The following is a 121896-nucleotide window of genomic DNA, read 5'->3' as shown; positions in this document are numbered from 1 at the left end:
CTATTTTAACCACATTGCTTTAGTAACTATAAATGTGTAATGTTGAATATGTGATTAATATCTATGCCGCAACATTATAATAATATAATAGTCATTTCATTAGAAAGCTTAAAACGTATCACTGTTGTGTTTTTAACAATGATTTTTCTTCTTCAATATAAAATTATAATGACTTTTAACCACAGCGTACATGCTGAATTTTGCTTTGAACATGTTATAAGTTCGACGCCTAAATTATTTTTCTTTTGACGAGGCCATTATAAAATTGACAATGATGAAAAGCGATTGAATAACTTTTAATCTTGACTTTGACTGGTAACATTGACTGCGAGTTTATAATTTTATTTGTACAAAAAATTTCACTATTTTTTTTGGTTTGACAGTGTCGCTGTCATTGTGTAAGTTTGATCAAGTTGAGGTAAAAAGTCAGTAAAACGAAAAAAAAACTTGTATAAATGCTAATTCACTCACGATAGGTCACAAATGGCTTGAATATTCCTTACCCGTAGTTGTTATTTGTATAATAATTGCGGGAATAGCGATGGCTTGGCGGAGTCATGGAGTAAACAACGCTGATATGATCCGAAATTTACGGGGTAAGATTTTGCATCTTTTTTTAGCTACTATTTTTATGAGCAGACGATCAGAAGTTTTCAATATGTATATCATGTCAACTCGAGTTTACATTGGTTATTACCATGATATAATTATTTAGAACAAGTTACAGATCATTTTATAATTTCTTGAAGTACCAAAATTAATGTTTGTTTACTTTCATTTTAGCAAATGGCATCATAAAAACAGATGTTGTAGCGAATGCAATGATGGCTGTTGATCGAAAAAACTACTGTCCGTATGCGCCATATCATGATTCTCCTCAATCTATTGGTTATTCTGCTACCATCAGTGCTCCACACATGGTAAAGAATTTTGATAATATTTATTTTCTTGGCTTCAACTCAAAGAAATTTTGATGAGAAATGGTAAAAAAGCTGAACAAATTATTTATATTTTCAGCATGCACATGCCTTAGAGAAGCTAAAGACTCAACTTGTACCAGGAGAAAAAGCATTGGATGTTGGCTCTGGTTCAGGGTACCTTACATCTTGCATGGCTATGATGGTTGGGGAGACAGGACGAGTTGTAGGAATAGATCACATACCGGAACTTGTGGCTCTTGCAACCAAAAATATTCAGAAAGATAACCCAACCCTGCTCTCATCAGAGAGGATTAAATTGATAGGTAAGTATTTTCTGTAATAAGTAAAAAACGTATTAATTTATTAATTAAACAAGTCATTATATGTGAAATATTAATAAATATTTAAATACCTTTTCCACTGTAAGTATGTGCATTGATTGGTGTAAAAATTTACCATAGCTTTGTTCTGCTTGTAGCCAAAAACTATATTTAATAATGTTATTTGATACAATGGTTTTAGCTGGAGACGGTCGTCAAGGATACCCAGCTGAAGCTCCCTATAATGCTATTCATGTAGGAGCTGCTGCACCTTCACTCCCTCAAGCTGTAAGTGAAAACTTTTGGTACCTACATCAGACATTGCCTGTCCATTTTTACTTTAGTCTGGTATAAGTCTCTTTAAAAATACTAGAACAAAGTATATTAAGTAAATAATATAATTTGCATGCCTTTAAATTTACATTATGACATAAGAAAGTTAATGGTTTCTGTCATAAATTTAACACAATCTATATTATTTGCAAAATTATATTTTATAGAAATATTTCTATAAATGCTGTAGCTGATGTTCTGTAAAGTCCACATATTTATGTTACATTAAATCTGTTAATTTATTTACAGCTGGTTGACCAGCTGAAACCCGGTGGTAGACTGATTGTGCCCATAGGACCTGAAGGTGGAGAACAACATTTAACCCAGGTATATTTTCATTATTTTTTGTAGTTGTATTTTGAAACCTATCGCAGTAAGTCCATAAAATTGTTGTGATTTCCATTTTGATTTCAGCCTGTTTATGTGGAACTGTGGTTTTACCATAAACATGCGGAAATATCATTATTCGAACTGAAATGCGTGACTATTATCGATAACAAAAGGCGATTTACACAACTGAATATTATACATATTCACGTTATTTTTCCACAACCAGTTAAATTTTAAGAGCAAATGAAAACTGCATTCAAACATGCTGAAAATATGAAATAGTTATGACCTCATAAACACACTATCAGACGATGACCCCAGCCCCATTCCGTATTCACTCCAGGCTTTGTACTAACAGAAAAAAAACAAATACCCACATACATACATACTTACTTTTCAAGTTGCCGTACACTATTAACCCATTCACTGCCGATCTAAAGAGTAAAAATATTACCCAGATGCCGCCATACTGTACTATGCAGCCCGCCCATCGGCGGTCCCGGCATCTTAATTATGTATTTTTGCCCGCCCATTGGCGTTTTCGGCATGAAGCTGCAGATTCCGACATGAATCGTTTGATATATTCAGTTTATTTGTACTATTGTTGTTGAGTCCAGGCACGCAAGCGAATATCATCGGAAGAGCAAGGAGTTGAAACGGAACATACCTCTGATTACTAAGAACAGCAAAGCAGAAGTGTTTTAAAGAAAAAAAACGTAAAGAACGAGATGCGCCGACGCATCCAAAAAAATCCTAGAAAGTGCTATTAATTTGACTTAAGATAACGCGAACGCATAATATAAGCCTTCATTGCTTTTATCAGCCTGCCCTTTGTTTTGGCCCGACCGACCGGCCGGCAGAAGTGCCGGCCGTCTGTCTGGGACGTTTCAGGCCAAAATAAACCCTGCCGAAGGGGATTTTTTTAAGCAAGAGACGTTCCAAATGTTTTTTCTTAGTATTTTTTCACAACTTAATCAGGACTTTCTGTTGATCAATGTTTCAAAGATTTTACACCTTTATGTGAAGTAGATAATAACACTTTATTTTTATACACGAAATTCCTGCTTAAGAAGTAGCGAGCAGAGAAGTTTTTACATAACTTAATAATAGCCGTTAGTCGTACTAAAATTTACAAAAGTTTGGGACCTATGATATAAAATCTGTCGGCCCGCCCAAAGGCGGGCTCGGCATGACAGATTAGAATTGCCTTTTTTCAAAACTTCAAATATCAGCAGGCCATTTGAGTTACAAATCAATATTAATAATACAAATCATTACACATTATCTCATTACTTTCTGACGTTATTTCGTAAAGTTATTGCAGTTTAAAATCAAACCGCCCATGGGCGGTCTCGGCGTGAAAGTTAAAAAATTTTGCCCGCCGATGGGCGGGCTCGGCACTGAATGGGTTAACGCACTTTAGTCCGTCCTCCAAAAAGCGAATGAACTGACTTGTGTTTTTGAGTATCCATAAGCTTTGTATTTAACCCAGAATAAACAAAAAAAGTAGCAAAAAATTGTCTGGTTGTTGTAAAATTAACCCTTGTACAAAGATTTGTAGGTAGATTTGTTGGTTTCTTGAGTAGATTTTGGCTTTTATTTTAATAACGATTTTTGTTTTTCCTCCTTTGATTGCTTTCTTGCCGATATTGTTGGCATGATGATTATCAACTATGTATTTACCTTCTTTTAGGTCGACAAAGCAGCTGACGGCACTACTACAGTGAAAAAACTAATGAGCGTCATTTATGTACCACTCACGGACAAGGATCATCAATATCGTAAGTGACTGAGATTATCACTAGTAGCAGTCACTGTCGGAACATTAATTTTGTCTATATATTATATGTACTCAGCTCGACAAGCCTTGGATTCCTAATTACAGGAACAAATGTTATGTTACGACTGTCACTGTAACATTCTAAAATCGGCAAGAAGTAGACAGCAATAATATTGGTATAGGTAGTTTATATATATTACGCTGATTCTGTTATCAATAAATTATCTTCTTTAGACAATAGTTATACTTTCGCAATAGTCACTGGCCTCGGATCTGTTTATTCAGTAGATAAAAGAATCAGGGTTAATTTATCGTAATGATAAAAGATTTGTTATTGTAATCGGTGTAAATGGTAATTTAAGTATTTATATTTTCTTGATTTATGTCGTCTTGTTTCGACGGTTTAATACCATAACAAAATAGTTTGTGTATTCTAAGCCTTAACGAAGTCTAGAAGTAATTCAGTAATTTAGAAATAGTATCAATGTAATACTGTATTTTAACTTTCCTTTTCCTTATTCACTAAGTAAACATTAACTGCCGAATAGAAAAACCTTCACTTAACCATCAAAATATGTAACCCTATTAATCGAGATAATTTATCAGAAAAGTAATTTTGTGTCGAATAGTTTTAATTATACTAATATGACTTTCTGCAGAAGTGTTCACAGGAAAGATTTGACCATCGATAGAATTATATTATGACGTAAGACTAACAAATTCTCAAAGAGATTTATGAGTGTCAATAATTTTATGATTAACATTCGCCATGACTATAAAGTAGACGAAATTAAATGTCACGTTCTTTTCAGGTAACATTGCAAATACATTTCTGGGATTTTTTAAGAAAAAGTAGTAATCAAATGAATACTTTTCTGCTTTATTACCTCGACCTACCGTAATCGTAATTGTATTTATTTATTTAAACTATTCTGATTTGTTTCTTTATAAAACGACGTACCTAATAAGTTATCTTTTGCAGAGTTTTCAAATTGTCGTATTGTTTGAATCGATGGAAAGTTATACTCATGCCTTGTAATTAGTTAAGCCAAAGTGTGGGAATTTGTGAAATAAACTTTTTGTGGGACAGAATGATTTTCGGTTACGATATTTTGGACTCATTGCTGTAGCAATTATAAGCACCCTTACATTCTATTCGAAACATATGATTTATATAAATTATACATATCTTTATAAGGTTTAATGGAACAAATATTATCAAGATCAAATTCTTCTTGAATTATGTTTAGTTATCTTACGCTATGGCCCAGCGATATAAAACTGAAAGTAAGTTTGAAAGATGATATTATTACGTTACTTTGTTTTAGGTATTTGGCGTTGATATTAAATACCCGTATGGCCATTTTAATTGATCATAAGTGTAACTCCCTGTTTCGAATATGAAATTTGTTGAAATGATAATTATACACTATTGATAATATAATTTATTATCCACATGATTGTTAAATAAATTATTGTATAGCTTGACAAATAAATTAAGCTTAAAAATCTATGTTGTTGTTATTTTTTTTTGGTAATGAATAGTTTGCCTGTGATCTTCCTTTTCCCAAATGGTTTTTTATCCTTATTACTAGTGTCTACTGGGCGAGGCTTGACGTGTAGTATTGCATGTAATGTTTCTGCTTCCACCTTATTCTCAATTATTTCTTGCAATTCCTTCTGTAAGTGTAAAAACAATATAAATTAACTGAACAATTATACTAGTTTATTTGGACAGACACCAACATACTTGATTGAGAGTAATCAAATGATCCAAAGATTTTCCTCTGTTCATGATCCTTGCAATATTTTTCGACGTTACTCCTGGCAACTTCTGGACAAAGTCGTGAACTTGAATATTGTAGCGCTCGTAATGCATATCTTCAGCAGTATTGTCGCCATTAAGCGCTATGGCCTCTTCTACATTCGGGTTCTTTCTGCCTTGCTGTAATGATAGAAGTTTTTGTGTAAGTGCTTTTCTTTTCCGAGTTGATGGTAGATCATAATGATCAACAAGTATTCGTTAATCGATATGTTGTTACGTCATACCAAAGAAAAACAAAGTTCGAAACAAGTAGATATATTAGAACGTCGTTCTTGCATAAATGTAGACAAAGTGAGCCCAATCTTTAGCTAGATTTACGGCGCATATACTGATACATATACTTCCTAACGTTAAGTAAATCTCAAAACACTAACCTTTAATTCATAGAACAATTCGGCAGTGGCATAAGGACTAGGTGACCATACCAGCTTCAATCGGGGAAAATGTATGGTAAGAAGTTGTAACTTCTGTTGTATGTCTGTTCCAGATAGATCCGTTGACACCACTAAGTGTCCCTGCAAATAAAGAATAGGTATCATTATTATATGTATGACAATGCTATAAGATCATTAACAACAGTATGCATTTTTAGAATCTTGGCAAGTATGAGGAACAGATTTTTTGTTCACTGAACATGACATGACGAGTTTATTAGTGTAATAATAAACTTGTTTACGCGGTTATTGGCTCCGTAACGACGACTTACCTGCAGATTGAAAGGCTTGTTTTGGTCAAATTCTATAAGAAGGATGGGTCGAGTGTAATTCCTGGACATTTGGGTGCATTGTGTATACAGTCTGCCAGAATTCAATGATCCAATCAAATCAGATATAGACTTCCGCTCAACACATATTTCAGGAGTTAAAATATAATCACCAATCTGAAAAACGAGTATGCTTGAATGTTCTTTTTTTTGGTGGAGAGAATAGTTTCTCACTTAGACTTCGGTGTGTTTAAGTGGATTTACGTAAATAGGTATGAAATGAAAGTATTTAGGTAAGAAACTTTCTTACTGCTATAGTAACAGGTTCGATATTGATTCCCTTTTTGTGAAGTAATGCTGGTAGATCTGAGCGGAATTCCCTCATGTCAACTATAACAATGGGTTTCTCCTTCTGTTGATTTTGTCCACCTATAAAAAATAATAATCCAAGGATGATATAATTACTAGGATTTATGACCACGTCTTAAATATTATTATGGTTATAGAAGCAGGACAACGCAATACACGACGCAGAGCGGTATCTCACTCCCTCACCCGCGAAAATATTATTTTAAGGTGGCCCCTGTTCATGTTTGTTGAAGATTTTTTATATAAGAAATTAAACTTAACAACCAGAAGCCCGTGCAGCATGGAGCTTTTCATTTTAAAGCAAAAATCCTAAGAAGATACAGCAAAGATTTTTGGGTCAAAAGCCAATGAAATAGAAGTCACGAGCCGCGGCTCAGTGGGTTTCGTACAGAACTCTCTAGGTATTACGGTTACAACCTTGTGACTGATGGACGGACACACGGACATTGGAGCCTCCTTATTAGGGTTCCTTTTTTACTGTCTGGGTACAGAATCTTAACATTTGTTAGAATAAATAGTTACCAGCTTTTCGAGTGTCTAGGGCACTGTCTTCATGTTCAACATTCAAATTAAAATATTCCTCTGTTTTACCATCTTGGTATGTCGGCACTACCATTACCTGAAATATTTAATAAAATATGAATGCTGTGTGTCAAAATTATTTAATGAGTGGTACTGAAAGTAAGGGAATGTACATATGTATGTAATTAAATCTTGATTTCTTTTACTACTTACAGTCTTTGTGTGAATTAGTAATTCAAATGCTTGTTTCTCCCTTTTCAGTGATGTAAGATAAGCTTGTTCTTCAACAGTCTTATCATGTATTAAGAAGTAAACTTTAGATGCCGGCTCTTCGGGTTGTTTCCGGGATTCGAACAGTTCAATCTGTCTGACTGCTGCTATATCACTGTGGTATAGGATAACATATTCGGGACGTAATGCCTCTAAAGTTCGCTCCAAAGAGAAGTTACAACCATTATCTTTAAAAGTTTGTATACAAACCACTGGCTTATCCATTTCTAGCTGAGTTAGGTCTAAGTTGTCAATCTGTAAAATAGAAAATAAGATGGTTTTTTATTGTTGAACTACCTTTGCTTTTTTCTTTCTTTTTTTCATTCGTGTTGCGAAGTGACTTTGAGCAGTGTTTTTTGGATATATATTTTAAACAAATTTTCTACATGCTTCTCTAAATTGGCATAACTTCTATTATTTACAAGCTGTACTAAGTACTGCCTAACAGTTTGCATATTTTCCATATTTTATCACCGTTTAACCCTTCCTTGGACTTCCACGAATATCTCAAGACTAAAATAAGCCAAATCAGTTCTACCGTTCTCGAGTTTTAGCGAAACTAACGAACAGCTATTCATTTTTCTTTATAAGAAGAAGAAGATTGAAGAAATTATCATGAAACATATGCAAACTGTTAAGAGAAGCCGCAATTTAATCTGATAACCCGTTGCTGAGCTTACAGCGCAAAAACGCACAGACAAGAATTAAAAAAAAATTGGCTTCAGTTTTGTTTGTAGTCATTGCATCAGACAATATTTAAAAGTATATTCCTGAATTTTGTTACATGTACACAGATAGAAATATTGAATTATGGTTTAATGACTCGATACGTCATAGGATTTACCTGAGAAGCTGCTTCAAACATACTGTCATCACAAGATTTATCATCAAGCTGAGTTAATGTTAAAATGTAATTGGACTTATTTTCTTCAACATTCACTTCCTCCTTATCTTCAGATTGATTTTCAGATTTACTTTTTTCTTTTTTAATTTCTTCAACAGGTACTTCTTTTTTTAATTTTGTATATTTTGATGACACAGTATTTATATTCAGGTCTCTTCTAAACGCCATGTAAAATAGGTATTTATACGTACCCATTGTTAGGTAATTATTTATTTGCGAACATGTTCTATTATCTTGACACAGGACTAAAATTTTAGTTTTATTAATATTTCCGCCATCTTTCTTCCTAACTTCTTCGGGAATTTCCTTCGTAAGAAGATCGCTAAGACATTTCCATTTAGGGCAGGTTTCTGGATCGAATTCTAAAATTTTTAAAACAAAAAATTATTGTCACAAAAAAAGATTAAAATAATGGAGTTAAATCCTGAAAAAAAAAATCGAGACACAGGCAGGGAAGAAGGGTGGAAGAAAACATTGAAAACATTTTAACCTCATATTCTATAGGTGTAAAGGAGCTTACACTTACCTTGCTTATGATTATAGACCCTAGATTTCGCTATTCTGAATAACTGTTCAGCTGAGTCTAAGAGAATCCATCCTGAATTAACTTGGGCATATTCTGAAGTGCTGTATTTACTTACTAGGGCATAGAATGAAACAGCATCGTCATGGATCAAGTTGCTATAATAGAAAGAGCTGATTACTACAAAAAATTCCATAGGCCTATACTACTGCTGGATACAATCTAAAAATTATGAATTAGAAACTTGCTCAAGTCTGTAATACTATTTATTACTTACACAGTCATTCCCCTTAATACTTTGAGGTCTTGGATGTATTCCTTTGTTCTTGTGCTTAATTGATGCCAAACACAATCTAATTGTGATTGAAGGATCTTGTGAAACTTTTTCGTAATGCAATTTTCGGTAGTGATTTCCTATGAAAATAAAAATCTATAGTAATCTACAACACATAAGTAAGTTATCACTAGGAATTACCAAGTTTCAATAATTACCTGCATGTCTATTGTCCTATTAATACTTTTAAGTTGTTTCACAGTGTAATTGATGATGTCAAGCAAGCAGGTTTGTATGTAACTCATATTGGAAGTGAGAGGAATATGCAGTTCCTCTACTTGGGCCTGTCTGTTCTTAAGACTTTTGATGATTGTTCCATGAAACCTGTGGGAAACAGGAGGAAAACATTTTTGTCTTTTGTTTTTGGCTATTAAACCTCTTTGGTTTGTTTTCATAGTCTGTCTATTGGAATAATAGTTTTTATTCATGTATTGTTCTAGGGGTAATTAAATATAAACAGAGTTAAGTTACCTTACCGTGGCCACAAAAATAATTCCGTTACAAATAATGCTCTCATAATTTTTTCAACTTGGTTGTATCCGAAAGTAAAGGATATAGGTGAATTTGAGAATGCTTTTATAAATCCAACCTGTGGGAGGATAACAAAAGCATTGATAATTTTAGATTCAAGATACATACCTACATAAAACAAGAGAAAGGAATAATTGCAATTACCTTATTACCTTGTCTGTACAACCTCAAGGCAAAGGCTTCCTGACATGATTCCAAGACGGTGTGGGCTCGAAGGACTATTATACCACTTGTGTGAGAAATGGGTACTCGATTTTTTAATAAATCAACTACCAATATTCGTGTAGAAACAAAGTGAATTCCACCCTCTAGATAAGCCTTTTCTCTACAAAACATTTTAATCTTAATCACATGCTTAGTATTATAAAAAATGAATTCATGATTTCTTTTTATTTGAATTTTTGAGCAAGTACCTTTCTGTTCCCAAATTAGGTAATGCTGTTAATCCAAACTTCTCTGTGAAATACTTTTCTTCATGTTCACTACTATTTAGTACAAAGACTAAATTGCCAGGATCTTTATAAATCCACAGCAAATTTGATATAATGTTGTTGTAATTTATTCCTCTAAAAAATAAAATAGAATCATAAGGCAAAAAATCAAATAAAATGTAAAAATTATGACTACATTCATCTTTTTACATCTTTCCTACTTAGCCAATATAACCAGAGCATCCTTTTCAAAAGCATCAATAAATATTTGTTTTTCAAATGATAGTAGTGGATATTTCATGTATGTTGGAGCTTGTTCCTCATCACTCTCAACCTCACCCTCAACATTACAGTTTCTTGAGGGCTCCATAGTATGATCTCTGCAAGACAAGTATTTAAGAAAATACATTATTTAAATACTACCTGCATATAGATAAATGAAACAATATAAAGTTTCCGACGACATAGTAAATTGAAGGACTAGAAAATACCAGATATTTAATTAAGGCACCTAATAAAATACTTTATGTATATTATAACTACTGTACCTGATCTAATACAATGCCCTTAATCAAAATGTACAAAGCTATATATATGGAAAGCACTATTAGTACTGAAATAATTATGAGGCTTGAATTGCACACTTATTCAGTACCGGTATCACAGAAATGAGAAATATTATTATTATTTATATACTGCTACTTTCAGCCAGTTATGAACAGTCCAGAACAGTTTGAACATGTCACAGAGGCAGAGAGCTTCAAACTAACTCAAAGCATGATTAATTAATATTATTTTAGTTTAATAATGTTTTTTAGCGTAGGTAATAATTAATAATCGGCTGCGATTTGACTATTTCTTTTGACAAGTCGTCTTACAGTAAATAAAAAACCCAGAGCAAAAACGAAACGTTTTCTATTGGAAATAACAAAAATGTATCGATTCCGGCTTTATTTAAACCTAGCGCATTGTAAATACCTGTTATTAAAATTAGTCTACATTCTACAACACAATTTAATTTTATAAAACTAAAATTTTTGATTATCGTTATACAACTTTTACAAAATTTTGTTAAGTTTAAATTAAACGAATATAATATTACGGTACTCCTAAGGGTGCGGCCTCATGCAGACGCTCGACGCGCGTTTTACAGTGACAGTATTTCAGTACACTGGCAGCACTGAGAAGCTGAATTTAGTTATGGCAAAGATTTAAAGAGGTTGCGGAAACGGCGCCATATTGAATGCTTGGCTGGCGCCTGGCTGACCGACATTCCGTGTAGCTGTTCCTTATTCGCTCTCTTGCTAAGATTGTCTAGCCGTGGCGTTCAAGTTACAATCTACTTTTTCATTGAAAATTGTGTTTGTTAGTGGTGAAAGTTTAACCTATCACGTATCAACGGTATTAGGTAAGAATTGTTCATATTTATTTAACTCACAGTTTACTATTTTAGGATATAAAACTAATAAAATTTACACTTTCACTTGACGTATTTCTAGAATGCAAATGCATGCCATGAATCAATTTGGTAATCAAAGGGGTTTCGGCGGCCCACCACAGCCACAGAGGCAGGGTCGTCGTGGAAATCATCGCGGAGGATTCCGCAATAATACCCGATTTGATCAGAGAAATCAAAATCACGGTCAAGGAGGTCAACGGCCTAATGAGGTGGGTACACGATTATTTATCAGTAAACTTATTCTTAACAATCAAGTGCAGTCTAACACATCATGGCTTTCATTTACTGCTTTAATCATTTGTTAGTAAGTGTGTGGCGATATACTGCACACAAGTATGGAGTATAGCATAACTCTTGCAACGTCGCCATTTTGTGTTGGCTTAGGAATCTGGGAATATTGATTACCTACCTACTTACCCACTAAAGACGCTTCGCAGTGTTTCTATTTATGTATGGCACTTCTACGTTTATTATTTTCTTGGTTGTCTTCTTGCCTCAAAATTTTTGTTTTCAAAATTCATTAAGTCAACCAGCATTATCCTTGTGGTATTAAAATAATCCTGTAAATTTAATTGTTATAGATGAAATGCCATAACATGTGCATTTAATTCAGGTATATTTCTAAAAGAGCAGTAAGTTACATTGCATAGGTAAACCAAATTCATTTTCATGTACATATTTAAACTGTGCTTTAAATAGATTTTTATTTGATCATTCTCAAGGTAAAGCCAGTACAACCAGCGCCTGTACAGAAACCGCAACAACCTGCCCAGCCTCAAAACCAGCAGCCGCAGCAAAATGTTAAGGCTCCTCAACAGGTAGTAAAACCTGATGTGCAGCAGGCAACTCAACAGCAAACTCAGGCTCAACAGCCAACTCCAACTCAACCAAAGGTTCAGGCTCCTCAGCAGCAGCAACAACAGAAACAGCAACAACAACAACAACAACAACAACAGAAGCAGCAACCCCAACAACAACAGCAGAAGCCTGCACCTAATGCGCAGCCCAAGAATGAGTCCCAAGACCATGTGGATAAGGCTGCAAATGTTGACCCAAATAACCAAAACCAACACAATCAAAGCCAGAACACAAACCAAAACCTACAACAGAGGGTAAGAAAGTTTGATTTTATCATGTTGAACAGTGATAAATTCAGAGTTCATACTATAGTAGGATAAAACAAAATGGAGTATTTAATTTTTATTTTATTTTAGAATCTTAATGGAAACTTTGGAGGTAACAAGCAGGGTGGATGGGGTCAAGGGGGTCCTGGAAACAAACAAGGTGGTCCCAACTTTGGTCAAGGTAATAAACAGTTTGGCCAGAAACCTAGTGGTGGTCCAGGGGGCCCACCTAGGAACCAGCAACGCCCCAATAACATGCGTGGACCTCAACTGGATGGATTAAAACCTGCCCAGAGAGAGGTAAATACATTTTATGATTTCTTAATGCAAATAAATAGTTTTTAAGTAAGGGACTCAGACATTTATACTGAGTTAGTGTTATGACAACATGTGACAGACAAAATAATATTGTACTTTATTGGTTACAGGAGCAAATGCTAGCAAATAAACTGAAAGATTTAGTTGGACCTTTAATAGATTTGCCTCAGATTGATCAGCCTGAAGTCAAGTTTAATGGCAGAAGTCGCTTGTACATTGGTAATCTTACCGGTGATGTCAGTGAAGAGGAAATCACTAATCTGTTTGCTCCCTTTGGTGAAACTGCTGAATTATTTATTAATAAGGAGAAGAACTTTGGATTTATTAAAATGGTAATTTTATTTTTGTTCTTACTTAAATTTTTAGTGTATGTGACATAATTTATTGTCAAAATTTTAGACATCAGATTAAACTTTTTTTTTCTTGCTACCCAGGATTATAGAGTAAATGCCGAAAGAGCAAAGAGAGAATTGGATGGCAAAATGAGAAATGGTAGAACACTCAGAGTCAGATTCGCTCCCCACAACAGTGCAGTACGGGTGAAGAATCTCCCACCATTTGTGTCTAATGAGCTCTTGTACCGTGCTTTTGAAATATTCGGCAAAATTGAAAGGGCATACGTCCGTGTTGATGAAAGAGGAAAGACCCTAGGTGAGGGTGTTGTTGAATTTGCAAGGAAACCCAGTGCTCTAGCTGCAATTAGAAACTGCACAGAAAAGTGCTTTTTCTTGACTTCGTAAGTAAACTATACATATTTGACTTGAAGCCGATTTTTCAATCGCCAGATAACTTATATTCAACGAATATTTTGACGTTTTGACAGCTTTTGTATAGAAGATATTATTATGTCAAACGGCCTCATTTATTCCTCAGATAAAAGTTATCTGACGATTGAAAAATCGGGCCCTACTTAAATAATAATTTAATTGAATAAAACAACCTACTAATATAATCATAATTCTATTACAGATCACTTCGCCCTGTTATTGTAGAGAGCTTTGAAGAACCAGATGAATTTGATGGTTATCCTGAAAAGAATTTGCCAAAGAAACATCCAGAGTTTCTTCGGGCCCGTGAGCTTGGTCCTAGGTTTAGTGAACTTAGCAGTTTTGAGCATGAATATGGTACCAGGTGGAAGCAACTACATGAACTCCACAGACAAAAGGAGGAGGCTCTCAAAAAAGAGTTAGCTGCAGAAGAAGAGAAGTTAGAAGCACAGATGGAGTATGCAAAGTAAGTTGTGGTTAATGATCTATAGGCAGTAACTAAGCTTCTATTAGTACATAATGCTTTCTTTTCATGTTTTGTATTCCATTAGATATTTATAAGTTTGTGTCGTGCAGGTACGAGCACGAGACTGAGCTACTGCGCGAGCAGCTGCGGCAGCGCGAGCAGGACCGCGAGCGCCAGAAGCGCAGCTGGGAGATGGCGGAGCGCGCGGCCGACGAGCGGCGCGAGGCCGAGCGCCAGCAGCTGCTGCGCCAGGAGGAGGAGCTCTCGCAGCGCATGCGACACCAGGACGACGAGCTGCGCCGCCGCCAGCAGGAGAACACGCTCTTCGTACAGGTCACTATTAGTTTCCGTTTTAACGCTTATCTTCTTGCTATACCCAGATAGATTAAAGTGGTAATAACAAAATTTCGTTTGTTTTACAGGCGCAACGGCTGAATTCTATGTTGGATCGCCAAGAACAAGGCATGTTTGATCAACAACAGCCAATGGTGAGTAGTGATTTTCTTTACGGGCCCGTACTTTCTGACTTATGCGATGGTTAACACCTCCATATTCTTATGGTATAAGATTTATTTTTGATTTCAAGGCACATGAATAAATTACAAATTTAATGTTTTGTATCATGTCGAATGTTTAGGCCACTGAACATTTGCATCATAAATCTTAAAGTGAAAATGTTACTATCACCACCGTTTCTCGTTATTAACTACCAAACGGCGACAAAATGATTTTTGATTTTAAATCGATAAATACTCCTGTACGACATGAACTCTAAATTACGACGAAAAAGGTGCGTAGAAGACAAATGATAGCTGTAGATACATACATATATGTATTACAATATATTTTAACTACCTATCTTAGCTATGTATGTAGGCTCGAAAAATCTTTACACAGTGCAATGTGTCAACCACTATTCTTGCATTTTCATGAACTCTTCTATATGTATATGTAGTTGTAAATTGACGGAATTTATAACTTTGAACCGGCTCTTATCTTATTCTGGCCAACAAAAAATTATGGAAACTGCTTATGGCAATTCATGCGACTTGTAAAATTAACCTTTATTTAGTTTAACTAACCATTAAGCGATTATATTTTTAAAATTACCCGTATTTACTAAGGAACAAATCATTCCGCTTTCTATTGCAATAGTGTTGAGCACTATTTTTATTGCAATTGTTGTCATTGCATAGCGTTAAAAAAAAACTCAGATTCGCGGTGGCAAAATTTTATGCAGAACATCCGGCAAAAACTTCTTTATATTTAACAAGTCCGCGAATCCGTCCGCGTGGACACCAGTTTTCAGCGGGCGTTGGGTCCGGTTGGAAAAGACGATTTTTTTTTTAAGTTTTAAAACCTTCGGTGGACCTCAAGGAACATACAAAAAAATAAAAATAAATTAGCGGAATCGGTGCATCCATTCTTGAGTTATGTGCTTACAAACATTCATTTTTATTTATTTAGATAAAATGCAGTCAATCGTGTATTTTATTATTAACAACAACGTATGTAAGCGACCCACATCTACAACGAATGGCACAATCTCCAACGTCACCGGGAACACTATTTTTCTGCTGACATTGCGACCGGCGTTGTCACTCCCGTGTAGACCTTTTTAACATGCTTTTTAGCCATCAGTCAATTGCGTGACAAAATAAAATAAAAAAACTAACACGGCTCCAGTTTCTATCATTTGTCATAGAGACGTTACAGGCCACTGCGGATATAAGCAAATAGTAATTATAATAAAAAACGCTATTCCACCGTAAGGAGGGAGGGGTGGAAGATAAGCAGAAACAAAAGAATATTATCGAGCAGACTACCATACGAGTTAACGAGTGGATTTAACACAAATCTTCTTTTAATGAAGAGATCAAAACAATTACGTTTAAAGGCGTCGCCTCGACGTAAGCCATTGTATCATTTTTCGTGCTAATGTAGCCATTAGACAAATTCATGTAACTACAAACAAAAATAGTCCTTCTCATCTCATACATTACCATTGAAAGAATTTGGTGTAACCGATGCTGTGATTACAATACCGTTTTTCCACTTTTCGAAACATGTTAAAATTAGAAGTCATGTCATGTTACATGCAAATAACGTAATAACGCTGAATAAATACAGTGAGTTCAAAACTAGCAAACTGGCTTTATAGACGCCTTGTTTAAATTTAGACATATTGGTTGGTATTTTAGATCACATTTCGAATATTAGGAAGGGTAGTTTGCCTACGGACACGGCCCGAGGACACTACCTCAAAATAGTATCGAAATGAATCGTTGATTGCGGGCTATCCTAAATGCACCCTGTGCCTGTTATAATTGCACTCAGTCTTTGGGGCGTGGGTAAGCAAATAGTGCGTGTCAGACGGCTGATAAGTATATGAATGTGTGGATGAATGCATTCGGACATGCGCCTTTTTCACAATCATTGACTATCCGCTATCTGGCAGATAAATTGATAAACTTGACATTCTTTGTATAAAATAGTCTGTCGAATAATGTAACGGGAACTTATGCAGCGGTGGTGGAACAGGCCCTATATTATTATAGATATAAGTTCAAGATTAATCTTGGAAATAGTAATATACAAACTATAAGCTTCTATTCAAATTATGTTCAAAGGAACTATCAAATTTAATGGGCATGACGACAGTAAGACGGAATCATTAAAATATTGTGTTTAACTGATAAAATATTGTGTATGTATTGTGGAAAAATCTCCATTTAAAAATTTAAGACGAGATTATAATTTTATTTTAGAAAATAAAATTGCAGAATACTGCCGTCCGTCATGCTTTTTAAACGCCAATCTAAGTGTGTTACGTCAGCCCTCAGTAAATAACGCCACTGTCACTGTCAAGTTCTATACATTTTGATCTCTAATGTTTACAAGCTTTTTGAGTTTTCTGTTGTTTTTCGCGTCAACGTGTTTTGGCGCGAATAAATGAACGTTTAATTTTTTTTTCAATAATTAGTTTTTAAATTACGGAAATATTACATTTTTTAGTAATAGTAGATACTTAAGAATATTTTAAAACTCATTTTCAAAAATTTGTCGTCTTGCTCATTACTTCAATAAGGTTTTATCAATTTAATCGCTATTGTTATTTGTTTTATATATACTACCAAACGGAAAATAACCGTTTCAGGGGTTTATAATATTTTTCAGCCAGTTTAGCCCTTTTGTTACGACTCTTACGAAGCCTTCTAATATAAAAAGACAACAAAATAAAAATAAAAATTTACTTACTTGCATCGTCTTTAACCCGTGCGTATGAATATTAGATTGAAATGGTTTGAATATAATAGTTCCGCTACATGCTTGGTAACGCGAACTAAAATTACCAAACAAAGTTTGAAACGTAGTATGGGAACGTTTGATCCATAGTAAATACAAAGGTTTTTTAGAATTGCGTCCGTGAAGTCGGGAAGCTTAAAGCTGTAATAGTTAAGATCGAATTTTAACAATATGAATACTTTTAAGAATACAATACGTATTATTTGTTTTTGGCATAATATGCACGTATTATTTTTGTGACATTTGATTTAGTGACATTCTATTAGAAAGTATTGTGATTTACTTAGGATGGAGGCTTCAGAGACCAGTACGACATGCCGCGTGGGAGTTATGACGACATGCCGCCGAACCGCGGTTGGGAAGGACCGCGCCAAGTGGACGATTATCCTAACAAACGTCGTCGTTTCTAAAGCTCGCTCTCATTGGGCATTTAGTTCGTAACTTTGCTGATATCCAATGTGGGACATTTTACATCTTACTTTAGTCGTTGGTTGGGTACAAATAAGGGAATCATGTGATGAGAAAGTAGTCGAAGTTTTTCATTATAAACATTTGGTGCAACTTTTCGCACTTACATTCGATATTACCAGGTGTTATACTTGTTGTTTAATGAACTTATCTTCAAATTACGCATAAATATTTTACAGGTCTTTCTTAAGGAATCGTTATTTAAACAACGTGAAAACCATGCTGTTAATTGTTCTGTTATATTTGTTAGTCTAAATGGTGCACCCGTTATTTGTCCTAACCAAAGGCTTTCACCAGTGGGCACACTGCCGCTAACATTGTATCACGTAATATAAATCAATATTATAATTATCATTTTAGTAGTAATTGATACAAAATATAGGATAATTAAATAAAAGAATATGGTCGGAAACTTGATAGTTTTCGTACATTACCGTCTACATTTTACGGTATTTTAAAAATTCTGACAATGGAGAATAGCGTATTTTAAAAAAAGCACATGACCGATCTATTTGTTTTCAAACAAAGTAGTTCACTCCTATAAATGAAATTTATGACATGGGAAATTGATGCTTACATTCCTTTTTCACAGCACTTATAAAATTAGCTAAATATTTATATAAAACCCGAATCGCGGAAGGGGAACATTAATTGTATCTTTACGATTATCTTAGTATCATGCTTTTCGGTGACTCTTCTTCGTACATACATACACTTCTTGATACAGTAGGTATATAACATATTATTTTATTTCTCTTTCTACATTTCTTCTTATGAATCAGTATTTTAAATATTCGCATGTAATGAAATTCTAAAAAAAAACCAAGCTTTCTTAAGCTTTAACAACTTGTTTGTATATCTTTCTTAATTATGAATAAAAATAGGTAACATACCAAGTAGATAAACTAGCTTATTTTTTTGTTAAGGTAAAAATTGGATCAATATATTTTAATTTTAAAATTAGGTATCGTTCTGCAATGTCACCATTCAGTGATTTGTTTAGTTGTGTATAGTGGATTGAGTGTGAAAAAAAGATTATTTAATGTTTCGTAAATTAGTTATTTTTACTTACCTTACCTCATAAATAAAAAAAACTCGTATTAACTTTTGTTTTGTAATTTATGAACCTTATGGGTAGGTTTTTAAGCATGGAACCTACATCTGTTACTGAAACTGCTAGAAAAACTTATAAAAATAATGATGAGAAACGCAATAAAACGAAGTATTTTCCATGACTGAAACAATGGAGTTTCTAGATGGTACTTCGGTTCTTTAAATGTATAATTTATCCATTAGTTAACAAAGCATAGATAGAACGAAGAAGATATGGCTAAAATACAATTATTCTTTTATTAAAAACTAATTTCATAGATTTTTACAAAAAACAACAGTTTATAGACTTTAACTATGACTTTAACTATGAAATTAGCTTTTGTAGATAATTAATGAAGCAAATTCTTTTATTTTAAACGATTTGATACTTATTTACTGAAACTCGAATCTTGAAAACTCTTTAGTTGTCATTAAGGTAACTTTTGATTGAGTTTATATAGATCTGATCAATCATTTAATCGGTTTAGTACAGAAGACACATCAAGTGTTTGTGGTGTTTGATTTAAATTCTCAGGTTTTCAGATTTTATTCATGGTTTTTTATTTTAACATTCAAAATATTTTAAAGATCAAATTAAACATTAAAACTGTTTAAAAATATAGTAAAAAAGATAAAAAAAATAAAGTAATAAGTCAAGTTTCTGTATGAATAAAAATAAGAAAAAAATGATAAAGTACGTAGATGATGAAAATGCTAGTGAAATTAAAAAGCTGTGGCAAGTAGATTACGTTGAAATAATATCAGCCTTACCTTGACTTACTCGATATGCCACATGAGTACTCCTGCGGAAAAAGCCACGCTTCTGAATACCTGCGTCTTACACGCAAATTCAAGTTGCTTTGGCATCAACTACAAACAAAACAGACAACTCTTGGCTATAGCCCGTGTTGCAGCTCTCTTCTCCCCCTACATTAGAAAGGAGACTGAAAACTTCACATACTAATAATATCCTGATCAGTTTCGCCCACGGCAGTGTTGCAAGACACCAGCCAGCTGAGCAGGATGGGATTATAGTGCACAAGCGTGTGCGCAAACGGTGCACAATGTGCACTCTCTGCTTCGGATCGGACACCATCGGGGAGGGAACAACCGCAGGCCCCACATTTATAGCTCCTTTGGGGAAGCTGTGAATTTTATCTGTGGTGATTATTATGTGCCTCAGACTCGGTAACCATCTCCTATATTGATACAATATTTGACTACGAAATACAATATTTTGTAGTGCTTTCTTAAAATAATTGTAGACGAAAACACGTACATCAGAAAACATCGAAGGAATTCATATTTGAAACCGTCAAATCTTGGATTAGTGAATGATAAATAAATGATTACTCTCAAAAAAGGGGTTATTTGCTTCGTTATTTCTCCAAAATTAAAATCCTGTAGTCTTTATTTGCTACGATTATTCTTAAATATTCCACGGCTTATGCAACTCTTAAGATACATTATTTAAGGTATATTATTTAAGTGTAAATGGAAAAGAATAACCGAATGTCTGCAAAAATGACAAGAAGAGAGTATTGATGACTTAGAGTTAATTGCTTCTTTGGATGAGAAAATTTATGTGTATAGTACGATTTTTAATTCGAGTCAGTAAAATGACAATTGCAACTGTCATTTATACAAAAAAGGGTGACCCGCTACAATAGAATTGGAAATGGAAATCTTACAACTAAGTTTTTGGCTTATGTCAAATGAAATACATACACAAAGACATGGCTGTATGGGCTTAGATCCCGTTGCCATTCCCATGCGGGAAGAAAAAAAAAAAATTGGAAATCTTATTACGACGATGACATTTAGTCATGCTTTATTTTGTTATGTATCAAAAATTTACTATTTCTATTAATTGAGCTTTTATAATTGTAAGTTGATATTAAATTTGTTTTTTATCCAACCACTGCATAATGTCAGAATTCATCCAGTTTGGAGTTGGATGCGCTCGACTTTTCTTGCATGGTAAGGTGCTTCATCTTATACCAGCACCGCATTTGGCTTTAATATTATAAATTTAAATTAATATTATTTTTTTTACATTTAAAAACAGTCACCGTGCATGTCTTTTGATTAATAGTCGTAAATATATATTTTTTATACAGAGCTAATTTGATATTGAATAAAAAAATGTAAGCTCGACTAACTGTTGATTGTAATAAGTCGATTCTAACACATCACTATTTAATTGGAATTAAAAACCTGCCACACTTTAAATGTCATTTTACTGCCTCGAATTAAAATCGGACTTTATAGTACCAGCCTATATGCGTTTTACAGCTGGGCGCAGGCATATTCCCGTGTAGGGAAGGGCATTGATTACCACGCTAGCTCAATACGTGTTAGATTCTTTGTAATTCCTCTAAAGATGCTTAAGATGACTCATAATTATTGTCACGGTCTGTTTAATATTTTAATTCGAGATCATGAAGAAATTTGTATTTCCTACGTGGTTATTTCATTAAAAGGCGGGACATTTACTAAAACGGAGCAAATAAGCCTTATTTTCACTGAAGAAGTGGTAATTATTTATCATACGTCACTACACAATTCAGTTTTATGAAAACGTATTAAATATGTTACATACAAAATCAATGGGTAAGTATAGTATTTAACACCTTAAGGCTCATAGGCGAATTTTAATATGAAAGATAGTAAAAATACAGTAAATAAAATGAGAACTGAAACGAGAGATACATTCAGTAAGTACGAAAGGATCCCATGAACTTACAAGGTTTAGTGATATCGCCTATTAGTCTTAGCTGTATAATTAATCCTAATTTTATTCCACCTAATATCTCAGTTTCGTAGTTTGCTGTAAGTTTCAATCATGCGCATTTTATAAGCGAAGTACCTACGAAAATAACACAAAAAGGTATCCATACTTATCAATATTATCAAGTACAGTACTGAAGCCCGAATTGCACATTTTTAACAATATTTCTCATTTTATTGCCGAGACACTAGTTCCCATATATTTAAAGATTTGGGGACAAAGAAATAAAATATTTATATACATTATTATATCAATGATTTTATGAATATTGGGTGACTTTTCTGTTCTGGCGATGTCTCGTACTGTTTCTTACGTATTTATTACTTATAAATGTTAGTGATTTTTTTTCAGGGTATTCTACATAACTTCCTTATTTGACGTTGATTTTACGTTTCCTAAAATATTTATACTTATGTAATAATTTGGGAAATGTCTCGATCCTCCGGAATCAACCAGCTGTCATAAATATTTATAGTTGCATTCGCAACACATTTCTTCCTGGCCACTGTTTTGTATATATACACGATAAATATATTAACAAACCACTTTATTCCAGCTTCTGCATAACATAATCATTTATCGTTTTTAAGTATACTACAGATCTCTTTGAACAATAAATAATTAATGGTGTCGATGATTTTGAAGAAGCTAAGCGTTCAATAGCTATCAAACATGTTGTAAAAGTACACTTTCGGAAAAGTTTTCGGAAAAAAAATGTTTTCGGAAAGCAACTTTCTCAAAGGTAATGTCTCTTAATTTTTACCTTAGTCATTAATTCAATAACACTGATAATATTCCGCAAAAAATATCAAGCTTAGAGGTTCTAAATTGCCAAGAGTAATGTTAAAATGAATCAATATTAGCAGCAACTCAGTGCATTACCGACGACAAGCTTATGATCTCTCTGATGACTTTGAGTAAGAGACATGAAGAATAACTTCTTTATTATTTGGCGATGGACTACACAGCCGCAACAAATGGAGCGTGTTATCCATTTGAGTTTATAAAAAAGAAATGTTGACATGATTATATCCAAAGACTCGTCTAAAAATTTCCTTTATGGGGATAACTTTTGGACCTACAGAAGTCCCTCAAATAACTCCAAACAGCGGAGCCGCAGCATTTATTAACACAACCTGTTAGAACCCAACAGAATACATTTGGTAGCAATTTTAATAATAATAAAAACTATATTCCAATTTATTGATATTAGTAAATTATTACTTTTTGTCTCTTAGCTTTAAGTTCTGATATTTATAGAACGGTGTTGTCTATATTATATATGTATTGATAGATTTGCTTGCCATTTTAAAAAACAAATGAAATTGAATAATGACAGTAAAACTTCAACTGTATTATTTTGGGTTCCAAGGTTGGAAGATTTTGTTTCAGTTGTCAGAGGCTCTAATAAAGACTGTCTTTACATTGCGTTGTGGCAATCGTCTAACGGCCGCTTTCTATATTCGATCCCGAATCTAAGATTCCGATCAATCCAGATTTTACTCAATCTCTCGATTGAGCTTGAATCTGCATTTCATTAATCGATCTCGTCTCGAAATCCATCGAAAAAAAACGGATAGATTGCCCTGCTAAACGTTTTGTTTTACGCATGTGCAGAAAAAGTACTTCAGCGATTATTAATGAGTAAAATGGTGACTTTTTTCTTAAAGCTTATCTATTTTATGTATAATCATTAGAAAGTGCACAAAATACAAAAATAAATGATTGGGAAGTCGTAGCGGTAAAATCCTGTAATTCTACCTCAAGATTAGAAAAAACATAAACGACAATAAACGTTTATTGATCAGTAACGGAACGTCAGTCAATCGAAAAGTTGTCAGTCAGTTTGACATTAACATAATATATTTTAAAATCGCAAGTTTATTTGTTGTTTGTGTTTCCGATGTCTCAGTTATAGAATAGAATACAGCGGCAATATTCGAGCACGTTCAGAATAAGTTCACGCGCCATCTGTCCAAGAAACTGTATGGGTTGTATCCGTTCTACCTCATGGATCCCACTCTGTTTGTTCTGAGCATGGCTGGCAATGATCAACTGTATATGAGACGGGAGTTTGCACTGGTCGTCTTCTTGGCGAAGGTGATTCGTGGAGTGGAGAATAACTCGGAAGTATTGCAGCGCTTGAGCGTGTGTACCGGACCGCTTCGTGCGGCGGCGGCGAAGCCCGCACCTACAGCGAGAACAAATTTGCTCGCCAAAGCACCTTTTACAAGAGCTCTCCACACCACCAATTTCTTCAAAATCAGACTGACGTGTTTATGTGTTTTTAATAATGTAATGTGTTGCAATTTTTGTTTAGTTTAAGTTCTAAGTTGTCGCATTAGGGTAAACCCTGTAATGATACTTCATGGTTTTAAATAAATAAATCAAAACGAGAATATTATAATCGTTATTTATTGATTCCAGTATTACAGATATTGGTAAAAGTGTAGGTACTTAGTACACAAAAACTATAATACCGAAAGCAGAAAAGTTTAAGCGTCAGCTTATGCTTAGCAATCCAAAAGAATTACTGAGCGCTGGTCTTCAGCTTAAATCCTTGACTCCCGTTTACAAGTAAAGTACAGAAAAGAAAAACAGCCACTCGATGCATCACAATCACAATTACAAATTTTGAGGACAGAGTTTGTTCTTCGTCGCTGTCACTACTATCCCAGTCCGATAGCTGAGCTAATACTTCAAGATCGCTATCACTATCACTTGAAAATATTTCCATTTTCACAGATTTCTCATTACAATCCGTAAAAAATGGGGGATCGCAATTATAGATCAAAAACGTCAAAAATCGATTTGTCAAAACCAGAGATCGGTTATAGAAAACGCATAACTGTCACTTTCATACAAATACCAATCTAAAATCTCGATCCGCCCTCCCAAAGATAGATTGAAGAAAAAGATCGAGAAAACGATCCATGGATCGGTTATAGAAACACTAAAAGTCGGAAATGGATTCAAATGTCAATCTCGATCCGTAAATTAGGGATTGAGATCGAATATAGAAAGCGGCCGTCAATTGTGTTGTTTACCTGATAATGGATCTTACAGTATAAATATGGATGCTGTAAAGTTTGATTTATTAATTTTGTGCACTTTTTTATATTTTTATTACTAACGTTGGCATACTAACTTGGTTTTATGGGTTTTAATTGATTTAAGGCTTAACCGATAGGAAAAAGCTTAAAATGAATTTAATCTAATTAAGAATAAATTTGAAGAGGGTTTCATACCATTGTTCGTGAAGTCGTTTTTTTTTACTTTCCGAGTTTCTTCCGAGTTTTAACTCTACATTGTCGGATTTGCTAATATGGGTGATCCAGATCTTGTCTTCTGTCCCGCTCATTACGAGACTATCATTTTGATATTTTTTTTTTGTATGGGTTCACGATTGGCCAATGTTCAAGTTCTTCCTATTCAAGATTTTCCTATTGTTGAAACAAATCTGCAGTTTTTATTTTTACAAGGATTGGAAGATAACACGAAGACAAGAATGTGAAAATTTTTGCTACAAAGAAGATATAAATGTCTGAAATGCTACGACTTTTTCTGAGTGATATGGGTAAGTTAGAAATTAAATGCAACATGTGTTTATAATGCCATGTTTTGATGATAACTAATATAATAGTTTCTCGTTCTTCTGGGATTAGAAACTTTATCGTCGATTCAATAAGAATTCACGAGTGGTCTTGTAAAAATATCTGTAAAGCTGAATATTGGTGAGATAAACTGTCTATAAATGTTCTAGATATAAGCAAACTTACCGGTTATAACCAGAGGTTTCAAAGGTAATTTAGACAAGTGACTGAAAGCATGAACTTGAGTTTTCTAATTATGTGGATGAGCTACATAACTAGGTAACATATTTTTACTTAAAATTTCTGACACTGGTACTATGTCTAAGGCATTGCAATTTAATTTGGAAATAGGCACATAAAATAAAATAAAACGTAGAGTAGTATTATTAACGTTTTTTTCAGGTTTGGTTTGGTGAGATACATAAATATTGGATTTAAGAAAATCAACCTGTTGTTAATACCAAATTCTCACTCATGTTCCTTCTTTTGCTCTTTATGTACCGGGGCCCCGATAACGGATATGTCTCAACTAATATTCAGCATTATGGCATTTTTTTGTAAAATATATAATCTCTACTTTGACCGGAATACGTTTTAAAGTGTTAACATGAACCAGCGAAATAATAACTTTGAAAATGTTATATCAGTCGTATATTTATTTTATACACATAACAATTAGGTACAGGTGCATTTTTATGTGGGAAATGTAGTATTGTTGATCTAAATAAGTGTTGGACCATCGGGAAGTTTTGAAACTAGGTACCTATGATTCAAAAATATCGATGCTAATATTCTCAAGTTTGGTCTAGGTTAAGGTAACCACATCATGTTTATAAGTAAGCACCTACAATTTGATTTATAGGTTGAAAATTGATAGAGATTAAAAGCGGTAGTATTGAGTGAGCGTGCTGTTCTCGGTTCCGATTTATTGTTGTATCGCGGACCAGCACACACGCACACCGAAAGTGTTTCAAATCGCTTTCAAAGTTCGTTGAAATAGTAAATGCGTACGCTCGGGCGAACATCAGCGGTTAAGAAGTATCCTGTCTCATGAGGATCCGCGGCAGGCGCTAACGTTACCCCATGGTCGCGAGCTCGCCCGTGATATCTCAGATCGTCAGAACTGAGTATAGAACGCTTATTTCGTGAATTATAATAATTGACGTACGTAAAATATAATGAGACAAATTATTTCGACCAAGATTATTGGCCATATGGTTTCGCAGATACGTGAACTTATTTATTTTAATATGAATTACACAAAATAGATGAAAAAGAACAACAACATAAAATAATATGTTATACCACAGTAATATGTTTGATTCTGCTGAATAAACATAGATAATTAAAATGTAAATTCCTATAATATTTAGCTCGTGATGCTGCTCCGCCAATAACATTGGTGTTTTTTTCCATATTTATCTTTTTGGGAGCACTCTCAGTCATTTTATTGACTAAAAGCTATATAATATCGATCTGCAATTTTTTTATTGTCTTTGTCATTAACTAAATTCTTACTTTTTTGAATTATGTGTTTGTAATGAATCGACTACACATTTTATCAATAATAAAATAATATAAAAATTGATTATGCAAAATATCTCTCTGTATAGAGCTACCACTTTATGTGTTGCTGAATTACCTATTTTCACCCTCCTGCTGAATTACCTGATTAAAGACATTGATGCCATAGAAGTGCTTAAAAACTGTTATCACTATAGAACAATTATTATGGTTATCATTGATTTTAGTAGGACATAACTAGAGGATTTAGTAATTTACCGTAGATTGTCGTTCTGTATTCATACAGCTAAATATTTGAGACCTGTATCTCAATAGAAGATAAAATACTTTTTAAATTTATTCAATTATGTTTTAAATGTTTTACATGTCTTTTGTATACACTAATGCCGTTTTTGTTATGTTCGCAGGTTTCAGTTTTTAGCTAGACTTTACTGGGCTAATATTCAGGTAATTATTGTTCAAATTTACTAACTGATAATTTCTGTATGGATTATAATGTTCAAATGTTCAGGGTCCAAACATTTATTTTTCCTTTTTAGTATCCTAAAATATCTATTGGTTTAAAATTAATACTCTCCGAAACTGAATAAGTCTGGTCACCCCGATTTTATAAATTGCCATTTGCGGGAAAGGATTATTTACAAATGAACATTTTCTTCCTTTTTACAGTTGGCCAGGATGGACGCTTTCGGGCATTTTATAGGCGGAATGATTTGAGCAAGGTATGTTTGTAAGTTTTACCTTTTTAGCTAATTTACTCAATGCTAAGCTATGCTAAACGATAACATGATGATTTATTTATTTTTGTCTTCTTTTCCCGACTGATGTATACTGAAGCATAACAACTATGAAATCTGATTTACTGTGCAAAAATAGGCCTTACAAGGATAATTTTGTGGAGTGTGTTTATAAGGTTAACTTTTTGTTAACAGTATACTGTACGGTCTGCGGGTCTCCGGAATAACGTCTGAAGAAAATTGGTTTTCACTATATCAAAATTAGGTAATTATAACTAATATTTTACTTTTTTATAAATCATACACTAGTTTTAAATGATGAATCATAATTTTTTGTCTTCTTTTCCCGACTGAAGCATAATGAAGTATAAACCTTTATATTATTCTGATTAAACCACTGACACGATATCGTGATTTGATAAAATAATTCTGTGTTTATAGTGATTTCTTTCTTTACAGAAGATAAAGAAGCCATCTACGCGCTGTTGGTTACATAAACGTTTTAATAATTACGATTTATTGAACAATTATTTTGTTTTAGCGAATTTAGCAGTTCCCTTCGTATAAATATCCTTTGCTATGTATGCATATAATGAGCTCCATAGTTTTAGCAAATTCTAGACATTTTGTGATTTGTATTAAATAACCATGTATTAGAGAAATATTTACATCATTATCAGTAATATTCGTAGATTTTGTTGAAACAATATTTGCAATAAACGACATATATGTTCAAAACTTTTTTTGTTCACCTCCCTCCTATAATGATTAAACACATAACAGCATTTTGTTTATTTTATGGGCTCGACTTCCACTCTGAACGTATGCAACACTGTACTAGAGTTTTAGGAGGAGCGTTGCCAATCTGATCTTCTTGGCCAGTGACAATATTAAGCTAATTAAAAATCAAACAATGTGATCACAATTCAAATACAAATTGACACTGGTTATAAGGGAAAGCTTTGTGTACCTCATGTAATTATTTTGAATTAATAACAAATACCTAATTTGGAAAAGACATAAAAAATATAATACGAATGGTAGGTCGGTCATTGTTGTAGATATTTTTATTCTTTTTGTTTTTAATCGTCACCTTTAGCAAATACCGGTTCGCTATTAGTGTAAAGGTAGTAGTCGCCCCTGCTGTTTGGCGAAGCAGGAAACCCCATGGCTGTTTTATCACTATTATCTTTGCAGTCTCCATTTTCAAATTTTTCCCAACTTTCACACGTATAAGACACAAAAGGAATATTCGAATCTATAGATTCGGCAAAAAACTCCGTTGACCGACCATGACTGCAGCCTTCTGCAAGAGTATAAAAATTTAAACATAGATGTATATGATATGCCGTTGTAAGTGGAAACAACAATAGACAAGAGGACATCATGAATAGTAACGAAGCGCAGAATTATTTGCGCTGAGCATGTATTTCAAATAAATATGATCACTACCTATAACCTGCTGCAGTCCGTCACAACCTGGTTGTTTGGCTTTGCCGTTGTTGGGGTAAAAATCGGCGTGCCCATGACTTCTCTTATACCCATAGAGTCCGGCGCACGAGTGAATTATGTCAACAAATTCTGCATCACTTTTGTCCAAACGACAATTTTTATTCATTAACGGCAGTTCAAAGAGAGGGCGTGCGGGGTCCAGACCTTAAACGATGAATTAAGGTAAATCTAAAGTCCGTTTACAGAATTATGAAAACACGTTCCTACCATGTTTTTTTAACAGAAAATGGTTTTGTCAATTACCTGCTGGGTTTGGTTGTTCCTTATAAAATAATCATAGCTTATTTCTTACCTGTAATTCTGTGAATTCTTTGATGTGAAAACAGTGATGAGTATCCCATAACGTGAGACCCTAAACTGTGCCCTATCAGGTGCATATATTTGCCATCTATTTGATATGCGCTTGCTATTGCATCTATCATTTTTGCTGTTTTCTTGCCAACATATCTGGTACTAAAAGCTGACCATGGATAAGCTGGGTTCTTTGCTAATTCACTCCAGTCTACGATAATGACGTTGAAATCGTGTGTTCTTATGAACGCATCTTTTATTTTCAGGAGCCATCCTGTTTTTCCACTCGATAACCAACCGTGTGTTAATATTTTGATGTGATTGGAAGAGTTAAAGTATTGGCTTTTAAAGGCGTGATCATCTTCAGGAAGATTTAATTCTTCTGGTTCTGAATTACTTCTACAAGAAAAATAAGAATCAATTTGGTTACCGACATAAACCCATTAAAATTTGTAGTTTAGATTATTATGTGTGCCCAGTTTCACAAATGCGATATGACATGTAATACCTGGTATATAGGTAATAGTAGGCGTCACCGAAGATCATGCCACGTGTCTCTTCTGGTAGAGTAGAAAAGTTCATAGTGTGGGTGTTACCTTCGTCATCGTAAAACAAGATCCATTCATCTCCATACTCAGGCCCCTGTTCATTCTCATACGGAAGAGCACATGTGTGTGACACTGCAATTTGTTTACATTTTCCATTTGAGTCCCATTATTGGGCAAAGGCCTTTCAGCTCACCATCCACCTTACGAGTGTTATTAATATAAACAAAATATTTATGTGATCCCCAAAAAGATTAGCAGGTAAATAGGTACTATACCGTAAAAGTGAAAAGATTAGACATGGAACGTTTTTGAAATAAAATCACTTCTAATTTCACTGTTATTATTGAAACTTGTATTTACCTATTACGCAAATAAATGTGATAAACTCTGTCCGATTCATTTCTACGTGTCAGTTGTACGAAAGTTCGGTAACGAATAATTGTGATCAGAAGTCTTCTACCTATCTAGGAAGTGTAATGGGGTATTTGCATATCACTAGACACATTTGCGTTCTTTATCTTCCACTCATATTTTTTTTGTGAAATATGGGGCTTGTAAAAACTTATACTTAGGGTATTATCTATGTATCTATGTTTTACTTACAACTTGCTTAACTTCAGACGAATTCCATAATTAACTGTTGACTCATAATCAACTTGCGATTAGGTCTGTTAAAATGGTGACGGACTTTCTTGTGATTCAATCAGTTTCAAAATACTTGTAAATTCCCTTTACATTTGTCTCCAAAAGTCCGCATCTCGGCATTGTTTTAATTCCAATTGGCATTCAAGCAATTTACAATTACGACGTTTACGACGGGCCTGTTGGTATAGTGGTTAGTGACCCTGACTGCTATACCGGAGGTCGTGGGTTCGATTCCCGCCCAGGATAAATGTTGTGTGATGAGCATGATCATTTGTTCTGGTGTCTGGGTGTAATTTATCTATAATATGTATGTATTTAGAAATATGTAAGTCAATTTATCAGTTGTCTGGTTACAACCATACCCACCATAACACAAGCTCTGCTTAGCTTGGGATCAGATAACCGTGTGAGCTGTCCCAGAAAAAAATTTAAAATCGAAGCCTAAAAATACATATTTATACGTAAAGTGGTTAAGTAGAAATTGCATAGCTAAGTAAATGTGCCGGATCGAACCGGCACCGTTCAGTGATAGGCGATATTAATAAACATGTTTAATTCCAGAGTTGTAAAAAAAAAATTGTTGCTTTACTGCAAAGTTGCTTTACTGGGCATCTCAGGATGCTTTATGAGTAATGCTTCCTCTACATGTAGGCGGATGCATCCGCAGATGGCGTCGGCGGACGCCGACGTGTAGAGGGGGTGATTTGCTCGTCTGTGGTAGGTATTTGACATCGGCAGACGCGTCCGGCACATATCCGTCGTTTGTCGGTTTTTGTGGCACAGATCAAAGGGATCTAGCGAGAGTGCTCGGCGCGAGTGAGCGGTCTGTCCACGTGTCGTACGCACCGGTTTCAAGGTGTCGCTAGCTCTGATGTACCGGGTTCGATCCCCGGTAGGGTCAATGTAAAAATTCTTATTTCTACACTATCTCGGGTCTGGGTGCATGTGGTACCTTCGTTGTATCTGAATTCCATAACACAAGTGCTTTAGCAACTTACTTTGGGTTCAGATCAATGTATGTGATGTTGTCCGCATTTATTATTATTATTATTTGTATCTCTTTTCAGTCACGGGATCACTTCATGTGAAGAGACCCGGTTCTATTTAAAGGCTTGCACGGGGACACAGGTCCAACATGTAGAGGCCTTGTTGAGATCTTTAATCTAAAATGTGATTGGGTATCTACCAGGGGCCATCCAACCCTGTTCTATTAAAGAACAAACATGGAAGACCCAAGGTAGCTACAAAACTATTGCAAATTGTAATGTGTATAAATAATAAGGGCTATTCGTATAAATAATGTTAAATGGAATGGTTTCCTTTAAAGCTATGGAAAACTAGCAGCTGCCTTTCAACACATAAAATGGAATTAAATTGGTAGGCGGCGACTCGCCGGCTCAAAAATGGGCCCCCATCATACCGCCACGATAGGCACCGAGAGGCAACATCAGTGAGATAGGCTAATGGTGTAGAGAGGTACGACACCGATTTCACCATCGCGGGTCGCGCGATTATTATTATGAATAGCTGCAGCAGGTACGGTCTCCATATCCATTTTGCGTGCATACGTGCTGCATTTGACGAGAACCAACACAGACTGATCGACCTACATACGTGTGGACGGCTCGCAGAGATTCATCTGCGGATGCGTCCGCCGACGTCTGCAGACGCATCTGCCTACGTGTGGAGGTGGCATAAGATGTAATTAATATTATATGGTAACTTAACGTTACAAGATTCCAAGATGGGTAAATAATACAACATTATAATCATAGCAACGTTATTGTATTTTTATTTTTTGAATTGAATCCTTTTTGTGCTTACACAGTAAACACATGATCTCAACACTTATAACTAAAAATATTCTATAAATGAAAATGGATATTTACTCGAGTTATAAAAATGTTGCTTGTGCATATTTTGTTTTCAATCGAGGCAAACTTATTGTGGATTCATTGGAGTAACAGTTAAAGTGCTCAGTATGATACTTTGAATATTCGAGTATTTTAAGTATAATATCACTTATTGTGCTGAGATATTGTGCATTAGGTATGCCTTAAGCTTTTAAAGATTTGGGTGCCCTGTTTCACCGCAATACATTCTGCCAATGTGCAATAACTTTGTTTACTTACTTTCCTTTATACAAACTGATAAATACGATTTAGTTACATTACTCTAAAATATTGCTATCTTTTTCATTTTAGTCTAGAGATTGTCGAATGATGTTTTGGGCTATTTTTTTCAGCAATGCTTTACTTCTTAGTTTTGACTTAGGTATAAGAAATAATTGGACGATAAAAGTTTGAGTATTTAGACCGCTGAAGTTACGGAAGTGCTTCGAAATTGGGCCTACCTATCAGTGAGTCTGTGACATCGACAACATTCAGACAAATAATGTGGAGCAAGCCAGTAATCAGTAGGAATCCAAAGCAATCGTCTGTAAAGGTCAAAGTAAGTGAAAATGCGATTCTTAATGAAAACTTTAGTATGTAAAGGAAGGATAATTTTATAATGGAAAAGACTAGATATCACATGGTTTGAGCTATATGTATATATATTACTCTTGTTTCTTACTCTTGTACGTACAATTATAATAAATTTGTCAAAATAATACCTAAGTACATACGTTGTGAACAGCTCACGTTAATTGAATTTTAAGTCTTGGTGGTTGTTTGTTACAATGATCGCATTTAAATATAATTTCAGATAAACGAGTGATTTAGGCATTATAATATAAAACCTACGCAACTACTCGAATGTAGTCGTGCTCCTACGTGCCATATATCTGTGGTCGCTTTATATCACTCGTCAAATAACATGAAACAAACAAACAAATATTTACATTTCTATAAGTATTATAGATACTAAAAGATCAAACTTTAAAACAGGACTATTCTTTCTTATTTCTTACGTAGTTTGGTGATATGCCCGCCACGGTCAACGAAAACTACAAGAAGCAGGAGCGAGGCACCGGTACTCGGCAGACCGCAGCTGCCCGCCTCCGCGCTCCGGCCACGCGGCCACAATGTAAGCTTGCCCAACTACTTATCCGTCTTATTTGTATACTTGTCTAACTCGTCGTTTCATCATTGCAAAGTATCCATTTCTATACCAAAGCATAAATTGTAATAAACAATCGTGATTTCGAAAATACCGATAATATTTTTATACAGTTGGTCAGTCGAAAATATTGAGCATATACATACATAATTATTTAACATATTATAATTTATTTATATTGAACAGTGGATAATTTATTGCACAAATCGTCGATCCTAATATGCTAAGTGTATGCTATGGCGGAAGGTACTTAGAGAACAAGTAAACAAAAACAAAACAAGGGTCTATTGTGTCGTTATACGTAGCTTAAGTCTACACCGTCGTCAGCTGAACTAAGGATGCGCTTGGTCGCTGTCTGTGCCGTAACGTTACAGTGTGGATGTACAGAGCGCGGGGCGTGTCGGGTCCGCCGAGGGGCTCGGGGACTGACTGGCCATGCAGTGGCGTGTCGTGGAGGACCTGAAGTTGGGGTGAGGAGCGCGCTCGCCGGGCCCCAACACGCCGCGCGTCTGCTGGACGCAACCGCGCCATTTTTCTCCATATCAGACGCTTCCATGCACGCACATAAATAACTACACCTTATTATACCTACCTATCTATTTGTTATGAGTAATTTATTCCAATTTCTTTAAAGCGTACATTTTTATACTTATTTTAGGAGGTCCTTAACTCGATATTCGAATAAAAAAAGTTCAGCATTACAAACAATAGGTACAAAAAGTGCAACGTGCATGCAAGGAAATATCTAAGAGCACATTTGACACATAAGTAAACCTAATAACGAACATAATACTAAACAGTCTTGGTTTTGACTGGTCAACTATATAGGTGGGATTACTCAAGGAACCGAGACATATAATATTATTCGTGTCAAATAGCAGACAACAATTGTTCTCTTAGATCATTGTAGAAATAGGTTAAAAAAAGTTACATACAAAATTTTTCAGAAATTCTAACTTAGTAAATCAGTAAAGTCCAAAACAATTGACTGAACCTTTGCGATTACTTTGGGCATTGACACGTCAAGTCACAAGTTAATCAGCCATACAACAATAAAAAAATAAATAAGTCATCAATATAAGAGAATATTTTTAATATAAACGTGGGAAGTTCCTAAATCGGCAGTGTCTAAATGGTGACAGTGTCTAGTGCCTCACAAGCACTGGCAAACAGTTCTTCAGAACCTCAATCATACCACACCACACCTAAATAAATAAATGTATATAATATCTAATATGTTTTTACATATGTACAGTTGATCCTTTTAAATTACTGTAACTACCATAAATAAAAAGTAAAAATAAATTTGTACTTGTAAAGTAATAATAATTAATTAAAAAAGTATCAAATAAAACTGAATTGAATCGTTTTGTATCGATCTAAATTATTTCTAAATTCTACTTAATGATTATTTTGTTGTATATTATAAACGAACACTCTTTAGTGCCGCTCGAGTGCGCAGCTCATATGGCGCAGACGCAAGCGGCCGTCACTAAACATGGCGCTTTCTCGGCTACGCACTGGTCGCACACTCGACCGACAGTCAAGGGCGTTCTTTTAGTAAATCGTTATTCGTAATTAGTTACAATAATAACTACAATATAATGTTGGTATGAGCGGTGTCGTGGATGCTTCCCCGCTCATACCTAAAGCGTTAAGGTGATCGTCTCTCGCACTGGCTGCTCGCCGGGCGCCTGCTCACGCCGACCAATTGCCCACATTACTTTACTATTATATTTAAACAATACTTTGATCTGTATATGGCACGTTATGATCATATCACTTTAAAAAAATCACTGCATTAACCTAACAGTAATTTAAATGCATATTAAATAGAATCAAAATGGAAGTGCCCTTGATTTATGTGACTTTGTGTCATATTTTACACGTTTAATCATTAAACGTTGTTCGTGCTCACACCGAACAAATAATTGACATTTATCAGATGGAAAGCAAGCAGTGCGAGCAAAAAACGCCACAGCATCCACTTTTATACGTACATTATTACAGTCGCAAATATCCATGTGCGACTTAAGTCATCGTTTTCTAAGTATCTATTTTTATATAATAATGGTTACCGGCGGCGTGGTCGTAACGCCAGTGACCTGGTGGGATCTTTAAACACTACATAAACAGTGAACATACCAAATCAATACCTACTTCCATATAGGCCCCGTTTTGCTTTCGAGCTATGTTAAATACGATAATTTTCTACCGACAGTCATATGACCATCGGTTTTTCTTGCCCCATATTTTAATGTTTCTGCTCAAGCTAAAAGTGTTATTTTAAACAAATTTTACTTACGGAAGTAAATTCGGAATTATAATATCAATTCACCAGATTTATGTCATAAATTAAGCGCAGATCTATAAAATTTGGGGATCGGTGGGAAGCAATAAGATTGTTATCGAGTGCGCAGCTCGAAAACAGTCGGTATTTAGCAGACGGTCTCGGCCGGCGCTGGCGGCGAATGCGCCATCGCGGCCAGCGGCGACAGCGGGGACAACGGCGACAGAGGCGACAGGGGCGGTGGCGGGGCCAGCGGCTCCGGGGAGCGGCGGCGCAACGCTTGGCGCTTGCGGAACTCAAGGAATTCTTCCTTCATGGCCCTAACCCGAGCTTCTACGTCGTCACGTGTGGGGCGTGCGCGTGTCCTCTCCGGAGTCGAAGGTGTCGGTGTCCGCGTCGCTCGGTCCCACTCGTAGTGCACGTCCACCGAGCCTGCGTCGCCCACCTCGCCCGAGCCGGGCCTCGGCGGGGGAGCCGGCGGCGGCGGCCGGTACGGGGGCGGCCGCCACTCCGCCAGGCTGCCCGTGCGGCTGCTACGGTTGTGTTGCGAGGACGATGCGTTCTTACTGCCGAACCCGCTAGACGAGGAGCGACTTTCTGGTGAGGCTTCATGAGGAGGCGGCGGTAAGTCCGAGACGGCTCGCGGTCGCGCATGCCGCGGGAGAGGCCGGGTACGAGGCCGTGCAAGAACGCCGGCACTGGTACGTGTCGGGTCGTGTGCACTCTGTCGCAGTGATCTTAGGCGAAAGGGAGACGGAGGCGTCGGAAAGGAGCCGTCGGCCGAGCTCGGGAAGGGCACAGAGCTGAGGTCGGATACGTGAAGCGGCGACCAGGGGGTCCAGGCGGCTGCCCAAGGGGGCCAAGGCGGCCAGGGCGGCCAGTGAAGCGCGAGTGCGGGCGACGAGGCGCGGAACAATGGTGGCGCCGCAGAGGGGCGCAGCGGCGCACGCAGGCGCGGCAGGAACCCACCGTCGTCCGAGGAGGAGGGCGCCAGCGAGGGCGCGGGCGACGCGGACGGCGCGGGCGACACGCGCCGCACCGAAACCCAGTAGCGCGCCTCGCCGCCGCACCGCGACGCCGGCCACACCCAGTTAGCAGTAAACCGCAAACACTGCACTATACTCGATATTCCGCGTTCTCTAAATCTGATTGGAAAAGAAATGCATTGTTAACTCTTGTTCCTTTATAACTATAATCTACAGTATTTCTTAAAAATACGATTGTAACTAACCTGATTTCCTGTTTAAGCAGCGTGAATGTAGGGAGGTTCAAATTAGAATTAGATGTAAAACAACTTATTGCTTGATGAACGATTTATTCAAAGCGTATACTTACTTCTTAAAAGGCACTTGAGTGCTATCAGCGGCGCGGAGGTCTGTCAGTCGCGCGGCTACCATGTTGTATGCTGCAATCGGATAATTTCTGAACATTAACGTAGTGAAGTGGTCCTTCGCCCCGAGCCCAGCCACGGCCGCCGCCCGCCACCCACGCTATGCTACCCCAGGTACGCCACCACCCACCATATTGTCAACAATAACAAATGTAGCACACTGGAATGATTCATTTCTTGAGTGCACCCCTAAGGAATCCTTCTCCAGATAAGAGTTTGTGGTACAATGCTCTATATGAATCATTTCAGAGTACTGAAATATTTGTGACGATGAAACTATGCTTTAATGTTTTTTCAAAATGATTTTACAAGCCCTTATGCAATCTGGGTTAAATATGTGTTTTTGCATTTAACACTGAGACACATGAGTTAATGAACCCAGGACAACATGCATAAAAAAATTAAAACAAGTCTTTTGTTCAACAAAATGTTGATGTCACTGCACACTGATGTCACATACATTAAAAAAACCTTAAATTTATGGTCAAATAGATAGATACTGAACAGGTACTCACCTTGTGGTTTTTATGGACAACTTTAACTTTGTCATTACTAACATCGTGTTAATTTACATAGAATTAGCGCATGCAAGAAGCGAGGAAATGCAGATGGGTGAAAAAGCATACATACGAATTCATAATTGGCCGACAATATGGTAAGTTATGTAAGGAAGTCTTCGTCTCCTACGAAGGGGTTATCTATGTAAAGAGCCTAAGACAAGTACGTGTCCTTCAATACTGTGTTAAGTGTTCGTGAACCTACCGCGACTAGGCTATTATGGAACTGTTGTATAAACTGAATATTCACGGGAAATGTAGAGAGTAGACCGTTGCACGGCAAAATGGCATATAATGGAAGTTTATACGCCGAAACACTTACTTTTTATTATTTTTTCATTTTGTATTTAGAGAAGTGGAACCGATTATGTTATGCATTACTGTCCTCGTGAGTCCCATAATAAGCTAGCGCATATCGAGAGCACGCTTCGCGGGTTGTCTGGCACCAGCGCCGGTAGCGGACTAGCGGCCGCTTATCACATCGTCCTCACCTTTTTCCTGCTTACGACGTTTACGCTTGTTGCAGATCTTCACGGCGCACACGGACAGAATGATGGCGACTATGAAAAACAATATGCCGCCCACCACGCCCGCCGTGATCGCTTTGTGCTTGACCCGCGCCGGCACAGGGAACTTCACCTCTTCAGAACTCTCGTAGCTAGTTTGCGAATTGGCCAACACTCTGAAGTAGTACGTACGTCCACCAACTAGATTTTTAACTGAAATATTTAATTTTTAAATCAGTTACAATGAACTTTTATGATGAAGAAGCTATATGCTACAGTTAAATTTCAACTAGAATGTTCACCTTATAAACAGAATGCTAAAAAGTACGAAGTTTCTTAATTTACGCTATTAGAAAAATATAATTTATGCAGATACTACGAAGAAGGTAGCTAAATAAAAAAGAAGCCTGTTTACCTAGGTAGCTCGTCTCCTCCGGCCGTATCTGTCCTCGGTTGAGCGTTTTCCATTGCGCATCAGTTCTGTACTTGATGGTGTAGTACTGCACTAAGTGGGCGCGCTCCAGTGGTGCCTGCCACGTGATCAGGAACCCATTGTGCACCTCCGTCACGGTCAGGTTCCGCGGGGGACCCGACTTCGGACCTTTGAGAATCGTGAAACATTACTAATACAGCCTATGAGTATCAGTATTATGATAAATATGAATCAAATAATGCGTGTAAAGATTGTTAGTACAGGAGTCATTACTTGCAATTGTTTCTAATGATTCGGACTGCAGATAAAAATTATTCTAGTGAGAATGATGATTTAATCGAGGTGCAACAAGCGTAGCGTAGTTCGTAATTAACATAAAATATCACTTAAAATAAATAAACAACATTAACAGCAAAAAAAAACTTAATGGCTCTACTTTGACATCAAAAGCATCTAATTCTAAAACAACCCATGCACTATCTAGACTAATATATACTAGAAGTGATATCTGCTATAAACTATATTCACTAAATCACTAAACTATCTACTATGAACGATGAATCAGTGAACTAACTACTAGAAAATTAATTGTCCGAGTACTCAATCATCACTTCAAAAAACCAATATACGAGTGAAAAGTCTTTAAGTGTCATGTCGAAGACAGTATGACACTCAAAGGCATCACTTAAATGGAATGTTCAGACAAGTAGACATAAAAATGTCTTAGCATATGACCGATAGTCTTAATATTATGCTTTTTTGAGTATTCGGGGTTATTATGAGTGAGGTGTATGGGTATGAGGGTGATGTGCAACATTTGTGGTTTATACCAGAGCCTTCAGGTGCGTTTTGGAATATCTTTTCGTCTACAGGCCCCGCCGGGGTGGGTGCCGCCTTCGGTTTGGCGCCTACATCTAAAAAAGCAATCTGAAGTTAATCAACCCACCTCGAACACCAACTAATCCACGTATCCTAAAACTTTGAGTTCAAAGTGTTCAAACTCTATTTGAATTGTACAGAACCCTGTCGACACAAAATCAAGCGTTTCCAGAACCCATATCAATGCTCACAATATAAAGTTGTTAATATAACTCAATTATCCGTTACATATATATTTGTTATTAGATCACACATGTTAACATTTATGACCACCACATAGTTATTTATGATTGTTTGACTTACCAAGGGTTCTTATAGTAATAGCTTTACTCATCATTCCTTCTCCTATAGTATTCTTGCTGTTCACTTGAAACTCGTACGTGGTTCCTGGCTGCAACCGGTTTATTGTGACCTGGAGATTGAGATGTACAATATGTTGTTATAATAGTTTCATGTACTTTACATGCTTCCAAGACAGTAAGCTGGTAAAATAAATCCTTGAATACTTTGTTCATCGAAAGACGATATCTACCATCCGTTAAGTAGCTTGTTCTATTACTATATACCTACTCGTACATAATAAACACAAAAATATAAGTAATCAATTTTTCATTCATTTTTTCTGAAAATTATTGTTTTATTTAATTTATGATTTTTTCTACTTATACGAAATCTTCTACTCATTTTGCATTAGGGAAATTGAAAGACTTACAAAGGTAGCACCAGAGGGCGTGACGGGGACCTTAGTCCACTCGGAGAAGCCGGCCTCCCGATACCAGATGGTGTAGTCCTGCTTGTAGTCGGGCCCGCCCGCGTACCCCGGCTGCCAGCGCAGCGTCACCTGGAACTCTGTCGCTGTTCCCGATACGTTGTACGGGGCGTGAGGTTGCGTCCCTTCGATCACCAGCTGCGTGTCTGCTACTATCGTTGCCACCTGAATGAAAAAGATGAGGGAACCATGATGAATCCGAGGGGCACAAGTGATAAACTCATAAACAAAAATTAGAACTGGGACTGGGTAATTTTTTGAATTAATTACGGCTTCAAGTAGTTAAAAAATAGGTACCACAAACTAAAAAAAAATATTATCCTCCATCCGAATATAGCACACTGTGGTGTGTGCGGCGGAATTTGTGATACAAAACTAAGATTGTATTTTTCATCATTATTTAGGACTTGAGAAGAGTTCCACAAAGCTATTCTGGTTAGATTGCCGGTCCACGGCTACGTTGTCTGCGGGTATGAGTAAGAAACTGTATGAAGTTCTAGTATTCACCTCGTTAGAAGCGACGCACTGATAGATCCCGAAGTCCTGTCTTCGCAGCGTGTCGATGGTGATGTTCCCGCCCAGCGCGCGCACCCTGTTCTTCTGCAGCGGCAGCCCGTCCCGCCGCCGCCACGTCACGCTCGGCCTCTGCGTGCCTTCCGCCTCCTGCGCCTCGCAGTGCATCTCCACTGACTCTCCCACCTGTAGAAACATTACATCACTTTTAGTATTTGATAACTAGAAAATGTCAGTGGCGTAAAAATGAGGTCGGAGTATATTTTCATGTTTTCTTCTTGCTAGTTAAGGTTACGTCAATCATATTCACCTTTCTTTGGTACAGAGGTTCCGGTTCTACGGTGAACACTGGTGGTTTACGAACTAACACTTCCATTGGGCCTGAAAATGTTGAAGGCAATAAGTACGAGATATAAAAATAGTCGTCATCATTACAATCTGCTTTTTGGTGTATTACTGGATAGTACCTGAAGATCCTTGAGTTCCTTGAGCGTTATAAGGCGTACAAGTATATCGACCCTGATGGTTCTGATTAACTCTCGTGAATAGCAGCGAGCCGTTGTTCATGATCACAATGTCCTTCGTCTGGTACGGCTCTAGCAGCCTCTTGTCCTTCGTCCACGTCACGTACTGAAGAGGCGGGTTTGCTTTTATGTAACACTGCACTACGCCCGCGAGCCGGAAAGGGAGGTATTGTACGGTTGGTGTAAACGTTACTTTAGCTGGGTCTGGAAAATAAATGTCGTTCGATTTTTTTTTTATTTCAGTGTGTCACGAATTGCAATAGATAATTCCATTCCTGTTTGTGACTCTATAAATTTTAAGAGAATAGTTTTTTCAAAAAAAGATTTGCTTGCATGCTTATTTATGTTTTGTGTTTAAATTTTTGATTACAAAATAACACTCACATTCAACATTCAAATAGGCGGAAGCACTTTGTGGATCTCCAATTCCATTCGATACTTCACACAGATACTGGCCCGAGTCATCAGCAGCTACAGGGTTGATGACCAGGGCTCCATCACGTCGGATCGTCACCCGCGTCTCTAAGGCTGCCACTTCGGCCACCGGCGCCCCCTCTCGGAACCATTTCACTGTCACGTTGCCGGGCAAGGCCTTTGCTTCACATGAAAATTGGACTTTCTCTCCTTCTAACTTAGTTTGATTTGTTGGCGGCATCTGTAATTAATTATTTGTATAGGTGTAAGGTGCTATTAGGTGCGTGCCAAGTTTTTGAGTACCTTTCAATTGTCACTAAAAGAAGGTCATAATTCAAAAGGAGCGTTCATAAAATCTTAATTCCCATTTCTTATGATAATGATTATGATATTATTTCCGTTTGATTTATGGTCGAAACTATTTTCAGAAACTTACTCATAGGTATTAAGCATGCACTGGCAGCTACATTGAAAGCTATATAAAGTCGTTACCAAATCTCAAACCAGTCTTATCTGGAAATACTTATGTGCCCATCGTAGGCTAGTAGTAGCTGGTTCTACACAGACTTTATGACTTAGCTAGTATGAGTAATATTATTGTCAAGAAGGAATGTGATACTTACAGTAATGACGGCTCCACCTGCGATGATGACGCGCGCCGTGTGCGACACCTGTCCCTCGCCGTTGCGCGCGATGCACGTGTAGTCCCCGATGTCTTCGTGTCTGATGTTGCTAATCCGGAGCTCAGTGCCATCGTTGAAGATACCGACGGTGCCGGATGGCTCCACGGGGTTCGCATCCTTGTACCACAGGATCTCCGGGGTGGGCGTACCTTCCGCCTGGCAGTTGAGGATGATGGCATCTCCTAAAAAGGTGGAGGCGTCTATTAAATCATAATATGGACTAAATTTCTTACAATTATGTTAGAAATCAAATGAACTTTAGTCAAACATTTTAAGAAATTTGAGATCTGGGTTAATTTACTCTTGAAGTCTGAAGAGCTTACCTAAATTAACGTAAATAATGTCTTCCGGTGTGATGGAGAAGCGTGGTGGCGCGTGCACGTCCAAGTGGAACCATGTGCCATTTTTGTGCTGGTTCGGTGATCGGTTGAGGAACACCACCTTACACTCGTACCAACCCTGATGGAACATTGAACAAGTAACAACACAAAATTACTTTACAACATGTCACAAAAAGCTGAAAGCAGCTGCAATATCACTGAGGGTTACAAAATGTTTCTAATGGTTAAATGATAAAATGGATTACATAATATTACCTGATCTGACTCGCGGATGTTAGTGAGGTTGAGGCTGGCTGCGCCGTAGGGCGAGTCGGGTGCCACTCGTGACACCCTGCCTTCGTAACCTTCGCCGCTGTGCGTCGGGTAGCTCTCGTACCAGATGTAGATCGGGATGTCCTGTCCCTACACACAGATAGTCATGTTAACTCCCGTCCTTAATCTGGTGCGAACTTTCACGCCTGCCACTTATGTTACATACATCTAAATACTTATGTTCTAAATACTTTTCGCCGCGTACGGCTGAGGCGCTACAAACATTTTCCAAATCTGTCTAAAGCTTTAAGACGATGCGATGAGTTTCACAGACACGGACGGCATCCAATGCTTAATCTTGTAACATAACGTGCAACTGGACCACTTACAATTGCACGCGAAAGTCATTTTAGTGTTTGTAGTTACAAGATAAAAACTATCTACAGACAAAAATAAATCTATAATTACATGCGATGATAACAAAACAATAATGGACTTACAAATAGATGCTTGAATTAAAGTAGATCATATAGTAGTCAAGTTGTAGTTCCATTTAAGACAACCCACCATACTCTTCAATGACCAAATATCGGCAGTAAATAAGGCGTTATTAACATATTTATTTGTACATTTTACATGCGTAAGTAAAAACAGGGAAACTTAAAGCGTAACTACGGCATGCAGTAAAGTGTGCAGTCTCTTTAGTACCAAGTATTACTGAATAACGATATAAAATATGTCAAGTACTTGTACATGAATCTACTATTGCCGACAGAGCGTGGGTGAAGCCCACAGCCACAGGAAGAGAGAAACAGACAGAACCGCCGCCAGTGCGCGGAGAGTGCGCGTGCCCCGTGTCAGCCGTGTAAGCGATAGTGCTCCCGATACTATCTCAGAATAACAAGGGTGCGCCCAAACAAAATAATAGGAGGAAAAATCTTATTGTACATGTAAAGTGGCAGTGTATGTGTATGTTCGGTATCTAACGGGGGTCTGCTGCTCTCTCGGACTCGCTTTGAAGGCCTTTATCACTGTGGACAGTCGGACCGGTCGTGTGACGAGCGCGGTAGGTACACGAGGCAATACGCAGAAGAGGCAGAGATACACAAAAGGCGTGCGGAGGGCGCGCGCGGGGCGAGGGCGCTGGGGCGGCGCCCCCGGCCCGCGGCGCCCGCGCTTTACCACTAGCACGGGACAATACGCGTGTCGGAGCCGACACAGCACGAGATATACTTTACATTCTGCGGGGCGCGTCGCGCGGACGAGCCGACCTTTACTGAACAGAAACACACACACGGTAGATGAGCAGCGTTGTATTGTAAGAGTGGAGTGTGGACCGTCGTACCGTTTCGCCTACCTTCTTCTCCCACTGCAACACGTACGGCACCGGGATGTCTTCCGGAAAGTCCACCTGACAGTTGAAGACAACGCTCTCCCCGAGGATGGCCGTGATGTGCACGGCATCTTGGTGGTCTTGGTGGCAGGTTACTAAACACAAACAATAGTAACTTAGCATCTGCACCACTAGAGCATACTTGAACTTGGGGTATATTTGTTCTGAGTTAATTGAACCAGCTTCATGGGTCGTACCTGGCAGGTTAACTAGCAGCAGTAGCAGCAAGCCGGCGGCGATGTGCGGCGGTTGCACGGCGCGCCAGCCCATGCCTGCGCTCCCATGTCACGGCCGCGCGCGGCGACTCATCGTTGATGCATCACCTGCGGTCAATCATTATTACCAATAATTAATTTATCTGACGACAAAATTTAATATTATTTTATATAACATGTGAAGTTTGCATTGATTTTCGTTTTTGCTCTGAGAAGAAATTGGACTAAGTTTGTATGGACTTATTTACCACTGATATATATTTTTATCTTTAAAACTTGGAATTGTACCATAGGAAGTGCTAATCAATAACAGTGAAACCTCAAAATCAGCTTACATCAAAGATTCCAAAAAACGCTTCAGAAGATAACATTAGATTAAATGCTTCCCCATTATGTAATTCAAAGTAGGGGCCATCAATGATATAAATTAGCATATCATCGATTCACATAAGGCGGCGGACACCCTGCCAAATTGAGCAGAAGCTGCGCCGCACCGGCTGATTCAGTAAATTGAGCATAATGTATAATGTAAAGATTTATTCTAAACCGCGGGGGATAGAGGTCGCACTGCTTAAGCTGGGGATTCTCTCCAAAAGCAAATGCTCTCATTAAATAACTAAAACAAGGACTTGCTCTAATAAAGTTGACTACCGAATTCAAACATTCATTGTTTTTGGCTTACCGTTACACTTTTTAGACTTTAAAATCCGTGTTGAGGTGGACAATCGTAAATAGCTACAAGTTTCTAAATATACTTTACATAGAAAATAAGAGTTTTCGAGAAATAAAACTTGTATTTGACTTGATTAGTCTTGTTTATTAAATCATTGTCTTTGGAATTACTGGTGGACAGGGGCTAATAACTCCGAATTTACTGTAGGATTATACGTCACGTAGCAAATTAATTTAGAGACAATTTCAGGCTGATTATGATCGGTTATTACCGGCCATCTGCTAGTGGCCTAGATTTATAAAGTGCATTTTGATGTCGATGAGCGAACGCCGAACATATTTCCTTTATTTTGTGCTGGCTTTACTATTCCCAATTCTACTTAATAATTAATTTCGGAAATATATAAGAAAAAATCGACTTGAATGTAAACTGTATTAACTGTACAAAAAAATATTTCTGTGACTGCCATTAATTTTTCCACGAGAAACAGTCAAGTGTAGAGAATAAAAAGCTCAGAAAATTATTATTATGTTAACATCGTGTGCCAACGACTAATTCCTCACAAAATGTGTCAATTACTGAAGGATTTCGGGGTTTAAGCTACACACCGAGAATTTGCAAGCTCGGATGAAAGTTACGTATTGTCAACGGCTAAGCTTGACTTAGAGTGACTCGGAAATCAACGCCAAGTCGAAAATATTGTAGCATAAGAAAAAACACAATTTATCGATAACCCCGTGATTATCCCTTAAGTTCTCTGCCGATACGATGTCCCTGCCGAGACAATATTAATATTTCTTCGATATTTTTGCCGTAAACCACGAAAGACCACTCTAAAATACTTACTGAAACTTAAAAAAAAAAAAAACAGTTTGTTACTCCTTAAGCTGAAACGCGTGTAAATATTTAAATATAAACTTTTAAAAGGCTGATGAATGACAAACTGTGCAGAACTTTATGGTTACGACTAAACCTCCTTCTATTTGAGCTTCAGTCTGTAACTGGAAAATAATGACACATAATTACATGTGACTAGAATTATACCGTTGAATCGAAATTGTATTTGATTATTCGATATTATTTCGAAGAATATGTTACTTACTTCAGAGGCTGATATTAACCTACTGATCTAAGAACTCCGCGTAGATATACTAATTTCATGCATAAATTATGAAATATAATAAAAAAAAATAAAAATAAAAAAAAAACATTACTGATTTCGACGTACGTTAAATACGCGTATATATTGTATATGTGCCTATGTATAAATAAAGACGTTATGCTAGACGGTATATGAGAGGTGGGTGGCCTTTGAATCTCTCGTCCTTGGACTATTTCCCGTAGCGAGTAATTGGACTGCAACACGAAATATAATCGACCTCCATGCCAGCCCTCCGTACCGCGAGCCACGTTCAGTCGACGTTTACCTAAACACACCATTATTATGTGCACTATATAATTATTTTCCCTCGTTTAAGCCCATTAAATGATGTTTTGAATATTATTTACATTGTGTAGTTTAATGATAGAGCGGTGTGATAGGAATTCAATATTAATTCACGTCAATCGTGACACATTATTCATCCATCGAGTTGCTTTTTACTTGTATGTTTACTGAAACCATTACTTAGATATAAAGTAGAGAACTGAAATGGGTTTAAGGTAATGATAAACTGCAAAATAAATCAACATAATACCGAAGGAAATGGTTATCCCCTTTGAGTACAACTACGTTTTATAAAGTGGCCATTTCGTAAAGCTTCTGTAGCCATTTTTTCAATTGACGATTTTTGAGGTTTATACGCGAACGATTCAATCGAATGGGGTTTTTATAGTACCCATTCAGATAAATGAGTTTCAATACAAATTGATTGATTTGTCTTAGAAAATGTTCACGAAATCGTCACTGTACCAAATGACGTTACATAAAATCAAGTGTTTTCTCAGTCACCGCTTAAGAGTACATAGAGCAAGTTATTCAAAGTTTCTATAATAAATTAAATTGTGATAGCCATGTGTTATGCGCACGTGGCAATTACGGCTTTATACATTAGCAGAGTGAACACGCAAGTCTAGATCATAAATTACGAATAACTCAAGCCCATAAAACTATTTAGCCTATGGGCGACACTAGAGAAATAATTTCAAATGTAATTTCAAAGCTGTTGGTACCTTATTGAACTGAAAATCACGTTTCACATTTAACTCGTATATAAAATGTGTTCAAAAAATACACCAAAACTGTTCCATTTAGTACGCCCAAAATTATACGTTGGAAATATTAAATATATTCTATGTACAGAAATTTACTTAGCATTAACACGTGAAGTTGCGGTTTCAATGACTAAAAAGGGTTCCTTTATTTTATCCATAAAGACATAATTGGCTACGATTTCTATAATATACCAAAAAAGGTTAGTGAACAGTTACACACCTATAATTTAAAATAACAAGTAAGATATGTTACGTTTTGACCGCCTATGAAATTTTTATTTTTAACACAGAAGTTAAAATTTTAAATATTTTTCTTTCAACACGAAACGTAAAGTTTTAGATGAATAAATCACTGGTTGTCTTAATAAATATTGTTGAAATGAATATCTTGAATTGCAACAACGTGGCAGCGAGCTGGTAGTGGGCTGGTGGCGGGCTGACAGCAGAGTCCAGGCGAGCCCGCGCGCAGCAGGGCGGCAGACGGCAGCGGCGCTCGGAGCGGTCAGCGGATGCTGCGGCACTCTTCGCTTATCGATTTTCGTACCTTATCGTGGTGGCGTACGAGCGAGCGCGGGATCGCGTGGTGAGTGTGCTCGTGCTGAGTGCGGACACGGTGCGGCGCTCTCGTAGGGTGCGGGCGGGCTCCGTCATCTGTGGAGGGCGGTCATGGGCTCGCGGCGCGGCGGCGGCGGTACGCGTGCGAGGCGTCGCGCGGCGGGCCGGGCACTGCCCGCCCGCGCCCAGCGCGTATTGATCGCTGCGCGCGCAAGCCGCCGCCCTCGCACATGAATGGTCCCCGGTGAGCAGCTCACGTGCTCGCCGTCGCCGCCGCCGCCGGGGCCTGCTCGGCGTGACCTCCGCGCGGCTCCACACTGCATGTCGATACTCCCGACTCACAACCCGAGACTCCCGACAGTCTCGACATTTCATATTCGATAAAAAAACTATACTTACCCATAGTGATTTTCCTAGTAACACTTTTTTCAACGATATCTTCAAGTAATCTAAGACTGTTCATGTTCTTAAAAATTTTTGTTTAATAGATAAATTTAACATTTGTTCAACAATCCATGATCCAAAATAAGAGTATTATTCGGTCGGAAAAAGCAACAATCACGAAGAAATAACTCGGAGATGAGCATATTGCAAAGAATCGAAACGATTGTGCACAGCACGGAGTTTGTAGTTGCCTGGAGGAATCATAATGGAGCATTGAACGACAGGTTTATGAGTGAGGGGCGTCGCGACGCGGCGGTATTGAGCCGGCTGACGCTCAAATGCGCCTATATTGCCAATATGCGCCTTAATGCGCTGTCACTGATCACAGCAAATCCCTTCCACAGTTTATACGGGCACTGATTACCCTTAATACTCTGCCAGTTCAATGACTAAGCGTAAAAATTTAACAATAGCCAGATTTGCTCTTGTTCATTTGCAAATATCTAAAACCCTCAAGTATTTTTGTTTTACAAAACAAAGCGTATGATACAATTAGAAACGTTTCATGACGTACGTAGAAATAATTATACAGCTTCAATAATTGGATCAAGCAAATGAAAAGATTTTGTGACATGAAAAGATTGTATGAAGGTCTAATGAGATTATTCAACGATAATGTTGATATTATTAGACAAAAAATACGTAGTCGTAAAATGAATACTTAGTTAACGTAATACAATCTGTATTAGGCACAAATCATTTGGTCGCTATTTACGGAAATATCTGTAGCTTTATATATAGAAACTTCAAGGAAAATAATAAGAGTGTGCTACGTCTTGGAATAGGGATGAAGTGACAACTCTACGCATTGCTACGCGGTCTACGCGAGCTCTACGATGTTACAATAATATAAGCATGGAAATGAAAACGTTTCAATCTCGTTCGTAGAGAGAATATTGATAAACTACGATTTAATATTAAGATAATTTCATGTGGAAAATTATAATATCAATCTCATTGCATTTGTCTAAGTATTTTGATATATAGTGATGAAGATACATGAAATCTTAGTTACAAACTTCGATTTTAGTTTTCTTATCTTTTTCTGATCGATTTTGCTAGATTTAATATATTATTAAAGTAAATTTACGTCATAACTATGTACATAAAGCAATGTTCGTGTTACTAAATAAAGTATCGTTTCTCTACATAAAGCTCGCCGTAGCTAGATAAAAGCAAAGCAGTAAAATGTAACTTGTTTAATACAGCAGGGGATTAAACTTGGTGCTGTATTTATTTTTTTAACTTAATACAACCTCCAGAGCTGACTTTGTGGAAATACATTTCTTGTTCTCCCCCTAGGGGGCCGTGTTTCGAAAAATATTTTCGCTGTACGTGTAAAGAATACATTTCGTCGCGATTAAACCCTGACTATCACATGATTGTAATGTGTTGTCAGTGAATTCTAGATAAAGTATTGTTAATTGCGATTTTTATGTAAAAGTACAATTTTGAATACCTAACATAGCATCATTTAAAATAAAATAATAATGAAGCGAATAACCAAAAACGTATTTTCTGGTTTTATATCAAATCGCAACATCTAGTTCGGTTGTTAAATTTTATCAACTCTGTTACAGTTCTACACTGGAAGTTCACATAAAATAATGTTGTATCAAATTAAAGCACCACAAACAGAGTTTGCACAATTCGACGTAACAGCGACCAGACTACCATCAAATCATAAATGTAATCAAATCCGCCCGACAAACATCACAGCGTGCACTACAATGTGCTCACAAACTTATAATTGTAGGTCTGCCTATAGCATATATATGTATACAGCATTGTGTATGGACGAGTATGTGTCGACGCGGCAGGACGCTACATGGAACATGGAAAAGTAGGAGAATTGACACACAGATACTTTTTCATCTTGTCGTGTTAACGATGATTTTGATTTCATTAGATTTCATGCTTCCAGTATTTATGAAACTGTTAAAAGCAGGCGTGTGTATGCGTATTAGCATATTTAGCATATGTCCATCAAGCCTTCACTTATTTAATGACCGATTTTAGTTTCATTTTATAGCAAAATAAAAAAAAAACATTTAAAAATAAACATCTTTCTTACCGCCCTCGTCTTGGCCTTTCAAAACCTAACATAAATTATATTTTGTAGGTGATAAAGCGCGATATCAGGCAACGAATAAGTAAATTGGCAACACTGATTTCAGTAGCACTTCAGTTCTACTTTCTTTATATGTCTTAGTTCTAGATGCGACGCTTTGCGCTCCAAGTCTAAGGAAATATGTCGAGCGAGGTGTCATCGCTGCTCCCGAAGGCTGTGGACTGTTGCCAGCCAGTAAAAAGCCTATAGCATGCATACAGGAATATTATATGTTTGGACGACACGTTACCGCTTAAAATGCTATTTCCGAGTTCTTCCATAAAAAAAGCGTTTTATTTTGAAATGAAAACTTACTTAAATGTACGTTCACAAACCATATTTGTGCATTTATATACCTAAAAGATTTCTATTTTTCCATATTTTTCTCGACTTCAAGATAAGTATTGCCAAACTGCCAATAGGTAATCATGAATTGTTTGACTGATTTCATGATTATTTTGGAAGCAAGCGTAGTAAAGATTGCTCCAGTTTGTAAGCGGGTCTCTATCGTGTATAAACATGTAGATAGTGTAGATACGTACGTCGGCAGCTACTCCGTGACCGGAATGAGTGATGGAAGACGGGAACCGGTCGGGTGGCCACAGGAAGGGACGCCAGTAAAATGACTTTCTCACCGAAAAATACTACACGAAGCCTTTTATATTTCATATCACAATTTCTGTTAAAGGCCCTAACTGTAATAAATAGACCCCGATTTATGTAATATCGGGTAGTTGTTCGAAGACAGCAGTGTACTTATATGAAACAGACTGGATAAAGGAGGTTAAAGTATTAAAGTAAAACGAAATATTTATTTAGAAGTACTTATTAAGTTTCAAATCAAAAAACGCTATGATGTTTAAAATGCCGCAATAGACTTGCAACTTTATACATTTTCGAACACACTTAAGTCACAAAGTTTATATTGGATACTGAAATGCAGAATGCAGTTAAATAATGCACCAAGAAAGTCTGTGCAGTGTCCTCGGCGCAAGGCCTGTCCGCTTCTATCATACGGCACGAGACCATTATACCGACTGAAGTTAATCTATAGTTAACATTTAACTTATGATCGTAGTTCAACCATTCCGTGCTATCGTGCAGAATGTATTTTTGTATAATATCGAGGCAGTCGGGATCAATACTTTAGTTATTGATAAGCGAATATACAACATTTAGGTATCTCAGTACATCCAACGTTAATCCTATTCTCATTCTTAAAAGTACATCACTATAAATGATGACATTCTTCAAAGTATTAGTACATCAACTGAAATCTAACTTTAGATTTAAAGGTTTAAGAAAGTTACCCGTAAACGAATCTTATTACTCTTTTGTCGCGGCATGCAAGTTTAAAGTACAGAATTCAGAAGAGCGATCGACAAAGTTGTGGCTGTCGCGACCAAAGCGGATTACTTGTTCAGCCTTCCTCGCTCGGCGGCTCCCGGGAATATCGCAACGATAACGCGATTATTTGAGCTCGCCGGAGTTGAGGGGACACACTATCCGTATTGTGAGCTTGCCCGGGTTCATGTTAGCCGAGTTGAGTGCCACTAGTTAGCGTTTCGCATTCGAGTGTGACGTCAACGGATACCACACGCGGCCAACTTGATTCCGCCCAATTATACACTGGAGCTGCAGTTACGGCCAATTACGAATTCGGTCGAGTTGTTATTGGCTCTATGATACCCGAATCTAATTGCATTCATGATCGTAAGGCTCTTGTAGTCTTCGTGTTCGACCTCTAGTTATTCTAAAGAGCATCTAAGTTGGATGAGTTTTATTTCTCTTCTTTCTAAATAAAGATAGTTTTGCGGCAAGGTCGCCGCTCACTCTGCCATTGTACGTCGAAACATAAATGTGCCAAATTGAGCGCAAATATTCACAAGACCCTTATCTCTGTGTAATGAAATGAGTGGCGTGTACAAATTGCCCTCTAGCCCTTACATTTGCACTCCCACTAACAATAGGTAATTGCTTGGAACCTTTCGGACTAGTTTCAGATGCAAAACTAAACTGTTAAATATCCTTAGATTAGCTTTTGAATGTGGTTAACCCAAAACCTATCTCTTCCTTACAAAGAAACGAGGATAAAGTATTTTGTTTGAAGGGTTCATCAATAGCGTTAACTTAAGGAGTTAAGCAAACCAACTCTACAAAATCAAGCTCATAAAATTAAAACGAAAATTAAAGAGTAAGGGTTTAACAAAAATATTATGCTCTTATTTACGTAGAGAGAATAATTAGCAGAGGGCAGCGGGCCAAAGTTGTGGAGGCGAGCGAATAGCTTTCAAAGGAGAAACAAAGCCAAGTGGATATCTTACCAGCTCGCGTTGCATCCGACCGCGACCGACCCCTGCAACAAGGAAATACACTTTTGATTCTCTATTTTATTGCAGCTATAAAATTAATTAGCCTTCCTTATTAAAAGTTAATTCAAGACTCATTTTATTCATAGAATACTAAACTAAGTTCATGTACTATTGTTGTACACTGCAATGGTACATAATATTTAAGTGGTTTAAGAGAAACTAAACATTTAATTAAGTAAAATAATAGAATGGGTGCTTTCTATTTAAATCACACCGACGGCCAAAATGAAACACAATTAATAAATTTTATTGCCATACAGGGCGTAGCTGACCTTTCTAACGCAATTATTCCATGGAAGAGTTATTTTCAATTTAACAATACTTCGCTAGTTTTACAACAAAGGACGATTAAATTCCTTCAATCCTAACAATGGGCGAAATGTATTTAATTGAACACAATTTCTACCTTCGTTCATCTACGAACCTATGGTTAACTATAAATCCATGTTCCTAAAAATGGCATCCTGATATTTTATAACATTTTTATTTTGAACCTTATACGAAATGTTTTCCTAAAGTCAATTAACTTTTCGAAATGAAACGTAATTTCAATACATTAAATCGTTTTATAGTTCTTAACGACTGTAGAATTGTCACTTCTCTAGAGGGGCGGGGCTGTCCGGACGATACAAGTCTCAAGTCAAGTGCAGTCATTCGAGGAACCTCTTTACTGACACCCTATGAAAGTTGAACGCGGATATAGGTTAGATAAAGTGCTTAAGTGGAAATTGATCACGAGCGTTTGAGATAAAATCAAACTTAAAGATTTTCTCTATCACATAAAGTGAATACACAACTTTTGTCGTTGCGCTAACTTCGAGATTTTCTAACTGGTGTATTTTATTTGTGCTCGCGGATAGTTGAACTTCGTAATACGATCGCTGAAAAGTGCTCGAAGCCACCTCAAAACGTTCATGTTTGGCTCCGTATTGTGTTGTTCAGATGTCAGCGACTACTTATCTGGGACCGAAGTATATTGTGCTTGAGAGAAAATAGCTGGCAATTATGCTGGAAATATTTCTATTTACCACGATATTTTCGCTGGATTGACGTGCTTTCACGTTTCGTGTCCCATGTTTAGATGTGTTTGGAGTATTTTGATTCTTGATGAGCACGTCAATATTTGGAGTTAGTTAGGTGGGATCGTTTTAATCAGCGCTTGTTTATTTGTGACCACTTGTTAATGATGGCGCATGTGTGAAGTGGGTCGCTGCTAGTTCCGCGCTCGGCGTCGTCACCAGCTGCGGCTGTCACCGGCTGCCATGATTGATTGGCGTCCACCCGCAACCCACAGCCGCATTTAGGGTATCCATAGCGATAACTTTACGTCACTATTAGATCTCCCGAAACTTGCCTTCAAATGGATAACAAATCCGATACATTAATTATCTTAACTACTACTACTACCTACTTACCTTTACTAGTAGAAAGCTAGTTAAACATTAATGTATTATAAAACAGAATAGTTCATTTCGCTAATAATTTATAAGCGTCTAACCTAATGAGAAGTTATACTTGTCAGCATTTATGAAGCACTTAATCTGGAACAACAGCGGAACGTTCATAACACCAATAACAAAGTTTCCAGTGAAATATCTCGGCAGCCTCATTAACACATAAACTAGCTTTTCAGACAGCTAACTATAGCTAGCTCCATTCATTTGCTCCACTTTGGAATCTCAATAGGCGTCTTCCCTTTTTCTCAAAAAACCGCCGGCCTCTTTAACATGCAATCTAAATTCCGATTTAAACTGTGATCGCTCACAGTCCAAAGGGTCTAAGAGCTGAGGAATCTCGGGAATGCAATCAAAAACGTCTCAATGGTACTGAGCGATCTAAGGAAGCGACACACATCAAATGGTTCGGCACGCTCCTCCAGCCTCACCGCAGATGTGACTGATAGCCGAACCATGTCATATCACATCTTTATTACACTCATAGATACGTTTAATCTCTGCTTTTGCCTCACTCTACTCAGAATCCACTGTAACCATCCATTGTATTACGTAACCGCGCATTGTAATGTGCTACTGCAATACAGTTATTTTTTGCAACAGTTAATTAAATCAAGAAATGAAATAGCATTAAAATTGTCTAGTAGTTCTAGGACGGTCTGCGGTGGACAGATTGAGTGCGGTATAAAATATTTTACCAGAGAGGCGTTCAGCTGCACAATATTAATTTTCTTTACTGCCGTGCTACCGGCTTAATTTAACTGACCCAAAATAATTAAATTATATTCATTTCACACTTCTCGGGCACGAATTTGGTAGATCCTTTTTTGCGGTGTGTTTTCTCATTTTCCAACATAAGTTGAAATTGGAATGCCTATTTATCTCTTGAGAGACTAATTAGAGCTAAATGATTTGTTAATGTCAACAATATTAGGGCGGAGAGCAAATTCCGTGAGCAATCAGCATTGAGCTTAACATACAATATGTAAGTAGGTAGTGATGTGATCGATACCGTGCATTGTTAGATTCGGAGACGGGTGCCGGCGGCGCGTAATTTCCGCTCCGTTCAGCTTAATCGCGCCGTTTCCTGTATCGGCTTATGAATCTTTTGATACTCCGCGTGCCACAATTCGCGAATCAATTGATTACCCCAAACGTTCATGGTAATCACCGCACAACATCGGCTTGGGACTGTGATCTAGTTCGGGCATTCGGGATATTTTTAGCCTTTATTATAAACACGTCAAACTGAGAGCTCGGTACTTTAATTGGTGAGTTCATTTGATGTAACGTGGTTTCTTTCTTTAGTGGCCTCATATTTTTTCTTCTTTAAATATTTACGCGTACCTGGAACGTAGAGCTTATTTTCCATCCCTGCATCCATGTAGAGCAGATGTAATTACTTATTATTTCCTGTTTTTTTTTGTAATGTAGGTAAGCTTTGTTTAATTTAGTTCCCGCTCTAGTGATTATTCAAATTGTTTCCCTATTGTAGTGGTTTCAGATTGTTTTACAGTTTAACTATGGCTAGGTAGATTAATTTAGGTCAAGTTGTCATGGAATTCATGGCGTGGTATCTTGTTGCAAAATAGTAATTAGATATTTAGATATAATATGCTAATTGCAATAATCGACACATACATTCCTGATCAGATAATATCTACTAGATGATCGAACAGCAACCGAGGCAATTTAGAAAAATGAGATACGCGGAATACATTCAACCTAAATAAACCTATCGGTCGAGTATTCATACGATGAAAGGGTAGAAACATGCAACGTAATCAACTGGGTTGGTTTTAATCATCGAGGGGTGTACATTCGACACGGCCAGCCATGTTGTGCCATATCTACACGTTACCTACACCGCTCGCGACATTGTAACATTATTTGAATACACGAACAGTTTATCCTAAAACGACACGGCACAATAACGGCTATGCAGAATGTATGGTTGTTGATACCAGCGACTGTATTTCGATATTCAGTTATTGGTTGGTTATTTTTTAAATAGCCGAATACGTGTTTGTTTTGCGATGGCTTAACATTTAGTAATTTTTATGAAATGTAAAAGGCAAAAATCGACTTGATTCTCGCTTCAAATTTTATATTTTTAATTCCATCCTACAGTTTCTGTCTTATTACAGTACAGTAGTACCTACTCTTTCTTGTTATTGTAGTTTTAGTATATTTACATTACATACGACATTCTGCAAGTTTGCCACATTGTCTAAAGTATAAATTCTTAACATTGTCAGCAGGTGCTATACATTTTTCGCCGTGAATGTGCTAAGTACCATAAAAAGAGAATAAATCAAGTCTGATACTGCTCTAAATAAATGTAATTTACGGTTACGTTTCGCTTTCCGTGAATAAAATGACGTTACTCCAGCCACCGTATCTTGGGGAAATTCTTACACTTTTGTCCGGAGTTTTTAGTAATGTGATTATGAAACGCGAACTCTCGTTTAAAAGTAATTACAGGTCAAAAAGGATGAATTAGGTCATTGATAAAATACAATGTAGCTAGCCTACCTATTGTCTTGTTATGTTGTACTTATCAGAATTAAGAAGATCCTATGTATAATTCTATCCAGTTAATTGAATTAAAATTGTTTGTTCTACAGTAAGATGAAATATCAGTACATTCATGTTGCTAGAGTTATTTTTGACTATTCTCTAATGTTGAAGTTCAGTCAGACTTGTATCCACTAATCAATTATACAATCCAGCTGATCAGATCTCCCTGTCACCGAATCCGTGCCATTACATAAATTAACACCATAGAAGCATTCCATTCCGAATAGCTCGCTTTTCTTGCCCTCCGTGCAACGTTCACGTAACTATGCCCGAAGAAGTGGAATTTCTACTTAACAATGTTGTGTTTTTACTTCGTTTTTGCTGCACGGTGGTGACAAATGGATTAGATAAGGTTTCTGTGCCAGGCAGGAGATGGGACATAAAATCGTTCGTAATGGATTCATAAGGCGAGCGAGTACAAACCGCGGCCGCGACTCGCGTTATGACTTCACTGTTTAAACGACATCTACTTTAATGGAGGAACCTAGTCGGGCATTGTTAAGCATGAATTGTTATAATAAAAACGAAGTGCGGTCTTCTCTTACAATTTTATAATCAAGAAGCCTTGACTTAATCAGATAATTAGATTATTATTCTTCTTAAAGAGCTTTTTCAGATAGCTAAGGTCGACAGTCTACTCAACGTATTCTTTCATGATTGCTGTCGAGAAGCAACTAAGAAAGTAAGTACCTACGATAGTTTTTTTTACTGAACTTGCAACTAATCTTAATGTGTGTGTGTGTCATGCGAACATAGCCTTATTTTTAGATTTAATAAAAAAACAATTATTCATTGAATAACGATTTACTTACGCGTTTTAATCGGGATAGCCCGACTAGTTTCGGGCCCAATCGTAGTTCTTAATCATGGGCTGACGTGGCGACTCCATAACTAGTCGGGCCATCTCGATGAATACGCGTAAGTAACGTTATTAAATGACTTATAAATGAAGATGATTTGAATTCTGAACGAATTCTTAAATAATATATACAAAACCAAAATAAATCGTCGTTAACATTTCAAAATTGAATTTAAACTTCAGAAATAATCTTATAAGTTCCAATTCCAAATGTGAGCTGAATTTCGGTTTTATCAGGGCAAAGTAAGGAGGAAGGAAGCGGGGAATGTGCCGGGAATGTTTGCTTAGAGACTAGACGGCAGTGCCGCCGCGCCGGCTGCCAGCGACACGCCGACACGCCGACGGACGTAGCCCTCGACTGATCTCGTGAAATCGTTAACACCCCTTTTAAAACGAAATATCGTTTGTAGGTCACATGTATTTAATTAATTCTTGCTTTCGGTTTTGCATGTTATTTTTTTTGTGAAGTAGATTATAATGATATGAGGTTCTTAATTAAATATTGACTTGCGTTGAACGTTAAATGTCCATACCTCTTTGAGATATTGCTTTTGAGTGATGCTCAAGAAAGTAATGAGCTTTTGAAGTTTAAAATTGTAATAAATAAATAAAAGTACACAAACATACATTTAACGGGATATTTGTTCAAACAACAAAATAATATTAATTAGACATTTTAGAACGAGAAATGAGAAATACAATTCGCGAACATCCCCAAATTCTAAACAGAGATGAAGCACGTTAAAAGACACATTATGTATTTAGTGTTATTTGAATAACAAATCAAGCAAGTACACAGTTGCTCGTTCGTAAACGCCGCAATTCAAACAATTGATACGAACTAAACTTAGCTACAGTTCTTATTGTGTTTCGAGGGGAAATTGCTCGGAATTATCGAGTCTTGACGTACACACGAACCCCATAATTATCGACTATATGTACAAATGTATAGACTCTACCGATATCACAGAATGTCGGTCTCTATACGTTTATTGCAGTACTTTTTTGCCGAATCTTTTTAATTTCCATGATACTGATGCGAGGGTGGTTAATGCGATTTTTTGCAGGACACGATAACAAAACAAATTTCCGTCGTGATTATCACGAATCGTATTTAGAAGGCTATATGTAGTTTATAATACGGCATTTAGTTATATTTAACGAAGCCATGTATTGTAATTTACGATTTAAGAAATAAAAAAACCTAAAGTCTCAGTAATGTCTATTTTCCCAAACTCAATGACAGATGGCGCTAGTGAACTCAGTAGAACGAAGATTCAAGCAATTTGAATCTAACTAGGTTACCACCACTTACTTAAAGTTTGTTAGTTGATTTAAAAAATGCATTAGATAAGAAAAATATGTCATATTTATCTACTACTATCAATGAAGTCGTTTTAGGCATAAAAAGGTGACACAGGATGTAACTCAGAAAGGAAATCGCGGACCGGTTAGGTTTCTATAATGCGGTCTTAAAGTGAGGGCCTATCGGTTGTCGTAACCACAGGACCATCCTGTGCAAGCCCGAAGGGAACAACACAAAATATAAACAAAAAGTTATTTAATAAACTGAACGTTAAATTAACATGCCAACAAAAAGATTAGCAGGTAAATTAAAATTGAAAACTGTTCGTCGACGTCATTTTAAACACGCGACTAGCTGTGTAAGTATTTGCGTTACTATAGTTACTTAATAACGGTAGGAAAGCAAGTAAGAGGTCATAAATTTAAAGTCACCAATATTTATTTTCTATGATAGAATTTGGGAGTTAGCTAACTACCTTCAACGAAGGTAGTAAAACCATGGCTGAGTTTGTTGAAGTGATAATGACACGAGCGTGCTATCTTTATAAATTATTGATTTTTCAAAAAACTTATACATCCCATGGGAAAGGTTTACCAAATCAAAATACTTTATGAAGTAGCTTTGTTAAATAAAGATCAGAAAATAAACTCCCACGGTTATGAGGGTATACTGATTTTATCTCGAAAATGCTGTAGGTAAAAAAACCACAATAAGCTTATCACAACAATAAACCGACACAATAAAATTAAAAACATTCCAACATACGAATCAAGAATCTAAGATTGTGTAATATCAGTTACGTAGTTGTTCAAGCTTTAAGAGCTTTACGTTTAGTTACAAATGTAATAACTAGATGGCGTTGTTCATTTAGACGCGATTCCTGAATGGCGGTGTTAAGATTCTCGCACGAGTTTATGTAAAGGACTTGTGACTTCGCTTCGTCGCTTCGAGCCGGCTCGGTCTGTAGTAGTTCACGGACTCTACGGGCCGAGGCAACTAACCTAACCAACTTCTTGGACCTCATTCGCGGGGTGGCGGGTCGACTCTCGAGTCAGGAAAAATTGAAACCCCGCACAAAAATATGATAATGAAAGATTTTGCTAGGTAAAAATATGTGTGTAACATTGTAATTTGTGATAATTACAATTAGTATCAAAGCATACGTAAACTCTCGTTGTATTTTGTGTTTTTAGATTAAAGTAATTCTTTACGACGACACACGGACGAGACACGATGGTCGCACTGAATGTTTGAGCGTTGTACGTTTTTGCCATCAATTATTTGCATTGCGTTGAAAGAAGCAGGTAGTTGCATCAATTTCAATGGGCTACGGGTGTCTTTTGTCTTGTAAGATTTATTGCAATGTACGTTGACTATTGACATTTACTAGGTTGGATATACGTCTATGCGAGTTAGAAAGAAATAATAATTATTTTTAAATGCCTGTTTGACAGGTTTTCAAAACATACTTGTCTTACTGTGTAATTAAGTGGAAATGTGTCGAGTCGATTTCTGTGAAGTATAAATGAAAACATTCTCTAGAAGCTTGTTTAGGGAGAGGGTACAATAATTTGTGACGAGCTCAGTCGTGGTTCTTATTGAGTTTCGACGAGGGGTCTTAAATCGTCATTGCAGTATTTAGCGAACTTTAAAGGGACGACGGGAGCATGAAACGGTATTTATGTAACATTTATTCCTAAAGCGAGGGCTTTAGACCCCATTTTCATACTTATTGTTTCATCGCAATACACTTATAGATATTTATTGTCTGCAGGTCTCTATCGACTAGAAGTTTTTTAATGTTCCGATTGATTTTTGCCGAGCTCGTTCCGTACCAGGTGGAGTGGAGATTTGTTGTTTATTTCTGGCAAATCGTGAGCGTGCCTGGTTTCCACTATAATAACACTATATCGGCCATCAATTTATAGTTAATAGCTCAACATCTAGAGTAAAACTTTTGTCGTCAAACAACAGTTATTGATTTTAGCACATTCAGTTGTTTCAGACAGGGTCGTTTGAGGGCGCGAGCGGGCCTGCGAGGGGTTTTTGGGGGGAGGGGTGGCGAGGTACGCGGGGGAGGCAGGGTAGGCAGTAAAACGGCAACCATACCTCCACACGTGAATATTTGATGGCTGAATCTCGCTGTGGCTACGGATACAAGGGTATTCAGGTTATCAGGCGCAGTCCTAAGACTGAATCGACGTAGACATTAATTAACTTTGCTGATTACAGGCTAAGCTTTGAAATGAGATAGCAAGTTCATTCTTATACCGCTCCGAAATGGGTTTCATTTAAATTTATGAATACGGAATAAATAACATCAATCTGATACTTAATGGGATGTCTTATTACGTTACCGACGCGGCAACGATAACATTCAAAATGTTATTGTACCTCGGAGTCGAACATTGTTATTCTAGCTTCTGCATAATTTGGTTTATTGCATATTATTTATTCGCATTGAATGCTACGTGATCTGTTACATACATGTAAGAGCAATACATTATCTTACCTAAAACACGAGTATAAAGTATTTACGAAGTTTCTTTTGCTCTGTTTTTCTTGTGCTACTGAGAGCGTAGTCAGTGGGTGTAACCTTAAATAATTGATTCCATCTGGCAAAACGAGATCTTCCTTATTTTCGTCGGCGACAATTTTACCCTAGCTTCCTTTTTTAACTAAAAGTGTCCCTACTATTCCTACGTACGCTGCGGAATTATGCATGACTGTAACTAGTGACTCGGTTTACATAACAAATGTGATCTACGCCCGGGGAATTAAATGTTGAAACTTCTATTTAAAGTAGGTACACGTTATGAAAACGAAAAATGCTGCATTGGTTGCTGGGAATCGTATTATTTAAATAAAAGCGGGCCTTCTTTTACCATTAACATTTGTAAGAGAATATTTATGTCGTCTGGTGTCATATCTAAGGTTGGTTATTATTTGAAGGCATATTTCTTTACCATTCATTTACTGTCACATTCATCTTCATTACACAGTTTCCGCTCCGCCGGTGATGCGGCGTCAACGCGCTTCCCGACGCGAACTTAAAAAACATGCACGGAGTTCCGTGGGAGACGGATAATGATTGTTTACACCGATAATTATATTCGTTGAGAACTTGGCGGTTGCACTGCCGCGCATCCGGCACATTTGTTACGCTGAGTTCCTACGCTTGATACCATTAAGTTTCGTATTTAAGATCATGTTTAATTTGGTGCTTTTGAGATTAGGCTATTTACCTACGATACTAATATAATACATCAAAAGAAGATTTGTTCACGCTAAAAGTCAAGAAAAAGTGAAGTTTTGTAACCACAAAGTAAACGAAATTTTCAGGTATAGAGAGAACCACGACGCAGGTACACGGCAAACATAAAAACAACGTTTTATACAAATAACTCTTTGTTCTTTATTTTCTTATCATATTTTTGCAAAGTTCGTCAAAGAACTTAGATAGCATTAGGTTTAATTGTTAAAAAAATCGTGTTTTCGTACGAATTTGTGTGCGGTGGCTCCCTCGGGAGTTGTAAATGGGCATACAAAGGGCGCGGCGACGAGTAGGGTGCGTCCGTTACTGCTAAGTGACTTTTTTAATATTTTAACTTTGCCGTACTTTGTGAATTGCAGGTGATTATGTGAGCTCTCTTACCTACTTGTTAAAGACAGCACTTGTCTTGTTTTTTGTAAAAGGGTTGTATGTTAAAATATAATTAGGGGTACCTATTGATTTTTTTTGGTTGTGATAGCTGATGAGAAATAGCACTCCATTGTCGCATTAGTGGTCACAACTGTTCTCAATTCCTCAGGCTGTCTCAAGAATTAACCAACATTTTGATGACCCACTGCTGACGTACTTACGCTCATGATTTTAAAGATATTTTACTAAAGATCGGGAATTATTTATTCCGCCATATCCACTAGACCACCAGCCGGAACCGTTCGCACAACCGATTTCCCTTATTTCACGTCTCTGTAAAAGAAAACTCTGTTACTTTGAGTCATCATTAGCTCGAAAGCCAATAGATTCATCCCTTTTGAAATAACTTGGGGTTTCTCTCTCAGCTATTACCTCGCCATATAATTGAGACAAACCTCATCAGATATCGATCCTTGTTTGAAATAAAACTGTTCACGAGTAAAGTACCGACAGTTAGACATTGTCTTAAGGTTTTACGTGTTCGTAATAGATCTCGCAATGCTCTTAGCCTTATGTACACTTACCGTCATTACACCCTACATATTAGCCAAGTTTTTTCAAACGTTCGCCTAACTATTATTAATTTATTCAAGAGCTTGCGTAACCCACTTGCCCTTCGCCCTACCTTACACACTTTAGAATATTAATAGCGACGTGGCCCTTGATGTAAATAATCATATAATGTTATTTCGAAATTCAACCCGCTTATAAATATGTAGTTCTATGTAATCCAAAAAAGAATCGTAAATATATTTACAAAAAGAAACTTATGAAAACTTTGTGTCAAAGATAAGGCACATCTTAAGTCATAGTTTTCTCAATACAGCATCACTATTCAAGTATCTAATAATCATTTATCAGGCTTCCAGATTTTAGAGATTTCGAGTGTTTTATTCAAACTGTCGAGAAAAAAAAGTGCAACCTTTCATTTTCTTCAAACCTTCTACAAACTCTTCGTAACAAACAATATTTTAAGGAAGACATACTAAGTATTGCTTTCACTGGATAATCAAATTAGCGTTATTATTACTGATGTGTGGATTGACTCACTGTCAGTAGTCCAAGGTAAATATGGTAAGCACACGTAGTAACACATAATATACGGTTGTTTACCTAGTAATAATTTATCAACGTAAAGGTCACCATCGCTCCGCACACTATTTTTGTATATCGCCATGGAAATAAAAACCAAACCACATCGGCCTACCACGTCTTTCTTCACGATACAGTGTTGTTCAAGATACAGGAATATTGAATGTAGGATAGTATTACATGAGTCAAGCAAGAATAATTCCATTCATTACGACCTTGCAGCCACTGACACTATTCTGTAAGTTATCACCATTTCTAACACCTCACTAACCCCATTCCTGAGTATTGGTGCCGAAGTATCCGTGAGCTTTAAATCTGCTTGTTTTCAAACTTCAAAGATAAGCCGACAAAAAATATAGTAAAAGTCATTTGTAAAGTTAATAAAGAAGACCTATAAAGACTTTCTCCATCTTTTTTTGAATTTTCTACATGAATTAAACATTTATTCTACTTACGTGAGATTTGAATCTAATGGTAATAAATTAAACTATGTAAGTGGTGCCGGGAATCCAATTATTATCGGTAAGTAATTAGGTATCTTGGGAGAGACGCCGGGCGCGTTTCCTCAATAGATGCAAATCTCCGATCAGATCTAGATTACCGATGAAGGAGACCGTACTCGGATCTACTTAACTGATTTACTAGTTCTCTCGTTCCTAGACAAATACAGAACCGTACCGGGATTACTATGACTATCATAGTAGTTTGAAGTTAAGCTTTTTTCCCAGTTTCAGAAGGAAGCGTAGACTGAGTGTATTAGCATTTTCTTATTAAAAGTTGGATAAAAACTTAAGTAAGTATTAATTAAGTAGATTGTTTGCTGGGTAGTTTGAATTAGTAAAACTGTAATAAGAATTATCTAACTACGATTTAATATGTTGTATGAAAGTAGAATTTGCCTTAACAACAAGATGAAATTTACCTAAATTTAATTCCCGGACATAACGTTTTTCAAAATGCTTGTTCTTTTGTTCTCTTTTGGAGTTGAATTTTTTGAACATCTATATTTATTTGTTTACTGACGAGTTCCTATTTTTAGACAAAAGTGTTTTGGTTAGCGTTATCTCAGAGCCTTGACCTGATTTTAATAAGATGTAAATATATACCGCCTCCGCTTTTGTAGTAGAATCAATCTGTATTTAACGTTAACCTTCCGAACGTTAAATCGTTCTGCCCTTATAAGTACATCTATGTAAATATCAAACATTTGCATAATCAATATGAATATGGGTAGATTGACGTACAAATATGGTTTTTAATGTTTAATTAAGAACATATAGCATGCGACTATCTTTTGCTTTTGTAAATTTTAACAAAGAAGTTCGGATTAGTGTGAACTACATTGTATTAACTGATCTAATAATCGAAATAGCTCTCAGTGGTACAAAATTTGTAGTGTGGTAAATAATCCAACGGAAGTCGATTCATGACAAATCAAAGACATTACTTAATCAGATTACACTATAGAGACTCGGGTCTCTTGCTAAACTAGTTTTAAATAAGTAAATATATACCAATCTGTATAATTCGCTTAATTTAATTAATCAATTAACGGATAAAACTCATTTAGAGGTTATAAACATCAGACAACATGCACTTTTTTCACATAAAAATACTTCCTGTAATTAATTAAATTAAAAACTGTGTGAAATTGAAGCTAAACACTTCCATAATACATTTGTATTCTAAGTAACTTGTCACGGCCTTGGCACTGCTAATTATAACTTTGCAAACTGTGCCCCTCCTTATAAATTGTAAAAAAGGGATACCTCTGTCACGTAAGGTGGAGAGAGTATTAAAGGAGAAAATGTGTAATTGTTTAGTTGATATTCTTATTAATTATAGACATATATAAATGTAGTATGTTAAAAAAGTAGATTTTTACTATTGATTGGTTATTTGTTATTCTAATATTGAATCAAACTCTATACTGTGCTTAAAGCTTTCTGCAATGTAGAGCCCTAGTTTTACGTTTTTTTATCGATTCCTTTTTTTAATATTACGAAAAAGACTGATAACAAGAGTATTTAATACAACCTGTTGCCCGCAGGTCATACATACATAATTTTATTATATTAGTACTTATTTATAATGGACTGGCGAAAATTAATCCTAAGAAAAAACAAATGGACAACTCATACTAGTCCATCTAAATTTAAAACGTCCAAAGTAACACGTGTCATAAAATCAAACACATAAAGTGCATGATTCTTTTATATCACCTTGTGCGTAATACTCTCATTGTGCAGGCTTATAGCTGGCTGGTTTGACGCCCGCGTACAGACGCCGACACTCGCAGGGCCACAGGGGGCGCCTACGCAGCCGTCCGCGACCGATACACGATAACTTACTTACGTTCCCACATGCACTTTTCCATTGTTTACAAGAATACAAGCTCATTATGTCCTTGTAAAAGCATCGCCTACGCATCTTGCGTAACTGCTAATGCACGGATTAAAGATATGCGCTTGAGTTACGGTTGAAGCTACTGTTTTGACAAGTGTTCAAATGAGAATTTTAATCAACTTAATATGTTAGCGTTAAGTTTTTATGTTATGTGTAGGTTGTCAAACACAGAGCGCATTACAGTTCTAAGTATGTTTACGATGAACATTTTCTTTTGTATATTACTGTTTCTCTTTTAAAATAGGTACACTTTAGTTTGTTTAAAATTGTTACAACTGAATGTTTATTTAAAGAAGTTTATTGAACCCACCAAAAATTTAACTAAGCAATGTTAAAGGAAATTATTAAACATGCTGTGATAGAATCCATAAACACGCCACACTAGGTCCACAGGTCAATGTAACAAACAACTTGCGTACTACACTACCGTGTCCAGGCCTTTCCGATCCGGTTCCGAGACACGTAAAAGATCGTAGGTATAATAAAATAGCAAATATCGAGCTTATCAGTCGTGTGTCGGACGCAGTGGAGAGGCACAGATCAAGCGGCCGACCGGTCCGCGGTCACTGACCCCGCTAGAGCTTACGCGCTTCTCCGCTAGGCCGCTATGTGTGCAACTAGGTTTTTCATGATAACCTTATTTAGTCACATCATCGTTCGAAACTTAATTACCGATACAAAAACCTGCACAAACCATTCTAATCAGCGTAAAACTCGTCTACAGTTTCTTTTCTGCATTCTGTCTCGGACGAGTCATAGACGAACTGTTTTTGTCATCGCCTCTTTTTCTGATGGCTTTACGCTTTCTTTGTAAGACTTCGCGAGAGGCTTAATTTGATATTTTTTTTACGTGACCTCGTACTTTTATTGTACCCATATTCCTATTCTCAAGTAGATATTTGTACTACATTTGTTTCTGAACTAGATCTTTCAGGTTACTTAAATGGCAGTTTGTTTTATCTTAACATTTCCTGGTAGAGCACGCGATCGATAAGCGGAAAATAATGCAATCTCTGACTTTCTCCGCGACAGTCGTTTGTTATGATGATTCTACAAAATGCAGTCACTATTACATTTAAATTGGATGGTAAAAAAAACCTTTTAAACTCGGCACACTTATAAAATAACATGACTACACAGCGGCAATGAAGTTTCATTCAGATAAGGACCTCGTACAATGATAAAAGTGATAAAAGCCCAGCCATAATGGAGGAAAAATATGTGCTAATTAAATATATGAACATTAAACATGTTATTATACGAAAGTAAACAACGAAATACCATTTCCCAAAAAGTAAAACATTAATTGGCTACTCCCAATTATCGTGGCTGCGCTCGAAATTCGTACCATAATATTATTCTTTTTATCATTTTGTTTTAAATAAACGTTGCGCGTTGCACTCAACATTATTTTTTATGAAGTCTACATTGAGCACATAGAGTAAATAAATACAAAACTGCGGAACCTCAATAACCTTTTACAATAATCAAGTAAAAGTAAAGAACATTTAATTTTAATTCAAGATAAAAGTTTAATATTATTAATGGAACTCTAACGAGTGTTCCAATTTTAAAATACGTTTTCAGTTTTAAGTTCTTTCCTATAAACAAAGCTAAAGTAAAATACTACCAAAGAGGATGATTCATATGACCAAAGTCCTTCAATTTAAATATCGGCAAAGAGGTTATTGAATGCCCAGTTTGTGCATAGGAGAGTGAAGTTTGTAAGATACCGCAAAGGTACGGCACTGAATTTCAGCTGGAATCAGATTTATTCGAACGTGAGTACAATAACAAACATACGCTTAGAACTGTTTAAGGCACGTTTTATATATTTGAAACGGTGGCTTTGTTCCAGTAACGGTGCACTGATAACATTGTTTTATTTTCAATCTGTATAGGCACAGTACGTGCTATCCAATATGGCGCACCTTCCAGTGTAAGACTATGATTTCTTAGCGTTGTAAAGTTGAAATTAAAGCTGTAAATAACATTAGAAGGTGTGAAGACCACCCTGCCGTGCACTGCGGATGCTGGAAGGCACAGCTAATGGATTATATTGACAGGGTGGGTGGCAGCCCGTTAACCTCTTATGAACGAAGTTAAAATGTTAAATAAAATCGTCTAGACTAGACTTTATGTACATAATAATGTGCCCGGTATGTACTCGTGTCCGTTGCATGGGACTCAGCCTTTTATGTGACCTAATTAAATAGAATCAGAACAAAACATCGAAGTTATTGTTATGTGCGCTTTCAACATTAGCAGGCGTAATAAAAGCTGGCTTTGCATTGTGTGCCTTTGCCTGATAAATAAGCTCATAGGCCCAATCCTCTACAAACACCTAATTTCCCCGTTGTCGATTTAACACCAAAATTATATCAGCAAATTGTCCCTTCGTTAGCATTCAGCTCGTTTGAAAATGTATTTTTCATGGTTTAGTAGTTAAATAATATATGCATATTCAGTTCAGGAATAATTAATATCTTATCAAGGTATGTAGATGTTTCAATAAATGGAAATGCTAAAACTAATAACTTGCATCTTATCGATACTTCAGTGCAAATTTCAGCAGAACTTCAGAAGTTTAACAAATAATGATTTGATAAGTGGGTGCCATACGTAAGAGCGGCTAGGTGAGCGCAGGCCGGGACAGCTGCAGTGAGCTCGCTCGCCAATGCGGGCCCATATATCAGCCACCACCTGTTTTATCTGAGCATGTTTTTACTGCAAGTGCCAAGTGCCTACCGTACTGCCGGCCGCGCCGCCGCGGCGTGCACCCCGCGCACCGCTCCGGACGCGAATGCACGCTTATTACAACAAAAAAAAAACATTTATATAGAACCGTTTTTACGTTTTAATACGGTGAGAATATTTCACTTTAATATGATGCGTTATTTGTTTCGAAATATTTCTTTATATGGCATTATCCTTTAAAGCTTCCCACGGGAATGAAAGCTTTGTGTTTTTTTATTTGTTCAAACTCACCGGCTGTAATTAGCTGTGACGTATGTTACGTGTGTATACTATGGTGTTGTTTATTTATAAATGGAAAATGGAACATCGTTCTAGTTTCAAGTTTGCACGGGCGTCATTAGATATTAATTAAACTTCATTAATATATATAGCGATCGTGTGCGACTGTTGTGTGCATCCTACGGAATAATCTAAGGGGCATTTGAAAGCCATTAATTTAGTATTAATAGACAATTGAAATTGAACAAATTGCACGGCTTATTTCAACACTCTATTAGTATTCGGTGGTATTGATTGAACTTTTTTCATTTCGTTCGTCGGTTTTATGCGTAGGTAACTCGTTCGGCAGAAATCCCGGCGAGGCACCGTGGGCTGGAGAGAGACGACACCAAATTGCCGGCATAACGTCAACGATAAAACACTCAGCCGAGGAACCAATCTCTTTTACGGTTTAATCAGAACTTGCCTTACCTACCTAATATTACACGTTCCACGTTATACGATGGCAATTTTACGCAATACCCGTTGCGGCTTCCCTACGTCACACACATGCTTTTTGAGATGGGTAGGGCTCAATCAATGTAAATTATGTCTTAGTACAATACTTAATTGAAAAATGGAGAGTCATTTGTCTGGGTCTTTACGGAGATGCCGAACTCTGGAGTGCGGTGGAAGGAGTGCAGTCAGTTGCTTTTGAAAGCAAAGATTTAATGAAATGTATAGACGATTTTTTTATTATTGTTGTCACGTACATGCGTAAGTGTTAAGTGTTTAATTACTTAAATCAGATAGAAAAGCTAGTAGTGTCGACTGCAACGCAATCTGATAGTCGCGGTTTCTTTGTTGAAGACAATGTTGTAATAAGATGCTTAAATTATAAAGTATGCACTACTTTACACCGATTTTCATAAGCCTTGATTTAACTTACAATGCATTTGTAAGTAATTTGGTATGTTTCTTCGTTTAAATAAAATATTTAAGGTTTAATTTGATTTAATTACATGTCGCTGAATATTCGACACATCCCATATTTATTGATTTCGTAAGTTTGATATCTCAAAAGATAAACAAAAGAACTTAATTATCTTAGTTAACACGCACGAAGGTAATTAAACTCATTGAAAAGTTTGAATGTCACAGATTAAAAACACATTAAACATCACTCTCAATTATACGAGTTCAAAAAGTTAGAATTGAAGGTGTGAATTATCAACACACGAGAAAATATATTCGTATTTAATTGTTTAGTAATGACCTCCAAACTGCGCGTAGTCGCTAAATACGCTTAAGTATAGGTACGTCTATATCGAGTACTCTTTAAAATTGAATCCAAATATGTCAATTGATTAGGTAATAGCCGTTGCGAGTGGGCGTGGTAAGAACCTTTAATTTAATCAATATTGTTTTCATACTTCAAAGAAGTAAGGTACCCCCTTCTTGTACTTGACTATTACGTAAAAGTTCAATGTTTTAAAGGTCGTCAATTTATATTTATTATTCAGCTAACTAACCGGCCTATGGTTTTCCTTTTAAAGACTAATTTGGACATAGTATGAGAGATTGAATATGCCAAGTGATTACTATATTTGGTAGAGAAAATACAGGGAGAGCATATTATTATGTTATTATCATTCGGCGTTAGTGTAATAAGTCAAACGAGATTAATATAACCATCGCAGTGTCGATGTCCTTAAATATATGTTTAGTTTAAATTAGCATAATTTTATCATTTCAATAGGGTATTTATAATAATAACTGTACCCTAAGACCTGTTCTTCACAGTCAATATCCTCATAAAGCGTAACGTTATTTGGATAAAAAAACAAAAACTATATCGCGCTTACGGTTCTTAGCGTCAGCAAAAATCGTAAAATATTTCTAGAAGAAATAATTCGTTTAAAATTGTTGCCAAATTGTTGAAATTCGAGAGCGAGTTAAACGTGTTTAAAATTAATGCTTTAAAATGATCTAGTTTATAATATAGTGTAATGGGTAATAGAGGCGACAAAGTCGGCGTCATCTCGATCTCATTCAGTGCAGTATAATCCTCTTTGCTCTAGGCCACGCCAGGTCTTAAGAACTCCGGTATGAATGAGGGCGTCAGCTCCTTTATAACAGAAATAACATTTCTTAAGAATTCCCAGCACCATTCATCGTTTTCTCGCGGTAAAATGGTGTATTATGCATGTCTCTTATATTAATAATTGCATACTTAACATAGTATAAGTTCTTTTGTTCTGTATGTACCTACAATGTAAGATCAGACAAAATTAGTATCATGTTTTAAACCTTAAAGCATTAAGCGGAAAAATTAAAAAGTAAACCATAATCACGTGCATACTCAAAAACACATTTCATCTATAAAACGTTAAAATACCAAGAGTTTGTCGATACTCCTTCCTAAGTCCAATGAATCAAATAATAATTTTAAATATAAATAATTGCCTCTCAGTTAATAAATGGCTGGAGTAATGTGAGTGGCGCTGTGACTGTGAATCGTCGTTACGTGATCTGCGAATGAAGTTTCTATTGAAAGCATTTGTGAAACGAATTAACTCGATTTGAAAAGCTTCTAAAAATCGAGTCCTCAAATGTATTTAATCGTATATCCTTTGATATGTAAATGGGTTCTTTGAAAAGATGAACAGAAACTTTTGCAACAGATAATACTACTTGAGATAGGCTATTGTACTCGTACAGTCATCTATCAATTACACCTACTGCCGACAGCTTCCGACTTCCGCCCCTTAAAAGAATATAGCGTGAAGATGAATAAATTATCATTTGAAAATGGAAGTATAGAGGGAAACAGTCTTGCAATCGTTGGCAGGCTGCCACGCGGGCCGGTAGTGTTAAGGATTCTCTTATCTTGGTTATATAAACCTTTATAACACCTAAATTGTTTTCGCGAGAGCTGTCGACTTACCTAAGATTGTGTATTGGTTCAGGGAGGTGCAGTCCGGACCTATTACCGTTACTATTGTCTGATGCCGATCGGCGTTGACGCTTATTTTATTAAGGTAATCCTATAGGGGATACTTCAGATACTTTGCTTAACTGTTACATTATTTATTGGAAAGAATAAAGATCCCACAGAGATAGAAAGAAAATTAGAAGGAGTACATTTTTTGTTCATAAATTCAAAGTATATTTAATTGGCATTTAAATAATAGTGCAAGCCAAACTTAGGTTTTTTACGGAAATCATAGAATCGACAGTTTTACCAAAAGGTAACTAACGAAAAGTGACAAAATATTTAAACCAAATATTGTAATGAGGGGTTAAACTACAATCGATGAATTCTCCAGTATTGTAGAGCAACTTCGAATAGATGTTACAACATTAATAACTGTATGTAGTGTAATGAGTGGGTCCAAGGCCCGTGTTGTAAGCGTTGCATGCTAACATAATCGGCGCTATACAAAAATACGTACAAACTTTCTAACCTCGTTCCCTTTCCTATAATGACGGCCAATTTGTCATTTACAACCTTTTTCGAGCAGTGATGTTAATATTATATTAGTGTTATCCGAAAACTAGGGTGTGGTCGTGTTCAGAGTTCAGTAAATAGAATATTTACGAGGCCCCGTTCTCGTAATGTACTTCGATGATAAGGTTTTATTATAATGTGTTATTTTATTGAATATTAATGTTATGTATAAAGTGTTCTGCGTATTTCTTTATCGGCTTAAGTTTAATGCTGTGAATTATCGACGAAACGACTGAATTAAATATCAGTAAAATGTCAAATGCCGTGAAAGTTCAATATTTTATTTGTAGTAACTTAGAAATATTCAGTCTTTATCTTTATTGAAAGTTGATAAGTTTCAGTTACACTATATCCTAAAGACATCTCAGTTTAAGCTTCTGAAGAACGAGGTACGAAAGAATTCAGCGAATGAATCAGAGACGACTTCCGTTCACCTCGGCTATTCAATAAAAGCGTCTGGCTCAAAAGGAGTAGCAATATTTTTCTTTGATTAAGCTTCCTTTACGGCGCTTTTTCGGTAGCTATTAACCTATTTGCGTGACCTGAGTCCGCGGCCGCTCCGCGCGCCGCTCGCTAAGCAACGAACGTACACAAAAAATAACCCTGTTTTTACGCAAACTTACCGACTTATATATACCTGTAATGTTTATATGAATGAAGTAGTTTACAGCAACGTCTGTAATAATAAAGTCAGCCTCCTGCAGAGCATTACAAATCATCGCTTCGTACTCCAAACATAAAGAAAATCAACACGGCCGTAAGTAAAACGTATAAGTTAATACACAAAGTACAAGCAGTTACAGAAGTGCGTAATGCGACAATTACTGACGCACAATTTGTGTTCTGTGTCAGCGTTAAAATTATATAATAAGTACCTGTCCGGCCGTCGGATTACTGAGCTGAGTTATTATCGACGATCGTTGTGCCGCAGGTAGCTTTGTTGCAGCACTCAAGTATTTTGCAGCTAACTGTACGCACGCTAAAGGCGCGAGCGACGGCGGCGCGGGCGCGACCGGCCCTTTCCTATTGATTACTACGTCTGTGGCTATGGTAAACTAGGGTATTCGCGTGTGTAGTATTATTTATTTTCTTGGCTTGTTGATTTATTTAAATGGAACACATTTTTCGTGTTTCGAACAGCTAGTAGCTAGACTTTATAATGTCTTCAAACTACTGTAATTACTAGTAGAAGTACGGCAAGTACGCTAATTAAGTATGCGCGGTACTACTTTTAGAACTTTACACTATGTTGTTAAATATCGGTTTGAGTGTAATAATACGTTTGTTTACTCTTCTTTATGACTAGTTATTTTGTTACTTAGTTATGTTTCAACATTTTCACAATACAACGGAAGTGGGGGATAAATAATGTATTTATCCTATCTGATAATACGTCACCCAGGTGAGCGGTGTCTGTTTAATTAATCGTGGGTAAAGGTTACCTGTGTGTAAACAAGTTGGTGGGTGAGTATCGGGCCGCTGGTATCTGTAGGGGTATAAACTCTCGTTCATTACGGCGGTACTAAAGCAACCTGTCAAACTTTACCCATAGATTTCGTCGCCGCGATCGCTCCCGCCGACATTGCTCGATATGCTTGTACCCGTCACTGTTATCTAATTTTACCTCAGCGTTTTGTTTGTTCCGACCATTCTGCTATTACATTAACTAATTTGTTTGTTTTAATTAAAGTTTTACGAGCTCTCGTATTGACCGAACTGAGCCCGACGCGGAACAAACTAGAGCTCATTAATTTTTCACTAAACTGAATTCGAACATTCATCTTTAACAAGGACGTAGTTTATGACATGTGTGGTATACGTATTTTCTGAATAACAAGTTTAATTATATTTTTGGAAAGCTTTACGTAATTAAACTTACACTTACTATACCCGAACGACACGTTATAGCTTCTATGCTTAATTTTCCCAAAATATTGCTGAATAAGTAGCAAAATAAATTGATCTGAGTCAGCACCTGAAGCAGAGCGTCGCGAGTTCGGGTCGCAGCCAGCAGACAGTAAAACAACGGGTAATGATACTAGTTTATCAGTAGTTGGCCGCCAGTTGAGACGAGTTAATTAACCTGAAGTTTAGCCCAGGACGTCGGCATAAGTTGCGATGAAACGAGCGGAAGGCGCGATATGAGAAAAGTCTGAACAGCTAAACAATGATACCGCGCCCGTCAACTTATCGGTCCCATATTGTTATTGTAATAAAAAACTTTTACTCCATTCTGTGTTATCCTTGTTTATCCAGTTAGATGTGTCCACTAGATACGCGACATGGAATAACATTTATTGTGCTTGCTGAGGGTGAGTTTAGGCTAGCGTAAACACTGCTAAAGCAATTAGGTATAGAGCAGGAAAAGTTGTATGTAAAATTGTTTAAGTAGGTTTCCTTACAATGATTTAGAAAACTCTTTCAAGAGAAACATGTGCAGCTTGTAGCTGATAAGTACACAGCTAGCACAGGTACAAATAATCAGTATGATTAGGTCAAGCATTCCAAGTTTTAGTGACGAAATCCGAATCCTATACATTTGATACATGTGATTCGTTGCTGTTTGAAATTCAAAAGTGAACGTTCGTAAGGCGTATTGCCTGCTGCGGCGACAAGAATAAAAGTTTGTGAATAAAACCTGACTGTAAACTAGAAGTTCAGCATGTGTTCATTCCAATTCATTGATAATAACTTTGAGATAAAGTTTAAAGTCATCTTCTTCTGCCTTTCGCTGGATTGAAACTCAATCTCATTTATGTCACATGACAAACATGTTCTACATTGAATTGAAGACGTTAAATAGATAGTTTTTGACCTCCACAATTCTATAATATTTATATTAAATTCTTTGTAAATTATTTTAAAACGTTTCTGTCTCATTCTTCGTTTTTACAGTATTTGAGCACACACGACTATTCCATTTTGGTCGTATCTTTGAAACAAACGACTGTGACGTGATATCATTGAATTATGATTTCTTTGTCATGGTTACGGAGCGCGGGCCCAATTTGTTTTATCAACATGGATTACGATTTCGTCGTTAAATGTTTTTTATTTATATTTTTTGTTAATTAGTGAGGACATTTCATATCTTCATTAAATAGTTCGTTGGGTTTTTATTTTTAACGAAAACGTACTTCTCTTTTTTGAATCAATGGGTTGTTTCGCAGAAAGGAGAGCTGCTAATTCCTGAAAAAGCTACGTTCTGACCGAATCAGGTGTTGTTTTCTCGCTAAAAACAGTTTAATTATTACGTTAGAAATGGCGAGTACAGATATCGCATAACATTGTTATCAATTTGAGCGATATTTGATTCGAAGCTTTTGCAACGTTACTAAACTAATCGTTTCATATTTATTGTTAATCTGATTTCGTAGCCTCTGATCTATCGTTCTTTGTAAAATGCTGCAAAAAATACATATGATATATATGCTTAATGCTTTTTAAATAATCTGTCTAGAGAGAGAGTATTACGTGTTAACAATGAATCGATTTCATATTCGTAAAGCCAATTCGGTACAACGAGTCGATATGGAAAATTAAAAAATACCCTAAACTGCAAATTGAATACCCTATAGGTACCGCATTGGGTAGAGCGCCAAAACAATCCTGTGTAAATGGTATCGTACGAATAGACATTGATTTAATAAATTATCGATATACTGTTAGTACACTTCACATCCCTACGTAACCTATCTAGCTAGAACTTACTTTTTAGTTTCTAAAATTAAGCTGTCATTCTAAATACTTTTTTATAAGGCTTAGTGAACACGGCTTATTTTATCGATTAATATATTTTAGCGACTTTTCCTATCACTATGTCACACTTAAATAATGACAAGACATAAAAAATACTGTAACTATGACTTACAAAATGGTGTCTTCAAAAATGTGTTTGCTCGTACCTGTAAATAAAAACGAACAGTTAAACAAACGGAGAATGGTTAAAAACTGTAACTCAATGAACTTGAAAAAAATGTAACAACGGTTACAAATTGAAATCAATAAAGCGTGAATTTTCCTTGTGTATTCAATGTAGAGGTTTACTAGAATCAAACTCTACAAAATAGTTGAATTGGATCATTTTAAAGTGTAAGATTCTTATAAGAATTATACGTTACGAAACTTAAACTGTACAAGCCAGCTATAGGGCCTATAGGTACTATCTACGGAACTATTCGCACTACGGTAGGCCCGCTCCCAACAAATCTGTAAGGGTAGGTTAATGACCCGATTCGCAGTGGCTTAGCAATGGCTCATCTAATATTCTCTTTTGCCCATCCCTGCCGGTTATAGCTAATACAATAAAATGAGACACGCATATAGCATACCGACATAGCTATTTACGTACTGTTCACACGTTACATAACTTTCTTAGGCTGTGTCATGGTCACAGACGAGTTATGTAATGCTAGAATTTATAATATTTTGTTACATATTAACGTCATTGAAACAAACTTTTGTGGTATTCATCATGATAAATTGTTTGTTTATATTAATCATTCAAACCACTTGCAAAGTCACAACGATGTTTCATGAATATGTAAAATGGATGTCTACATGACTTATAATAATTTTATTTTTCAATATAATATCTTAATACATATTTTCTAAGATGTCTTCTTTTATAACTTTACGTGACAGTTTCAAAATTTTGCTCGCCAATTCATATTCAAGTGCAAGTCAATATAATGTCACTTTTACGTATGTTTACACCACTGTTTTACAGTTAGATGTGGGTATCTCAACACAAATTGTGTCACGCGGTGATCACGACTTACGACTATTTGCTGCACTGCGTAAAATGCACCACATACAGCCGCGTTTCTCTATACAAACATCTAAAGTAAAGTCAGACCTTGATAACATTTGACATCTTGACATTGCAATTGACGCAGAATGCGGATCAAAACATACCATGATTGATAAAGATTGCTTCCAAAGTCATGACCACTTTGCATATTGTGAAAGCTGATTTAAGAATCAACAACCTGACCAAGTCTCTATCAGATGGTGAAATGAGATACCCTCAACGAAATACCAACGTTATTATTCCGTAGTATGGGAAATTATTCTAATTATTGTAATAAGTTATTCGATCTACCGAGTAGTCCACATTGTATTACGACACCGGTATCCCGTTATAAGTTATTTTGCTGCAAAACGCGAATTCTTTGAAGAGTTGGCGTGTTTATATGAAACATAATGGTGCTTCATTCAGTTATTAACAGATAACATAAATAGCTGGTGATTTAGTATTATTATGCGGATTGTGTGATAAGACCTTTTCTAGAAAATAAAATTAGTTCCAAAGTAAAGATAAATTACATAGCTGTCATTAGTAACAGACCAAAACGAAGTAGACCATTAATATCCAGGCCACCCCGGATGTAGCTGTGCGGAAAGAGAGCGGGCGCTATCGTCTGTCTCTTTCTTTAGACAGGACCCTTCCTTTTGTAGTTCGGCATATAATTTTACGACGCTACATAATAACGTTGTTATAAAACCGCATACTAAAGAGAGCGCTTATGAAAACACTTTAAAAATAAATATGCAAAATAAGTTAAATAACGTAAAGGAAAATGTAGACAATATAAAGCATTTGATATATTTAAGAACAGGTACAACGGTCGACACGGCAGAATAAAGACCCAGTGCATCCTATTGAAACACGGACAAAATAAAAACTTGCAGTAGGTTTGCAACAAAATAAATATTTTACAAACTACAAAGATTTTTGGAAAACATTGTTCAAAAGAACTGCATTCGAGCTAGAACGTCGCTACCCGACAATCAGATGCAAAATACATTTGCATTTCTATTTTGGTTACATTCGGCGACAATAGGTAAAAGAATGTTCCTCACAGAGGGGGTGGCTATGTACGGGGCCATCCATCAACATTGACGCGCTGCGAGAGTAGATCAGTTCCAAGAGATCCGACTATTCCTTTGTTTGTTACATTTCTGCTTATATTCGTAGTGCAAAAGCCAAGCTATAGAACTTCACTTGCACAATAGTTGAAAGGGTAATCTACAAACAATTGCCGCGAGACCGTTAAAAAATGGAAATTTGCCGCTGACAATAACTAATGATGTGCGTCTGACCCAGTATCGGTTAGTTATTAAGGTTAAAAGTGTCATGATCGGTATGCTTTGTGTAGCTGTATTTGAATAGCTTTATAATCACAATCAGATTTTTTGTGATAAATTGAAATTATAGATCTTTAGATACAAAAGCTTTTTACATACACAATTGAGCATCAATTTATTACAGGTTGGCGACGAAATAATGACAACCTTGTTTCCCAAAAATAATAACAGTTATATTTGAATAATAACTATATACAAAATCTTATGTTTTAGTTTTCTTTTAAAAATAAGCCTTGTTGGATCTCTATAACTTGACATTACAATTTGAGTGTTAAAGGCTTTGGATAAAGAATAGGTCGGCCAAAGTCTGTTTGCTGCGGCTTATTGAGTGCAAACACAACGCCCGGGGCTGGCAAACACTCGCCCGGGCATCGCGTCTTTGCTCAGCGAAATTATTAAATAACTGCGGATCTCCTAGAACTACTCAGCAAACAGGCTATTGTGGGAGACAGGTGGATGGCGACGAATGGACGTCAAGCAGAACAGCTCTATAGCTACTAGTTAGAATTCTTCAAGATTAAACTTCCAAAAATACAAAACAAAAAAATAACAAGTATACCATGCTCGATTTTATGTGGTCGTTTACGGGCCGTTGGTATAAAAAAATCAAGGTCATGATAGTGTGTGATCATGGGAGACCCGATAAAAAATGATACGAACGAACTGAGTGCGACAAGTGCTCGCCGGGCGTCGAACCGCGCCCGTCCAGCAGGTTTCGCCTGTCCAGAGCTTGTCGCGTCTCCGACCACTACGCATCCGTCTCTTCGCGTCAACTGCAATTATGTAACGGACACTCGCTACTTGGCCAACCTTCTAACTTAGTCAATCACAACGTCGTTAAAGGGAAACTGCCATTAACTGACTAGATGCGCGCTGTCTCTTCTTATCGTCGCTTCTTATTCCAACGGTTAACGCTATCATTCATTTTATTTTGCAACGTAAATACGCGTATCAGACATAGCGTGCAACTCAAAGCTTTCCAAACTACCGTCGTCTTATGAAAACGCTAAATTAACATTGTGTTACAGTAGGTACACGTGAGTCTGTATTTGGCCATACAAATTAGTAAGGAGGTCGGAGATAGTATGTTAAACATGTACGGAGTAACAAGAGGGCGAGTGGAGTAGGCGGCGGTTAGTGCACACGTAGTACCCGCACAAGTGCGCAGACTGTCTGTGGTTCTGCGGTCCACACGAGCACACGAGCACTTTCTCCGATTCCCTACTCATTAGCGATGCCACACCGACTCTTCAGCAAACACTTGGCGCCTACAAATGGCTCGTGTTGTTTCACCCTCCCCGTAATCTACCTACCTACAATGTTTGCGTACAATCTTTTCAAGAAATCAACTCACAATAGTGTCACGCCGCTTTTGAGCGCTTTCGAATGATGTTGTTTTTGCACGCATTTACCTGACTTCTCAGCACTTAGATTGATACTTGTGCGAGGTATGTGCCTAAATGCTTTGAGTGGGCGGTCGAATGCTCCTTTCACTATTCTATGATCAACCAATAAGTCTGTAACTAAACTAACCTTACTCCAGAAACAATAGCCGCCTGCGGTTGGTAGAAAAAAACTTTATCTAACAAGAAGATAATACAACTGACATTTATTGGTATTTATGTAAAAACTTCTCCTGGTAAATATTTCCTGAACGCAGAGAATGTTGATTATATCACGACAAATAGTAAAAACGTTTTGTTCCTCTATACAAATACATAACGTTGTATGATCGTAACGCGCAAAGCATTAGACACATGCAGATAATGCTTCTTTACACAAAACATAACGGCACAATAGAGCATGCATTTGATGCGAGACAGGGCGTGGCGTGTCGCCTCCACACGCGAAATACATTGTGTCCGCGTCACACCAGAGTCCTTCAAATGTTGTGGGGTCCTACTGTGGACAAGCTAAATAATGGTGGACACACGTTATTAGTGCCGGCTCGCTGCATCATTAGCAAAAGCCAACATGACGCTCATCAGTCATCGTCCGTACGTGTCTTTATAAACACTACTATCCGGACGCGTATGAAGGTTTCGGTCGGAACAAAAGCTCGTCGAGAAATGAAGGTAAATGTGCAACGTGAGCTGGGACACGTTATGTAACATTGTTTTGCTTTTCCGAAACATACGTACCGTCGGCAACACTCATTTGCATTTCAAAATATAATGCGAAGAATGGTACGAGTATCGTCTTACGGTGCCGCTTGTGAGAAAGGCTAATACAGATTATTCGTGAAGGGTTCGGGAGCTATCTTTGTTTTTAACGAGTATGTAGAGACAAAAATATTGCTCGACGTACATAGTATCATATCAGTAGTGAAATCGCGTACAAAGTAGTTTCAGAATAACGTCCCTATATCTCTTTACTAAATATTAAATACGACGAAATGGATATGTAACCAATAGGTAGGTACCTATATAGAGTTGAATTCGATTACCGCCAGCAATCTCTGGTGAATTGTCTTGCATATGTCGGCGACAATAAAACTCTCGTTCGCCGATATTTTCGAAGCTCCTTTGGGGTTGCCAGACGAATCGAACTTAGATTGTAACTGATGCGATGACGCATGTAACTTGAGAAGATGTTGACAGCGTTAAAAATGTGAAGATTAACGAGTAATATCTATATAGTTATATAGCTTGCAACTTTAAAACCATGGTTTAAGTTTATCTACACATAAAACTTTAATGTCGCTCTAATTTTTATGCATCAAATTGTAACGCTTGTCGGACACTCTGTCACGAGCCATAATTATTGTAACGTTGAACGTGAGTGAAATAACAGTGTGTAAATCGTAACTCCGGTCACACATACCATAGTTACGCGACGAGAATTTTAATCCTTCGCATGTTAATCGCGCCCTGGCCTACACTAGCGGCCACATAAGGCGCCAAAGGTATTACTACCTTACTTTAAAACGGATATACTACAGATCAATTTGTTTATAAGTTATATGTGCTAATATTATTGAATACGAGTACCGTAGTAACATATAATATTAGAAAAAGAGGAATGAATGTTGAGATGACGAGTAGTAAAGATGAATGGAAGCAAAATACGCATTGCGCCGACCCCAGATAATTGGGAAAAGGGATAGGGATTCGCCCCTAAAACTTTATTCCAAGAGAACTGCAATTCTATTTAGGGTTGTTTATATCATTGTCGTTTTTTTTTGGGAATTTGTGGATAAAATGTTAGTATTATACCTGTTAGCTTATAGAATAATCTGTATTCTTAGCACTGACACTAGACTGTAACCATATCTACTTAAATAAAGTAACGGAAGCCCGGTCACGGTGTCTGGGTCGACACTTAATGTAGCTGTAAAGACATTCATTACATTGAAATTATGCTTATTTAATTTATTATACATCCACGTTATTTAACAAATGACAAGCTTTCATATATTTTCAAACATAAAGTTCTGTCATATCAGAAAACTGTGCAACCTTTGGTAATCTTATTTAATGTACCCACACCCTTTCTCATAAAATCTCTCATTATTATTAAAAATATACTAATTTCAACTGATAGAAATATTTGGACAACAGACATTATAATCCAATAAATAAAATCCGTCATTTACAAGGACATAAGATAGCGAACCTACTTCTGCTTGCGTACATAAAGTACGAGGGTTGCTACCCGTTCTGTGGTCGAATTAGTTTGTGTTGTAGCAACGACCGCGCCTCGTTAACCCTGTCCGCGCCGACGAGAGCCGAGTTCGAAAACACTGTTGTTTTTTCGTGGACTTTAATTAAAGTAGAGTCAAACTCATTTATTTACCACTTATTAGTTAAATGCGCGAGTTGTGGCCCAGGTTACGAAATTAACCCCGTGCTGCTGCTCAGCGTACTAGTACTGTTTGAGAATTCGGCAACGTTTAAGTAGCTCGCGATTTGACCAGCGTAGTAGCCTTCAGCTTTATGCAAATTAGTATCGATTCTTCTCCCGATTCGGCCGAGCCAAGTATCGGCATGAGGGGGTTAAGAAGTGATAAAGAATATATTTTCGATGCTCTCTCATCTGCATAGTTTACTCTCAAGTCCGAACAGTTTATCGATACATTAAGTATTGCTCTTGAATATTCATAAATGTTGCGATGAAAATCTCAATCTGAAGCATGTTTATGGCGCTTTAAGTAACTCAGAGATTCTTTTATCTTAAGCATACAATTGTTTTGGTTAAAATCGTCATGTTATTAATGAAGCCTTATAAACGAAGGTAGAACTAATTCAACAGGCTAATGTGTAACTCAAAACGTACGTAAACATATTACTGGCGTCCAACTTAGTCCTGGTCTCCTAACCAAATATTTAAAAGCACCAACACTCGAAATACATTAGTAAACAGAATAGGTCTTATTTATTTGAGTTGCCTGGTTCCCACGTTAAGGCTGAGCCGATTCTCACACAGCACTGAATGACTGCTAACTAAAAATTTCGCAATATTCAACTTTGACAAGTAAAACGAACGTACCATTGTTCTTTTTTGACGTTTTCATAATATTTGACATAAAAAAAGTATTTTCTATTTTCTCAGAACCATTATGTTGTTACATAATTTATTTGTATGTAGAAACATCAGTCAATCAAAAATAAATAAACAAACGACGGTGCGAAGAATCGAACAAAACATAACTTTACACACCGTAGTCACATTATCAACGGGAACGGGGTTAAAAAATGAGGTGTTATGAAAGGCTCTACATTGATTCCTCAAATAGAGCAAGATTGTACTGTTATGCGTGTTTAGTGAAGGAGAGTCCCGCGGCGCGGCATGGCGGGCATGGCGGCGGTGGCGCGGCGAGCCCGCGTACCGCCCGCCGCCGCCGCTTTGTCAATAGTTTTCTACCTGTTCAATTGAACGGGCTCGCATGAAACACTTCACACCACCCTCGCGTTAGGTTTGAATGAGACTAGCACAATGGCCGCTTTACAACAGACCCCGATACACGGAACTCGGTTTGGTCCTCGTCTCGACAACTCAACTCGATAGTGTTTAACTTGAAGAAGGATCTCTCTAACATGAGCCTATTCATACTCAGTATACATTTTGATTTTTCCTTCAAATATAATCCTCTAAATTTGTGATGAAAAATTAGCATAACAGCCATCAAATACTTGGGATGAATGCAAATCCAATTAAACTAAGAATGATGAAATGATGTGCGAATCAGACGTCTGCAATCTATGTTAATATAGAAGGGAATACACTGACGTAAACAAACTGGTGAAACAATAAGTACTGCTTGAATTTCAGCTTAATTCCGATGAAAAGGGGAAACAAATGGTAAGTCACAAGCAGGAACAATAAATTAACATTAAATCTGACAGAAATAACCTCTTTAAATTGTAACAAACACGAAATTCATGAGCATTCAATGACAATAAGTGTGATTATATGATAACGGTGTTCGGCACTCGGCGAACGTCGAAGTTTTACTTATTTGAGTTACAGTTAATGATGTGTAAATTCAATTATAACTACGTTCACAATTAATTGGATGTTAATCGGTTTGGCGTATCGTCATAATCACTCGATGAGGTATACCGAGTAACGATGCGGTTATAGTAAATAGTTTGCTGAAAATTGAATTTCGCCTTAACCTAGCAAGTAATTATTTGGGCAATATCGCAACCACATGATGAAATAGATGTGATGAGTTTTCCTTTTGTTACCGATCTTAAAGTTTAATATAGGAACCATAAAACTAGATATATTACTTGTTAAATTAATGTAAGTATTGTATCTATACATAGTTCTATGAAGCAGAAATAAGCGTGTATTTCAAATTCGAAAAATACGTGGACTTATAGTGACTCTACGTAATAATAACGAAGTAAGCCGTATAGTAAAACCGGAATTGTCTCAAAACATCGTAACCACGCGCGATCGGCTCGAACTTGACGGTTTTTTTATTATTAGAAGACACGAGAGAACGAGTTAATGGCACTAAACGGTTATTCAAATCTTGTCATTCAAGTTTGAACCACCGGCAATGGAAGAATCTCGTAGACTCAAGATGATGCATTGAGAATTCATTGAGTAACGAGCTGATTAAGCAAGCCTTATTACTGCCTAATAGGATGTGACTAAATCTCGTAACCAATTTAATTGAGTAATTTATGTTATAGGAACAGTTTGAAATTTTGATTATGTAGCGTTCGACATCAGCGACATCGATATTCTTCAAATTCATATTCTCAAAAGATCGAGGTTTAAGATCTACTTTCTTCAACCTTCAGGTTCCGTAACCAGAGAGGTATCGAATGCTCTTTTTTCACAGCACTGCCCAAAAAGGCATTGTATTTGGTTTCCACCAAACAAAATATCCGGAAATGTATTTTTCTATTCAAGGGGCGTTAAAACGGTGTTAATTAATATCAATGATAATACATACAGTATAGCTAAATGCGTTTGCAGGTCACACGGCCATGGCCACCAATTGAACACTTGTACTGACTTTGCGAAACATCATTCGTAGCAGTAGATAACATTTGACTCAAAATATGCGATATAATTGATCCGTTCTTATTATTCAACAATAAACTTTAAAGTGTTTGCACAAGTCTCAAAATCCTCTATTCAATTTCATTGTTATTTCTATTCGATTGCCATTGAAACTCAAGACGTGAACCGCACAGTTTTGAAATTGTAAGTTGTATGTGGATATTTGACTCTGCTGTTTCCTTATACAATAACTTGAAATATGTTAGACGACAGATGTTAGCTCGAAAACTTTTGGTTGGGCAAAATGTTTCAGTTGCCTTACAAGAATATACATTTTACATTCTAGAATTATTTGGATGACCGGATGCAGTTGGATACGTGTTTATTTAACATGATAAATTGATAAAAAAAACATGTCAATTCTGGAATGGTAGAGTGTCCAAGACAGCCTCCAGTAATCAAGCATTTAGTCGAGTAAAGGCTTCAGGTTTAATTTAATTTATCTTGAAAGTCGTGTTTTCCTGAAAGGCATTGGAGTCACCAAGTGGGTTCGATGCCGGCATCCGCATCCAAATTGCATTTCCTGACTCGAGCGGATATTCACTTACAACCTACCGTCGTATCGCATCTCTACCCTAGTTCTCCAAGTTTATCTTAGTCGTAAAGCTAGTTTCACACTACCCTATATCCGTTGGGATTTCCTCTTTAGTATGGCTTGTGAGTCCAATATCTATTTGAGCTAATAAGTGCCTATGGTCCGATGAATCCGGTAATGATTCTACAGTATTTGAGAGAGCTCGTCGATTCATATGTTTTTCATCTTTTAGATAAGATCTATCCATTACTATTTCTATAGATTATCGCGTGTTTTGAGTTCTTTAGAAAGTCGATTGAAAGGCGTAGTGGATGAAAGTCATTACTTATCCGTTTAGGTATATCCAGATACCTATATGAGTGCTATGAATACCTAGGCGGCTAGACCTATAACATAAATCTTGGATCTATTGTTCGAAGTTATCTTTCCGTTTTCGATGAACCGATGTCAAGCACCAAAATGCGATTTTCCAAACCTTTTTTTTAATTTGTCTTTTGCCTGTCTAAATTTGTGATGTATGTAACTATTTGATCTCAAATACATACTCGTCGTGTAAAGATAAAATCTTTTCAGCAGAATAATGTTTTTTCAGTAATTTACATACGTTTCCCTGACTGTACAAGGACTGTGGTTTTTTTGTATCCCAGGCTTATAATGGATTTAGATTGCTTTGACTTAAATGTTCAGCTTTAGCATTTTATCGGGCAGAAAACATATTACCTATAATTTTGTTTAGTACGTAATTGCAAAAGCGACATTGAACATGAGACATTTTACTAAACCTGGATATTTTATTAGATAATTTTAGATAGTATCTATGTATGATATTATTTAATCATCTAATTGAGTCCAGACATATCGAAAATGCTACTATTGTATAATAATGCCAGGAGATTCCTTGGTTATAAAACCGGAAGTCATTACATGCCTCATGTCAAATTGACATGATGTATCTTTGATTTATGAAACGGCTTATGCAAACTCTTCATAGGTTTGACTCAAGAATTTTAATTGATCGTTAACCACGGTAAAATCATTTTAACCAATTTTTAACATTGTATATTATTATTGATATTTTTAATAGTTCATACATTGATATTGGTGCCATTAAAATTGTTTAAAAGCTCAACGAATGAGGAGAAAGGAAGTAAGTAAACGCAGTAGAATAAGCTTTTTATGGCTGCCTGCATTGCCATCTGTAGTGAAAAATTAATTCTTCAATACTCGTTCCTTTTCTTTATGGCAGCACTTTACAGCAGCAAGCCATGTAAAGGTCGGGATCGTACTTTTTACTTTTCATCTTGGGAAATATGCCATATTGAGGTATGATTGACAAGAGTTTGAAATTATTCATTAATAGTAACGTGTTAACAAAGATTTTAAGATTCATAAGTTCATATCCCAAAAAAGAACTTTCATTACCCCAAACGTAAGAATATAGTTTAATTTAATTGAAAAAGTATCGATTCTAACAAATATCTCATTAGTAAATGTACCTTCGGTATACACTCTGATTACATCCTCATACCTTTATGCAGATAAAGTTAGTTTAATTTTTAATTACGTACCTTACAAAGTCTTTGTACTGTTACCACAAAATGGGGCCAGTCAGGCGTATGGTTACATGTATGATATTAATTTCTTTACCGCGCGCTTGCTTCACTCCCTAATAAACTTTATGAATATTGAAAATCAGCTTTCAGGGCGCACACGACGTGGTGTTAGTTTTATTTTACCTCCGTAATTATTTTAATTGTTATGCGGTATAAATAACTCGTAGCAACTAACGTTATAGAGTAATTAACGTCAATATTTTCGGTAATAAAAATAAAAACCAGTTTTTAGCCGTCAATATATTGTACAACGATACTTTTGCAGCCATAAGAAATTAAATCAGTTTACTTATTTAAAATAACGTCAATCAATACAAGTTTTCTGTCGGATTACATTTAGCTACAGAGTATCTGGATCGTTGACTTGCAGTATAAGTGATGGAATATAACAATACACGTTTTTCGCAGGCCTCGCGCTCACCGTGAGAAATTGAGAGCGAAACTGAATAGATCTCCTAGTCTCGTTGTCGGCAGAAAAGAAAGCGATCCGCTGCTGTCTTACTTAATCCGTCGTATACTTGCTCTGACATCACGGAACTTTTGCAATTTTAGAACGTCAGTACGCCATTGAAATTATTGTTGCAGATTTTTCAAACCCGCGACTGAGTATTTGATGAATGCGCGGCTCATTAGTAGGTCATCACTGTTATCGGAGATTTTCTCTTCAAAACTTTTAATTAATGTGATGCTACGGCTCCAGTACAAACTTCGTTATTGTGAACACGCTATTATAATGGACATTGGACTTAACACATAGCTGTATAATTAGTTACTCTGCCGCTCGAGTATTAAGCAGCTTTGTTTGAAAATTAATTGCGTTCACAATTTATTCACGATCGAGTTAAATAGATGGTGGAAATAAAATGAATATAAAAATTTAAATAGACCAATTGATAGTATTTTTAATATGCAAAAATTAGAAAAAAACGATGTAAGTATTTTGAACCTAATCGTTTTTCGAATGCCAGTGTTTTTTTGGTATTAATTTATTCGTATTTCTGGATTTTTTCATAAAATTTTAGCTACTAGTAAGAAACCTATTTTTAACGAAGTTAAAAAGAGGAAGGTTTTCAACTTTACATTCTTTTTAATTGTGCTGATCTAATATGCCATGTCTATTTATTATGGCTCTAGGATTCTAACAAGTTCCTTATTATTTCAAAAGGCTTTAGGCTCAGTGCCTTTAATAAATAGGGCGTTGGCTATAATATACTTCTAGCATGCAAAATATGTAACAGAAAGCCATGAAAAATCATAACTTTATACACTAAAGCTAGGATGCAATGTGTAATTTATTCTGTACTCTTAATGCGAAATGCTGTTTACTTTTTTAATCATTCTTTTTTAATACATATCTAATGAAATCTTATCACGATATCCAAAGACTTATGTTTTATAGAAACACGAAAGGTTTCTTTAATTTGAATTAAACATTTGTACTATTTTACGTAAATAACTTTTATTTTGTAGTTACCTAGCCTTAATATAATATAATTATACTAATATGTTTAACTAGACTATACGTTATGTCAATGATGCTGTGAAACTTTGTTTTGCAAACTGTTCACGAAGTTCAACGTAAAGCTGCTCAAACTGGCAGTTAACAATATTTATAACTATAACTGTACCAGTGTGTACAGCCTTAAGTTACTGAGGTGTCATACAAACATCTTAGTTGGAGGTTCACTTCAGTCATCTACTTCATGAAACTTCATGTCATGTATGAAGTGTGCCGTACTTTGGTTATGTATCAAATAAACAGAGACATGCGACTTACCTTATTGCTCGGTTTGTAAATGTTCGATCCCTATTCTTATATGGGTCCCCGGGGTCCGCAGTAGTTAAAATTGCCGCATTCCACTGTAGTCGGGCGTGAGGCCGGCGCAGCTTCCCTATCTGGACCGGTCGAGCGGCCGGGAGAGCACTGGGCCGGTGGCGATCACATAAACTATTATAGTAACACAGCTGCGAGGGGGACGATGTGGGAAATCATTGTTATTTCATAGAGAGGTTGTATCGTGTCGTCGGAGAGGGCTCGGCGGCGGTGCGGCGGCGCGCACAGGTACTGCGGCCACGGAGACGCGCACGGGACTGGCCGGCGGCGACGCCAGCGCCCCCGCGCGCGTGCGCGCCGCACCACACCCGCTGCCTCCAGTCCGAAGGCCCAAAGCCTCATTTACACACATGGACTCACACAATGAATGTTCAATGCAGACCGGCAGGTTATCTAAAAACCCTCGGAATACAAAACGGGATGCTCGCCAGCCGACGCTTGCTGTAATTCGTGGGAGAGCTTCGTGAATAACGACAGATTGACCCAGTTCCAAATTCACACAAATATTTGAGTGAGCTTGGGAGTGGCACCTTGACGTAACAATATGTCTCGTTACATATTATTATGTACACCTATGTTGTGTCAACACTCTGCAGTGCTTCTTGTACCACTTGCACTGACGAGCTTTGAAATGATGCAGCCTTAACGTCCGAACAAATGATCTCTAAATATTTACACACTGCTTGAAAGAGTTAAAACGTCGCTTTCTCATTTAAAATTTTTCGTTTGTGAAACATTCAAAATTTTTCACACATGACAGTTTAAACATTTTTTAATTGTGTTATATATACCAAACATTTTATTAACAATCTATCTATAAAAATATATTAGGTACCTATTTCCGTTATCTACAGTTTTGTATGAAAAACCGAGTTTCTTGGTAAAATCTAAATCCAAGCCTCCGCTTTGCGTAAATCTTACTTTTTCATCTTCATTAGCAATGCTAATAAGCTAAGATTATAAATATATTTACCAACATTAAACCCTTTACTTGCTGCCTACGAAATCCAGAGAGAGCTGTGAACAAAAGCTTCCGGGAAAATGCAAAGACGAACTTAAATGCTTCGCCTTAAACATACATTTTTAAATGAAACTTACAGAGACAGAACTCTCGTTTTTTGTTAAGAAATAAATTCATACAATAATACTTCTGAAGAAATAAATTAAGAATAACCTAATAACCAGATTGCGCTTTATCTAATGATTTATAAGTATGATGAAATGACCAAAAAAGTTCAAGTGGGTACATATAGAGATGTAGGCCCTGTACTTCAAGACTACAAAAGCGAGAGCAATAAAAATCTCAAGACCGTTAAAGATTTTACGTTTTCGTGTTATTAAAATCTCGAAGTGCTATTGCAATTGTACAAGACAATAAACTTATAGTCTCAGTGGCTTTCTTTTGTTATTAATAAATTAAAGTTTAAGTTCTGTAAATGTTTTTAAGCTCTTCTAAGAGTACTCATCCTGTTCTCTTGAAATTTATTTCCGTATTATTTCTAGTTGCTACTTAAAGAAAGCAGTAGTTGCACCGTTGTTTTGAAACAATACATAACATGTCTTGTTTCATGTTTCTAACTTAAACATGTCCTTCAAAACAGTTATAGCCGTAGTGCGTTGTACTCGTAATCTGCGCACACGCACACAAGATGCTTGCGTGTGATAAAATGTATATAACACGTGTACCTTGTCTGCCGCAAATAGGTTCACAAATAAAAATAAAGATCTACCCTGTTTCATCGTGTTTCGTGCCCTATATAAAAATAGGTTACTGTAATTGCACTAACAAATAAATAATGTTCGTTTGCAAATAATAATATGATCATTTATAGGTATAAAATATACTATTAAAACACTCTATAATAATAATAAGTCACTAGTGTATAAATTGTTACGATAGATAAAGTTGTCTTGTAAAATGTACATAGGAAAGACATCAACGAAATCAATTATCTGCTGATACATATGAATGAGACTTTTAAGAGAATTTAAAAGCTTTAATGAGCGTTATTTATCGATTTTCTCTAAAGATATTTTACGCCGATAAAGATTCACAATCGATAAAAAGTTTTCCATATATTTTCACCTATTTGCACCTGCTTATATCGTAGAGTGTAGACAAAATTAACAGTACAAATGGAATTAAAATTGAGTCTTAGACGCCGTTTCGTTACGGCATTCTTTTTCCTAGTGGATTTAAGGATTTAAAGAAATGTAAGAAAAATGATTCAAAGGATCTATCCACGACCTCTTAATATAAGATATGTGCTTTAGGCGGCGTAGAGCAGTGTCACTCTTCCACAGCTATTGCAGGAACTGTAAACTAAGTGCTGTTTAATTATCCGGTTAAGTGCAATTCGGACTTTCAACTCTGAGGGTTCCATATACATAGACTAAAGAAAATCAAATCTGGCTCAAACAAATGTCTGGTTCATGGTCATGAGATGTCTAGTTCATGGTCGACAGGGTGCATGAGATGTAACCAACGGGCGGAACTCTCATGATTAATACAATTAATTAATATACCCAAATTATAAATTAATCGAATTGACAGTGAGGGTGCTGCCCCGTACTGAATTACTTACCAATTATTGTGTTGTAAAATACCGCGGAGAATACGAATAGTTTCATTTTAATCCAATTTCCATTCATTTAGGTATCGACCATTATATATAGCGAAATTGGAACCCATGCAGCCATGCAGCATTAATTGGGGCCTAAGTATTTCTTCTTCCCGAAACATTTTACGACTTACTAAATTATCTCCACAAAATTTTATTTTATTTTGTTTTAAAAGGTACATGTAGTTTGATTCGTAACATAAAATGAAAGCTTCCTGTTTTTGTGTCGATCCTTTTGTCTCTCTGCAAGTAAAATCCCAAACGCCCGGTGTATTTTGAATTGCAATAAATTATATATAGTTCTAGCGTAGGAAGGTACTTCAGGTTCGGCTAGTTGTAGTTCAACTAACGTAATTCACCTTAATATTTACCAATTATAGGTAGGTAGGTACTATCAATATTTCTTGATATAAATTATCTCAAAATAATATCAGTCCGTTTTTCAAGAGGAAGGAGCTCATTAACAAAAACCCTTAGAAAAGAGGGTGTTTGATAATTTTAAGATACCTATGTCTTCCGATTTATTTGACACGGTGTAAACCTCTAAGTACAAAAAGTTTTGTATTCATCAAACTATAAGAAACAACGGATTGTAATGGCTATCGATCATGTCTTTAGGTATACCCCAGGTTTAATGTTGTACTACATCTATGTATAAAGTACAAATAAACGATAACCTTCTAACACGCATGCCGCACCCTTCGTAACCTATTGCGTGCTTATGGTTCATTTAATTAAGGTGGACATAATGTGTTAAAGTGTAATTAATGCTATTGGCCTAGCTTATATTCGAAGAAACTAACGTATTAGTAAATGTACGTTGCCAACGAATCATGACCAGTTAGTACTACTACTTTATAGTAAGAAGGTTATTATTTTGTCAATATTTCGTTACTGTTATTTTTAAAACTATCCCAAAATACATAATAGAAAGAAACGTCTTTTATCGTTTTATTATATTCTTTGTTTTAGACACGAGTCGTTTTAATTGGATTGGTGTTTTTATTTGGATGTCATATTGGGTAGTTCGTATAATTCTTCGAAAATTAAGATTACAATACCTACATAATGTTATAGTGGTTTATGCATGCCTAAATGAAGGAGAGGATGTAAGTTACAGTGGGAAAATTAAAAGAAATTAAAATATAAAGTATTTTTTTGCTTATGGCCACACCTCTACGTGTTTTGACATTTATTTTGATTTGACATTTGGACCAGCTGATAAGTAGTGTTTTATTGTGAAAGTGTTTAAACAACAAAATCTGTACTGTTTTTAAAACATTTTATTATGAATATATACACCAAAAGTTATGCTGTAGAATTTATTCGTTTATTGTCCTATTAATAACAGAGAACTTATATTAATAAGCTTCAAAAATGTCTAAACGTAGCATTATGTTTCACCCTATTATCAGCTCGATCCAACGAATTGCCCTTTATGAAACGAAAGCTGTAAGTATTTGTGAGGTGTACTTAATTCAAATGATATTTTCCATTTAAATTCTATTGTGACTTTTTACGAAGCTAAAATGTACAGTGTTAATAGTTAAGAAAATGGGTGGATATCGCCACTTTTGTCACTTAAGCCTTGTTATTCTTGCTAGTTATTACTGAAATCATGTCAAATTTGCCAACTTACGAATCAACAAATCTTACGCATCTTATACAATCAATAAACCCACAACATTTAATAAATAATATTTGTTATATTTCAGAGATTCTATTTGATTGGGTCAAATAATACTGAAACAAGATTTCGTGTACTCAAAATAGATAGAACTGATCCTAGAGAGCTGATATTAGTTGATGATAAAGTGGAATACAACAAGCAAGAGATACACCAGTTGCTGAACATGATTGGGTTCGGGAATAGGACAGGACGGATGGCAGGGTTCAACAAACTTGTTTCTGCTTTTGGTATTGTAGGTAAATATCAACTTAAATATTGCTGTAATAGCTTTCTATCAGAATGCTTTCATTGATGGCAAGTGTTCTCTATTTAAATGGTTGTTGTAGTTTAAATAAATAAAGATATTTAACTCCAAATATAATCTCTGATATCTGTTGAGGCAATGAAAGCCTTCCTTCAGATTAACCGTATATATTTGTTACAAATGCTACTGTAACAGGCTTCTTAGCTTGATCAACCATTCAAAAACAAAAGTCAAACTCAAATGGCATGTCAATATAAAAAATCTCATTCCTAATTTACAGGGTTCATAAGATTCCTTGAGGGTTACTACATCATTCTGGTTACAAAGAGAAGAAAGGTGGCAGTAATTGGTTCACATTCCATTTACAAGATTGAAGATACAAATACAATATACATTCCGAATGACAGCAGTAAACCGCCTCATCCAGACGAACAGCGGTACTTGAAAATGTTCTTGGCATTAGACTTATCCACGAATTTCTACTATAGCTACAGTTATGACGTCACACATACTTTGCAAATGAATATGGCGCCTCCAAGGAAGCTAGCACCTGCTTTGTTCCCTAAACCTGTCACTGCTGCAGTGTACCATTCAAATTTAAAGTCAACTTCCAGTCAAGATTTGAATGAGAAATGTGAATGCAACAAGTATGACGATGATGATGAAGATATTTTCGAAACTTGGAAGAGCCAATTACAGCAGAGGCAAAAATCAGGGTGAGCTAGCATTACCTTTATACTTATTATCCTGATTGTACATAATTATCAATAAATGTGGCCATATTTCTTAAGGTATGATTTTATTATATTTTTTTGTTACAGATGTCGGACTCAAAGACTAGACTTTGGTGTGCGCTCAGTACCTGAATGGCGATTTGTTTGGAACAGTCATTTGCTATCAGCTGTCCACTCACACCTACACCCTGACTGGATCCTATACATAGTTCATGGATTCATAGAACAAAGCAATTTGAATATATTTGGCCGGCCCATATATCTCACTCTAATAGCTAGAAGAAGCAACAGATATGCAGGGACAAGGTTTCTGAAAAGAGGTGCTAATATGCACGGGGATGTAGCTAATGAGGTTGAAACAGAACAGATTGTTCATGACTCAATGGTGTCTTCATTTGCTGCGGGAAAGTGAGGATAAGAAAACGTAATTTAAATTCTATGTTCTTACCCAACATTATTTTATTATTCCTTTTTAAATTTCCAGGTTCAGTTCTTTCGTGCAAATGAGAGGGTCAATACCAAGTTACTGGTCTCAAGATGTCTCAAAAATGGTACCCAAACCAGCTATATCAATAGATTTGAGTGACCCCTTTGCACAAATACCTGGCAAACATTTAAACAATCTGATGAGAAGATATGGTTCACCAATCATGTTCTTGAATTTAGTTAAAAAAAGAGAGAAGAAGAAGCATGAATCTCTCTTGACTGATGTAATAAGTAATGGAGTCAAGTATTTAAATCAGTTCTTGCCGCCTGAACACACTGTACAGTATTATCATTTAGATATGGCCAGAACAAACAAAAGATCCGATACTAAAGTTTTGGACAAGTAAGTTGTACGAGGTCAAGGAGACTGACTGAAATGAGTGGATATAGACAATATTTTTATCGAGATATTTATCGACTGAAAACAGTTAATCTCTTTTTGTTTGAAGAAAATGTTGTCTATTCTGTCTTGAAAGAAAAGCCGTAAAAGAAACTAATAAAACTCATTACGTTTTCAGATTGTCGGCTATAGCACGGACAGTAGTACGTAAAACGGGTATATTTCTAAGCACGAGTGGCTACGGCGAGGTGACTGGTGTGGAAGGGCACCAAGACGGTCGGCTACAAACAGGCTTGGTCCGCGTCAACTGTGTGGACTGCCTCGATAGGACTAATACGGCACAGTTCGCTATTGGAAAATGTGTGCTGGCACATCAAGTAAGTAGATCTCATGGAAAGAAAGGTTTAAAATTTAAACTTGCAGAGGATTCTTGGAGGTTGGATATTTGAAGAAACTATGCTTAAAAAAATTTGAACGTATTCAGTCCCCTTTAACCAAAGCGTATTTTGTCCTAAACTTTTTAACTTTTGATATGTTAACTGGTGAGTTTAAACACATTTACGTATTTCCATTTTTCAGTTATACGCTTTGGGGTTAATAGGACAACCAAATATAGAGTTCGATTCAGATTGCGCTAGGCTTCTGGAAGGATTATATGAGGACCATGGTGACACGCTCGCCTTACAATACGGAGGGTCACAGTTAGTGCACAGGTAAGGCACACACACAAACAATAAATAAGTTCAGCCAACAACAACCAGTAGCCAATCGCTTTTTATTATTTAAAATTAATTTACTCATTACGAAAAATAATTTGTAAGCATAATACTGTGTGAATTATTATGAATACAATACTTTTGTTGACAGAATCAAGACGTATCGGAAAACAGCGCCTTGGTCGTCCCACGGAAATGATATAATGCAAACATTGAGCAGATATTATTCCAACACGTTTTCAGACGCTGAGAAACAAAACACAATGAATTTGTTTCTAGGGCTCTTTGTACCAGATATATCGAAGCCACCCATTTGGGAGTACCAAAGTGATTATTATTTACATCATCCAGAGGCTATCGTGTATATTCCTAGAAACAGGTAAACAAAACAAGCTGTTCTTCTGCTTTAGCAATTTAAATAATCTCAAAATATCTCTTATAGATAACCTTTCTCATCTTAAAATTATTCATTTTTTTCGTTCGAGGAATTAGTAAGTGATCATTATAATAAGTTACACTTCATTTCATTATTTGAACTTCAAAATGTTATGTTGCCAGTAAAGAAAATATTGTTAAGGCTTTTGCATTCTAATTGAAGGTCATTAACAAAATGGTGGGATGATGACATGCTCCGACACCTGCCACTCCCCTGCAACGAGATGAGGAAGCTGTGCTGCGAGATCATCGGCATGCAAGGCGACAGCAGCAGTACTGTGGAGATGGTCGACCCCTACCACGATTATAATAGACCATTTGAATATACTGTGCTCATGGAGTGCTTCGAGTTTAAGGTTAAATATTGTTTTAACTTGCTATAGATTAGAATTTTATTTAATACTTTTATCATTATCATTATCTTGTCAGCCTAAAACTATCCCCCACTCGATAGAGGGGAGACCCCTCTGCCTTATAGCATTGTTACATTGCGCGACCCTCCATTGTATTTATTATTCTGTAGTATATTATGCATTATTTATAAAACTATGAATAGTATACTAATAAATAAACGTTTCAGATGTTTCACACGCTCCGAGACTTAGCTCCAACATTTTCCGAGAGTTTCAGCCCGTTTGTAGTACGCGGGCGATCTATGGGACAGACAAAAGGCCCGACTTCCAAAAACCCAGTAATCAGTGGACGTTCTAGTACTACGTCTAATAATTCGAGCGAGTATGTAGAAATATTAACTATTTAACTGTTGCTTGCCACTAGCTCTCTACCCTTTGTGGAAAAGAAACGCCGCTATTGTGCTTGATGAGTGTATCTCTTTTCCACAACGGCAACGGTACTGTTTTAAGTGGTTTTGATAATCCTCCTTTGCTTGATACCTTACAATGCTAAAGTGGTAAAAAAACAAGTACTTATTAATTTTACAGCTCTAACGGAGATTCTTCAACTGACGATGATTTAACTAACTCTACGCCAAGTACACGGTTCTCAGTACCGTCACCGCTAACCGTGGTTGCAAAAATATTGAAAGCCAAAGATGATGAAGAGCCCTCTTTATTCCCTGCTATTAAACGCCGTAACAGAATCCTGTTGAATGAGCCTAATAAACGAGATATGATTATGTAAGTACCTACTTTGGTCATAAGTCTTTAGTCTTTACATAGTCATAAGATAAAGGTAGGTATAAATACCTATTTTGTGACCTAGTGGAAGTCCTCTGAGTCACTGGATCCTACGCCCTGGGAAAATAATAACAGAAGTGGGTATCAGTGTGAATCAAGATTATAAAAAAATATATTCAATTTATTTTCATATTTCAGGTACAGACGATACGTTAATTTCGAGCGCCGCTCAAATCCACGCTACAATTCTGATATTCACATAGTGATGACCGTCAATAGTGCGTTCACTATCGATAGCTCCGTCGACGTCATTCCGCCTACAGTATCAAAAACTTCGCGCGAGATTTACCAAGATTATGTCCGACGAAACACCGGACGAGTTACAGTAAAGTCTGCCTCGGTTGCTGAATATACAAAATATGTAAACTTTTGTCAGTAAACTACATCTCTTTATTTTAACCATGCTTAATATTCTCAAATATTTATTATTAGTTAAATATCAAATATAATCACTACATAACAATAAATATTTAAATCATTTGAAAGGTTTGGTTATTTCTTTGCAGAATTATTTGTTACAAACATTGAAAGTTTAAGCCCACACTATGTCAAAAAAATAAGTAATTTTATTGTTTGCGACTACAGAACCATTACCAGTACCGGTACTTACTCTCGTTAATACAGTTTTGCCTAAATTAAATAAGTAGGTACAGGTGAATAGAACGTGAATGAAATCCTTCGCACCCCAGTATAAAAATAAAAGTCTATTAGAAAGATTAGAAAAATAAATATCTTCATTTGATCATGTTTTATGTTATTTATAATTTTTAATCAATAATTATTATTTATATATTTTCTGTATGCTAATCGTGAGGTTGGCAAAACCATGTTATTTTACCGTTTGACAAGTTTGACGTATCTGTCACTTCTGATTTGCTTGCTTCCAATTCCTATTCTCATTAGAATTTACTTGGTCGATTGTTGTGCAAAATCGAAGTGAATTAAGGGGGCGGATGGCTGATTAATACATGTAAGTCTGGCGGTCTGTTCTAATCATGGCTATGTCAAAAGGGTTTAAAGTCCTGGAAAAATCGGCACCTCCGAATCCGTACAGTATAATACTACAGCATAGAAATAAAGACACTGCACTTTTGTTTGAATCTCAAGCGGTAGTATCTTTATCATCTCAAGAAACGGAAACGTTACGAAAACAATATCATAAAATAGCCGATGCTTATGGATGCCTCGGAGTTCTCCAGTTGAACTCTGGTGAGAGTTGTATGCTGTATCTGGTGCTGGTCACAGGCTGCTGCTCAGTTGGTAAGATTGCTGACGTTGAAGTCTTTAAAATAACACAAACTCAATTTCTGCCTTTGTTTTATCAGTCTCAAGGTGAAGATAAAGTGTCTGAAGTAAGAAAACTGATAAACTCTGGTACATTTTATTTTTCCTGGAATTCTGGTAAAACTACCAATCTTTTTGATTTAACACTATGTTCTCAAAGAAAAAGCAAAGGAGCCAGTCCTGATAACAGATTCTTTTGGAATAGAACACTGTTTATTCATCTAATCAGATATGGCATTGATTGTGATGAATGGCTCACTAGAGCAATTTGTGGTTCAGTAGAAATCAGAACCATTTATGTTGGACACAGACAAGCAAGAGCTGTACTAGTGTCCAGGCTTAGCTGTGAACGTGCTGGGACCAGGTTTAATGTGAGAGGCTGCAATGATGATGGAAATGTAGCCAATTTTGTAGAAACAGAACAAGCTATATACATAGATGATTCAGTAGCTTCTTATGTACAAACTAGAGGCTCAGTTCCACTGTTTTGGGAACAACCTGGTATTCAAGTGGGATCACATAAAGTAAAAATGTCTAGAGGATATGATGCATCTACTAGCGCCTGTGATAGACACTTCTCACAACTAAAGCGTAACTATGGCTCTTTAATTGTAGTCAATCTGCTGGGGTCAAGCCTAATTGGTGGCAGTGAAGGTGAAGCCACTTTAAGTAATGCTTTCCAGAAACATTTGAATGATTCAGCTCATTCTGATGTCATTCAAATTATTTTTGATTATCATCAGGAAGTCAGAGCTTCTTCAATAGAATCTGCATTATCAAAGTTCAGGAAAATCATAGAAAAACACTATGATGAGATAAGTATTTTTAGTGCAAAAGGTACAGACATTTACAATATACAGAAAGGAGTTATAAGAACAAATTGCTTAGACTGCTTGGATAGAACAAACTCTATACAAACATTTATAGGATTAGAAATGTTAGCTATTCAACTTATGCTGTTACAGTGTATTGATAAGAAACAAAATGTTACAAGATTTGAAGAAGTATTTAAACAGATGTGGGTAAACAATGGAAATGAAATATCAAAAATTTATGCTGGAACAGGTGCCATTCAAGGAGGATCTAAACTGATTGATGGAGCAAGATCAGCAGCTCGAACAATTCAGAATAACTTGTTAGACAACTCAAAACAAGAAGCTATTGATATATTGCTTTTAGGCTCCACTTTGAACTCAGAACTTGCAGATCGCTCAAGGATACTTCTACCATCCAACCTATTGCATACTTCTACACCGGTGCTTAGGGAAATGTGTCGCAGGTCAAATGAGTTCACACAGCCAACTCCTATTCGCATTACTATTGGTACATACAATGTCAATGGAGGAAAACATTTCAGAAGTCTAGCTTATAAAGATGTGTCTTTAGCTGACTGGCTGCTAGATTCTCCTAACTCCTCTTTAGTGAATACTGTCAATTTGAAGGAACACCCATCAGATATATTTGCTATTGGATTTGAAGAAATTGTTGACCTTAATGCTAGTAACATCATGGCCGCTAGTTCTGACAATGCTAAAGCTTGGAGTGAAGAATTGGAGAAAGTATTATGTCGAGATGCTCCATACACTTTACTTTCTAGTCACCAACTTGTTGGAGTTTGTCTTTTTATTTTTGTTAGGAAAGATCTGATACCTCACATTAGAGATGTTGCACTAGATTCTGTTAAAACTGGTCTTGGTGGTACCACTGGAAACAAAGGAGCTGTAGGCATTAGAATGGTGCTTTATGGAACTTCACTGTGCTTTGTATGTGCTCATTTTGCTGCTGGTCAATCTCAGGTTACAGAGCGTAATGCTGATTACACTGAGATCACACGAAAGATCGCATTCCCTATGGGGCGCTCGCTGTACTCCCATGACTACGTGTTCTGGTGCGGAGATTTTAATTATCGCGTTGATCTTGAAAAAGATGAAGTGCGGTCATTAGCAGCGCAGAATAACATATCACGGATACTAGAGAATGATCAGTTAATAAAACAAAAAGACCAGGGCTTGGTTTTCAAAAATTGCTTTGAAGGCGATATCACATTCCCACCCACATATAAATATGATCTATTCAGCGATGATTATGATACTAGCGAGAAATGCAGAGCGCCTGCCTGGACTGATCGAGTTCTATGGAGAAGCAGAAAATATACTATAGACCCTGAGACTACCTCGGATTTAGCAGCTGGAAAATTGTTACATTATGGTCGCGCAGAACTGAAACAAAGCGATCATAGGCCCGTTATAGCTATTTTGGAAATCGAGGTACTGCAAGTTAGCTATACAAAATGTATGGAAGTATTCTATGAAGTAGTCAAAGACCTTGGACCTCCTGATGCAAGCATAATTGTACAACCTTATGAAGAGTATGCCAGCGAAGAATCAGTTATTGATGATAACGTCGTGGCGGCTGTCCTACAGGAATTATCTACCATCGGCGAAGTCACATTGGTGCGGTTTATTGATGATTCATCTTTAAGTATCACGTTTAGAGAAGGTCAAAACGCTTTGGCAGCCGCGCAGAAGGGGCAGATTTCAGCTTGTTCCATTCCATTACAAATATCATTGAAAACTCCGAACTGGATCGACATCGTACGATCTGAAATAAATTTGTGCTCAAATAATACTGTGCCATTGTCTGGAGAAGCCCAACCAGAGCGGCCGCTTAGATCTGCGCCTCCTACTCCTAGAAGACAGCAGCCTAGCAGGCCACCAGCACCGTCGCCCACTCCTCTAGTGCCGTCTAGAGCGCCGGCAATCAGCCCGGCTCGTCCACCGCCACCGCGGCCGGCACCTTTGCCCCCGGATGCGGGGAAGGCAGGAGGCCAGCCGCCGATAGCGTCGCCGCCAGTAGACAGCGTGCCGCCGCCGACGTGCGCTCCCCCGCCGCCGCCGGAGAGCAGCACGCCGCCGCCAGCCGGGCCGCCGCCCCCGGTGCCAGCCAGGCAGGGCGCCCCTCCACCACTGCCAGCACGTCCTCGACCATAATTACTAACGTAAGATATTTTAACTTACGGTGTTGATGTAATATGTATATTTTGTGTTACCTTATTTAGTTTAATTATTTAGTTTAAATATAGTTGATTTACTGTTCATTCAAACCTATTTTAAAAACCAGCTAAGTTGTAATTTAGGTTTGTAACTATTTTTTTACGGCAATACAATTGCCCTTTAACTAACTTGGAAATCATGTCTGGGAATAAATATTAACACTTTATGATTTTTTACGTGTAATATAAACTACTAACTTAGAAATGTATTCTACTAGCTACTGCATACTTAATAACTGAAATATTTTCTAAGTATTTGGCTTTATATTTAAAAATGGTTAGTTGTTTAGTTACTAGATGTTGAGGCTGCCTTTATTTTAATTCTCTACTTAGACTGGAATCTAGGTGACATATGTCCAGGTTTAGTAGACAAAAATGTTTTTGAGATTATGAAGATTTTTTTTAGATATGATTCGATATGAAGCAACTTTTGTTTTTGTTATTACATACTTCAATTTATAAATTTTTTGATAACTATGCAATTTAGCTGCAATGTTATATTTATCGTGAGTTGTACCTAGTAAGAGTAAAGTTCAATGTTATGATACTTCATATGTGCGTACATACAACTTTCCAGTGTGTTTATGTAATGGAATGTGTGTAGTACGAAAACAGCAGTATAAGTACTTACTGGGATAATCAAACAAGATAAAGAGATGGAAAGCGGTGGAAGTGGTTTTGAGAAACTCTCCAGCATAATGGATTTGTAAAAGTGCAGCTGGTAAACCTTTCTGCAAATTGTATGTATGTGTATAACTGGTTAAAACTATTTAAAATTGGATTCGTTCTAATATTTGTACAATGGCCCAGTGAAATAATCGCCTGGAAACGCTTAATCGAGGATTCATGTTGATGCAAAATAATGTTTTCTGTTACTAATTTTGAAGTATAACATTTTAGAAAAGATATCGTTATTAACAATTTTATAGTATCACTGTTGGCATATATTTGTGTGTATTTATGCTATTCTGTTGATTTGATGCTAGTGAAATTATAAGAAACATTTTTTATTGTTTGTTATATGTGTCACAACGCCAAGTCTGTTGAAATTGATACCGCAATAGAAGGATACAAAAAATAGATTACCATTATCAGAGCCCTACATCCTTGTGATAATTATGTCCAATCGATTAGATAATCAAATTCACTTTATAAGATGTATAACGTGTATAATTATTTCGTGTGATATATGGATGGGAGAATCTCCAAAATTCTAAGATAAGTTCTCAATACTTTATTTTCCATCCTTTTTTGTACTTTTTGGCCAAAAACTTCTTTGCAAGAAACGTATTAAGGCCGCCGTTGTTGCCAACATTTTTTACAGGGTTTGTATTCCTTTGTCTTTACAACTGACTGCTCGATATCTGATCTAAATGAATGTTATATGGTTTACCATTCCTGGCAAACAAGAATGCCTGGTCAAATCACTTTTCTATTTGTGTCTGTCTATTAGTCTACTAATATTGCTGGGATAGAATTAGTGTAGGTATAAAACACGGCTCGTATTATTGTAATTAACACAGCTTGGAGTTGCGCTGATATTTTATGTATGTCTAGAAGTAAATTCGCTCTCTTTGGTCTCGAACTCAATGGGACAAGTTCTACTACACGGCTATGCTAGATGTCTGGTGGCTGGCTTCACGGTACATATCTGCTGATGTGGTATTAATCGGTCAATGACCCGCTGGTATGGTACCGACAACATCGTGCTGCAAACTTGTAACAGCGCCATTTAGTATTTATAGGGTCGACGTAGATCTAGCAAATCGCATTGCGGAAAGTTGTCTAATAACAAAATAATTCATTGAAGTAATATGTATCAGAAGTGTATACAACATTTTCAGATAATTATGCACTTCATAATTTTGTCCGTTGAACTTCGTTGACTATTTTTCCATTTTATTTTGGATTGCAGTGCATTTTTCTGTCTACGCCGACTCTAAGGCCGTTTATAAGTAGATGTGCATCGAATTATCATAATGTCTTGTGTACACGAATTATTGATGATACAGATTAGTATTTGACTTAAATAGGTAGATTATAATAAAGTACACATTATTATATTTTATTTTGTTAAGTACACGATGCAAAAATAATTCGTCCTTATTTACATTGTTTGGTAATTATTAGTTTTCCTGTAATCCTTGTTCCTGTTAAAGACATATTCTTTAAATTAGTTTAGAATACTTACTTAACATGCGTGCATCTCATTGTTCTTATTTTTTTCTAAAAAATAATTTTATGATTCTAAATATCTCCTAATCAAGTATTCTTTTGTTATTTACATTGCTTGTTTACATAATATTAAGGTTTAAAAAGGTGATTTGATAAAAAAATGTCTCAATTTATTTTTTACTTTTATATTTAAAGGCTGTGTTGTGCATTTCTTCACATGAGGTTTAATATTAATTTCTCTATTACCTAAATTTTAAATGGATTACGCTTGTTCAGTTGCTTCTGTAAGCTGGTCTATTTTAAAGGTTAAAAGTTCCAAAAATATGTATTTTTTGTTAGCTAGATTTCTTAATGACCTATTTTAAAATATTTTTTTATTTAAGTGGGTAGTTGTTTAGACTATTCAAGAAGTAGGTACCTGATTGTTTACCTTTATCAGCTACAATTGTGTACTGAGTTTTCTAAGCTGTTACGTATTATTATCGAACAAATTATATATTTAAAATCTTCTTAAGATATTCTTTCATAACAAAGTAGGTCGGTGTTACAAAGTAGTGCTTTATGAATGTTATGCTATATGGATTCACAAAATATGGTTTGCAATATAGCATTATAGGTGAAGGCCAGTGTTGATGATATGTTATACAGTTATATCAAATATAGAATTATTTAAAATACTGTTTTTCATTTTACCCTTATTAAATAAGTTATTGCTATAATGCCTGTTCTAATGTATAAAGAATTTTATGGTAGCAGGCTCAGGCACAAGGGAGGGTTTCGAGACGGCCTTGATTACGTCACATTACATATAAATAGAAAAATAAGAGAAAAGTTCACATTCTTGGTAATGACATGACTACCTATTTCCAAAATCCTTACATATTATAAAACAGTCCCCCGCCGCGTCTGTCTGTCTGTCTGTCTGTTCGCGATAAACTAGAAAAGTACTGAACGGATTTTTATGCGGTTTTCAACAATAGATAGAGCAATTCTTGAGGAAGGTTTTAGTGTATAATAAGTTTAGGTTTTGTGTAAACTGACGATATTACAACGATATTAGTTAAACATGTCGGAAAAAATTAAGCCATTCGAGAGCTTTCCTCGAGAACGCTGCCAAAACCTTTTGAGTTACAACAAAACAATGTATGGCGGGTTTGTACCTCTTTAATAGATCTACAAAAAAGTCCGCGGTGGTATATGTCTATCTTCCAAGGATAACCCACAATAACCATTTTTATGTGTTTTCTTATTACAGTAAAATTATGGGTTATTTACGAACCTATTTTTAACAATACAGTATTAATCCTTATCCAAATAAATAAGTTAGATATATTATGCATGTAATATAGAACAAAATTGCCTTTTACACTACACCAAAAAGTTAATAAGTAATGAGTTATCGTACCTAATATAAAAATCTCCGCGCGAGAAATTAAAAATCGATGAAACGTAGCGAAGATATCGTTGGCATCTATATACTAATATATAAAGCTGAAGAGTTTGTTTGTTTGAACGCGCTGATCTCAGGAACTACTGGTTCAAATTGAAAAAATATTTTTGTGTGGAATAGATCATTCATCGAGGAAGGTTTTAGGCTATATATCATCACGCTGCGACCAATAGGAGCGAAGAAAAAGTCATAACTTATATCTTCTAACCACGCAGACGAAGTTGCGGGCAACAGCTAGTCCTAACTAAAACTTTACTTACTAGCGATAGAATTTTAGGTACCTATACATTTTGTGAGGAGTTATTAATCACCAAACCAGAAGCAACCTAAAGCAGAAGTCATTTGAAGATTTCCGATCCGGAAAGAAAAAGTGGCATGTACGTATATATACCTAGATGAAATATTGAAAACAGTCTTTAGATGTTGACGAAACTTTGTTTTTTTAATTGAGTACAATTGAGGGATTCGCCAGTATTCAGCCTTCGAAAAAGTAACTCGTCTACTGACCAAGGTTAAATCCTGACGTCCTGAATCCGTTCAGCTGTATGGAACATTTCCTAATGAAGTAAACCTATTCATCTCACTTTCATATCTTAAAATGATTAAAAGTATACATTTCAACACTTATCACACAGCAAATAATAAGTCAACATTTAAATATGATTTTCGTTTATTTCTAATTACAGTGCTGAGACACTTTTAACACAGGCAACTAATACATATTTAGTAATTAATTTATTCGTGTATTTACTTCTTGGGTACAGCGTGGGTGAAGATGGTGTGGCCAACTCCTGCAAGACCGATGATGCAGAGAGCGAGAGTAAAACGGTACAGGATTCCGTCGAAGGGACCGCCCTTCAGGAACACTGGGACATCATCCTCTTTCTGAAACACGCAATTATAATATTAAAATGCGGGAACCGAAAATAAGTATGATCGGAGACGCCGATCGGAGTCTTTAATACTACTACTAAAATACCCAGCATTGCTTTGACACAAATGTCAATATAAATACAAATTTATTGCGGTATTGTATTGACTCAATATTAACCATTAAATATTATAACTACAATAGTCTACATCATTAATCAAATATTATCTTTAATATAGAAATACTTATTTTTTCATTTCTGGCAAGGAGGCATGTCTTAACATAACACCATTTTTGTTAAGCAAATAACATTTTTCATTCATATAGAATCTCTTTAATATTACATAAATATCTTCTAAAATATCTGTTTTACATTAATTTGACACACCATATTTTTCTATAATTAAGCCTCAACCAAATGGACCCATTATTCAGATTCCTAAATTATTTTTTATGCATGAAATTAGTTGTGGGGGACAGTACAGTTTGTTAGGGGTTAAAAATAAATCTGAACAGGCAACTACTAAACCACTTTTATTGAATTTACAGAATAGGTAAACCAGCCAATTAATCTTTTTTAAAAAAATCCTTTTATAAACTTAAGCTTGATAATTACCGCAACAGACCAACTATTCAAACAATAGTGAAGCTTGAGTCATAAAAAATAAACATTTCTTCGGCATGGTGAGTTGTTACCAAAGAGCAGTCATTTTGAAAACATGATTTATTAATTAATTAGAATTGGAATGGTAGAATTACATATTTATTTTCTTTTCGAATAATTGTTTTGTAAATAAAAAATGCTATAACTAAAAACAGTTAGTGTATAACCTGGAAATTAATATTTTCACATAAAAATTATAATGACGTAGGCAACTAATATTTCAATGATGATAAAAATGAACTACATTTAAGTATGCCAAATGATTACATACCTGGAACAGAGCCTGCCTTTGACGGATTTTCTCTGAGAGAGGAGCGTAAGGAGTGTTGGTTCCAGGAATCAGCCTTGTCTTGCCAGTGGGGCAGGCATCAGCAACAGTCGACATGTGAGTACTGGTGTACTGGATGGCTGGAGCTTCCACTCGTTGCAACGCAACGGGCGCCTATGAGGTAACATTATCTTAGTAAGTGGAAAAACAGATAAAATGTACCTAACCCGTAATAACGTGAACTTGTAAATAGTTACTTACCACGGGGAAGAGCGGGCTTTGCAAGTGGGTAGAGGCAACAAGCCTGCCAGAAACTTTGCTGAGTTGATGATACATTTTGGAAGAGAAAAATCTACTCAGGCCTGCAAAGTAGCTGAAAATCGAACGATTACGAAACAAGTACTTATCAGTCACGTTATGAAACCCTGGTGAACTGAAGAAAAGTGACGTGAGTGACTTAATTGTATTTAACCATCATTATTGAATGAATAAATCTGAAGTTATAATAATATTAAAAGAAAAATAGTATTTTTGTTTTTCAATGGCAAATACTTAGTAAATATAAAAACAAAATCATAAAAACTTTAAATGTAACAAAAATTAAATCAGGATTTTGAACAAACTCTTACACGGATCGTTCAGAAATTATTTAAGGCTCATATATTTTTTTCGTGAAAGAATTATAAATTACAAATTAAGAATAAACAAAAGTCTAAATTGTAAGTAAATAAATGCTTCCAATGTGTCTGTGTACAAAAAATAATTGCTTACTCAATTTAAATTTATTCCAACAAGAAATTGGGCTCCTGGTTCTTGTCCGTGGTTAGGATTTCTAAACGACGAAGCCCGCCATCTTTTTCATAGAGTTTGACATTTCTTTTACTTGAGCACGTTTTTAGAAGAAGGTAGGTTTGTTGAAAATTGTAATTTTTTACAAATTAGGTGTTATTTCTATTTGAAAGTGCATTTTTTTTGCAAAAGTATACATTTTGAAACATAAGTCTCTATAATTCTGCTGTCATACGTACCAAATATTCGAAATTTAAATATCCGCGTGGCGTATGTGTGTTCGGAACTCGATAGGCAATTGTTTTACACAAATTTAGTACACTTGCCATACAAAAACCCCATAGATGTTACATTAACATAATAATACTATAATTTCAGCCCTACAATGCAGATCTTCGTAAAAACCCTCACGGGTAAAACCATCACCCTTGAGGTGGAGGCATCAGACACCATTGAAAATGTGAAAGCCAAGATCCAGGACAAAGAGGGTATCCCCCCAGACCAGCAACGTCTTATCTTCGCCGGAAAACAGTTGGAAGATGGACGTACCCTGTCTGACTACAACATCCAGAAGGAATCCACCCTTCACTTGGTGCTCAGGCTTAGAGGAGGTAATTATTTTTCATTAGATGTTTTTGTGAACATATAAGATAAATATATAAGAAAGATTGTTTACTAAAAACAACTTTTGTTTGTAGGTACCATTGAACCTTCTCTCCGTATCTTGGCCATGAAGTACAACTGTGACAAAATGATTTGCCGCAAGTGCTATGCTCGCCTTCATCCTCGTGCTACCAACTGCCGCAAGACCAAGTGTGGACACACTAACAACCTGCGCCCCAAGAAGAAGTTGAAGGATTAAGTTATTATTTTTTCATCTACATACTTGCAAAAATATCATCCTATTTGCAAACAACATAATTAAGTCAAAATTAATAAAAATGTAACATCTACAAGCATTGTTTTATTTTATGACCAATATGTCAATGGTTTTTTACTTTCACACCATCATCTAGCCTCAAACTAAGCAAACTTGTGTTTTGAGTACAGACAACTGATAAATATACTTACGTATTTTTAAATACATAATAATAAAATGTACACATAGAATCAGAGAAAATGCTCATCATAAAAACATTGTTCTGGGTGGGAATCAAACCCAGTATAGCAATCAGGGCCTCTGTCCACTAGACCAACAGGCCAGTGTTGTAAATGTTTTTTTTTTATTGTTTATCTATTGCTTGCTAAACAGTTTCTCTACAATTTAGATTGTACTTATAAGTTTCAATATAATTTCCAAATTGTGAACAGGATACTTCAACCCATACAAAACCTATTCTTCCTTGTGAGTACCTACTTTATGTAGTACTTGGTGAATTGTATACTATAATTATTATCATAATAATTAGTGAAAATCATAAATAACATTTAACAACTTGGCAACAACAATTAATGATAACATAAGCAAACATGCCTTGCTAAATTCAGTTTGTCATCTTTTAGACATTTGGTGGCTGTGCAGGTATGTTCAGTAAAAAAAATAAAACAATAGATGAATAATACGAGTTTACTTTGTGTAAAATAAATGCATCAACAATTTTAACTTCTTACAAATATGAAATGTCACTCAAAAGTCACAACCATAAAAATAAAATGTAATAATTAATGTACATATCCTTAATGAAATAACTAAGCTTATATTAAGTTACATAGATTTCTTCAAATGATTACGCTCTAACACGTGAAAGTTTTTATTTAAGACAATAAACGTATTTGAGGTTCTTCGCGGAGGAAATTTGCATAAATAAGCCTCTTCAATATCAAAAATGATCGTACTTATATCTTAGCAAAAAGAAAAACAGTTGTCTAAGATACCCACTTAAATTTGGTTAGTCGTACACTAATACATTAGCATCATTTTGTTTTTTAATCAGTGTACATGTACAATCGTTTGCCGGTAAGCTTATTATAATAATTATAATTTTGTGCGATTCTTAAATACTAATCTTACAACTAAAACTGGACGGAATAAAATCACTAAAATTGCACAATGTTGTAAGAAAATGGCAGTCACTTTATACCATGCCGAAATGAACAACTTTGATTTTCGGCGGCTTTTGCGTTGCGTTTTCTGAAAACAGGATTTGTAGAGTATTAAATTATTGTTTTAAAGTGCAACGAAAACAAGTGTAAAAATACATGCTTTGGTAGCAAATATAAATCATGCATTAGACATTATGGTTACTCACAAAGAAAAAAAAATATTTAGACGGTGTGCAAACATAAAACAGTTTTAAAATTGATTCTTAGTAAACGTTATGTATATCCATTTACATAGACCACAAAAACTTAACATCAAACTACAAAGCGATAAAATGACACAGATTGCATACTATACAGATACATACATAAAATAATGGCTTCAAAAATGGGAGATCAAGTCAAGAATCTGTTTAGTACATAATCTTAGTTTACGTGCATTTGCGTGCGACAAAGTGTAGGTTTATGAATGTCGGTGGCATGCGTGCTGGCGTGCATCAGACTTCAACGTAGTCGAGCGTAGTACCAGCGGGCGGCGCGGCCGCTGCGAGCGACCCGTGAGCCGAGTGCGGGCTGTGGGCCGCGTGTGGGCCGTGAGCCATGTGCGGGCCGTGAGCCGCGTGTGGGCCGTGAGCCATGTGCGGGCCGTGAGCCGCGTGTGGGCCGTGAGCCGCGTGCGCGCTGTGCGGGGCGAAGGCCGCCAGGTAGTTGTGCGGCGCGGACAGCGGCAGGCTGGCGGCCAGCTCGCGCGCCGGCTCCGGGGACACGCGAGCCTCCTGTACAGGATACCAGATATTTCTCATCACCACTCCGCTGTCGTCGAGTACACGATAGAGGTATGTGCACGGGTATAGGTTTTTTTTAGAAGGAATTCCATACGACACGTGCTGCTTGCATTAAATTTGTAACAAATAAAATACGTGACTTACCGTAACAACGGCGATGGTAACTGTATCAGAGAACTTCACTTTATTCTTTTCACCAGAACGATTCCCTTGTTTCTCTGCTGCTTCATTATCAATCCTATAACTTCTATCCTTTATACTCGTGTTTGGGTGATAATTATTGTTGCTTTGGTAACGATATAGCATGTTAGGAGTTTCCTCTCTCAGTTCCGTTTGATACAAGTGTTTATAATGATTGGAATTCAGTCTGTCTTCATGTTGCCGTGGGATGATGTCAACGAGATTGTGCGTGGACTTGACGGGTGCCTCACTTATGGTGAGTAGCTTGTGTTTCGGCGGGTTGTAGTTAGAGAGCATGTCCATACTGTGCCATCGTACATTTTGGGCGTTCCGTATGGGTTTGGAATAATCGCGTTCGTAACAGTCGTTTCTCGAGTAGGTGTCGTCGCGCACATCAGTGGTCCATATCGTGTTGTCTCTTTCTAGGTACTGGTGTAAGTTCGGTCGTATGCTGTTGGTGGAAATAGGTTCGGTTTGTGTGATGGGGACTTGCATGAGTGTGGGCTGATTCGGTAGTGAGACGCGTGGTAGCGGCGGTGGTTTAGTTTTGACGAGCTCAGATGTTTCGCTTGCTTCTTCCTCTTCGGAGCCGGTGTACGAATGAGAACTGCAGCTCGAACAGGTTTCTGAACAATCTGATTCTGAAATTTACAAATATTGTTTAATTTAATGTGAAGTGTAGGTATTTCCTTTTATTTTAAAATTAAGATTGGAAGACAATTAAGTTTGGTATCACCCTTTCCACATCAATCAGACTGTGTTTTTATGTTAGAGTTACACTATGACTATGAAAATAGCTTATACTCGAAACCTACTTGTTAGCGTTGTCAATAAGTCTTTTTGCAACTGTAAGATCAATTTACGATTTGTTAAGAATAATTGTCCTTGGTGTGATAGCATTGTAACGACATAGCTCTTGAAGGGAGTTAAGTAAAGTGACTCTGGATGGGAAACTCTGGGAGATCAATGATCAGGGAGCATGTCGCCTTAAACCAGGTATGACAGTAGTGGTGCTCGTTACGGGTGCGAGGGCGGTAGCGCGCGGCCAGCGCCGCGGCCTCCGCCTCGAGCGCGGCCAGCGCGCGGCGCCGCGCCGCCCAGCGCGCGTCCAGGCACGCGTCCGCCGCGCGCAGCGACACCGCCAGGCTCAGCGCCTTCTCCACGCGCCCGCGTCTGGGGGGCGTTACATGTAACCTCTGAGCAACTAGCCCCAAGATTTGTTGTGACTAATCTATGTTATTACAATAATGATTTCATTAATGATACAATAAAGATGTAAATGATTCAGCTACCACAGCACAGGTTTAACCATTTCAAATATAAAACTGTTAAAAAACAGCGATGTCATGTTAGACATTATGTTTCAAAATACTTATCTTGTAATGGGAAGAACACAGTGTATACCTGAGCAGATGATGGAAGAACTTCCTGGCGAGGTCGTGTATGGGCGGCGCGTACCTCATGGCGCGCGCGGCGAGCGGCGCGGCGGGCGCCAGGAACGCGCCCAGCGCGCCCTGCGCTAGCGACTCCTCGCTGCGGGCCGCTACACATAGAAAACCATTTTTATTTAATGGGGCTAGCCGCCATACATGGCCGTCATTGCAACTCCTGGAAGACAGATTCTAAAAAGACACCAACGAAAACTACCGATACACTTAAGTTCAGTGTGTCCCACCAGGGCGTTTAACTGCTTTGGAACCTAGGGTCAGTCGCCTCGAGATAAGCCAGTTACCACCAAGCTGGTCGAAGATGCTACCCATTCAGATGTAATGTTTAACAAGCGGTAATGTTTTATTTTATAACATAAATGGGAAATTACGAACACCAAACGAGACAAACTTTCCTACCATTAAAACTTCGAACTTGTGTCCACTAACCTGCTTTACTCCGTAATGCTGTACATACAATTTTATTGACCGCCCATAGACATTCAGTGCCTTCTAGATCCCAGTCCATAGCTCGTAGTAACTCCACCGCGTCAGACGACCTCTTGGCACGCAACCAAGCCTAAAATATAACATAACCTTTTAATATGATAATTTATAATAGAAATTACAGAAATTTGGTATTTTATCACTAAACACGTAAGTAAGAAAAGAAGCATATTTATAGAATTTACCACTAATAACCGCGGGTGTGTGATATGTAGAAGTGCGAGTGGTCCTCCAGAAAATAATGTCAATATAATCGGCCCGCCTTTTGAATTTTTCGTCGCAAGCAGTTGCATCCGCCGAGTATCTCTGGAAAGACAATAAAGAGAAATCAAATCTCGATAACTTTTATATTTAAAACATCGAAAAATAAACTTCAATGACTAAAAATGGAAACAACATGATACGCAAAGGGTAGAGAGGTATTTCTTTTCCACAACTTCATCCGAAATTCTTGAAAAGACGTCATTAGAGCCTAATGACTGAATAGTGAATCCTACTAATAAATACATTAATACTATAAGTATAACTGCCTCATATAAGCTAACACAATTAACTATTCAGTGAAATAGCATATATTATTAAACTATGATAAATTACCGTAGATATGAAGTCAGATCTAAGCATTTGGAGTGATGGTGCAGGAGAGCTAGCGCGCGATCAAAGCACTGCAATCTACCTCCTTCTTCCGCCGCAATGATAAGCTCGTCGGCCCAACGCACATCTGTCGCTATCTGTAAAACCATATGATGTATTCTATATGAGCATATCTGTAAACCTTGACGTCAAAATAAGGGTGTTTTGACGTTTGACCTTTCTGTCTGTCTGGTTGTGGCATCGTAGCTCCCGAAGGCATGAAGCCAGTGAATTATATGCGAGCGTCATGGTACAACAGAAGATACATGTTTGATACAAATTGGTCGGGCCTTTTAATAGTTTATACTGATTTTAATTTTTGCTTTAGCATCTATTATCATTATTGTTCTTCTGCCGTGTAGAACAGGAAAAGATTTCATGAATTTTATACAATAGCAGTAAAAGATGTTTTACTGCAGTAAGAGGAATTTGATCACATTTTATGTTTTGAATACCATAAATGACATTAATTATTAGCTGTATAATACTATGCCAGTAAAACTACTTACAAAGCCCGCCCTGGTGGTGTGCGTGAGTCCGGCCAGACAGTGCACGACGTGCAGCGAGCCGTCGATGCAGGCGAGCAGCAGGCGCGAGTCGCAGCGCGAGCGCCGCGCCAGCCGCGCCGGCGACGACACCGACACGCGCGTCGCCCTGCCCGCGCACGTGGACAGCTTGCTCAGCCGCTCCTCCGTACTCACGTCGTACCGTAACCACTCTAAATTCACACCGTTCTGAAAGAAAAAATACAGTAGATGGAGATTGCCAATACTTACTTAAAAAAGTAAAAAGGATTAAAGGAGATTGCCAATTTAAAAAATAAAAGTAGGATTTGCAGTAGTTTGCCAATATTTAAAATAAAAAGGAAGGAGGATGTCATTCAGGTTTGACTGTAAAAATAAAGACTTAGCCTTTAGCCAATATCTTCTTACAAAAGTAGATATTGGCTATTCATGTAAATAGGTAGTAATTTTTGAAACTTGAACTTACTACAATTAAAGTGTATCGAAGTATTAGAGCAACAAAATGAATGAAATGAAGTGAAACATATATATTCTTGATATCAAAATTGTAATATTCAGAAAATATTATTTACAATATTACCATATTATCCAATTATGATATTCTATACAGAGTTGCGTGAAACAAGAAACAGGAATTAGCTCATTAAAAGAAGGTGTACAAAATATGCACATAAAAGATAAAAGAAAGTAAAATAAAACAACCTTACCTTATGGCATGTGACTTGTTCCACAATGTGAACAGTGTTGTCACCATTGTTAGAAAGTTCTGCAGATAAGGTCTCGTTTTCAAGTTGATGATATGCTGTTAAATTGATGTGGTGTCTGTGGAAATGTAAATAAACAGAAGAATAATTATGAAAATATTTCGAAGGAGGGAATAAATAAATTTGTATTCTTTTATGGGAGGAGGGGTTTCTTGTTAGGTCAAATAACTGTAAGGTGAAAATAAAGTTTTTTTTTATTATTATTATTAGACCTTTATTGAAGGAATCATCTTTTAATTAATTAAAACAGAAAAAGAAGCATAACCTTTTTTCAAAATGTTACAGTAAATTATAACATGTTTATACAAATTATTTCAGTTTAGACGCCTATTAACACATTTGCTAGTTGAGCCATTCAATGGTGACAAAAGTTATGAAAACATGTTTGATACCCATTAACAGTGTACAGATGGAGATTAGCATGGTCCTCTAGCACAGGGCTCCATGGTGCCGGCTCAGCTACAGTGACACTCCACACCAACACTCTTGCTCCATTACTACCCTCTTTTGTAGATATATGCCTCTCTGTCCGTCTATTGCTGCCACCTAACTCTATGCTCTGAAATTATAGTTGGTATGGTTTTATAATATGTTTATAAAAAAACTAATCCTAATTTATAAACACTTGTTGCTTAAACAGTGCACTTTATTATCTCAAAATCAATTCATTTGAATGCACTGCAATTTATCACTGTTACTTAAAAATATATCAGTATTATTGAATTATAAATGCTGGGGAAGTATTTAAGTTATGTGGAAAAAATACTGCTAAGATGACTACCTCTGTGTCTAATTTATTAAAAATGAATAAAAAAACAACCTGTAAATGTGGATCTCTGTCAGCGATGCGACATGGAAGACTAATATTAGTTTTTCCAAAGGTTACTAGAGTAGCTGTCCGGTCATTGTGTGTAAGCAATATGTGTGATTTACATATAGCAGCTGAAAACATTTGAAAACTGGATTTAGAAAATTAGGTCGCCCTATATTGAGCTATGTGATGCAATTTTTATAGGAAATAGAGGTAAACATTAACAATATAATGCCAGTCAAAAGAAATTGACAGCTACAATCTACTTTCTAATGAATGTGCTACTTTAATGAAGCCAGCATTAGATGTTCAATAACATGATAATTATCTAGGTTACATTAAATACATGTGTACTGTACCATTAGTAATAGCTTGACCAGAAAGTTTCCCGACAAAATATTTATCAAAGAGTATTTGAGTAACATCCAAGGAGTTTTCTTTAACTGTGAGGTAGGCTATGACTCCGGATGAGAATACTATGGTTATTAAGTTTTCTGTGGTCCATTCACAGGTGATTATGCTTTTATCCTTCAGTTTAGACTCCAGCTGACGTACTTGGCGGGGATGGGAGGCCCGCCAGAGACCACCTCGCCGCTCGCAGTAACTTCTTTTTCCAGAATCATAGACTGATTCATCAACTCTTTTCTTTGTTTCATATCTGTAATTTTAATTTTGTAACGAATATTAAGTGATTAATACTTGAAACAAGACAAGTTGTTTTGATTTTTATTATTTCACAGAATAAAGTTCTGCTACTGTAATGAATAGGTTTAAGAGATTTAGAAACTAGTTTCGTCTTACATAGTTTATCTCACATATTCATTAACATTAAATATCTGTAGTAATGCTTAAACTTCGCACTAATACTGAAGAATAAACACGAGAGAAAATATTCAAAACTTACTTAAAACTTTTGAAGTCACTGCTTTTTAAGTGTAAAGCTTCGTCACATGTAAGAAACTTAACGTCGTAATTGATCATCGTAATTTATTATGCATACTTTAATAAACACATTTTATTCATCAAAATAAATAAACTTTTATACTTTAGTGTGTTGAAAACTATTTAAAGCAAAAGTAAATAATTTTGACATTTGACAATGACATTATTTGTTTTAACCTTAGGTTTTAACACTTATAACATGAGATCAGCCTGGTATTGCTATCATGAAAAAAGTAAGTAACAGATAATATTTAGCTTAGTGTAAATCTAAGATTGTAGTATAAAGAATATTTTGCGATCATATGTTATGCGTTTTAATAATAATGTTAACATGCTAATAGTACTTAAATTAAAGGTAAGATTATATTTTATTACATTACCAGACTATCCACAGATTTATTTAAGAAATATGTAATGTATTTTGAATAAATTCGCCTTAGGTACTTTGCCTTCATTATCTAATAATGAACTATCAAACCAAAACGCTTTTATTGCATAATCTCTACTTTAATATATAAAGCTGAAGAGTTTGTTTGTTTGTTTGTTTGAACGCGCTAATCTCAGGAACTTCTGGTTCAAATCGAAAAATTCATCGAGGAAGGTTTAAGGCTATAAACCATCACGCTGCGACTAATAGGAGCGAAGATACAATATAAAATGTGGAAAAAACAGGGTAGATATAAATCATAACTTTTATCTCCTAACCACGCGGACAAAGTAGCTTGCAACAGCTAGTAACTAGATATTTTATTAGGTAATCAAAGAGACTGAGGCAGCAAGTGCTGCTGTCATTGACTACTTTTAGGATTGACAGATTATTATGAGGAATAACGATATGAAACAGTAGCCTTTGAAATAGTCTTATTAAGTTCTATGTACAGCACATCTACATCGGATCAGATTTTAGATCTTGGCTTTTGTAGCTTATTCCATTATAAATTAATATTGTGGGCTCGCAAACCTTTTTAAAACTGTGGGTAACGCAACACTAACAATACGTCGCCTGTTTGATATTACGAATTTGATACTCGTATCTAGTGCTCGTATCGTATCAATAAACTCACATAACTCCATACTATCCGTTGTGGAACAGAAGTAATAGGTTTTTCGTATATATTTCATGAGTTGCGGTCGATTGTGTATGCATGACACATCGTCCCCCCACATACAATTTACGTGCGAAATGAATTCGATATTCGTAAATGGTTTGGCGATATCGGTGGAGAACTTTTCCAGAATTTAGAAGGACTTAAAACAAAGTATGTTTTTTAACTTCACCTGGAAAATATCATAACTTAAACACGAATTGCGAAAAGCCAGCTGGAATCTGTATAGAAATTGGGGTATCTGCGATACTGATTAGAGTGTAAAATGTTGTACCTATCTCTAAATATTTTTGCAAAGCCAACACATTATCTATTACTGAGCCTTAACTTTATTATATTTATCAACTCCTCAAGTAATTCAAAGTAAGCTTTCAAAAAATATTCCGCTAATAACTTGACGAAACATTAATGAAGATTTATCAAAATGATTATCAGTACATTATTGTATTAAGAAGATGATGGATGGCAGGAATTATTTATCACTCATATAACTAGTAACGTACTTAAACAAATGAGCATTGTTTTTATTTCATTAATATAATAGTAATGTAATGTAGTAGTAATTGTGCTTGAGGTATACGAGTATGACTGAGAATAAATCGCTGTTGTGTCTCAATAAAAAATCCTTTAGGTATGTATGAGTATTACGTTTTTGGCATAACTTACAGAGATTCTTAAAACAAGAAATAGATAAAGCTCAGAGCAGACTTCGGCAGATGAGTATTTTCTTGGAAAATATTACGGTCAACATAAGCATTACTTTGCTGTTATGGATTATTGTGGCCTAACATAAATGTTCTACAGATAATGAGAAAAAATACTGGTGAAGTGACAAAAACTGCGCTCAGGCATAGTTCTTTACAAAAAGGTAACGAGGAAATCAAAAGCTCATGGTAAACATTAAAGTTTAGTGTAATAGACTCCGTAGTGAACATATCTGGCACAAAACAATTTCGTGTGGGTTCCAAGTATGAAAGTAAATGTTCGTCTTCACCTCATTTTGGGAAGTGAGGGGTACTGTTTCATAATTCTCCTGATTGTTATGGTGTAAGGCGAAAACAGCTTGTTAGCGATACGTATGATGTGGTTTAGACCTAAAATTTACGATAGTATGAAAGATAACACGAGGCGCCCTTAATAAAGGTTAGTAGATATGTAGAAATAAACGCTGTCATTTGAATAGGCACGTTTGTGAAGATAAAATCCATGGATACTTTCCCTTGTTGTCGTAAAAACATAGAGCCTGGTTACTGTGTGGTTTTATGGTCGTGAATAAACATTAGGGACAGTGGCCCACTGCCCGCCCCAATATGACTACCAACACCATTAAGATATTGGGTAAATCTGGGCACATGGTATAACTACGGGTACTTTTAGAATTAGACCTCTTTATGCGCATAGAGATTAGTTAATACCCTAAACTATTCCTTTTATTGAAATAAATGTGTTGGAAATCTAAGTTTAGCGATAAATAGTTGGTGAAAGACAAGTTTTATTTAGTAACATTCAAATTTGATTTCTTATAGGAGCCGTAAAACATCGTACTTACCTATGTTACAATTTTCTGCTGAATTCAAGTGTGCGCCAATTAGCTCAACCGAAGGAATATAGACCATAGCCATTTTAAAAGGAAGACTCCTTTGCCTTTTCCTAATATATTGCTTTACGAAAAATTTATATTATATTTTCACTTACTTGTAATTTTCTTAACGTTATTCCTAGCCTACTTAATATCTAGGCAATTTAAAAGGGACCATTCTGAGTTCCTTTCAAAAATATCTTTGATAAAATGAAATAATGGCTGGCATCTGGCGTTAACGCTTTTCACATTAAGAGAAGCTTCAATTATAACAACCCCGTTGGAAGCGTTCGAACAGGTATTATTCTGTTGAAATTTTAATTACTTACCAACCAGAGGGCACGTTAAACCGATAGAACGATAAAGTTTGTTCTTATAATTTGGTTTTAATGCTTATAATATCAATTTTGGTTGATTATGTATAACATTGCCGTATAAAAATGTAGTTAATTCATTTTAGATAAGGAATAAGGAAGTGCAGAATAGGGTGTTTTAAATGAGTTCTGGTTGAGGGTCTCTACATAATTTTTTAACGTTATTCGTTCGTCTTTTTTTTTTGACTTACAGTGGATATAAATAGAGGGCTATTTTTATCCGCTTCTATTTTAAAAATTCTTAAACTATAAAACTCGAGGAGATTCAACTAGGCGCTTTCGTTATGATTTTAAAGCTATTACAATTTTTGTTATGGTCTAGGTAGGTACAGAGATACTTTTCTGGAAGAAAAGAGTTTATGATTTAAGTGAGCCTCCTTTTCTTCTGTTCCTGAAAATACCCCAAACGAGTAAAAGAGTATTTAATCCCAACCGCTGACTAAGGTAAGGCCATACTTAAAGTGTTCTAGCTTTAGCAATCTAATCAAACTCTACCGCGCCTAAAAAAGGGTTAGCCTATATTACCAGGTCCCGTCTATTCAAGTTCAATATACCTACACAAGATAAGATAGCTTTGATTAAAATAAAGTTGGAGGGTAATGTTGTCGAATCAGACAAGTATTTGTTTGAAACTACGTAATTTGACTCCGTGTTTTCCGCTTCATTTTATTTTAATAAAAGTTCTGATTAACTTTCGTCTGATTTGAGGCCGTTGTTGAATAGTAGAGTCTAAAAACCTTTTGTGTACTATGTTCTCTGGAATCAGTATTATTGACATTGTGTAATCGAAACAGTATTTAAGGGCTTTTTGATCCCACATCACCCTACTGTTAGAGCTCAAATTAAGCGCACTGATTGTAAGAAATATTTTACTTGAGTGTGTGGAAATAAGGCATTTAAAACAACGGAACAAACCGAGAACCGTTAACCGCGACAGCTAGCAGCAGCTCTAGAAGATGTATCTTGTTGCTGCAGTCGTTTGCACAGCCATAAATTTGATGGATGAACAATTGTTTTTGATTTTCTTTAGGCTGTTTGAGCAGAACCCTCAGTTTCTGGAGTACGACTCACTGGTTACATAATGTAAGGACCCTCGTTATATAGTGCTGTCGAACCTACATAATATTGTATGTAGGTACATCGAATGTTTGACTAATAAGTTCAAGTTGGTACTAAAGCTTGTCAGTATGATTCTACCAAAACATTCAGGGAAAGTGTGGATAAAGTAATTTGCATAAATCGCTACACAGAACTTATCGATAAAAAATAATGATACGTGTCACATGTATCCGAGACATTTTCAACCACTGTTACCAACATTATTTTTATAAGGAGACTCATCATTTACGGTCTGACAACATTATCA

General features: G+C 36.4%; 10 protein-coding genes across 27 annotated transcripts; 5 read left to right on the top strand and 5 right to left on the bottom strand.

Annotated features, from left to right (window-relative positions):
• The first annotated feature begins 362 nt into the window (after window positions 1–362).
• LOC113497253 (protein-L-isoaspartate(D-aspartate) O-methyltransferase) lies at window positions 363–5135 on the top strand. The gene is made up of 7 exons (XM_026876725.1): window positions 363–596; window positions 784–920; window positions 1018–1243; window positions 1443–1528; window positions 1823–1900; window positions 3597–3684; window positions 5012–5135. Exons 1-7 carry the CDS (start codon window positions 542–544, stop codon window positions 5023–5025), a joined length of 684 nt encoding a protein of 227 aa, XP_026732526.1. The 5' UTR covers window positions 363–541; the 3' UTR covers window positions 5026–5135.
• Window positions 5070–10949, bottom strand: LOC113497252 (DNA repair endonuclease XPF). Of its 2 annotated transcripts, XM_026876723.1 has the most exons (16): window positions 10644–10949; window positions 10317–10475; window positions 10078–10230; window positions 9809–9989; window positions 9610–9722; window positions 9292–9457; window positions 9077–9213; window positions 8803–8957; window positions 8217–8638; window positions 7316–7627; window positions 7103–7199; window positions 6522–6640; window positions 6215–6388; window positions 5883–6023; window positions 5434–5628; window positions 5070–5363 (listed from the first exon to the last, which is right to left on the bottom strand). In XM_026876723.1, the coding sequence occupies exons 2-16, from the start codon at window positions 10463–10465 to the stop codon at window positions 5205–5207; spliced, it is 2673 nt and encodes an 890-aa protein (XP_026732524.1). In that variant the 5' UTR covers window positions 10466–10475; window positions 10644–10949; the 3' UTR covers window positions 5070–5204. The 2 variants fall into 2 exon arrangements, with proteins under 2 accessions (XP_026732524.1, XP_026732525.1); XM_026876724.1 differs by lacking the exons at window positions 10078–10230; window positions 10317–10475; window positions 10644–10949 and having other exon boundaries at window positions 9817–9901.
• A 387-nt stretch (window positions 10950–11336) lies between these two features.
• On the top strand, window positions 11337–28478 carry LOC113497793 (hrp65 protein-like). 3 transcript variants are annotated; one of them, XR_003400923.1, is made up of 13 exons: window positions 11337–11503; window positions 11595–11763; window positions 12277–12666; window positions 12769–12978; window positions 13107–13328; window positions 13431–13732; window positions 13966–14229; window positions 14340–14562; window positions 14652–14717; window positions 27411–27450; window positions 27673–27725; window positions 27936–28005; window positions 28203–28478. XR_003400923.1 is itself a non-coding variant. In XM_026877526.1 (10 exons), exons 2-10 carry the CDS (start codon window positions 11596–11598, stop codon window positions 17943–17945), a joined length of 1968 nt encoding a protein of 655 aa, XP_026733327.1. In that variant the 5' UTR covers window positions 11337–11503; window position 11595; the 3' UTR covers window positions 17946–19107. The 3 variants fall into 3 exon arrangements, 1 of the variants encoding a protein (XP_026733327.1); XR_003400922.1 differs by having other exon boundaries at window positions 28200–28478; XM_026877526.1 differs by lacking the exons at window positions 27411–27450; window positions 27673–27725; window positions 27936–28005; window positions 28203–28478 and adding an exon at window positions 17823–19107.
• A 560-nt stretch (window positions 28479–29038) lies between these two features.
• On the bottom strand, window positions 29039–29983 carry LOC113497419 (endothelial lipase-like; the record flags this gene model as incomplete). The annotated part of the gene is made up of 2 exons (XM_026876966.1): window positions 29039–29396; window positions 29542–29983. Coding segments are annotated over 2 exons (714 nt in total), but the record flags the coding sequence as incomplete, so codon positions are not given.
• Window positions 29984–32502: 2519 nt separating this feature from the next.
• LOC113497230 (protein turtle) lies at window positions 32503–90154 on the bottom strand. Of its 14 annotated transcripts, none has more exons than XM_026876679.1 (19): window positions 89787–90153; window positions 77061–77094; window positions 53276–53307; window positions 44938–45063; window positions 44693–44835; window positions 43351–43497; window positions 43078–43213; window positions 42695–42936; window positions 42042–42312; window positions 41601–41861; window positions 41444–41514; window positions 41128–41319; window positions 40564–40785; window positions 40155–40263; window positions 39803–39886; window positions 38955–39140; window positions 38525–38752; window positions 37422–37491; window positions 32503–37231 (listed from the first exon to the last, which is right to left on the bottom strand). In XM_026876679.1, exons 4-19 carry the CDS (start codon window positions 45008–45010, stop codon window positions 36235–36237), a joined length of 3432 nt encoding a protein of 1143 aa, XP_026732480.1. In that variant the 5' UTR covers window positions 45011–45063; window positions 53276–53307; window positions 77061–77094; window positions 89787–90153; the 3' UTR covers window positions 32503–36234. The 14 variants fall into 14 exon arrangements, 13 of the variants coding, with proteins under 13 accessions (XP_026732480.1, XP_026732478.1, XP_026732486.1 ...); XM_026876677.1 differs by lacking the exon at window positions 89787–90153 and adding an exon at window positions 77793–78126; XM_026876687.1 differs by lacking the exon at window positions 77061–77094 and adding an exon at window positions 37318–37325 and having other exon boundaries at window positions 37131–37231; window positions 89787–90143.
• A 3523-nt stretch (window positions 90155–93677) lies between these two features.
• LOC113497487 (polyphosphoinositide phosphatase) lies at window positions 93678–98785 on the top strand. Its single transcript, XM_026877053.1, has 12 exons — window positions 93678–93916; window positions 94180–94390; window positions 94679–95114; window positions 95220–95540; window positions 95617–95961; window positions 96137–96335; window positions 96538–96671; window positions 96826–97053; window positions 97273–97465; window positions 97690–97844; window positions 98051–98245; window positions 98444–98785. Exons 1-12 carry the CDS (start codon window positions 93842–93844, stop codon window positions 98682–98684), a joined length of 2733 nt encoding a protein of 910 aa, XP_026732854.1. The 5' UTR covers window positions 93678–93841; the 3' UTR covers window positions 98685–98785.
• Window positions 98786–99128: 343 nt separating this feature from the next.
• LOC113497272 (synaptojanin-1) lies at window positions 99129–105491 on the top strand. The gene has a single exon (XM_026876747.1). It carries the CDS (start codon window positions 99301–99303, stop codon window positions 102577–102579), a length of 3279 nt encoding a protein of 1092 aa, XP_026732548.1. The 5' UTR covers window positions 99129–99300; the 3' UTR covers window positions 102580–105491.
• A 1427-nt stretch (window positions 105492–106918) lies between these two features.
• On the bottom strand, window positions 106919–108499 carry LOC113497545. Its single transcript, XM_026877131.1, has 3 exons — window positions 108331–108499; window positions 108073–108243; window positions 106919–107151 (listed from the first exon to the last, which is right to left on the bottom strand). Exons 1-3 carry the CDS (start codon window positions 108403–108405, stop codon window positions 107014–107016), a joined length of 384 nt encoding a protein of 127 aa, XP_026732932.1. The 5' UTR covers window positions 108406–108499; the 3' UTR covers window positions 106919–107013.
• A 386-nt stretch (window positions 108500–108885) lies between these two features.
• Window positions 108886–109811, top strand: LOC113497311 (ubiquitin-60S ribosomal protein L40). The gene is made up of 3 exons (XM_026876811.1): window positions 108886–108974; window positions 109237–109469; window positions 109557–109811. The coding sequence occupies exons 2-3, from the start codon at window positions 109244–109246 to the stop codon at window positions 109718–109720; spliced, it is 390 nt and encodes a 129-aa protein (XP_026732612.1). The 5' UTR covers window positions 108886–108974; window positions 109237–109243; the 3' UTR covers window positions 109721–109811.
• A 596-nt stretch (window positions 109812–110407) lies between these two features.
• On the bottom strand, window positions 110408–117648 carry LOC113497309 (WD repeat-containing and planar cell polarity effector protein fritz). Of its 2 annotated transcripts, XM_026876809.1 has the most exons (14): window positions 117434–117648; window positions 116889–117187; window positions 116539–116660; window positions 116111–116277; window positions 115662–115776; window positions 114940–115164; window positions 114395–114528; window positions 113983–114103; window positions 113741–113870; window positions 113268–113406; window positions 112885–113036; window positions 111828–112504; window positions 111425–111674; window positions 110408–110989 (listed from the first exon to the last, which is right to left on the bottom strand). In XM_026876809.1, exons 1-14 carry the CDS (start codon window positions 117508–117510, stop codon window positions 110934–110936), a joined length of 2664 nt encoding a protein of 887 aa, XP_026732610.1. In that variant the 5' UTR covers window positions 117511–117648; the 3' UTR covers window positions 110408–110933. The 2 variants fall into 2 exon arrangements, with proteins under 2 accessions (XP_026732610.1, XP_026732611.1); XM_026876810.1 differs by lacking the exons at window positions 116539–116660; window positions 117434–117648 and having other exon boundaries at window positions 116889–117048.
• Window positions 117649–121896: the final 4248 nt, after the last annotated feature.

The sequence above is a fragment of the Trichoplusia ni genome, chromosome 9 (genome assembly GCF_003590095.1).
Source record: "Trichoplusia ni isolate ovarian cell line Hi5 chromosome 9, tn1, whole genome shotgun sequence".
NCBI lineage: Eukaryota > Metazoa > Arthropoda > Insecta > Lepidoptera > Noctuidae > Trichoplusia > Trichoplusia ni.
The sequence above is the reverse complement of the archived record's forward strand: the minus strand, read 5'-3'. Positions and strand labels throughout refer to the sequence as shown.

Excerpts from the sequence above, each read along its gene's own strand:
- LOC113497793 (XM_026877526.1), top strand. The coding sequence starts at position 11,596 with ATGCAAATGCATGCCATGAATCAATTTGGTAATCAAAGGGGTTTCGGC. Across the intron at positions 12,979-13,106 it reads TAAAACCTGCCCAGAGAGAG|GAGCAAATGCTAGCAAATAA; the intron begins GTAAATACATTT and ends TATTGGTTACAG. Across the intron at positions 14,230-14,339 it reads GCACAGATGGAGTATGCAAA|GTACGAGCACGAGACTGAGC; the intron begins GTAAGTTGTGGT and ends TGTGTCGTGCAG.
- LOC113497311 (XM_026876811.1), top strand. The coding sequence starts at position 109,244 with ATGCAGATCTTCGTAAAAACCCTCACGGGTAAAACCATCACCCTTGAG. Across the intron at positions 109,470-109,556 it reads GGTGCTCAGGCTTAGAGGAG|GTACCATTGAACCTTCTCTC; the intron begins GTAATTATTTTT and ends TTTTGTTTGTAG.
- LOC113497309 (XM_026876809.1), bottom strand. The coding sequence starts at position 117,510 with ATGATCAATTACGACGTTAAGTTTCTTACATGTGACGAAGCTTTACAC. Across the intron at positions 114,104-114,394 it reads GATCTGACTTCATATCTACG|AGATACTCGGCGGATGCAAC; the intron begins GTAATTTATCAT and ends TTGTCTTTCCAG. Across the intron at positions 113,871-113,982 it reads CACACCCGCGGTTATTAGTG|GCTTGGTTGCGTGCCAAGAG; the intron begins GTAAATTCTATA and ends GTTATATTTTAG.
- LOC113497545 (XM_026877131.1), bottom strand. The coding sequence starts at position 108,405 with ATGTATCATCAACTCAGCAAAGTTTCTGGCAGGCTTGTTGCCTCTACC. Across the intron at positions 108,244-108,330 it reads AAAGCCCGCTCTTCCCCGTG|GCGCCCGTTGCGTTGCAACG; the intron begins GTAAGTAACTAT and ends GTTACCTCATAG. Across the intron at positions 107,152-108,072 it reads AAAGGCAGGCTCTGTTCCAG|AAAGAGGATGATGTCCCAGT; the intron begins GTATGTAATCAT and ends TGCGTGTTTCAG.
- LOC113497253 (XM_026876725.1), top strand. The coding sequence starts at position 542 with ATGGCTTGGCGGAGTCATGGAGTAAACAACGCTGATATGATCCGAAAT. Across the intron at positions 921-1,017 it reads CCATCAGTGCTCCACACATG|CATGCACATGCCTTAGAGAA; the intron begins GTAAAGAATTTT and ends TTATATTTTCAG. Across the intron at positions 1,244-1,442 it reads AGAGAGGATTAAATTGATAG|CTGGAGACGGTCGTCAAGGA; the intron begins GTAAGTATTTTC and ends CAATGGTTTTAG.
- LOC113497487 (XM_026877053.1), top strand. The coding sequence starts at position 93,842 with ATGTCTAAACGTAGCATTATGTTTCACCCTATTATCAGCTCGATCCAA. Across the intron at positions 95,115-95,219 it reads CAGCAGAGGCAAAAATCAGG|ATGTCGGACTCAAAGACTAG; the intron begins GTGAGCTAGCAT and ends TTTTTGTTACAG. Across the intron at positions 97,466-97,689 it reads TGGAGTGCTTCGAGTTTAAG|ATGTTTCACACGCTCCGAGA; the intron begins GTTAAATATTGT and ends TAAACGTTTCAG.
- LOC113497252 (XM_026876723.1), bottom strand. The coding sequence starts at position 10,465 with ATGGAGCCCTCAAGAAACTGTAATGTTGAGGGTGAGGTTGAGAGTGAT. Across the intron at positions 9,990-10,077 it reads CCTAATTTGGGAACAGAAAG|AGAAAAGGCTTATCTAGAGG; the intron begins GTACTTGCTCAA and ends AATGTTTTGTAG. Across the intron at positions 9,458-9,609 it reads GAATTATTTTTGTGGCCACG|GTTTCATGGAACAATCATCA; the intron begins GTAAGGTAACTT and ends TGTTTCCCACAG.
- LOC113497272 (XM_026876747.1), top strand. The coding sequence starts at position 99,301 with ATGGCTATGTCAAAAGGGTTTAAAGTCCTGGAAAAATCGGCACCTCCG.
- LOC113497230 (XM_026876679.1), bottom strand. The coding sequence starts at position 45,010 with ATGGGCTGGCGCGCCGTGCAACCGCCGCACATCGCCGCCGGCTTGCTG. Across the intron at positions 42,313-42,694 it reads CAGGTGGAGCCGTCATTACT|ATGCCGCCAACAAATCAAAC; the intron begins GTAAGTATCACA and ends AATTAATTACAG. Across the intron at positions 41,862-42,041 it reads CGCCTATTTGAATGTTGAAT|ACCCAGCTAAAGTAACGTTT; the intron begins GTGAGTGTTATT and ends TTTATTTTCCAG.